This window comes from Coregonus clupeaformis, chromosome 29 (assembly GCF_020615455.1).
Source record: "Coregonus clupeaformis isolate EN_2021a chromosome 29, ASM2061545v1, whole genome shotgun sequence".
NCBI lineage: Eukaryota > Metazoa > Chordata > Actinopteri > Salmoniformes > Salmonidae > Coregonus > Coregonus clupeaformis.
The window spans coordinates 23658174-23800425 of NC_059220.1; the positions used below are offsets into that span (position 1 = coordinate 23658174).

At 46.1% G+C, this 142252-nt stretch overlaps 3 protein-coding genes, 1 long non-coding RNA gene and 1 other non-coding gene across 7 annotated transcripts; 3 read left to right on the forward strand and 2 right to left on the reverse strand.

Moving 5' to 3' along the window:
* Positions 1–5040: 5040 nt before the first annotated feature.
* On the reverse strand, positions 5041–6588 carry LOC121544353. 2 transcript variants are annotated; one of them, XR_005996092.1, is made up of 5 exons: positions 6488–6588; positions 6288–6364; positions 6003–6075; positions 5688–5786; positions 5041–5531 (listed from the first exon to the last, which is right to left on the reverse strand). It is a non-coding gene; the product is annotated as an uncharacterized LOC121544353 (long non-coding RNA). The 2 variants fall into 2 exon arrangements; XR_005996093.1 differs by having other exon boundaries at positions 6288–6588.
* A 1089-nt stretch (positions 6589–7677) lies between these two features.
* msh4 (mutS homolog 4) lies at positions 7678–13201 on the forward strand. The gene is made up of 16 exons (XM_045209058.1): positions 7678–7768; positions 7861–8030; positions 8188–8298; positions 8396–8511; positions 8598–8771; positions 8889–9061; positions 9559–9637; positions 9734–9903; positions 10066–10202; positions 10453–10556; positions 10843–10967; positions 11665–11865; positions 11995–12113; positions 12522–12696; positions 12786–12874; positions 13004–13201. The coding sequence occupies exons 1-16, from the start codon at positions 7678–7680 to the stop codon at positions 13199–13201; spliced, it is 2232 nt and encodes a 743-aa protein (XP_045064993.1).
* A 15-nt stretch (positions 13202–13216) lies between these two features.
* ktn1 (kinectin 1) lies at positions 13217–71575 on the forward strand. Of its 2 annotated transcripts, none has more exons than XM_045209131.1 (33): positions 13217–13783; positions 29760–30388; positions 30858–31016; positions 31210–31314; positions 31490–31725; positions 31887–32018; positions 32193–32299; positions 32448–32592; positions 33020–33116; positions 33244–33422; positions 33755–33823; positions 33924–33961; positions 34104–34194; positions 34597–34665; positions 34777–34814; positions 34929–35019; positions 35146–35214; positions 35360–35385; positions 35478–35535; positions 58512–58609; positions 58700–58799; positions 58901–58941; positions 59067–59157; positions 63346–63435; positions 63676–63801; positions 63885–63974; positions 64073–64165; positions 64456–64524; positions 64640–64723; positions 69609–69692; positions 69922–70011; positions 70305–70415; positions 70552–71575. In XM_045209131.1, the coding sequence occupies exons 2-33, from the start codon at positions 29761–29763 to the stop codon at positions 70573–70575; spliced, it is 3528 nt and encodes a 1175-aa protein (XP_045065066.1). In that variant the 5' UTR covers positions 13217–13783; position 29760; the 3' UTR covers positions 70576–71575. The 2 variants fall into 2 exon arrangements, with proteins under 2 accessions (XP_045065066.1, XP_045065065.1); XM_045209130.1 differs by having other exon boundaries at positions 13218–13783; positions 35478–35568.
* A 4457-nt stretch (positions 71576–76032) lies between these two features.
* Positions 76033–117644, forward strand: peli2 (pellino E3 ubiquitin protein ligase family member 2). Its single transcript, XM_041855106.2, has 6 exons — positions 76033–76394; positions 88847–88976; positions 106613–106714; positions 113156–113353; positions 113980–114168; positions 114466–117644. Exons 1-6 carry the CDS (start codon positions 76318–76320, stop codon positions 115042–115044), a joined length of 1275 nt encoding a protein of 424 aa, XP_041711040.1. The 5' UTR covers positions 76033–76317; the 3' UTR covers positions 115045–117644.
* Positions 117645–117810: 166 nt separating this feature from the next.
* LOC121545233 lies at positions 117811–117967 on the reverse strand. The gene has a single exon (XR_005996229.1). It is a non-coding gene; the product is annotated as a U1 spliceosomal RNA (small nuclear RNA).
* Positions 117968–142252: the final 24285 nt, after the last annotated feature.

Sequence of the window (142252 nt, forward strand, 5' to 3'; positions counted from 1 at the left end):
AAAGTTGAGAATGACACAAGTATTGGTCTTCACAAAGTTCACTGCTTCAGTGTTATGAGATATTTTTGTCAGATGTTACTATGGTATACTGAAGTATAATTACAAGCATTCCATAAGTGTCAAAGGCTTTTATTGACAATTACATTAAGTTTATGCAAAGAGTCAATATTTGCAGTGTTGACCCTTCTTTTTCAAGACCTCTGCAATCCGCCCTGGCATGCTGTCAATTAACTTCTGGGCCACGTCCTGACTGATGGCAGCCCATTCTTGCATAATCAATGCTTGGAGTTTGTCAGAATATGTGGTTTTTTTTTGTCCACCCGCCTCTTGAAGACCGACCACAAGTTCCCAATGGGATTAAGGTCTGGGGAGTTTCCTGGCCATGGACCCAAAATGTTGATGTTTTGTTCCCCGAGCCACTTAGTTATCACTTTTGCCTTATGGCAAGGTGCTCCATCTTGCTGGAAAAGGCATTGGTCGTCACCAAACTGTTCTTGGATGGTTGGGAGAAGTTGCTCTTGGAGGATGTGTTGGTACCATTCTTTATTCATGGCTGTGTTCTTAGGCAAAATTGTGAGTGAGCCCACTCCCTTGGCTGAGAAGCAACCCCACACATGAATGGTCTCAGGATGCTTTACTGTTGGCATGACACAGGACTGATGGTAGCGTTCACCTTCTCCGGACAAGGTGTTTTCCGGATGCCCCAAACAATCGGAAAGGGGATTCATCAGAGAAAATGACTTTACCCCAGTCCTCAGCAGTCCAATCCCTGTACCTTTTGCAGAATATCAGTCTGTCCCTGATGTTTTTCCTGGAGAGAAGAGGCTTCTTTGCTGCCCTTCTTGACACCAGGCCATCCTCCAAAAGTCTTCGCCTCACTGTGCGTGCAGATGCACTCGCACCTGCCTGCTGCCATTCCTGAGCAAGCTCTGCACTGGTGGTGCCCCGATCCCACAGCTGAATCAACTTTAGGAGACGGTCCTGGCGCTTGCTGGACTTTCTTGGGCGCCCTGATGCCTTCTTCACAACAACTGAACCTCTCTCCTTGATGTTCTTGATGATTCGATAAATGGTTGATTTAGGTGCAATCTTACTAGCAGCAATATCCTTGCCCGTGAAGCCCTTTTTGTGCAAAGCAATGATGATGGCACGTGTTTCCTTGCAGGTAACCATGGTTAGCAGAGGAAGAACAATGATTTCAAGCACCACCCTCCTTTTAAAGCTTCCAGTATGTTATTCTAACTCAATCAGCATGACAGAGTGATCTCCAGGCTTATCCTCGTCAACACTCTCACCTGTGTTAACGAGAGAATCACTGACAAGATGGCAGCTGGTCCTTTTGTGGCAGGGCTGAAATGCAGTGGAAATGTTTTTTGGGGATTAAGTTCATTTTAATGGCAAAGAGAGACTTTGCAATTAATTGCAATTCATCTGATCACTCTTCATGACATTCTGGAGTATATGCAAATTGCCATTATCAAAACTGAGGCAGCAGACTTTGTGAAAATTAGTATTTGTGTCATTCTCAAAACTTTTGACCATGACTGTATGTATGTATGTATGTATGTATGTATGTATGTATGTATGTATGTATGTATGTATGTATGTATGTATGTATGTATGTATGTATGTACAGTGGGGGAAAAAACATATTTAGTCAGCCACCAATTGTGCAAGTTCTCCCACTTAAAAAGATGAGAGGCCTGTAATTTTCATCATAGGTACACGTCAACTATGACAGACAAATTGAGAAAAAAATATCCAGAAAATCACATTGTAGGATTTTTAATGAATTTATTTGCAAATTATGGTGGAAAATAAGTATTTGGTCACCTACAAACAAGCAAGATTTCTGGCTCTCACAGACCTGTAACTTCTTTTTTAAGAGGCTCCTCTGTCCTCCACTCGTTATCAGTATTAATGGCACCTGTTTGAACTTGTTATCAGTATAAAAGACACCTGTCCACAACCTCAAACAGTCACACTCCAAACTCCACTATGGCCAAGACCAAAGAACTGTCAAAGGACACCAGAAACAAAATTGTAGACCTGCACCAGGCTGGGAAGACTGAATCTGCAATAGGTAAGCAGCTTGGTTTGAAGAAATAAACTGTGGGAGCAATTATTAGGAAATGGAAGACATACAAGACCACTGATAATCTCCCTCGATCTGGGACTCCACGCAAGATCTCACCCGTGGGGTCAAAATGATCACAAGTGAGCAAAACGGTGAGCAAAAATCCCAGAACCACACGGGGGGACCTAGTGAATGACCTGCAGAGAGCTGGGACCAAAGTAACAAAGCCTACCATCAGTAACACACTACGCTGCCAGGGACTCAAATCCTGCAGTGCCAGACGTGTCCCCCTGCTTAAGCCAGTACATGTCCAGGCCCGTCTGAAGTTTGCTAGAGTGCATTTGGATGATCCAGAAGAGGATTGGGAGAATGTCATATGGTCAGATGAAACCAAAATAGAACTTTTTGGTAAAAACTCAACTCGCCGTGTTTGGAGGACAAAGAATGCTGAGTTGCATCCAAAGAACACCATACCTACTGTGAAGCATGGGGGTGGAAACATCATGCTTTGGGGCTGTTTTTTCTGCAAAGGGACCAGGACGACTGATCCGTGTAAAGGAAAGAATGAATGGGGCCATGTATCGTGAGATTTTGAGTGAAAACCTCCTTCCATCAGCAAGGGCATTGAAGATGAAACGTGGCTGGGTCTTTCAGCATGACAATGATCCCAAACACACCGCCCGGGCAACGAAGGAGTGGCTTCGTAAGAAGCATTTCAAGGTCCTGGAGTGGCCTAGCCAGTCTCCAGATCTCAACCCCATAGAAAATCTTTGGAGGGAGTTGAAAGTCTGTGTTGCCCAGCGACAGCCCCAAAACATCACTGCTCTAGAGGAGATCTGCATGGAGGAATGGGCCAAAATACCAGCAACAGTGTGTGAAAACCTTGTGAAGACTTACAGAAAACGTTTGACCTGTGTCATTGCCAACAAAGGGTATATAACAAAGTATTGAGAAACTTTTGTTATTGACCAAATACTTATTTTCCACCATAATTTGCAAATAAATTCATTAAAAATCCTACAATGTGATTTTCTGGATTTTTCTTTCTCATTTTGTCTGTCATAGTTGACGTGTACCTATGATGAAAATTACAGGCCTCTCTCATCTTTTTAAGTGGGAGAACTTGCACAATTGGTGGCTGACTAAATACTTCCCCCCCCCCCACTGTATACACACATACACAGCATTCGGAAAGTATTCAGATCCCTTGACTTTTTCCACATTTTGTTAGGTTACAGCCTTATTCTAAAATTGATTAAAATTGTTTTTTTCCCCCTCATCAATCCACACACAATAGCCCCATAATGACAACGCATAAACAGGTTTTTAGAAATGTTTGCTAATTTATTAAAAATAAAAAACTGAAATATTACATTTACATAAGTATTCAGACCCTTTACTCAGTACTTTGTTGAAGCACCTTTGGCAGCGATTACAGCCTCGAGTCTTCTTGTGTATGACGCTACAAGCTTGGCTGTATGCTTAGGATCATTATCCTGTTGGAAGGTGAATCTTCGCCCCAGTCTGAGGTCCTGAGTGCTCTGGAGCAGGTTTTCATTAAGGATCTCTCTGTTAATCTTTGCCTCGATCCTGACTAGTCTCCCAGTCCCTGCCGCTGAAAAACATCCCCACAGCATGATGCTGCCACCACCATGCTTCACCGTAGGGATGGTGCCAGGTTTCCTCCAGACGTGACGCTTGGCATTAAGGCCAGAGTTCAATCTTGGTTTCATCAGACCAGAGAATCTTGTTTCTCATGGTCTGAGAGTCTTTAGGTGTCTTTTGGCAAACTCCAAGTGGACTGTAATGTGCCTTTTACTGAGGAGTGGCTTCCGTCTGGCCACTCTACCATAAAGGCCTGATTGGTGGAGTACTGCAGAGATGGTTGTCCTTCTGGAAAGTTCTCCCATTTCCACAGAGGAACTCTGGACATCTGTCAGAGTGACTATCGGGTTCTTGATCACCTCCCTGAACAAGGACCTTCTCCCCCGATTGCTCAGTTTGGCCAGGCGGCCAGCTCTAGGAAGAGTATTGGTGGTTCCAAACTTCTTCATTTAAGAATCTTGGAGGCCACTGTGTTCTTTGGGACCTTCAATGCTGCAGACATTTGTTTTTACCCTTCCCTAGATCTGTGCCTCGACACAATCCCGTCTCTGAGCTCTACGGACAATTCCATCGTGGCTTGTTTTTTTCTCTGAAATGCACTGTCAACTGTGGGACCTTATATAGACAGGTGTGTGCCTTTCCAAATCATGTCCAATCAATTGAATTTACCACAGGTGGATTCCAATGAAGTTGTAGAAACATCAAGGATGATCAATGGAAACAGGATGCACCTGAGCTCAATTTCGAGTCTCATAGCAAAAGGTCTGAATACTTATGTAAATAAGGTATGTTTTTTTTTTTATACATTTGCAAAAAATTCTAAAAACCTGTTTTTGCTTTGTCATTATGGGGTATTGTGCGTAGATTGCTGATGATTCTTTTTAAAAAACGTTTTCCAAAATGTGGAAAAAGTCAAGGGGTCTGAATACTTTTCGAAGGCACTGTATGTGATAGTAGAGTAGTGGCCTGAGGGAACACACTTAATGTGTTATGAAAAGTGTTATGAAATGTAATGTAATATTTTAAATAACTGCCTTAATGTTGCTGGACCCCTAATGGGGATCCTTAATAAATACAAATACCAAAAAATCCATGACTATTCATGCAGAATAGAACGAGCAGGGCATTGTGCAAGAGCACAGAGTAATTTCATGTTCAGTGCTCCATGCTGTGAACCAATGTGTAAGGGCTGGACGGGGCTAACACACTGAACAAATAGCTCAGTGCATCGCAGCGAATAGTGATTGTCTGCTTCTATCTACATCTACACACAATCACTTTGCTGCTGAGCATATGTATTTTACATACTTAAAACAGCTAAAATCATCATAGAAAATAAATTCAAAATTCAAAATCTATTTATTTCATGAACTTTTATTAAGAATTCAATTAATGATCCTACAAATGTGTTCCTACAGTTAAATACTGAAATGAGAAAATATAGAATAATGTTTTATTTTCCCTTTTCACTAACTGGTATATTGTATTTATTATTATGGTGCAATGACAATCACAGGCTGGTAAAACTCATAGCACGTACTGAGACACAATATGGATATATATAATAGGAAGGATTTTTAGATAAGTTCTTAGTGCTCTACCCTCTAAACACAATCACATAATGTTGGGGTCCATTCCATTTCAATTACTCAGTTGAACTGTAAATTCATTTCTCCATAGGAGTGCAAGTTAATTATATGTATAACACAACAACCCTGACACCCACACCCACCTACTCACTCACTCAGACAGCTCTGCGAATGTGAAGGATGCAGATGTCAGGACTGTTATACTCTGGGTCCTGCTTGTCCAAAGGGATCTCTTCAGACTGGAAGTCTCGTAGCAGCAACTGATTGGACAACAGACCAGAGGACCAGCAAGTCATTGAAGAGGAACATGATCCTAAGATCTCCATAAGAGACATGAAAAGCTTAAATATAACAGCCACCTACATTTCCTTACACAACAGTTTATGTGATAACAGGAGGACAGACAGAATACTCACCTCAAAAAATGTTTTATAAACTTTGCGGTTGACATCCACTGTGTGTTGCTCATGGCATCATATGATGCAGGTCTCTGGTCCAGCCAGGTGCTTCACAGACTAAGTACAAAAGATGGTCAACAGTTAAAACAACAAACAGTCATTTTTTCACCCATGTATTGAACTCAAGGCAACTCGTAGTGTTCTAATACTGAATGTGTTGGGCAGTTGTACAGGTCTTGAAGCAATAATAAGCAAGTCCCACAAAAACTGAACCAAATTTTCAAATTGCAGCATGAATTGCGTAGCACAACGGTAAATGTGAAAGTATAACACCTGTGCATAATAGAAGCAGTCCACCATCAGGATAAAATGTGGGTGTGGTAGAAACTCTGACACATTTTCACCCCTTTAAAGATAAGAGAATTCCACATTAAGCATTTTCATTGTACATGTTTTGGACATCAACTATAGGCAGCTAGACCACATACAGAAAATCCATGGTTTGCATGCACATTACAGCCGACTGTGGTGACGATGGTTGTCGCTTGTGTTACGTAATAAAATCTCTATATTAACCAACAAGAACTAGAATAAGTACAGTACAGAGCATTTCAGTACCTTGGCTGTGATGGATCCACTGCTGATAAGTGTCTGGTTCTCTTGAATATTGACTTGGAGTAGAAACTGCAGTTCAACTGGACAGACGCATAAACTGGCGTTAGTTAGCTAGCTAGCAGTGAAAGTGAAGCAAATAGTTGGTTTACTAGCTAGCTAGCTAATAGGTCAAGAACATGTATTTAGTGGCTAACGTCACTCACCCCAAATATGCTGCATAAGGCATCTCTTACAAAATATGTATATTGTTCTAATGTTTGTTCCGCCATCTTGTTCTCTGACGTTTTACCGCTTCCTCATTGCATCCACGCCCACTGTGACTTGTGGCACCGCCCACCTGGCGAAATGCTGCCAAAGATGGCGGGTAATTGAAGATAGTTAACGCAGGCCGTTTACTATTCGGAAAAAAATGTCAGTTCCGGTCTACTTAAGGGGGTGGCTCTCCCATAGACACCAACGCGATAGCAGCTGGGTTTGGTCTACTGCTGCATTCAAATCAACTGGGAACTCGGTAATCTCCTACTTCAGTGCGTTCATGACAACTGGGAACTCGGAAATAAACTGGTCATCCAACTCTGGAATTCCAAGTCGGGAACTCGGGCCTCTTTCTAGAGCTCCGACATTCCGACCTGAATATCAATGATGACATGATTTGACCTAGTTTTTTCCACCGAGATCCCAGTTGTTGTGGAAGCTAGATTAATATTTGTGTGTGTGTGAACTGTGCCTTATATTACGCTCGTGCGTTGAATATGTTAGCTGACTCGCGCCCATTGACCCTGACTTTGCGGGAAAGTTATAAACGATGGCTACCTGAGGTTGAGGTAACTTAGCCGTCAACAAACTGTGAGGTGACCTTCTGTTATTATAATTTCTCTAAATTTGTTTGCCGAATCACCATCAAAACTCTTTGAAATGCTTCGAAGTAGTACAGAGGAGTTGACACCTGGCAACACCTCGGACTCCGGAAGAAGCTCGGTGCTGTCACCTTTGTATCATCGAGGCGGACAAAATGGGCCCGTGTCGCTCGGTCGTGGATCAACATCTGCAGGCCTGCTCACAAGAGGTAGGCCTACATAAACTATTTCCCGTTAGCTATGTAAACAAGCGTGCTAGCTAGCTAAGCTAACCATTCTGATTAAATGGAAATCATGTTGGCAAAGTTGAGCACTGCTAAATTCTCTAAATAAAGCTTATACACATTTTCATATTTTTAATTATCTAGGCTACAAGGCACTTAGCCAGGCAGGCTTATTTAGATTGAGTTGTAGACTATAAGTTGATGGCCTCTTTCTTTGACTTAGGTCAGGTGAATCACAACTTCAGAGGGGGCAGGACAAGTTCATCTGTCCCACCCTCCAGTGGCTCCTCATTCTATGGGACCCCCAGACTCATGGGGGGAACCCCCAGACTCGGCAGGACCCCAGGCTCAGCTGGGGCTGTAGGCATACACCCTGTATGGACGCCACAGACTGAACCCTCTGGTAAAGCCATAGCGCAGACACACACAACTGAGTTGTTTTTCACTGGGCTGTCTCAGTTTGAGAGTTGAATTATTCCGCTCTCTCCATTCCAGCAGTGACCACTAGCTGCTCCTCTGTGACCTCGGCCACTGCTGCCTCTGTGATTGTGGCGGTGGTAGAAGGGCGTGGGTTGGCCAGGGGGGAGATTGGCATGGCCAGTATCAACCTGAAATGCCCAGAGCTGGTCCTCTCTCAGTTTGCAGACACTGGGACCTATGCCAAGGTAGAACATAATAAACAAACAGGCTGAATTGGTTTACTGTCTTCAGTATCTCAGAACAGGGACAGACAGGCAAATCCATCTCCATGCAGCCTAGCTAAGTGCATGGTTATCTCAGTGTACTAAAGGAGCGTTAAACTTGTCTCTGATCCACTTCCAGGTTATCACCAAGCTTCACATCCTGGTGCCACTGGAGATACTAATGCCAGACACTGCCAGTGAGAAAGGCAAAGGGACCAAGCTATACAACCTCATCACAGAAAACTTTCAGGTACTGAGTCGAGGTGGTCTGTCTATACTGCTGAAGTGAGACTTTTACCTTTGTCTTATGTGTTATTTGTTGCCTAACCTTCTTCTTTATGTTTCAGTCAGTATCTTTCACTGCAATCCAGAGAAAGTACTTCAATGAGAGAAAAGGGCTGGAGTACATCCAGCAACTGTGTGCAGCAGAGTACAGCACTGTTATCATGGAGGTGCAAGCTAAGTATGTCACTGGGCTCAGAGAGCACAACAATAATAGTCTGTCACTTCATAATAATCAGTCCATTGAACTGCAGTGTTCATCCCCAGATACTATTGCCTGGCAGCTGCTGCTGCTTTGCTGAAATACTTTGAGTTCATTCAGAACTCCATCTATGCACCAAAGTCACTGAAAGTAAGCTTCAAAGGGAGTGAGCAGACTGCCATGATCGATTCAGCGTCTGCCACTAACCTGGAGCTGGTTGTCAACAACCGGGACCACAGGTATGGGGGCGTGGCAGAAGGATGTGAGACCGTCTCACTTATCAGTTTTTCAAACATGGTCAATACATCAAGAGAGTATGTGATGTCCAGGGTGTGTGTACATTTGTGTGTCTGCAGGAGTGAACATACCCTGTTAGGGGTGCTGAACTACACCAAAACCCCTGGTGGGGGAAGGAGGCTGCGCTCTAACATTCTAGAGCCCTTGCTGGATGTCGATACCATAAACATACGTCTGGACACCATTCAAGAGCTGTTACAGGACGAGGAGCTCTTCTTTGGCTTAAAGAACGGTTAGTAACAGCTACTAACGGTGTTACCTTATATTACAGTGATAGGTTTTCAATGTTGATTGACAGTCCTTTAAAGATTAGTGTATTTCCTTTGTTCATTTCTACTGTGCCTGCAGCCATTGGACATTTTCTGGATATAGACCAACTGCTCTCTGTTCTTGTCCAGATTCCCAAGCAGGAAACGGTACATATAGACGTTATTTGATTACTTGTGATACATTTGATTAAATAAACTATTATATTGCTCCTTTCAATGGTATGGTTTCCTGAAGGTAAAAGAGTTGTCAACGCCATAATGATGGAACAGTGAGAGTAATGTTAGAATCTGTCCGTTTTCCTCTCAATGAAGGTTCAAGTTGCAGAATCAAAGATTACACATGTGATTCAGCTGAAGCATACTCTGGAGTTGGTACCACCACTGAGGGTAAGTGCTCTGTGTCCTTATAATATATTCAAAATCATTACTGTTGTTGTACCATGTGCCTTTTTATAACCAGTATTGTGTAAACAGATGGTGCTGAAGAACTGTAACACTGCTCTGCTGAAGGCTTACAGCAGCTCACTGGAAGACAACAGGTACATTATCACTAAAGGGATTGGGTTTTCAATTAACAGGCCTCTAGAACACCTCTCAGGCACATTGCCTTCATTGATCACATTATGTTTCCTCAGGTTTGACATGATCCTGGACCAGATCAAGACAGTGATTAATGATGACACCAGCTACATGAAGGGGAGCCTCAACATGCGTACACAGAAGTGCTACGCTGTGCGCCCCAACATCAATGAGTTCCTGGACATCGCCCGGCGAGCCTACACTGAGATTGTGGATGACATTGCAGGTGTTCACTAGATGGATATGATGTTTTAAAGGGATATGCAAATTGATAATCTCTTATCGGATTATCCCTAATTTATTTCAAACTTGTCTCTGATGTGTTATGTGTAGCCTACAGTAAATCTTTCCTGGTGTGAATTACATAATGAACCCTGCTGATGCACAGGGCTGGTTGACCAGGTGGGGGAGAAGTATGGCTTGCTGATACGCACCAGCTTCAGCACAGCTCGAGGCTTCTACATCCAGATGAAACTGGAGGGGGGAGCTTTACCTGATGGGGAACTCCCAGCTGACTTCATCAAGGTAATAACCTATTTGATGAACACCTCTGTACCTGGCAATGCTGGATTGTGGCAATGATGAATGGATTATACAGAGCATTAAGTGAGAGAAACCCATTACAAGGTGTCATGTTGCTTCATGTTCATTGTTTAAAGTGGCTGTACCTGTCAGAATTTCTTTGGCTCTATATTACACTAAAACTTGTTCGGTATTCTCATTCATATTAATATATTTTCATATTCTTGCTGTGTTTTATTCACACTTTCCTCAGGTGACAAAGCACAAGAACAACTACAGCTTCACCACAGCAGACCTGATGAAGATGAATGATCGCTGTGATGAGGCTCTGAGGGAAATATTCCACATGTCCTATGTGTGAGTAAAGAGCAGCTTCACAGCCTCACAATTATCAGGCTACATTTTCAGTGTATAATGTGTACAGAAAAATATGTATTCTTTGCTTTGATCTGACTGACAAACCTACCCTTTATTTCTGTTATTATCATGTGTCATAAAGCGTCTGCTAAATGACGTAAATGTAAAATGTAAATAACTGGGGGAAATTGGATTGATTTATTATTGTTTACCCAGTAGATGGGGCTATTTAGTTTGTTGTGGCGTTGTAGATAATGTTGTCCTGTTTACACCTGTCTCTTTCCAGGGTGGTGTGTCAGCTGCTGAGTACAGTTCATGAGCGTATCCACTGTCTTTACAAACTGTCCGATGCTGTGTCCATGCTAGACATGCTGCTGTCACTAGCCAATGCATGCACCATCTCAGACTATGGTAAGTCAAGCAGGAACGTTAATAAATGTAATCAATGATTAATTTATTCTGTACATTTCTGCAACAGAACACAAAAAGTATGTGTTGCTCAAATTCATAGTTCACGCTAACCATATGATCCAGTCAGATTCAAGCTATCCCTGGAGTGGTTTGACCTCTAGACAGTATCTGAAGAAACCCACACACTCATCCATCTCACATAGCAGCCAGTCATAGCAGCATGAGTGAATAGTGTGTCAGCAGCAGCACCCCCAGTTCTCCTCTATAAGTGACAAAGAGGCTGCTGTGATCTGCTCTCTATTTAACATTGGTTGCCCTGCTAGCTTAAGTTGTCTGGGCAGCAGCTCCCATAACCATGTGGGTGGTGACCAATGGCCCACAGCTGTCTGAAAAAGGATCTCTGGAGGGACTTGTGCTGACTGACGGCCCTCTCTGTCTCAGTCATCTCACTCTCAGATTACCCTGGTCACGTAACCGTTACTGTATTTGACCAGACCAATCTCTCTGCAAGACACGACTACTGCATGTACTGTACGCTAGAAGTGTTTGGAATTTTCTCATAAAATGTGTGATAAAATAACAAACACAACTGAATGTCATCCACAGTAATTCAACACAGAGGAAAACATTTATTTACCATCCACGTAATTGTACATTTGAATTGTATTGTAATTGTTTTCCTTCTCTGTGCCTGCAGTGCGTCCTGAGTTCACAGACACACTGGCCATCAAGCAAGGTCGTCACCCCATTCTGGAGCGCATCGTTGGCCAGCAGCCCGTGTCCAACAACAGCTACATCTCTGAGGGCAGCAACTTTGTCATCATCACTGGGCCCAACATGAGCGGCAAGTCCACCTACCTCAAACAGGTGGCGCTGTGCCAGATCATGGCTCAGATAGGTGGGTGGAGAAACCACAAAATTAATTTGAAATGGAATGTAGTTATATAATTAACTTAATTTTCTGTGTTGTAACCATTCAACGGGCTTACTCACAGGCTATTTATATAATGAGTCTGATCTTTCCTAGGCTCCTTTGTGCCTGCTGAGTATGCCTCCTTCCGCATTGCTGACCAGATTTTCACCAGAATCGGGGTGGATGACGACTTTGAGACAAACTCCTCAACCTTTATGGTGGAAATGAAGGAGGTACATTTTCCATATATTGGCCAGTGGTTTGGTATGGATTTTCGAAATACCGCAAAGTAATTATATTTCATTTATTTGTCTTTGTACTCCCAAGGTCTCATATTTAATCCATAATGTGAGTGATCGGTCTCTCATTATCATAGACGAGCTTGGGCGTGGTACTAGTGCTGAGGAGGGTGTCGGCATCTGTCACTCTGTCTGCGAATTCCTCCTTAGCCTCAGGGTAGGTACAGTGTCCAACCAGCACAGTGCCTCTCTCCTATCTGAAACAATAGATGATTAATTTGATTTTTGTGTATGAATCATGGAGTCCTTTCTTTTCTTTGACTTCCTGTTACATGCACTGCTCAGATCACAAGCTATCATAAGATAAATATGTGTGCTCAGCTGTTTACCTGCTGGTCCCAGGCGTTCACTCTGTTTGCCACACACTTCCTGGAGCTATGTCAGCTGGAGACATTGTACCCCAATGTGGAAAACCAGCACATGGAGGTTCAGCACACCCGCACTGGTGACACGGGTACAGAGAGTGTCTTCTATACCTTCCTGCTGAGCCGTGGAAGCTCTGAGGAAAGAAACTATGGTAAGGAAATACAATCAGACACTTAACATTGTCCAATCTCAATCATTCAACTTAATGGTAAAAGGTTTACTGTAATGTTCAACTTGCAGGTCTGAGGGCTGCGGAGATGACTGCACTGCCTACAACCATAATCCAAGAAGCAAAGGCGATTAGCTCCAAAATCAGCCAACAGCTCTTGGTATGCTTTTCCAGTAGGCCATGTCTTATAATTATTTAGATCTAATTTACTATCCCATCATCTTATTCTCTGTGGTCCCTGCTGGTCCGTCAACCTGTCATCTTCCTCCTCCCTCCTACCCTGTCTCAGGCCAAGCACCACAGTGATCCGGAAACGCAACGGCAGAGAGCAGTGTACCACCTGGCCACCCGGCTCCTGCAGACAGCCAGGAACTCCAAGCTGGACCCTGACAGCCTGCGCATCTATCTGAAGGGCCTGAAGAGACACTATGAAGCAGAGCTGCAGGTCACAGGAGAGCCTGTGTCCATGGAGACAGAGGAAGAATGATTCAGATGAGGAAAGGGATGTCAAAGGGTGGGAAGGGGGCGATGAGATGGAGAGGAATTTTGAGGAAGCTTGTGGACTTATGAATGATGCTGTTTGACTATAAATGGTCTCCTATAATGATATTCAATGACATTGTTGTTAGATGTTCCCATGGGGGGCCAGTATGAAAAATGTATGCACTCACTAAAACTAAGTCGCTCTGGATAAGAGTGTCTGCTAAATGACTAAAATGTAAATGTTGAGTATTTGTTTTTATCTCGATGTTAATCTGTAATATTTTAAGATTTTTTTTATATTTTCCTAAAGTGTCTTATTAACTTGACATGGAGCTGGACAACAAGGGAGGGGCCCACATTTTTAACACCCACGTAGCTTCAAAACCCCTATCAGAGAAGAAGGCCCTGCCTTTCCAACGTCGTCGTCTCCAGTCTCCTCCCTTCATTGAATTCTACGCTGTGTCCTGAGACATATCGACCCGCCCACGCGAAACAAGATACACGGGCAGCGTTGAGTTGTGCAGCTCTGGGGAACTCACCATTTCATTTCAACATTTAGGAAACTGCGGAATTAAAACACCTCAGGGTATGTACATTACATGTTCTCATAACATTTTTTTAACGAGCTAGGCACTCAAGGTTTCGCGTAGCTGAGACAGTAATCTGGGCCTGGCACTAGCGCCAATGCACTGCCGGAAAATCGGGGACGCAAGAGTGGGTCAGATTTCAGGACAAGGGGGTGGGTGACTTTGTAGACGAGGCCTTTTGTTGGGATTGGCTTCTCAGGTGCTGTAGACTGGGTTAGGTTTTATAATAAAGCCAACAGTAACTGTTTTGGAAACGTTATTTCTAAACAACATAAAGTATGTGGTTTCCAGCATTTCACCTGTTTAAAATAGAATAACGTTAACTATGTCCGTACATCTCGAGACGTCACTCACTGACCAGACAAGTTTTCCTGTAAGTGTCATGATTTGCAGCACGATGACACAGATGGAACTGGCTAACAAACGTAACGTTAATCACTTCATTTATTGTTGGCTGGTTTCCTTGGACAGCAAACTAGTTAGCTAGCTAAACGCCCTGACCCAAAAAGATGGCCTACTTCGTTTGTGTCTAAAGTAAGGCAGGCGTCATTGGAAAAGCCGGAGTAGTTAGCTAACTATCCATGAAATACATTAACTAGTTACCAACATGTACGGCCCTAGTCAAATAATGACATTACGGCTTTGTAACTAGCCAGTTCGTATCCAAAGCAGGGCCTTACCAAAGCCCTTCCGCCAGTATCGTGTCCACCCACTGATGTGTATGTTGCTAGCAAGTTACATTGAACAAAAATATAAACGCAACGTGAAGTGTTGGTCCCATGTTTCATGAGCTGAAACAAAAGATCCCAGAAATGCTCCATATGCACAAAAAGCTTTTCTCTCAAATATTGTGCTACAACTAGTTTCCATCCCTGTTAGTGAGCATTTCTTCTTGCCAAGATAATCCATCCACCTGACAGGTGTGGCATATCAAGAAGCTGATAAAATGGCATGATCATTACACGGGTGCACCTTGTTGGGGACAATAAAAGGCCACTCTAAAATGTGCAGTTTTGTCACACAACACAATGCCACAGATGTCTCAAGTTTTGAGGGAGTGTGCAATTGGCATGCTGACTGCAGGAATGTCCACTGTTGCTCTGGTGGACATTTCTCTACCATAAGCCCCCTCCAATGTCATTTTATTGAATTTGGCAGTAAGTCCAACCAGCCTCACAACTGCAGACCATGTGTATGGTGTCGTCTGGGCGAGCGGTTTGCTGATGTCCGCTGTGAACCAAGTATCCCATGGTGGGGTTATGGTATGGGCAGGCAAAAGCTACAGACAATTAACACAATTGCATTTTATCGATGACAATTTGAATGCACAGAGATACCGTGAAGAGATCCTGAGGCCCATTGTCGTGCCATTCATCCACTGCCATCACCTCGTGTTTCAGCATGATAATACACTGCCCCACGTCGCAAGGAAGCTGAACATTTCCAAGTTCTTCCGTGACCTGCATACTCACCAGATGGTCTGGATCAACGTACGACAGCGTGTTCCTGCCAATATCCAGCAACTTCGCACAACCATTGAAGAGGAGTGGGACAACATTCCACAGGCCACAATCAACAGCCTGATCAACTCTATGCGAAGGAGATGTCGCGCTGTACGAGGCAAATGGTGGTCACACCAGATACTGATCCATGCCCCTGCCTTTGTGACCAACAGATGCATATCTGTATTCCCTGTCATATGAAATCCATAGATTAGGGCCTAATGAATTTATTTAAATTGACTGATTTCCTAATGAACTGTAGCTCAGTAAAATCTTTGAAATGGTTGCATTTATATTTTTGTTCAGTATAGATAATACATTTGCATTATGGTTAGTAAGATAATAGCAGAGCAATATCTAACCACAAGTGCTGCTTGCTAACTTACGTGCAAGGACATGGCAGGCATGCTAGCAGAGACAGAACATTTCATCGCCTTGAAACGGAACTGATTAGCCTAGGGCTAGGCCTTATGCAATACTAGCTAGGGGAGTTTTGCTTAGAACAGCCTGTTAGCATGGCACAAAACACCCGTTGTAGGCAGTTTTGTGGGTAAAGGAAATTACTACTTGATCTGTAGAATAGTTTAATTAGCTAGCTGGTTACATTCACAGCATTACACTGTTTTAATGGACGGAGAGATTACTGTTTTGAGTTGTCCCAGTCATCTGCACCTAAATGGTTGTTAGGCTTATCATATGATCTCGAATGGTCTAATACAGTGATTGTTGTGAGCCTCACATCAGTGTGCGTTTCTCTCCCACCATCTGTAGCTGTTGAGAAGAATGAGTGATCCTTGAGGTTTGTGTTTAACTAGCTAGGCTACTCCGGTATTTTGAAGATGATCTCTGCTTGTCATATCTATAACATTTTAACTGGATGAAGTCCCCCAAGTGCTCTTATTCATTACCCAATGACTTGTGTTGACAGGGGCCATCTACAAAATCTGTATGGCTTGACATTTGTGAAATGCTCTCCTTATGTTGCAGCCATATGAGGAGGTATTTTTGCAGTAGGCGATATACGTCCAGACTCCCTGGTCCTTTTCCTTACATTAGGGTTGTAATTATTAGTCCAAACAAGTTTAGCAACTAAAACAAGAGTTTCTCCTTCCCCATTTGCTTCCATTTAAGAAACGCTTTGCAACAGAATTGGCGAAATGGATAACCTTTTTTTTCGGTTACCTTTAGTGATTGGTCAGTTAGGACTGTGTGTGTGTGTGAATGGCGGCCTTCTCTTGTGAGTCTTATTCCAGATATGGCTTGAAGGGGTGGTGATTCTATTTGTTTGCACCCACAGGGCTGGCTGCTGAGATACCTTACCAGCCTCTGGCTTCAGAGAGGCGTTGCAGTAAACCTCATGGCTTAACCTGCATACTGAGGGATGTAACGGCTGGTTCTTGTCAATGTCCCCCTCAATATCTCTGTGGGTTTATCTGCAATACTTAAATTATGCATATTTTGGCATGTTCAAGAATATATCCTACTGAAACATTAGCAGAGTAAAAATACGTTTACTGCTGTTACTTTTGAACACGATATCACTGATACATATTACAGATAAAGGTCATGTGTAGTGTGCCCTTAAAGGCTGGTTCGTCACACTCTGTTTTCTCTCCTTCAGGACTGATAGATTATAAAGGGTTCCCGACCCAAGGCCGCCATGTCTGTCCCTGCCAAAGGGACAGCTAGCCAATGGCCTGAGAGGGCTTTGTCTTCCGGGCTCATTTCCATGCTGGGACATGGCTCCTGCTGTACTGGGAAACTTTGCACCCTCCAGTCTGAAGCATAGCTAGGGCTGAAAGCAAGCAGGCAGGCATGATGTGATTTACCCCACCCATCCTGTCCACACTGCCTTAGTGTTCTTTTCTGCTTAAGAGGTGTTTACTTTCACAGCTCCAGTTGTCCCGCCTAGGGTGTTTCCTGGTGAAGTAACTGTTAACGGTGGGTGCTCTGGTTTGGTGCCGAAAGGGTTAGTGGCCCAACACCTCGCTAATCAGTTTGTTTTTGCACTTACATTTAAAATTTTTACATTTTTAGTCATTTAGCAGACACTCTTATCCAGAGCGACTTACAGTTAGTGAGTGCACACATTATTATTTGTTTTTTTCATACTGGCCCCCCGTGGGAATCAAACCCACAACCCTGGCGTTGCAAACACCATGCTCTACCAACTGAGCTACATCCCTGCCGGCCATTCCCTCCCCTACACTGGACGACGCTGGGCCAATTGTGCGCCGCCCTGTGGGTCTCCCGGTCACGGCCGGCTATGACATTCGAACCAGGATCTCTAGTGGCACAGCTAGCACTGCGATGCAGAGCCTTAGACCACTGCGCCACTCGGGAGAGCATAATATATATATATATCTTTGTGTGACCTTGTATTCAAAATGTGAATTCTTCCATTGAGTACATTGTCATATGCCCAATCATGCCCTCCTACTCCCTGCTTTTGTTATTGAGCAACTTTGGTTCATATTGTTAGCCTTGAAAGCCTCTAGTTGCTTTTCCTACTGGTATCATGTCCAATATGGATGGAGTACTTTCAAATGAGGTATCCGATAAGCTCATTTTACTCAACAGATAAGCAAATCTTACTCAACAAAGAGATGTGGCAAAGAATTTTGTGCGAATATTTGCTCTTCTGATCAACTAGAAACTGGCACATACAACTAGAAACTGGCACATTAACCATTATGTGGTTTGAATAGGGGCAATTTCATGGTCACAGAATGATGCTGAGACTCACATTTTCACATTAAAATGTATTCCAAATAAAAACCATTGTTGCTAAATTGAACACCATATAACTCTATGCACAATAACTACTTTTAACAATTTCCACCGAACATTTTCCAAAAACACATTTACTTGAACAGTGCAGATGTGAAGTTTGGTAACAGAATGATGGTAAAATCTCCCTCTGTTTGTGACCAAGTTTTCCAAAAACTCTGTTAAATATCTACTCTTAAGATTCAGATGTCTGCAGAAAGAATGGGGTGTCGGCTATGATATGTCACCTTGGGTTTGAAAAAATCTATTTTGGTTATTGAACTACAGTAAGTGAAGTGGATTAACACCTGGTAATAGAATGACATAATGGGTCCCTGATCTGTACTACACGGAAATGCATAATGATTGATATGAATGCCATTCTCTTCATGATGTGTCCTGAATATGTACACAACGGTTGTTACGTTCTCCCCTCGGGTGTAGTTCGTCTGAGGAGGAGACGTAAATGCCTGGGCCTGCGCACACAAGGTAAACTAGATGAAGGTGGGAGAAATGTGGGGTGTAATGAACTAAAATAACCAGACAACAACCAGATCAAGGTTAGCCCTCGGGGGACGTTTAGTAATGTACTTAAACAAAATAAACAACACCCATAAAGAAACAACAAATCAATCAAATAAACCAGGGAAGGTAAGAGAAGGGAATATTTGGGAACGGGGTCCAATTAATGAAAATAAACAAAAGGTCCCTCTTCTACACACCTAAACCTTCCTATCACACTCTAACCCTAACCCACTTTCCTACCTGTTTACCAAAAATACAGGGGTGACACCCGCCCGGCTAACCTAGTGTGTAAAACAATGGGTTATCTACGTGTGAATGTACACCCATGGGCAGATCTACCTTTCCCTTCTCCAGGACCTAGGTAGGGTGGAGTACATCAGCTAACTGTGCCACTAGAGATCCTGGTTCGAATCCAGGCTCTGTCGCCGCCGGCCGCGACCGGGAGACTCATGGGCGGCGCACAATTGGCCCAGCGTCGTCCAGGGTAGGGGAGGGAATGGCCGGCAGGGATGTAGCTCAGTTGATAGAGCATGGCGTTTGCAACGCCAGGGTTGTGGGTTCGATTCCCACGGGGGGCCAGTATAAAAAAAATATGTATTCACTAACTGTAAGTCGCTCTGGATAAGAGCGTCTGCTAAATGACTAAAATGTAATCAGGAGGACAGGCTGGAACACAAACAAAGATAAATTAACACAGCCAAACAACAAGTGTCCTCTCCCCTCCTTTCTTCGAGCTCACACGGCAAACAGGTATACTCTCATCAATCAGCTACAGCTGCCAGGACTCCGGACCGAAGCCACGCCCACCATCGTCAGCCGCAACTCAGCACACCTGTAATGCCCAGAACACACAAACACACTACAAAGGAAAATGGGGAGAAAGAAAAATACGTCACACGTAACAACGGTAGAAATATGCAATATCCTCCTTTGCATATTTGGGTATTTTAATGATCTCTGCCCCAAAACAAGAACACATTTTAACCGATCATAGATGCCTGTTTCTCAAGTTACACTGTACATTAGTGTGCTCTACTGCAATGGATCCCAACCTTTTTCGGTTACTGTTACCACCGACTGAATTTTTCTCTGCCCGGAGAACCTCCTTGTGTGCATTTTACCAGTAAGCATATGGTCTCATGAGTCTTTTCAAGTACCCCCTGTGGATAGGCCAAGTACCCCCTGTGGATAGGCCAAGTACCCCCAGGGGTCCTAGTACTCCGAGTTGGGAACCACTGCTCTACTGGACACTACAGTACTCTACTGTGCTGTTCAAACTTGTGAAACATTGGTCTGGCCCACCGGACCAAAAATCTACGTCTGTGGAAATCAATTACTATTAAATAAATACTTCACAGAGTTCAAGTAACATACACATCTCAACATCAACTGTTCAGAGGAGACTGTGTGAATCAGGCTTTCATGGTTGAATTTCTGCAAAGAATCCACTACTAAAGGACACCAATAAGAAGAAGAGACTTGCTTGGGCCAAGAATCATGAGCAATGGACATTAGACCAGTGGAAATTTGTCCTTTGGTCTGGAGTCCAAATTGGAGATTTTTGGTTCCAACCGCCGTGTCTTTGATAGACGCGGTGTGGGTGAACAGATGATCTCCACATGTGTATTTCCCACCGTAAAGCATGGAGGTGTTATGGTGTGGGGGTGCTTTGCTGGTGACACTGTCAGTGATTTATTTAGAATTCAAGGCACACTTAACCAGCATGGCTACCACAGCATTCTGCAGTGATACGCCATCCCATCTGGTTTGGGCTTAGTGGGACTATCATTTGTTTTTCAACAGGACAATGACCCATCACACCTCCAGGCTGTGTAAGGGCTATTTGACCAAGAAGGAGAGTGATGGAGTGCTGCATCAGATGGCCTGGCCTCCACAATCCCCAACCTCAACCACATTGAGATGGTTTGGGATGAGTTGGACCGCAGAGTGAAGGAAAAGCAGCCAACAAGTGCTCAGCATATGTGGGAACTCCTTCAAGACTGTTGGAAAGCATTTCAGGTGAATCTGGTTTAGAGAATGCCAAGCGTGTGCAAAGCTGTCATCAAGGCAAAGGGTGGCTATTTGAAGAATCTTTGAAAAAGGTTTAACACCTTTTTTTGGTTACTACATGATTCCATATGTGTTATTTCATAGTTTTGATGTCTTCACTATTATTCTACAATGTAGAAAATAGTAAAAATAAAGAAAAACCCTTGAATGAGTAGTTGTCCAAACTTTTGACTGGTACTGTACATTCAAATTTAATTATATTCCCTTGTGTGCGACTTCAGCTGTTTCCCATATCCAGCTGTTCCATTCTCTGTGTAGCCTGCTGCTACAGGTAATTGCCAGAATAAAGGAAATGTCAACATAGTGTCTTAATAGGGCGTTGGGCCACCACGAGCCGCCAGAACAGCTTCAATGCGCCTTGGCATAGATTCTTCCAGTGTCTGGAGCTTCCTGTGGAATCACCTCATGCTTTCAATTGTATCCCTCTTCCTTTATTTTGGGAGTTGCCTATAGAATTGAGAGGTATCACTCGAGTCGCAACAAAATGGAATATAACATTGTGGATAAAGTTCGGAATGACTATTTCATGTGTACAACATCGAAAGATCTGCATCGCTATATCGAGAGCGTTGCCGTTTCTACGAATTTGACATGCTCCTATGAACTTCACATGTTGGTGCTCATTGGTCTTTTTACATGGAAATTCTCATATGCATTATTGCTCTGTGAGGAAAAATGCCCTGTGTTTTTTCTATTTGGGCAAGTTAAGTGTCTGACCCTGTGGTATCGCGATACTGTTTGTTATCGTGATACTTGGCCTGGTATCACATTGTTAGTGAAATGTTGGTATTGTGACAACCTCATTCTGAAAATAGGCAAATTGTCTTGCAGTTGACACAGATTTTCCGTGCTAAATTAGTCACCTTTTTAGGCCCTCACCAGTTAACATCTCTGCTTAAGCCCATCAAGCCCAGAGCATCACTGCAGCGGAAAGTTATTCTTAAATGTATTATCATGGGTAATCTGATTTAATCCAAATTAGGGCCTACCTAAGAGGCCCAGCATGTATCTGCTAGACAGAGCCGAGTCCTGTGCTATTGCTGACACCAATCTGAATCCAGAGCAGGCGGGTATTGCCAGGTCAGCAGCACTGTTTGTAATTTTGACAAAAATAGTACACTTCTATCTAGACCGTGACCCAGGGCTGAAATGTTTTCATTTCCGCTCGGTGGTGTACAAATAAAGCGATGCCTGACTGAGTGAAACAATCAATGTTCAGATGATCACTGGACAGGCATTTCCTTGTAATGTTATTTGGCTACGTACTGGTTCTCATTTCTACCACTATCGTCTCTCCACTATTGTGGTTTCTTGTAACTAATAGAGCCGACTATGTTTGCATCGATTGTTGGTCTCCTTCGTTCTCTTTCCTACCACAAACTCCTAGGACTACCTCCAGTGTAGGAGCTACGAGACCGGTGTAGGCTTCACTTTGGCTGATGACTACTTATTGCTGTGTCTTGGGCCTGCCAGGGCAAGAGGAGCCTTTTCTCCTTTAACCAGTCAACGGGCTGGTTCAAAACTGCAGTACTGGTGTGACATTTACATGTTGGTGTTATTTTTGCCCCTTGCAAAGCCCTTCTGTAATGAGTTTAGAATGTCATGTAACTCTGCAGGTGCATTGAGGAAGGGGACTGGATTAACCATGGAGAGGGTCAAGCCATCAGATTTACATTTACATTTTAGTCATTTAGCAGACGCTCTTATCCAGAGCGACTTATCAGATGTCAATTTTTGTGTCCCTCATCTAATGGTATAGCAGTTAGCTAACATAAAGATAAACTGATTAATTCAATATGTATTGTTTTTCTTAATTACCAACTGTAGTAGCTAGTCTACCCTGTGTCAGTGTTTTTCCATTAGCTCCGGCTGTCGGCTAATCAACTGGTTACAGACTAATTTTCAGCGGGCTACTTTTTCCACTTCATATTAACTACTTTTCATTTACAAGTTTCAATTTGCTATTCCGTCGAGCCCACTGTCGAGCCCTCTCCTGCTATAATGAAAGATATGCAGTCAAATGTCTTTACATGGAGGAGGGAGAGAGCATGATGCTCGTGAAATTGCACGTCCCATGTAATGGAAGTGGTAACGATGAGTCAAAATCCACCTAGCCTAATTATTGTTTTCTGGCACATTCATTTATTTTCTTTCCCGTGTTTCACAAAGCCAGCCACACTGAGTCGTGGCGCATAGGCTATTTACTGTGCTTTGATTGACAACTGAACAGCCAGTGTCAAACTGAATAAAGTCAAACTTCTATATCTCTTTGCCATTTATAAATCATGCTAGGTCATATGTCCATGGTATCGCATCGGGACAAGGAAACCAAAGGATTTCCTAGGTTTATTTTCCTTGGATATCGGGACTTGCCAGACAGTGACGCTAAAGGGAGTGACTGACTCAGTCAGTGTAGCCTACCGAATCGCATCGGTGAGAGTGCTGTTCATTTTGGCTCCCAAATTTGCGTAGGCTTTTTGGCGATTATCTGCAGATAAATTATGAAAACATTCAATGAAGATGGTGAATCATAACTGCAGGAACAATAGGGAATGGAGAGCCTCATTCTGGTTCAAATATGATAATTAGGGCCCTCACTGAATCCAGGCATTCAAACAGAACTCAACAATTTTCAAAACTGTATGGACCTGAAGGTGTTACATTTTATTAATTTGCACTAGTTTATCAGAAGACATGAACAGAATGCATCAGTGACTCTCATTTCCTGAAACTTTCTGAAGAGGCAACGAGAATGTGCGGTGTGCGCGTCTACCATTAAAATTCTAAAAACCAGGCAGAATAAACGACATCTAAAGCCTGTATATCGAAAATACAGATTTTTGTTGGTAAACCTGAAAAATGTATTGAACTCGCCAAATTGAGCACGGTTTCAAATGATCACTCTATGAGAATAACTGTTCCAGACGCGAAATGCGCATCACTTCACGCTGGCAACTTTTTTTGGAAAAATATTCTGTTCCATTTTATTCTATTATATTAATGTTTTTTTTTTACTATAAAATAGATGTCTTGACTGTGATAAGGGTTCTGGAAATAAGAGCGTCTTGTCTGCTAAATTAACAAAGCAAGGCTATGCCATTGCTGAGGTTACTGCCTTTTTGAAGATTGTGTTCCGTGATATAATATAACCATTTGGTATTACGGATTCAATAAATTAATCTAAAATGGCACTTGCTTCTTTTAACTGACTGAAAAAAATATTATATTATATATATATATATATATATATATATATATATATATATATATATATACTGCTCAAAAAAATAAAGGGAACACTAAAATAACACATCCTAGATCTGAATGAATGAAATAAATTAAATACTTTTTTCTTTACATAGTTGAATGTGCTGACAACAAAATCACACAAAAATTATCAATGGAAATCAAATGTATCAACCCATGGAGGTCTGGATTTGGAGTCACCCTCAAAATTAAAGTGGAAAACCACACTACAGGCTGATCCAACTTTGATGTAATGTCCTTAAAACAAGTCAAAATGAGGCTCAGTAGTGTGTGTGGCCTCCACGTGCCTGTATGACCTCCCTACAACACCTGGGCATGCTCCTGATGAGGTGGCAGATGGTCTCCTGAGGGATCTCCTCCCAGACCTGGACTAAAGCATCCGCCAACTCCTGGACAGTCTGTGGTGCAACGTGGCGTTGGTGGATGGAGCGAGACATGATGTCCCAGATGTGCTCAATTGGATTCAGGTCTGGGGAACGGGCGGGCCAGTCCATAGCATCAATGCCTTCCTCTTGCAGGAACTGCTGACACACTCCAGCCACATGAGGTCTAGCATTGTCTTGCATTAGGAGGAACCCAGGGCCAACCGCACCAGCATATGGTCTCACAAGGGGTCTGAGGATCTCATCTCGGTTTCCCTAATGGCAGTCAGGCTACCTCTGGCGAGCACATGGAGGGCTGTGCGGCCCCCCCAAAGAAATGCCACCCCACATCATGACTGACCCACCGCCAAACCGGTCAGGCTGGAGGATGTTGCAGGCAGCAGAACGTTCTCCACGGCGTCTCCAGACTCTGTCACGTCTGTCACATGTGCTCAGTGTGAACCTGCTTTCATCTGTGAAGAGCACAGGGCGCCAGTGGCGAATTTGCCAATCTTGGTGTTCTCTGGAAAATGCCAAATGTCCTGCACGGTGTTGGGCTGTAAGCACAACCCCCACCTGTGGACGTCGGGCCCTCATACCACCCTCATGGAGTCTGTTTCTGACCGTTTGAGCAGACACATGCACATTTGTGGCCTGCTGGAGGTCATTTTGCAGGGCTCTGGCAGTGCTCCTCCTTGCACAAAGGCGGAGGTAGCGGTCCTGCTGCTGGGTTGTTGCCCTCCTACGGCCTCCTCCACGTCTCCTGATGTACTGGCCTGTCTCCTGGTAGCGCCTCCATGCTCTGGACACTACGCTGACAGACACAGCAAACCTTCTTGCCACAGCTCGCATTGATGTGCCATCCTGGATGAGCTGCACTACCTGAGCCACTTGTGTGGGTTGTAGACTCCGTCTTATGCTACCACTAGACTCCAACCAAATGCTTCCTGTAGTTGTTGATCAGTCTCTCACGTCGCTGTGGAGGAATTTTGGCCCACTCTTCCATGCAGAACTGCTTGAACTCAGTGACATGTGGGTTTTCAAGCATGAACTGCTCGTTTCAAGTCCTGCCACAACATCTCAATTGGGATTAGGTCTGGACTTTGACTAGGCCATTCCAAAACTTCCAATTTGTTGCTTTTTAGCAATTTTTATGTAGACTCGATTGTGTGTTTTGGATCATTGTCTTGCTGCATGACCCAGCTGCGCTTCAGCTTCAGCTCACAGACGGATGGTCTGACATTCTCCTGTAGAATTCTCTGATACAGAGCAGAATTCATGGTTCCTTCTATTAAGGCAAGTCGTCCAGGTCCTGAGGCAGAAAAGCATCCCCAAACCATCACACCACCACCACCATGCTTGACCTTTGGTATGATGTTCTTACTGTGGAATGCAGTGTTTTGTTTTCACCAGGCATAATGGGACCCATCTCGTCCAAAAAGTTGACTCAAGTTTGCCAAAAAGCACCTGGATGATCATCAAGACTCTTGGAAGAAAGTTCTATGGACAGATGATTCAAAAGTATAACTTTTTGGACGACATGGTTCCAGTAATGCCTGGCGAAAACCAAACTCTGTATTCCACAGTAAGAACATCATACCTCAACACGGGGGCCCCTCAGGGGTGTGTGCTCAGTCCCCTCCTGTACTCCCTGTTCACTCATGACTGCATGGCCAGGCACGACTCCAACACCATCATGAAGTTTGCAGATGACACAACAGTGGTAGGCCTGATCACCGACAATGACGAGACAGCCTATAGGGAGGAGGTCAGAGACCTGGCCGTGTGGTGCCAGGACAACAACCTCTCCCTCAACATGATCAAGACAAAGCAGATGATTGTGGACTACAGGAAAAAAAAGAGGACCGCGCACGCCCCCATTCTCATCGACGGGGCTGTAGTGGAGCAGGTTGAGAGCTTCCTTGGTGTCCACATTACGAACAAACTAACATGGTCCAAGCACACCCAAGACAGTCGTGAAGAGGGTACGACAAAACCTATTCCCCCTCAGGAGACTGAAAAGATTTGGCATGTGTCCTCAGATCTTCAAAAGGTTCTACAGCTGCGCCATTGAGAGCATCCTGACTGGTTGCATCACTGCCTGGTATGGCAACTGCTTGGCCTCCGACTGCAAGGCACTACAGAGGGTAGTGCGTGCGGCCCAGTACATCACTGGGGCCAAGCTTCCTGCCATCCAGGACCTCTATACCAGGCGTTGTCAGAGGAAGACCATAAAAATTGTCAAAGACTCCAGCCACCCTAGTCATACCGGAGCGCCAAGTCTAGGTCCAAGAGGCTTCTAAACAGATTCTACCCCCAACCATAAGACTCCTGAACATCTAATCAAATGGCTACCCAGACTATTTGCATTGCCCCCCTCCCCTCTCTGTTAAGCTGCTGCTACTCTCTGTTTATTATCTATGCATAGTCACTTTAATAACTACCTACATGTAGATATTACCTCGACTAACCGGTGCCCCGCACATTGACTCGGTACCGGTACCCCCTGTATATAGCCTCGCTATTGTTATTTTTACTGCTGTTCTTTTAATTATTTGTTACTTTTATTTTGTATTTTATATTGTATGTCTTTGATTTATTTTAGTATTCTTTCTGCATTGTTGGTTAAGGGCTTGTAAATAAGCATTTCACTGGAAGGTCTACACCTGTTGTATTCGGCGCATGTGACAAAATTTGATTTGACACACACACCAGTCAAAAGTTTGGACATACCTACTCATTCCAGGGTTTTTCTTTATTTTTACTATTTTCTACATTTTAGAATAATAGTGAAGACATCAAAACTATAAAATAGCACATTAAATCATGTAGTAACCAATAAAGGGTTAATCAAATGAAAATATCTTTGAAATTCTTCAAAGTAGCCACCGTTTGCCTTGATGACAGTTTTGCACACTCTTGGCATTCTCTCAACCAGCTTCATGAGGTAGTCACCTGGAATGCATTTCAATTAACAGGTTTGCCTTGTTAAAAGTTAATTTGTGGAATTTCTTTCCTTTAATGCTTTTGAGCCAATCAGTTGTGTTGTGACAAGGTAGGGGTGGTATACAGAAGATAGCCCTATTTGATAAATGACCAAGTCCATATTATGGCAAGAACAGCTCAAATAAGCAAAGAGAAACGACAGTCCATCATTACTTTAAGACATGAAGGTGAATCAATGTGGAACATTTCAAGAACTTTGAAAGTTTCTTCAAGTGCAGTAGCAAAAACCATCAAGCGCTATGATGAAACTGGCTCTCATGAGGACCGCCACAGGAATGGAAGACCCAGAGTTACCTCTGCTGCAGAGGATAAGTTCATTCGAGTTAACTGCACCCCCTAATAAATGCTTCACAGAGTTCAAGTAACAGACATTTCTGAACATCAACTGTTCAGAGGAGATCGCGTGAATTAGGCCTTCATGGTCGAATTGCTGCAAAGAAACCACTACTAAAGGACACCAATAAGAAGAAGAGACCTGCTTGGGCCAAGAAACGTGAGCAATGGACATTAGACCGGTGGAAATGTGTCCTTTGGTCTGGAGTCCAAATTGGAGATTTTTGGTTCCAACCGCCGTGTCTTTGTGAGACGCAGAGTAGGTGAACGGATGATCTCCGCATTTGTGGTTCCCAAAGTGAAGGACGGAGGAGGAGGTGTGATGGTGTGGGGGTGCTTTGCTGGTGACACTGTCAGTGATTTTATTTAGAATTCAAGGCACACTTATCCAGCATGGATTACCACAGCACTCTGCAGCGATACGCCATCCCATCTGATTTGGGCTTAGTCCCACTATCATTTTGTTTTTCAACAGGACAATGACCCAACACACCTCCAGGCTGTGTAAGGGCTATTTTACAAAGAAGGAGAATGATGGAGTGCTGCATCAGATGATCTGGCCTCCACAATCACCTGACCTTAACCCAATTGGGTTGGTTTGGGATGAGTTGGACCGCAGAGTGAAGGAAAAGCAGCCAACAAGTGCTCAGCATATGTGGGAACTCTTTCAAGACTGTTGGAAAAGCATTCCAGATTAAGCTGGTTGAGAGAATGCCAAGAGTGTGCAAAGCTGTCATCAAGGCAAAGGGTGGCTACTTTGAAGAATCTAACATCTAAAATATATTTTGATTTGTTTAACACTTTTTTTGGTTACTACATGATTCCATATGTGTTATTTCAACTGTTTTTGCTTTTTCATTATGTGGTATTGTGTGTATCTTTAACTATTTAATCCATTTTAGAATAAGTCTGTAACGTAACAGAGGAAAAAGTCAAGGGGTCTGAGTACTTTCCGAATTCACTGTAGACCTAGACGATATCCACAATACCACAACTAATTTTTCCAATCTGGGAGGTGATCTTGATAAAGTATTCAATAATTTCGCTTTGTATTTTAGATGGAATCAAGGTATTAGAATGTACCAGAGGCCATCAAAATAGAGCTCCTTCGACAAAAGGAGTAGCCTGGCTGGCTACTCTATGCACTTGTGGAAAACACTGCTTTGTGTATAAAGAAAGTAGGCGGTGGGCCAGGACCGTGTAGTCTAATAGGATCATATCACAGAGACGACTTAGCGGAGAGTGAGGGAGGACACACACTAATCACCCCTCCCTCACGCACTCACTCGTTCTCACACACACATACATTCTCACTGCACAGGGCTGGCTCTCTCTGTCTGCAGACAACCTCTAGGAGAAAAAGTAATTGAGTTATATTTCTTACCAATAGATTTATGCAGTGTGGGAAAATGCATTAGCATTTCTGCTGTAGTATATCAAACCCATAAATTATTGAGGAAATGTCAGCAGCAGCCTCTTATCAGGGAGGCACTGGGAGCGAGGTGGAATGCTTTCTGGCACCACAGGTATTCATATCAGGCTGGCTGGAAGTGCCCAAAGCTGTTTTAATAATAATTCGGGGGATGCTTATATATGTCCTGTTATACAAGTGTGTAATGGAAATGTTTTTTTTTTTTCCTTTCCCAACTCCCCCTGAGACACCCGCAGGGAGTGGGGTCAGGATTGTACAGGGTACTTGGAGCTAGGTTAAGTGCCTTGCTCAAGGGCAGAGCAACAGATTTTTCACCTTGCCGGATCCAGTATTCAAACAAGCGACCTTTTGGTTGCTGGCCCCAGCGCTCTAACCTCGAGGCTACCTGCCGCCGCATTTCACGTTACCCTATTTCCCTTTCACTGGGCTGCTCTGGCATGGGATGGGGCTGTGCCAGTGTCTGGCTGGCCGGCCTTGACGTTTGGAATTGACCATAGTCTTTGTGAGAGAAACCAACTTTTTTAAATCTATGATATGTGTCAACAAAGACATAGGACATTTAGACATGAACTGATCAGCTATTTTGCTATGCAATATTTGCAGCTATGCAGCATTTCTATTTTTTTATGTCTTGGCTATTTTGAAAGTTTGCTTTGTGCTTATGACTTATGTGCATAAAACTAATGACTCATGCTTGCTCTCTCTTCAGAATGGCGCTGGACATCTATGACTCTCAGTACCTGGTGATCTTGGCCCCCTGCCTGGTCATCGCCCTCATCTTCCTCTTCTTCTGGCTCTTCATGAAGGAGACCTCTTATGACGAGGTGCTGGCCAGGCAGAAACGAGACCTCAAGCTGCCACCCTCCAAACCAGACACCCGCAAGAAGAACGACAAGAAAAAGAGCAAGAAGAAAGAGGGCAGTAGCAGAGGGGATGGAGGAGAGTCTGAGGACGACCTGCGGGACTTTGACGTGGCTGACGCCGTGAGCAGCTTCACCGCTGAGGAGGAGGAGGAGGAGGAGCCTGCCCCTGTGGCTCCGCCTACCCCCGTTCCTGCCCATGTGGCAGCGCCAGCCGAGGCCCCTGCAGGGGTGAGGGAGAGGAAGAAGAAGGAGAAGAAAGCCGTAAAGGCAGCTGCCGCTGCAGCCGCTCCCCCTGCCGAGGAAACTGCGTTGAACGGCTCCAAGCAAGCCAGCCACAAAGCAGAGCCCCCTGCCCCAGTGGTTAAACCCAGTCCCCCCTCACCCCAGCCTGACCCTCAACCCCCAGCCCAGGCTCAGACCCCCCCCCAGTCCTCTGGCAAGAAGAAGAAGGAGAAGAAGCAGAAGACAGAGGCTGGTGAGTAGCAGGCCAGAGTGGCTTTAGTAGGATGAGAGAATGTGTGGTTCACGGTGCGCTTGCCTGTGTCTGCAAACGGGGCTAGCGCCTTCCCCGAGGCCACTAGTTAGTGTCTGAGTGCACATCTATCCTCCCGAATCAAATCTGATTATTTAAAGCCCAGTATGAGAAGGGAGCAGGAGGGAGGGAGTTTGTTACAATGGCCATAACCTCAAAATTCCTTCTACATTTACATTTACATTTACGTCATTTAGCAGACGCTCTTATCCAGAGCGACTTACAAATTGGTGCATTCACCCTATAGCCAGTGGGTTAACCACTTTACAAATATATTTTTTTAAGGGGGGGGGGGGTAGAAGGATTACTTTATCCTATAGTCTACACAAATGTATCACAAGGCCATCATAATGGCATCCTTTTTTCCCTCTATCTCTAAAGCCTAATTGTCCTCGTGTTGGTTCCTGTCTAGTGGAAGAAGAGATTAAGGTGGAGAAAGCTCCAGCTCCAGTCAAAAAGGAGGCTCCCGTGCCCGTGGAAACGAAAGCCCAGGATGGTGCTGCCCCCCCAGCCACCACCTCAACCAGTGGCAAAAAAAAGAACTCTGCCAAGAAGCAGAAGACTGAGCATGGTAAGGATGATGAAGACTTACTGATACTGCTGTGTAATCAGAGCAGGTTCAGAGACATTGTTCGAAGCTGCTAGCAGAAAGCAAAACAAATTTTACTCTGCCTATTTTTTAAAATTAAATCCTTGGGCCCACTATCTCAATTTGTGTGCCTTGGCTGGCCCCAAATATGACAATGTGTTTCGGTCTCCACCAGGCCAAGTGGATGATGTCCAGCCTGACTCTGCAGCTCCTGCTAACCACCATGGTGATGCGCCCTCCAAGGGGAGTGTCAAGAAACAGAAGAACGAGATGGATAAAGGTGAGAAACCTACACTCCAAAATATAGCTACTATACCATGTTTAAAGCTGACATATGAACAATTACATTTTATAAATCTATTTACACTGCACCCTTCTATTCCACTCCGCTGCCATGCAACACTTGTATAACACATCATAGTTCATCCTCTGCATGTATGTGTGTGTATTTGTAGAGAACTCTGAGGTGAAGCTGAAGGAGCTGCTTTTGGGCCTGGGCAGTCTGGCCTTGTCACAGGCAGAGGCTGTCAGTGTGGTCACTGTGCTTAAAGAGAAGAACCCGTCTGCCCTGGACGCTTGGCAGAAGTCTGCAGCTAAGGCTGACCCCTCATCCCTGGAGAGAGAGAGGCTCCTCACCACTCTGCAGGAGGAGGCCTCCATCGCCAAGGACAAGGTCCAGCAGCTCAGCAAGGTGCAGCTATACAGACTCATAATATAACCTGAAGATACCGGTACAATAATACATATCCATTGACTACATCACTGGTTGATTACCTGTGGACTCTGGCCATGGCTGGGTGGCATTTCATTCCAATACTGATCCGCTGCCGTTTCTGCCCTTTCCTGTGTTAGGAGCTGCAGCAGGAGAAGCAGAAGACTGTGAGAGTGGAGGCTGTTCTGAGGGACCAGCGTGGGGCACTGGAGAAGGAGCTGAATGTCATGCAGGCTAAATCCCAGGGAGAGCTCCAGGGCATGCAGATGAAGGTGACCACCATCCACCACTCTGATACCTTTACTAAAACAGGCCAAACCTCAACTTCCATCACCTTTTACTATCATGCTTTATACTCCAACGTCAGTCCTGAGGCAGCATAGACGAGTGTTTGTCTGATGCTGTATGTTCGGTGGTACTGACTCCCAGTGTTGTGTACTCTGTAGTTCCAGAAGCTGAGGGAGCAGCTGGAGGGTCAGATCGCCAGGCTGCAGCAGGAGAACGGCATCCTGAGAGACGCAGTCAGCTCTGCCACCAACCAGATGGAGAGCAAGTGAGTGCCACCTCCCAGCCATCTGTTCCTAGATTGTAAAGATGTTAAGGTCTTTGATTGGTATTGTATCGCACTGTAGGAATACTAGTTGCCTTTGAGGCATGGATGAGTGTGTGGGTTGTAATAGTGGTTGTGGTGTGCATGGCAGGCAGTCGTCGGAGCTGAACCAGCTGCGCTCAGAGTACTCTGGTCTGATGAAGGAGCTGGCGGAGAACAACAACAAGCTGCAGCAGGAGGAGCACCAGAGGAAGTCGCTGGAGGTCAACTACAAGCAGAACGTGTCTCAGCTGGAGGTATGCTGTCTGTCAGGGGAGGGGCCGTGCCTCACACAGGCATCTTATTTAGTTATTCACTAGGCTGCCCAACAGAGATTAAACACAAAGGAATCTCTCCTTCATGGTGAGACCTGGACTGGACTATTTAGGGTTTCTCACTGTAACCATGGGAGGGCCTGTGTGTGTCCGTCCGTCCGTCCTGGGGGGGGGGGCTGGGTGGTGTGTAATAGAACAGGGAAGTGGAGGATTGTGTTGGCTCAGGAAGTGGGGCTGTTTGAAGCTTTGTGCTCAGTATAAACACTGCTTCCCTGCAACAGACACCCAGGTCTGCCTTTCCTGTGTTATCACCATAACCACAGTACAGTGAGCGGGATTGTGAGAGGTTGTGTCAGTGTATGTACACTGTTAAAGTGCCAAGTGTTGTGTGTTGTCCCGTGGTCACCAGGCTCAACTGCAGGAAGCTAAGCGCCGCTGGGACGAGCTCCAGAACTACCTCCACAATGTCAACGCAGAGAGGGAGAAACTTCATGCTGCTAAAGAAGGTGATCACAGAGATTCGATAAACAGACCTCTGAAACTCAAGCTAATGCACCACCCATTGTCAATATGTAACAAATGTTACATATGACGAATGTGATATGACTGGGTCTGGTGTCTCTCCTCTCTCAGAGCTGCAGAGCCAGCTGCTGGCGGTGGAGACGGAGATGAGCAACAAGAACAAGGAGATCCAGACGCTGCACAGCAGCCTGACCGACACCATCGTGTCCAAGGACCAGGTGGAGCAGAAGGTGATGCAGCTGCTGGAGGTGTCCCAGCACAGCCTGACTGACAACTCAGCGCAGGTCCAGGTAGGGGAACACAGCCCGTATTGTTGTAATGACAGATGTGATGTGGATAACAATAACACGTTCCCTAGTGTGTACACTCACCAATTATTTACAGTTGACTGTTAAACTTGGATGTTATAGTTATTGTGCCAGGTGTGAACAGGACTTCACACTCAAACCATTCGGAAACAAGGGAGAGGGGTAGTTAAAAAGGGGAAACAGGTTTAGTTGAGAGACTACGGGATAAAACAATACGCTTCTTCTTAAATAGGCCAAATATCTGAAGTATTTTTGTATTTATATTTTTCATATTCTGGTATGCACTGAAAAGAACATCCTTTTTATCCTGACAGGATCTCCTGAAGGAAAACAGTGGCCTTCAGGCCCAGATTAAGACTCTGCAGGCCCAGTTGAGCTCACAGGTATGGACCAACATGTTTCACCCTTTAGTTCATCAACAAGAGTTAATGTTTCTATGTATATGTGAGTGTGTTGTGACCACGGTCTTCTCTCCTCTTTCAGGCCTCTACTGTCTCCCACTTTGAGGAGCTCCAGAAGCTGTAAGTGTTTACACGTTTGATATGAATCCCCACCCCACTTGCACATCTGTGTAGCCTGATCCTTGAATGTCCTTCAGTTCCATATAATGTCCTCTTTGACTCTTGTCCCTGTCCTATGGGTTTTGTTGCTGACTGTGTCCAGGCTGGCTGAGAAGGAGCTGCAGAGGAAGAGTCTGGAGGACTCCCTGAATGGCGAGAGGAGCAGTGGCGCCAGCAGGGAAACTAACATGCAGGTACCTACAGTAAAACTCTGTAATACTGTCTAAACCCCCATTATTACACCAGCCCTGTAAAATACGGTCTGTTAACCGGATGGAATGTGTTGAGCTGTAGGAATGCTGCTCACAGTACAGTGGATTGATTTGAGGGCTTACTATAAATGGAATGTATTTCTTTGTGAAGCATAGTAGCTAGTACAGTTATAAAACAGAACTATGATAATCCCTTTGGGCCGCCTTTGTTCATTAAACAAAGTAAATTAGCTGAAAATGGTCATTAGGATAAAGATATCAAACTATTACTGTAGACCTAAATGCATACTGTCAAATTAATAGTGATTTCTACTTTGTATGAGCTGAATGTTGTTGACTCTGGGCTTCCTGCCCTCACCCTCCTCTCTTCTCTCTCCTCCACAGGCCATGCACAATGAGAACATGTCACTGAAGCTAGAGCTCCAGAAACTGCAGACTCAGATCTCTGAACAGGTCAGAAGTGAAACGCCTGTTTTCATAGATGGAACTCCTGCTGTGATCTACCAGTCCCTCAGTATGCATAACTCTCTGACACACCCTCTCCCTCCTCCTCTCCCCATCTAGACTGCTTCTCAGCTGGCCTTGGACCAGTTCCAGAGGAGGTATGTGAGAACGGAGAGCATTAAGACCACACCAGAAAACAATGCTATACTTCACGTTGACCCTGTCTCACTGTGTCTGTCTTTGTGTTGTCCCCCCCACACACACTCACACAGTTTCCAAGAGAGGGAGGAGAACATCAAGACTGTGGAGGACCTGCTGAAGATGGGGCTGATTGAGGTGGCCAATAAGGAGGAGGAATTGAAGGTGAGCAGGGGTCAAGGGTCAGGGGAATGAGCTTGATTAGGTCACCACATATCACCGTTTTGATCGTGCATTGTGTAGACAAAAATTATGTTGAAGTGTTTGAAATCAAATTGCTTTCTCTGTCAGACTGTAAGACAAGAGAATGAGGCTCTGAAACAAGAGATGGAGGCTTTAAAGCAGCAGACTACTGAACATGTAAGTGTACACACACACACACACACACACACACACTTCTTTCCCACACGGATCTGCTGTGTCTTTTTATTTTGCTAGTCTCAACCCCGTTCCCTCATGGATTCTCCCTCTTTCTTTTATTCCGCTTGTCTTTTCCTACTCTCAGACGATAGTGGACGCACTACAGAGCAAGTAAGTCGATGAAAAGACCACTTTTCCCCGTATTAACTGCTATGAAACAGCTTGCCATATTCATGGACAGTTTTGTCGTTCTGTGTTTCAAGGATCCAAGAGAAAGATGAGCAGATTAAGTCAATGGAGGAGAGCCTACAGACAGCACAGGCGAGTGACTCCAGCAATGGGATGACCATTAAGGTGTGTGTTTATAGTCCTATTTTTACACACTCGCTCTCTCCTCCTTCTCTCGCTCTCTCCTCCTTCTCTCGCTCTCTCCTCCTTCTCTCGCTCTCTACTCCTTCTCTCGCTCTCTCCTCCTCTCGCTCTCTCCTCCTTCTCTCTCTCTCTCCTCCTTCTCTCGCTCTCTCCTCCTTCTCTCGCTCTCTCCTCCTTCTCTCGCTCTCTCCTCCTTCTCTCGCTCTCTCCTCGCTCTCTCTCTCCTCGCTCTCTCTCTCCTCGCTCTCTCTCTCCTCGCTCTCTCTCTCCTCGCTTTCTCTCTCATAGCTCTTCCTCGCTCTCTCTCGCGCTCTCTCTCCTCCTCTCTCGTCCTTCCTCTGCCTATCTCCTCCTTTCTCGTCTATCCTCCTTCTCGCTCTCTCCTCCTTCTCTCGCTCTCTCTTCCTTCTCTTCCTCGCGCTCTCTCTCCTCACGCTCTCTCTCCTCGCGCTCTCTCTCCTCGCGCTCTCTCTCCTCGCGCTCTCTCTCCTCGCGCTCTCTCCTCGCGCTCTCTCCTCGCGCTCTCTCCTCGCTCGCTCTCTCCTCGCTCGCTCTCTCCTCGCTCTCTCGCCTCCTTCTCGCTCTCTCTCCTCCTTCTCGCTCTCTCCTCCTTCTCTCGCTCTCTCCTCCTTCTCTCGCTCTCTCCTCCCTCTCGCTCTGTCTTCCTTCTCTTCCTCTCTCTTCCTTCTCTTCCTCTCTCTTCCTTCTCTTCCGCGCTCTCTCTCTCCTCGCGCTCTCTCTCTCCTCGCTCTCTCTCTCCTCGCTCTCTCTCTCTCCTCGCTCTCACTCTTCCCTCTCGCTCTCCTCCTCACTCTCTCTCTCCTCGCTCACTCGCCTCCTTCTCTCTCTCCTCGCTCACTCGCCTCCTTCTCGCTCTCTCTCCTTCTCGCGCTCTCCTCTCGCTCTCTCCTCATTTTTTCTTCTCTCTCTCCCCTCTCCCCTCTCTCCCTCCTCGCTCTCTCTCCTCCCTCGCGCTCTCTCCTCCCTCGCTCGCTCTCCTCCCTCTCCTCCTCCTTTCTCTCCTCCTCTCTCTCCTCCTTCTCGCGCTCTCCTCTCGCTCTCTCCTCATTTTTTCTTCTCTCTCCCCTCTCCCCTCTCTCCCTCCTCCCTCTCCTCCCTCGCTCTCCCTCCTCCCTCTCCTCCCTCGCTCTCTCTCCTCCCTCTCCTCCCTCGCTCTCTCTCCTCCCTCGCTCTCTCTCCTCGCTCGCTCTCCTCCCTCTCCTCCTCCTTTCTCTCCTCCTCTCTCGCCTCCTTCTCTCGCTCTCCTCTCGCGCTCTCCTCATTTTTTCTTTCTCCTCCCTCTCTCTCTCCTCCCTCTCTCTCTCCTCCCTCTCTCTCCTCCCACTCTCTCTCCTTTCTCTCCTTTCTCTCCTTTCTCTCCTCACTCTCTCGCTCCCCTCCTTTCTCTCCTTCTTTCTCTCCTTCTATCGCCTCCTTCTCGCTCTCTCTCCTTCTCTCTCGCCTCCTCGCTCTCTCCTCCCTCACTCTCTCTCCTCTCGCTCTCTCCTCCTTTTCTCTCTCCTCTCGCTCTCTCCTCCTTTTCTCTCTCCTCTCTCTCTCTCCGCTCTCTCCTCCTTTTCTTTCTCCGCTCTCTCTCCGCTCTCTCTCCGCTCTCTCCTCGCTCTCTCTCTCCTCGCTCTCCCTCTCCTCGCTCTCTCGCTCCTCCTTCTCTCTCTCTCCTCTCTCTCGCTCTCTCCTCGCTCTCTCTCCTCGCTCTCCTCCTTCTTGCTCCCTCTCCTTCTCTCTCTCTTCTCTCTCCTCTCTCTCTCCTCCCCTCTCTCTCTCTCTCCTTCTGTCTCCTTTTTTCTCTCTCCCCTTCTCTTCCTCTCTCTCCTCCTTATGTCTATCTCTCCCCTCGCTCTCTCCCCTCGCTCTCTCCCCTCGCTTTCTCTCCTCCTTCGCTCACTCCTCCTCCTTCGCTCACTCCTCCTCCTCTCCCTCCTCCTGTCTCTCACTCTCCTCCTCTCTCTCTTTCTCTCTCTGCCTCTCCTCTCTCTCCCCTTCTCTTCCTCTCTTCCTCTCTCCTCCCTCGCTCTCTCCTCCCTCCTCCGCTCTCTCCTCCTCCTCGCTCTCTCCTCCTCCTCGCTCTCTCCTCCTCCTCGCTCTCTCTCCTCCTCGCTCTCTCTCCTCCTCGCTCTCTCTTTCCTCCTCCTGTCTCTCTCTATTCAGCTTCCTGTCTCTCTCCTCCTCTCTCTATTCCTCTCTCCTCCTCATCTCTCTTCTCCCTCACTCTCTCTCCTCTCTCGCTCTCCTCCTCGCTCTCTCCTCCATCACTTTCTCTCCTCTCGCTCTCTCCTCCTTTTCTCTCTCCTCCCTCGCGCTCCCCCCCTCGCTCTCCTCGCTCTCGCTCTCCTCCCTCTCGCTCTCCTCCCTCTCGCTCCTCTCGCTCTCCTCCCTCTCGCTCTCCTCCCTCTCGCTCTCCTCCCTCTCTCTCCTCCTTTTCTCTCTCTTCCTCGCTTCCTCTCTCTCCTCATGTCTATCTCTCCTCCCTCTCGCTCTCCTCCCTCTCGCTCTCCTCCCTCTCGCTCTCTCCTCCTTTTCTCTCTCCTCCGTCTCTTCCTCTCTCCTCCTTCTCTTCCTCTCTCTTCCTCTCTCCTCCCTCGCTCTCTCCTCCCTCGCTCTCTCCTCCCTCGCTCTCCCCCTCCTCGCTCTCCTCCCTCTCGCTCTCCTCCCTCTCGCTCTCCTCCCTCTCACTCTCCTCTCTCTCCTCCCTCTCCCTCTCTCTCCTCGCTCTCCCACCTCCTCGCTCTCTCCTCGCTCTCTCCTCTCTCTTTCTCCTCTCTCTCTCCTCCTCCTCGCTCTCCTCCCTCTCCTCCCTCTGTCTCTCCTCTTTCTTTCTCTCCTTCTCTCTTGTCTCCTTCTCGCTCTCTCGCCTCCTCCTCCTCGCTCTCTCCTCCATCACTTTCTCTCCTCTCGCTCTCTCCTCCTTTTCTCTCTCCTCCCTCGCGCTCCCCCCCTCGCTCTCCTCGCTCTCCTCCCTCTCGCTCTCCTCCCTCTCCTCCCTCTCGCTCTCCTCCCTCTCGCTCTCCTCCCTCTCGCTCTCCTCCCTCTCGCTCTCCTCCCTCTCTTCTCCCTCTCTTCTCCCTCTCTCTCCTCCTTTTCTCTCTCTTCCTCGCTTCCTCTCTCTCCTCATGTCTATCTCTCCTCCCTCTCGCTCTCCTCCCTCTCGCTCTCTCCTCCTCTTCTCTCTCCTCCGTCTCTTCCTCTCTCCTCCTTCTCTTCCTCTCTCTTCCTCTCTCCTCCCTCGCTCTCTCCTCCCTCGCTCTCTCCTCCCTCGCTCTCTCCTCCCTCGCTCTCCCCCTCCTCGCTCTCCTCCCTCTCGCTCTCCTCCCTCTCGCTCTCCTCCCTCTCGCTCTCCTCTCTCTCCTCCGTCTCTCTCTACTCGCTCTCCCACCTCCTCGCTCTCTCCTCGCTCTCTCCTCTCTCTCTTTCTCCTCTCTCTCCTCCCTCTCTCTCTCCTCCTCCTCGCTCTCTCCTCCTCCTCGCTCTCCTCCCTCTCGCTCTCCTCCCTCTCCTCCCTCTCGCTCTCCTCCCTCTCGCTCTCTCTCCTCGCTCTCCCACCTCCTCGCTCTCTCCTCGCTCTCTTTCTCCTCTCTCTCCTCCCTCTCTCTCTCTCTCCTCTCGCTCTCTCCTCCTTTTCTCTCTTCCTCGCTTCCTCTCTCTCCTCATGTCTATCTCTCCTCTCTCTCCTCCCTCTCTCGCTCTCCTCCTTTTCTCTCTCCTTCTCTCTCTCCTCCTTCTGTCTCTCTCTCCTCCCCTCTCTTTCTCTCTTCTCTTTTTGACTCCTTTTCTCTCTCCCCTTCTCTTCCTCTCTCTCCTCATGTCTCTCTCCTCCCGTCGCTCTCCTCCCTAGCTTTCTCCTCCCTCACTCTCTCCCCTCGCTCTCTCCTCCTCTCACTCTCCCTCCTCCTTCTCTCTCTCCTCCTTCTGTCTCCTTTTCTCTCTCTGCCTCTCCTCTCTCTCTCCTTCTCTTCCTCTCTCTCTCCTCCTCCTTTCTCTCTTACCCTCTTTTCTCTCTTCCCCTCTTCTGTCTATCTCTCCTCCCTCTGTCTCTCCTCTTTCTTTCTCTCCTTCTCTCTTGTCTCCTTCTCGCTCTCTCGCCTCCTTCTCGCTCTCTTGCCTCCTCCTTCTCGCTCTCTCGCCTCCTCCTTCTCGCTCTCTCGACTCCTCCTTCTCGCTCTCTCTCCTCTCGCTCTCCTCCTTTTCTCTCTCCTCTCTCTCCTCGCTCTCCCCTCGCTCTCTCTCTCTCTCCTCTCGCTCTCTCCTCCTTTTCTCTCTCTTCCTCTCTCTCCTCCCTCTCCTCCTTCTCTCTCTCCTTCTCTCTCCTCCTTCTGTCTCCTTTTCTCTCTTCCCCTTCTCTTCCGTCTCCTTTTCTCTCTCCCCTTCTCTTCCTCTCTTGCTCTCCTCCCCCTCTCTCTCCCCCTCGCTCTCTCCCCCCTCGCTCTCTCCCCTCGCTCTCTCCCCCCTCGCTCTCTCCCCCCTCGCTCTCTCCCCCCTCGCTCTCTCTCCCCTACGCTCTCCCTTCTCTTCCTCTCTCTCCTCCTTATGTCTATCTCTCCTCCCCCTCGCTCTCTCCCCCCTCGCTCTCTCCCTCTCTCCCTCTCGCTCTCTCCGCTCTCTCCCCCTCGCTCTCTCCCCCTCCCCTCGCTCTCCTCTCTCCCCTTCTCTTCCGCTCTCTCCTCCTTATGTCTATCTCCTCCTCGTCTCTCTCCCCCTCGCTCTCTCCCCTCGCTTTCTCTCCTCCTTCGCTCACTCCTCCTGTCTCTCACTCTCCTCCTCTCTCTCTTTCTCTCTCTGCCTCTCCTCTCTCTCTGCCTCTCCTCTCTCTCCCCTTCTCTTCCTCTCCCCCTCCTCGCTCTCTCCTCCCTCGCTCTCCCCCTCCTCGCTCTCCTCCCTCTCGCTCTCCTCCCTCTCGCTCTCCTCCCTCTCGCTCTCCTCCCTCTCGCTCTCCTCCCTCTCCCTCTCTCTCCTCGCTCTCCCACCTCCTCGCTCTCTCCTCGCTCTCCCACCTCCTCGCTCTCTCCTCGCTCTCTTTCCCCTCTCTCTCCTCCTCCTCGCTCTCCCCCTCTTCGCTCTCCTCCCTCTCGCTCTCCTCCCTCTGCTCTCCTCCCTCTCCTCCCTCTCCCTCTCGCTCTCCTCCCTCTCTCTCTCCTCGCTCTCTCTCCTCGCTCTCTTTCTCCTCTCTCTCCTCCCTCTCTCTCTCCTCCCTCTCTCTCTCCTCCTTCTCGCGCTCTCCTCACTCGCTCTCTCCTCCTTTTCCGCTCTCTTCCTCCTTCCTCTCTACTCATGTCTATCTCTCCCTCTCTCTCCTCCCTCTCTCATCGTCTCCTCCTTTCTCTCTCTCCTTCTCTCTCTCCTCCTTCTGTCTCTCTCTCTCTCCCTCTCTCTTTCTCTCTCCCTCTTTCTGAGCTCCTTTTCTCTCTCCCCTTCTCTTCCTCTCTCTCTTCTCGCTCTCTGCTCCTTCTCTCTCCCCTTCTCTTCCTCTCTCCTCTCTCTCCTCATGTCTCTCTCCTCCCTCACTCTCCTCCCTAGCTTTCTCCTCCTTCTCTCTCTCCTCCTCCTTCTCTCTCCTCCTTCTTTCTCCTTTTCTCTCTGCCTCTCCTCTCTCTCTCCTTCTCTTCCTTTCTCTCTTCCCCTCTTTTCTCTCTTCCCCTCTTCTGTCTATCTCTCCTCCCTCTGTCTCTCCTCTTTCTTTCTCTCCTTCTCTCTTTCTCCTTCTCGCTCTTCGCACTCCTCCTTCTCTCTCTACGCCTCCTCCTCGTCTTCCCTCCTCACTCAACTCTCTCGCCTCCTCCTTCTCATCTCTTCCTCTCTGACTTCTCTCCTTCTTTCTCTCCTCCCTCTCCTCTCCTCCTTCTTCTCTCCTCTCTCTCTCTCTCTCCCTCTCGCTCTTTCTCTCTCCCACCTCTCTCTCTCCTCCTCTCTTTTCCTCTCTCTCTCCTCTCCTCTCTCTCTTCTACTCTCCTCCACTCTCTCTCTCCTCTCGCTCTCCTCCTTTTCTCTCTCTTCCTCGCTTCCTCTCTCTCTTCATGTCTATCTCTCCTCGCTCTCCTCCTTTTCTCTCTCCTTCTCTCTCTCCTCCTTCTGTCTCTCTCTCTCCTCCCCTCTCTTTCTCTCTCCTCTTTCTGACTCCTTTTCTCTCTCCCCTTCTCTTCCTCTCTCTTCTCGCTCTCTGCTCCTGCTCTCTCCCCTTCTCTTCCTCTCTCCTCTCTCTCCTCATGTCTCTCTCCTCCCTCGCTCTCCTCCCTAGCTTTCTCCTCCCTCGCTCTCTCCCCTCGCTCTCTCCTCCTTCTCTCACTCTCCCTCCTCCTTCTCTCTCTCCTCCTTCTGTCTCATTCTCTCTCTGCCTCTCCTCTCTCTCTCTCCTCCTTCTGTCTCATTCTCTCTCTGCCTCTCCTCTCTCTCTCCTTCTCTTCCTCTCTCTCTTCCCCTCTTTTCTATCTTCCCCTCTTCTGTCTATCTCTCCTCCCTCTGTCTCTCCTCTTTCTTTCTCTCCTTCTCTCTTGTCTCCTTCTCGCTCTTTCGCCTCCTCCTTCTCGCTCTCGCCTCCTCCTTCTCGCTCTCGCCTCCTCCTTCTCGCTCTCGCCTCCTCCTTCTCGCTCTCGCCTCCTCCTTCTCGCTCTCGCCTCCTCCTTCTCGCTCTCGCCTCCTCCTTCTCGCTCTCTCTCTCCTCGCTCTCCTCTCGCTCTCTCCTCCTTTTCTCTCTCTTCCTCATCCCTCTCCTCCTTCTCTCTCTCCTTCTCTCTCCTCCTTCTGTCTCCTTCCCTCGCTCTCTCCTCCCCCTCGCTCTCTCCTCCCCCTCGCGCTCTTCTCCTCTCTCTCCTTCTCTCTATTCCTCCCCCTCCTCTCTCTTCTCCTCTGCTCACTCCTCCTCTGCTCTCTCTTCTCTCTCTCCTCCTTTGCTTCCCCCTCCTCGCTCTCCCCCTCCTCGCTCTCCCCCTCCTCGCTCTCCCCCTCCTCGCTCTCCCCCTCCTCCTCTCCCCCCTCCTCTCTCTCTCCTCCCTCCCTCGCTCTCTTCTCCCTCCCTCGCTCTCCCCTCCCTCGCTCTCTCCTCCTTCCCTCCTCTCTCCTCCTTCCCTCGCTCTCTCCTCCTTCTCTCCTCCCTCTCTCTCCTCCTTTTCTCTCTCCTCCTTTTCTCTCTCCTCGCTCGCTCTCTCCTCGCTCGCTCTCTCTTCCTTTTCTCTCTTCCTCTCTCCTCTCTCTCTCTCCTCCTTCTCTCTCTTCCTCTCTCTCCTCTCTCTCTCTCGTCCCTCTCTCGATCTCTCCTCCTTCTGTCTCTCTCTCCTCCCTCTCTCCTCGCTCTCTCTCCTCGCTCTCTCTCCTCCTTCTCGCTCTCTCTCCTCCTTCTCGCTCTCTCTCCTCCCCCTCGCTCTCTCCTCCTTCTCTCTCCTTCTCTCTCTTCCTCCTCCTCCTCTCTCTTCTATAAGCTCACTCCTCTGCTCTCTTCTCCCTCTCTTCCTCCTCCTCTCTCCTCCCTCGCTCTTCCTCGCTCTCTTCTCTTTCTCCCTCTCTCTCTCTCCCTCTCTCTCTCTTCTCTCCTTTTTCTCTCTCCTTCTCTCTCTCTCCTTCCCGCTCTCTCTCCTTCTGCTCTCTCTCCTCCACTCCTCTCTCCTCCCTCTCTCCTCCCTCTCCTCCTTTTCTCTCTCCTCCTTCTTTCTCTCCTCCTTCTCTCTCGCCTCCTTCTCCTTGCTCTCCTCCTCGTCTCTCCTCGCTCGCTCTGTCCTCTACCTCTCTCCTCCTTTTCTCTCTCTTCCTCTCTTCCTCTCTCTCCTCCTTCTCTCGCCCTCTCTCCTCCTCATTTCTCTCTTCCTCTCTCCTCGCTCTCTCTCCTCCTTCTCGCTCTCTCTCCTCCTTCTCGCTCTCCTCCCTCTCGCTCTCTCTCCTCGCTCTCCCACCTCCTCGCTCTCTCCTTGCTCTCTTTCTCCTCTCTCTCCTCCCTCTCTCTCTCCTCCTTCTCGCGCTCTCCTCACTCGCTCTCTCTCCTCTCGCTCTCCTCATTTTCTCTCTCTTCCTCGCTTCCTCTCTCTCTTCATGTCTATCTCTCCTCGCTCTCCTCCTTTTCTCTCTCCTTCTCTCTCTCCTCCTTCTGTCTCTCTCTCTCCTCCCCTCTCTTTCTCTCTCCCTCTTTCTACTCCTTTTCTCTCTCCCTTCTCTTCCTCTCTCTTCTCCTCCTCTGCTCCTCTCTCTCCCTTCTCTTCCTCTCTCTCTCTCTCTCATGTCTCTCTCCTCCCTCGCTCCCTCCTACTTTCTTCCCCCCTCCCCCTCTCTCCTCCTTCTCTCACTCTCCCTCCTCCTTCTCTCTCTCCTCCTTCTGTCTATTCTCTCTCTCCCTCTCCCTCTCTCTCTCCTCCTTCTGCTCATTCTCTCTCTCCTCTCCTCTCTCTCTCCTCTCTTCCTCTCTCTCTCCTCCCTCCTTTCTCTCTTCCCTCTTTTCTATCTTCCCCTCTTCTGTCTATCTCTCCTCCCTCTGTCTCTCCTCTTTCTTTCTCTCCTTCTCTCTTGTCTCCTTCTCGCTCTTTCGCCTCCTTCTCGCTCTCGCCTCCTCCTTCTCGCTCTCGCCTCCTCCTTCTCGCTCTCGCCTCCTCCTTCTCGCTCTCTCTCTCCTCGCTCTCCTCTCGCTCTCTCCTCCTTTTCTCTCTCTTCCTCATCCCTCTCCTCCTTCTCTCTCTCCTTCTCTCTCCTCCTTCTGTCTCCTTCCCTCGCTCTCTCCTCCCCTTCGCTCTCTCCTCCCCCTCGCTCTCTCCTCCCCCTCGCGCTCTTCTCCTCTCTCTCCTTCTCTCTATTCCTCCCCCTCCTCTCTCTTCTCCTCTGCTCACTCCTCCTCTGCTCTCTCTTCTCTCTCTCCTCCTTTGCTTCCCCCTCCTCGCTCTCCCCCTCCTCGCTCTCCCCCTCCTCGCTCTCCCCCTCCTCGCTCTCCCCTCCTCTCTCTCTCCTCCCTCCCTTCTCTCCTCCCTCCTCGCTCTCTTCTCCCTCCTCCTCTCCCTCTCCTCTCTCTCCTCCTTCCCTCTCTCTCCTCCTTCTCTCCTCCCTCTCTCTCCTCCTTTTCTCTCTCCTCCTTTTCTCTCTCCTCGCTCGCTCTCTCCTCGCTCGCTCTCTCCTCGCTCGCTCTCTCTTCCTTTTCTCTCTTCCTCTCTCCTCTCTCTCTCTCCTCCTTCTCTCTCTTCCTCTCTCTCCTCTCTCTCTCTCTCGTCCCTCTCTCGATCTCTCCTCCTTCTGTCTCTCTCTCCTCCCTCTCTCCTCGCTCTCTCTCCTCGCTCTCTCTCCTCCTTCTCGCTCTCTCCTCCTTCTCGCTCTCTCTCCTCCCCCTCGCTCTCTCCTCCTTCTCTCTCCTTCTCTCTCTTCCTCCTCCTCCTCTCTCTTCTATAAGCTCACTCCTCTGCTCTCTCCTCCCTCTCTCTCCTCCTGTCTCTCCTCCCTCTCTCCCCCTTTCTCTTCCCTCTCTCTCCTCCCTCGCTCTCTCTCCTTCTGCTCTCTCTCCTTCTGCTCTCTCTCCTTCTGCTCTCTCTCCTTCCGCTCTCTCTCCTTCTGCTCTCTCTCCTTCTGCTCTCTCTCCTCCCGCTCTCTCTCCTCCCGCTCTCTCCTCCCTCTCCTCCTTTTCTCTCTCCTCCTTCTTTCTCTCCTTCTCTCTCGCCTCCTTCTCATGCTCTCCTCCTCGCTCTCTCCTCGCTCGCTCTGTCCTCTCGCTCTCTCCTCCTTTTCTCTCTCTTCCTCTCTTCCTCTCTCTCCTCCTTCTCTCGCACTCTCTCCTCCTCATTTCTCTCTTCCTCTCTCCTCGCTCTCTCTCCTCCTTCTCGCTCTCTCTCCTCCTTCTCGCTCTCCTCCCTCTCGCTCTCTCTCCTCGCTCTCCCACCTCCTCGCTCTCTCCTCGCTCTCTTTCTCCTCTCTCTCCTCCCTCTCTCTCTCCTCCTTCTCGCGCTCTCCTCACTCGCTCTCTCTCCTCTCGCTCTCCTCCTTTTCTCTCTCTTCCTCGCTTCCTCTCTCTCTTCATGTCTATCTCTCCTCGCTCTCCTCCTTTTCTCTCTCCTTCTCTCTCTCCTCCTTCTGTCTCTCTCTCTCCTCCCCTCTCTTTCTCTCTCCTCTTTCTGACTCCTTTTCTCTCTCCCCTTCTCTTCCTCTCTCTTCTCGCTCTCTGCTCCTGCTCTCTCCCCTTCTCTTCCTCTCTCCTCTCTCTCCTCATGTCTCTCTCCTCCCTCGCTCTCCTCCCTAGCTTTCTCCTCCCTCGCTCTCTCCTCCTTCTCTCACTCTCCCTCCTCCTTCTCTCTCTCCTCCTTCTGTCTCATTCTCTCTCTCCTCTCCTCTCTCTCTCTCCTCCCTTCTGCTCTCATTCTCTCTCTCCTCTCCCTCTCTCTCTCCTTCTCTCTCCTCTCTCTCTCCCTCTCTCTTCCTTTTTCTTCCCCTCTTCTGTCTATCTCTCCTCCTCCTCTGTCTCTCCTCTTTCTTTCTCTCCTTCTCTCTTGTCTCCTTCTCTAGGCTCTTTCGCCTCCTTCTCGACTACCCTCCTCCTTCTCGCTCTCCTCCTCTTCTTTCTTCCTCCTCCTTCTCGCTCTCTCTCTCCTCGCTCTCCTCTCGCTCTCTCCTCCTTTTCTCTCTCTTCCTCATCCCTCTCCTCCTTCTCTCTCTCCTTCTCTCTCCTCCTTCTGTCTCCTTCCCTCGCTCTCTCCTCCCTCTTCTCTCCTCTCACTCCTCTCTCTCTCCTCCCCCTCGCTCTTCTCCTCTCTCTCCTTTCTCTATTCCTCCCCCTCCTCCTCTCTTCTCCTCTCTCACTCTCTCTCTCTCTCTTCTCTCTCTCCCTTTTTCCCTCCTTCTCTCTCCTCTCTCCCCCTCTCAGCTCTCCCCTTCCTCTCTCTCTCCTCCCTTGCTCTCTCCTCCCTCCCTCGCTCTCTTCTCCCTCCCCGCTCTCCCTCCCTCGCTCTCTCCTCCTTCCCTCGCTCTCTACCTCCTTCTCTCCTCCCTCTCTCTTTTTCTCTCTCCTCCTTTTCTCTCTCCCTCTCCTCCTCGTTCCTCTTCCCTCTCTCTTCTTTTCTCTCTTCCTCTCTCCTCTCTCCTCTCTCCCTTCTCTCTCTTCCCTCTCTCTCTCCTCTCTCTCTCTCTCGTCCCTCTCTCGATCTCTCCTCCTTCTGTCTCTCTCTCCTCCCTCTCTCCTCGCTCTCTCTCCTCGCTCTCTCTCCTCCTTCTCGCTCTCTCTCCTCCTTCTCGCTCTCTCTCCTCCCCCTCGCTCTCTCCTCCTTCTCTCTCCTTCTCTCTCTTCCTCCTCCTCCTCTCTCTTCTATAAGCTCACTCCTCTGCTCTCTCCTCCCTCTCTCTCCTCCCTCGCTCTCTCCTCCCTCGCTCTCCCCCTCCTCGCTCTCTTCCTCCTCGCTCTCTCCCCTCCCTCGCTCTCTCTCCTCCCTCGCTCTCTCTCCTTCTGCTCTCTCTCCTTCTGCTCTCTCTCTTCTTCCTCTAACCATCCCTCATCTCTCCTGCTGCAATCTCTTTCACTTTTACTCCGCTTTTTCCTTTCTCTCTCCTCCTTCTTTCTCTCTTCTCTCCCTCCTTCTCATGCTCTCCTCCTCGCTCTCTCCTCTCCTAACTCTGTCTCTCTCTCCTCCTTTTCTCTCTCTTCCTCTCTTCCTCTCTCTCCCTCCTTCTCTACCACTCTCTCCTCCTCATTTCTCTCTCTTCCTCTCTCCTCCGCTCTCTCTCCCTCCTTAACTCTCTCCCTCCTTTACTTATCCTTGCATCTCATCTCTCAGTCTCCCACCTCTCGCTCTTCCTCCACTCTAACTCCTCTCTCTCCTCCTCTCTCTCTCCTCCATAACACTCGCAATATCTCCTCCCTCACTCTCTCTCCTCTCACATCTCCTCCTTTTCTCTCTCTTCCCTCGTCTCTACTCTTCACTTGTCTATCTCTCTAACTCTCCTCTATCTTTTCTCTCTCCTTCTCTCTCTCACTCCTGCCTGTCTCTCTCTCTCCTCCCCTCTCTTTCTCTCTCCTCTTTCTGACTCCTTTTCTCTCTCCTTCTCTTCCTCTCTCTTCTTACGCTCTCTGCTCTCTCCTCTCTCCCCTTCTCTTCCTCTCTCCTCTCTCTCCTCCTGTCTCTCTCCTCCCTCGCTCTCCTCCTAGCTTTCTCCTCCTCGCTCTCTCCCTCTCTCTCTCCTCCTTCTCTCTCTCTCTCCCTCCCTCCTTCTCTCTACTCACTCCTTCTGTCTCATTCTCTCATCTCTGCCTCTCCTCTCTCTCTCTCCTCCTTCTGTCTCATTCTCTCTCTCTCCTCTACCCTCTCTCTCTCTCCTTCTCTCTTCCTCTCTCTCTCCTCCCTCCACTTTCTCTCTTCCCCTCTTTTCTATCTTCCCCCTCTTCTGTCTATCTCTCACTCCTCTGTCTCTCCCTCTTTCTTTCTCTCTCCTTCTCTCTTGTCTCCTTCTCGCTCTTTCCCTCCTTCTAACTCTATGCCTCCTCCTTCTCCTCTTGTACCTCCTCCTTCTCGCTCTCGCTTCCTCCTCCTTCCTCGCTCTCTCTCTCTCTCGCTCCTCACACTCTCGCTCTCTCCTCCTTTTCTCCTCTCTTTCTCATCCCTCCTCCTCCTTCTCCTTCTCTCCCTTCTCTCTCCTCCTTCTATCTCCTTCCTCAGCTCTCTCCTCCCCTTCGCATCTCTCCTCCCCCTCGCTCTCTCCACCCCTCCCTCTTCTCCTCTCCTCCCCTTCGCTCTCTCCTCCCCTCGCTCTCTCCTCCCCCTCCCTCTTCTCCTCTCTCTCCTTCTCTCTCTTCCTCCCCCTCCTCCTCTCTCTTCTCCTCTACTCACTCCTCCTCTCTCTCTCTTCTTCTCTCCACTCCTTTGCTTCCCCCTCCTCGCTCTCCCCTCCTCTCTCTCCCCCTCCTCGCTCTCCCCCTCCTCGCTCTCCCTCACTCGCTCTCCCCTCCTCGCTCTCCCCTCTCTCTCTCTCACTCCCACCCTCGCTCTCTCCTCCCTCCCTCGCTCTCTTCTCCCTCCCTCGCTCTCCCCTCCCTCGCTCTCTCCTCCTTCTCTCCTCCCTCTCTCTCCTCCTTTTCTCTCTCCTCCTTTTCTCTCTCCTCAGCTCTCTCATCTCTCTCTCTCCATTCTCTCCTCCCACTCTCTCTTCCTTTTCCTCTCTTCCTCTCTCTCCTCTCTCTCTCTCCTCCTTCTCTCTCTTCCTCTCTCTCTCTCTCTCTCTCAGTCCCTCTCTCGATCTCTCCTCCTTCTCTCTCTCTCCTCCCTCTCTCTCAATCTCTCTCCTCGCTCTCCCTCCTCTTCTCCTCTCCCTTCCTTTTCTCCCTCCTCACTCTCTCCTTCTCTCTCCCTTCTCTCTCTTCCTCACTCCTCCTCTCTCTTCTGTAAATCTCACTCCTCTGCTCTCTCTCCCTCTCTCATCCCTCCCTCTCTCTCCTCCCTCGCTCTCTTCCTCTCGCTCTCTCTCCTCCTAATCTCTCTCCTTCACTCTTACTCTCCTTTCTCTCTCTCCTTCATGCTCTCTCTCTCCTTCTCTCTCTCTCTCCTTCTCTCTCTCTCTCCTTCTCTCTCTCTCCCATCCTAACTCTCTCTCCTCCCGCTCTCTCCTCCCTCTCCTCCTTTTCTCTCTTCCTCCTTCTTTTTCCTCTCCTTCTCTCTCTCCTCCTTCTCCTTGCTCTCCTCCTCTCCTCTCTCTTGCTTTCGCTCTATCCTCTAAGCTCTCTCCTCCTTTTCTCTCTCTTCCTCTCTTCACTCTCTCTCCTCCTTCTCTCTCGGCACTCCTCTCCTCCTCATTTCTCTCTTCCTCTCTCCTCGCTCCTCTCTCCTCCCTTCTCGCTCTCTCTCCTCCTTCTCTCTCCTCCTCTCCTCTCTCTCTCCCTCTCCCACCTCCTCGTTCTCCTCGCTCTCTTTCTCCTCCTCTCTCCTCCCTCTCTCTCTCCTACTTACTATCTCCCTCATTCTCTCTCTCTCCTCTCGCTCTCCTCCTTTCTCTCTCTCTTCCCTCGCTTCCTCCTCTCTCTTCATTCTATCTCTCCTCGCATCTCCTCCTTTTCTCTCTCCTTCTCTCTCTCCTCCTTCTGTCTCTCTCTCTCCTCCCCCTCTCTTTCTCTCTCCTCTTTCCACTCCTTTTCTCTCTCCTTCTCTTCCTCTCTCTTCTCAGCTCTCTTCTCCTGCTCTCTCCCCCTTCTCTTCCTCTTCTCTCTCTCCCTCTGTCTCTCCTCCTCCTCCTCCCTCCTGCTTTCTCCTCCTCGCTCTCTCCCTCCTCTCTCCTCCTTCTCTCTCCTCTCCCTCCTCCTTCTCTCTCTCCTCCTTCTCCTCTCCCTCTCTCTCTCACTCCTTCTGTCTCATTCTCTCTCTCCTCTCTCTCTCTCTCCTTCTCTTCCTCTCTCTCTCCTCCTCCTTTTCTCTCTTCCCCTCTTTTCTATCTTCCCCTCTTCTTCTATCTCTCCTCCCTCTTCTCTCCCTCTTTCTTTCTCTCCTTCTCTCTTGCCTCCTTCTCTTCTCCTCCTTCTCCTCTCGCCTCCTCCCTTCCTCGCTCTATCCTCCTCCTTCTCCTCCTACGCCTCCTCCTTCTCGCTCTTCGCTCTCCTCCTTCTCGCTCTCTCTCTCTCTCTCCTCTCTCTCTCCTCCTTTTCTCTCTCTTCTCATCCCTCTCCCTCCTTCTCTCTCTCTCCTTCTCTCTCCTCCTTCTGTCTCCTTCCCTACGCTCTCTCCTCCCCTTCGCTCTCTCCTCCCCTCGCCTCTTCTCCTCTCTCTCCTTCTCTCTATTCCTCCCCTCTCTCTCTTCTCCTCCTGCTCACTCCTCCTCTGCTCCTCTCTTCTCTCTCTCCTCCTTTCTTCCCCCTCCTCGCTCTCCCCCTCCTCTCTCCCTCCTCGCTCTCCCCCTCCTCGCTCTCCCTTCTCTCCCCTCTCTCTCCCCCTCTCTCTCCTTCCCCTCACCTCCTCTCTCCTTTTCTCTCCTTCTCTCTTCTCCCTCCCTCGCTCTCCCATCCCTCCTCTCTCCTCAGCTTCCATCAGCTCTCTCCTCCTTCCTCTCCTCCCTTCTCTCCTCCTTTATCTCTCTCCTCGCTCCTCTCTCCTCTCTCTCTCTTCTCTCTCTCCTAAGCTCTCTTAACTCTCCTTCCTTTTCTCTCTTCCTCTCTCACTCTCTCTCTCTCCTCCTTCTCTCTCTTCCTCTCTCTCCTCTCTCTCTCTCGTCCCTCTCTTGATCTCTCCTCCTTCTTCTCTCTCTCCTCCCTCTCTCTTTCGCTCCTCTCTCCTACTCCTCTCTCTCCTCCTTCTGCGCTCTCTCTCCTCCTTCTACAGCTCTCTCTCACTCCCCTCCTCTCTCCTCCTTCTCTCTCCTTCTCTCTCTTCCTCCTCCTCCCTCTCTCTTCTATAGCTCACTCCTCTCTCTCCCTCCTCTCCTCCTCCTCTCTCTCTCCTCCCTCGCTCCCTTGCTCTCTTCTCCTGCTCTCTCTCCTCCCTCGCTCTCTCTCCTTCCGCTCTCTCTCCTTCTGCTCTCTCTCCTTCTGCTCTCTCTCCTTCCGCTCTCTCTCCCTCCCTCTCTCTCCTCTCTCCTCCTTCTCCTCCTTCTTCTCTCTCCTCCTTCTTTTCTCTCCTTCTCTCTTCCTCCTTCTCATGCTCTCCTCCTCCTCTCTCCTCCTCGCTCTGTCCTCTAGCTCTCTCCTCCTTTTCTCTCTCTTCCTCTCTTCCTCTCTCTCCTCCTTCTCTCTCCCCTCTCTCCTCCTCATTTCTCTCTTCCCTCTCTCTCGCTCTCTCTCCTCCTTCTCTCTCTCTCCTCTTATTATATCTCTCCCTCTTTCTCTCCTCCTTCGCTCCTCCTCCTCCTTCTCCTCCTCCTTCGCTCACTCCACTCCTCCTTCGCTCCTCCTCCTCCTCTTTCCTGTCTCTCCCCTTCTCCTCCTCTCTCTCTTTCTCTCTCTGCCTCTCCTCTCTCTCCCCTTCTCTTCCTCTCTCTCTCCTCCTTTTCTATCTCCTCCTTCTCTTCCTCTCTTCCTCTCTCCTCCCTCGCTCTCTCCTCCCTCGCTCTCTCCTCCCTCCTCCGCTCTCTCCCTCCTCCTCCGCTCTCTCCTCCCCTCCTCGCTCCTCTCTCCTCTCACTCTCCCCCTCCTCGCTCTCCCCCCTCTCGCTCTCTCTCCTCCTCCTCCTCTCTCCTCCTCGCTCTGCTCCATCTCTCTCCTCCCGCTCTCTCTCCTCCTTTTCTCTCTCCCTCCTCCTCGCTCTCTCCCTCACTCTCCCCTCCTCCTCTCCCCCTCCCGCATCTCCCCCTCCTCCTCTCCCCCTCCTTCTGCTCTCTCTCTCTTCCGCTCTCTCTCCTTCTTTTCTCTCTCCTCCCTCTCTCTCCTCCCCTCTCTCTCTCCTCTTCTTCTTTCCTCCTTTTCTCTCTCCCTCTTTCTCTCCTTCTCTCTGCATCTTCTCATTCCTCCTCGCTCTCTCCTCCTCATCATCCTCTCTCTCTCTCCTTTTCTCTCTCTTCCTCTCTCCCTCCTCATTTTTTCTCTCTCTCCTCTCTCTCCTCTTTTTTATTTTTCTCCCTCGCTCTCTCTCCTTTCTCTCCTCCTTACTCACTCTCCTCCTTCCTCCTCCCTCCTCCTTGCTCCTCCTCTTTCACCTCCCTCCTTGCTCCTCCTCCTCCTCTCCCTCCTCCTGTCTCTCACTCTCCTCCCTCTCCTCTCTTTCTCTCTCTCCTCTCCTTTTCCCCTTCTCTTACCTCTCTTCCTCTCTCCCCTAACTTCATCTCCTCCTCCGCTCTCTCCCTCCTCCTATCTCTCTCCTCCTCTCTTTTTTCTCTCTTCTCCTCTTCCTCCTCTCTCCTATATTCTCTCCTCCTCCTCTCTCCTCCTTTTCTCTCTCCTCCCTCCCTCCCCCCTCGAGCTCTCCTCCTCTGCTCTCCTCCCTCTCGCTCTCCTCCCACTCCTCCCTCTCCTCCCTCTGCCTCTCCTCCCTCTCCTCCCTCTCTCTCCTCCCTCTCTCCTCTCCTCTCTCCCTCTCTCTCCTCCCTCTCCTCCCTCCTCTCCTCCCTCTCCTCTCCTCCCTCTCCCTCCCTCTTCTCCTCCCTCCTCTCTCCCTCTCTCCTCCCTCTCTTCTCCCTCCTCTCTCCTCCTTTTCTCTCTCTTCCTCGCTTCCTCTCTCTCCTCATGTCTATCTCTCCTCCCTCTCGCTCTCCTCCCTCTCGCTCTCTCCTCCTCTTCTCTCTCCTCCGTCTCTTCCTCTCTCCTCCTTCTCTTCCTCTCTCCTCCCTCGCTCTCTCCTCCCTCGCTCTCCCCCTCCTCGCTCTCCCCCTCCTCGCTCTCCTCCCTCTCGCTCTCCTCCTCTCCTCCCTCTCGCTCTCCTCCCTCTCGCTCTCCTCCCTCTCGCTCTCCTCCCTCTCGCTCTCCTCTCTCTCCTCCCTCTCCCTCTCTCTCCTCGCTCTCCCACCTCCTCGCTCTCTCCTCTCTCTCCTCCCTCTCTCTCTCCTCCTCCTCACTCTCCTCCCTCTCGCTCTCCTCCCTCTCCTCCCTCTCCTCCCTCTCGCTCTCCTCCCTCTCCTCCCTCTCCCTCTCCTCCCTCTCTCTCCTCGCTCTCCCACCTCCTCGCTCTCTCCTCGCTCTCTTTCTCCTCTCTCTCCTCCCTCTCTCTCCTCCTTCTCGCGCTCTCCTCACTCGCTCTCTCTCCTCTCGCTCTCTCCTCCTTTTCTCTCTCTTCCTCGCTTCCTCTCTCTCCTCATGTCTATCTCTCCTCTCTCTCCTCCCTCTCTCGCTCTCCTCCTTTTCTCTCTCCTTCTCTCTCTCCTCCTTCTGTCTCTCTCCTCCCCTCTCTTTCTCTCTCCTCTTTCTGACTCCTTTTCTCTCTCCCCTTCTCTTCCTCTCTCTCCTCATGTCTCTCTCCTCCCGTCGCTCTCCTCCCTAGCTTTCTCCTCCCTCGCTCTCTCTCCTCCTTCTCTCACTCTCCCTCCTCCTTCTCTCTCCTCCTTCTGTCTCCTTTTCTCTCTCTGCCTCTCCTCTCTCTCCTTCTCTTCCTCTCTCTCTCCTCCTCCTTTCTCTCTTTCCCTCTTTTCTCTCTTCCCCTCTTCTGTCTATCTCTCCTCCCTCTGTCTCCTCTTTCTTTCTCTCCTTCTCTCTTGTCTCCTTCTCGCTCTCTCGCCTCCTCCTTCTCGCTCTCTCGCCTCCTCCTTCTCGCTCTCTCGCCTCCTCCTTCTCGCTCTCTCTCCTCTCGCTCTCCTCCTTTTCTCTCTCCTCTCTCTCCTCGCTCTCTCCTCGCTCTCTCTCTCTCTCCTCTCGCTCTCTCCTCCTTTTCTCTCTCTTCCTCTCTCTCCTCCCTCTCCTCCTTCTCTCTCTCCTTCTCTCTCCTCCTGTCTCCTTTTCTCTCTCCCCTTCTCTTCCGTCTCCTTTTCTCTCTCCCCTTCTCTTCCTCTCTCTCTCCTCTCTTGCTCTCCTCCCCCTCGCTCTCTCCCCCCTCGCTCTCTCCCCTTCTCTTCCTCTCTCTCCTCCTTATGTCTATCTCTCCTCCCCCTCGCTCTCTCCCCCCTCGCTCTCCTCTCCCCCCTCGCTCTCTCCCCTTCTCTTCCGCTCTTTCCTCCTTATGTCTATCTCTCCTCCCTCGCTCTCTCCCCTCGCTCTCTCCCCTCGCTTTCTCTCCTCCTTCGCTCACTCCCTGTCTCTCACTCTCCTCCTCTCTCTCTTTCTCTCTCTGCCTCTCCTCGCTCTCTCCTCCCTTGCTCTCCCCCTCCTCGCTTTCTCCTCCCTCGCTCTCCCCCTCCTCGCTCTCTCCTCCCTCGCTCTCCTCCCTCTCGCTCTCCTCCCTCTCGCTCTCCTCCCTCTCGCTCTCCTCCCTCTCGCCTCGCTCTCCCACCTCCTCGCTCTCTCCTTGCTCTCTCCTCTCTCTCTTTCCCCTCTCTCTCCTCCTCCTCGCTCTCCCCCTCCTCGCTCTCCTCCCTCTCCTCCCTCTCGCTCTCCTCCCTCTCGCTCTCCTCGCTCTCTTTCTCCTCGCTCTCTTTCTCCTCTCTCTCCTCCCTCTCTCTCTCCTCCTTCTCGCGCTCTCCTCACTCGCTCTCTCCTCCTTTTCGCTCTCTTCCTCGCTTCCTCTCTCTCCTCATGTCTATCTCTCCTCTCTCTCCTCCCTCTCTCGCTCTCCTCCTTTTCTCTCTCCTTCTCTCTCTCCTCCTTCTGTCTCTCTCTCTTCCCCTCTCTTTCTCTCTCCTCTTTCTGACTCCTTTTCTCTCTCCCCTTCTCTTCCTCTCTCTCTTCTCGCTCTCTGCTCCTTCTCTCTCCCCTTCTCTTCCTCTCTCCTCTCTCTCCTCATGTCGCTCTCCTCCCTAGCTTTCTCCTCCCTCGCTCTCTCCCCTCGCTCTCTCCTCCTTCTCTCTCTCCCTCCTCATTCTCTCTCCTCCTTCTGTCTCCTTTTCTCTCTCTGCCTCTCCTCTCTCTCTCCTTCTCTTCCTCTCTCTCTCCTCCTCCTTTCTCTCTTCCCCTCTTTTCTCTCTTCCCCTCTTCTGTCTATCTCTCCTCCCTCTGTCTCTCCTCTTTCTTTCTCTCATTCTCTCTTGTCTCCTTCTCGCTCTCTCGCCTCCTCCTTCTCGCTCTCTCGCCTCCTCCTTCTCGCTCTCTCGCCTCCTCCTTCTCGCTCTCTCGCCTCCTCCTTCTCGCTCTCTCTCCTCTCGCTCTCCTCCCTCTCGCTCTCCTCCCTCTCGCTCTCCTCCTCTCGCTCTCCTCCTTCTCGCTCTCCTCCCTCTCGCTCTCTCTCCTCGCTCTCCCACCTCCTCGCTCTCTCCTCGCTCTCTTTCTCCTCTCTCTCCTCCCTCTCTCTCTCCTCCTTCTCGCGCTCTCCTCACTCGCTCTCTCTCCTCTCGCTCTCCTCCTTTTCTCTCTCTTCCTCGCTTCCTCTCTCTCCTCATGTCTATCTCTCCTCGCTCTCCTCCTTTTCTCTCTCCTTCTCTCTCTCCTCCTTCTGTCTCTCTCCTCTTTCTGACTCCTTTTCTCTCTCCCCTTCTCTTCCTCTCTCTCTTCTCGCTCTCTGCTCCTGCTCTCTCCCCTTCTCTTCCTCTCTCCTCTCTCCTCATGTCTCTCTCCTCCCTCGCTCTCCTCCCTAGCTTTCTCCTCCCTCGCTCTCTCCTCCTTCTCTCACTCTCCCTCCTCCTTCTCTCTCTCCTCCTTCTGTCTCATTCTCTCTCTGCCTCTCCTCTCTCTCTCTCCTCCTTCTGTCTCATTCTCTCTCTGCCTCTCCTCTCTCTCTCCTTCTCTTCCTCTCTCTCTCCTCCTCCTTTCTCTCTTCCCCTCTTTTCTATCTTCCCCTCTTCTGTCTATCTCTCCTCCCTCTGTCTCTCCTCTTTCTTTCTCTCCTTCTCTCTTGTCTCCTTCTCGCTCTTTCGCCTCCTTCTCGCTCTCGCCTCCTCCTTCTCGCTCTCTCTCTCCTCGCTCTCCTCTCGCTCTCTCCTCCTTTTCTCTCTCTTCCTCATCCCTCTCCTCCTTCTCTCTCTCCTTCTCTCTCCTCCTTCTGTCTCCTTCCCTCGCTCTCTCCTCCCCTTCGCTCTCTCCTCCCCCTCGCGCTCTCCTCCTCTCTCTCCTTCTCTCTCTTCCTCCCCCTCCTCTCTCTTCTCCTCTGCTCACTCCTCCTCTGCTCTCTCCTCCCTCTCTCTTCTCTCTCTCCTCCCTCGCTCTCTCCTCCTTTGCTTCCCCCTCCTCGCTCTCCCCCTCCTCGCTCTCCCCCTCCTCGCTCTCCCCCTCCTCGCTCTCCCCCTCCTCGCTCTCCCCCTCCTCGCTCTCTCTCCTCCTCGCTCTCTCTCCTCCTCGCTCTCTCCTCCCTCCCTCGCTCTCTCCTCCCTCCCTCGCTCTCTCCTCCTTCCCTCGCTCTCTCCTCCTTCTCTCCTCCCTCTCTCTCCTCCCTCTCTCTCCTCCCTCTCTCTCCTCCCTCTCCTCCTTTTCTCTCTCCTCGCTCGCTCTCTCCTCGCTCGCTCTCTCCTCGCTCGCTCTCTCTTCCTCTCTCCTCTCTCTCTCCTCCTTCTCTCTCTTCCTCTCTCTCCTCTCTCTCTCTCGTCCCTCTCTCGATCTCTCCTCCTTCTCGCTCTCTCTCCTCCCCCTCGCTCTCTCCTCCTTCTCTCTCCTTCTCTCTCTTCCTCCTCCTCTCTCTTCTATAAGCTCACTCCTCTGCTCTCTCCTCCCTCTCTCTCCTCGCTCTCTCCTCTCTCTCTCGCTCTCTCTCCTCCCTTGCTCTCGCTCTCCTCCTCCTCGCTCTCCCCCTCCTCGCTCTCTCTCCTCCCTCGCTCTCTCCCTCTCCTCCTTTTCTCTCTCCTCCTCTCTCTCTCCTCCCTCACTCTCCCCTCCTCGCTCTCCCCCTCCTCGCTCTCCCCCTCCTCGCTCTCCCCCTCCTCGCTCGCTCTCTCTCCTTCCGCTCTCTCTCCTCCCGCTCTCTCTCCTCCCGCTCTCTCCTCCCTCTCCTCCTTTTCTCTCTCCTCCTTCTTTCTCTCCTTCTCTCTCGCCTCCTTCTCAAGCTCTCCTCCTCGCTCTCTCCTCGCTCGCTCTGTCCTCTCGCTCTCTCCTCCTTTTCTCTCTCTTCCTCTCTTCCTCTCTCTCCTCCTTCTCTCTCGCACTCTCTCTTCCTCATTTCTCTCTTCCTCTCTCCTCGCTCTCTCTCCTCCTTCTCGCTCTCTCTCCTCCTTCTCGCTCTCTCTTCCTTCTCGCTCTCCTCCCTCGCTCTCTCCTCCTTCATGCTCTCTCCTCCTGTCTCACTCTCCTCCTTCTTTCTCTATTCCTCTCTCCTCCTCCGCTCTCTCCTCCCTCTCCTCCCTTCTCGCTCTCTCCTCTCCTGTCTCACCCTCTCCTACTCTCTCTTTCCTCCTTCTCGCTCTCCTCCTTCTCTCCTGTCTCGCTCTCTCTCTCCTCCTCTCACTCTCTACCTCGCTCTCCTCCTCTTTCTCACTCCTCCTTCTGTCTCGCTCTCTCCTCCTGTCTCTCCTCCCCCTTTACGTCTCTCTTTCCTCCCTCTCTCTTTCCTCTCTCTTTCCTCCCTCTCTCTTTCCTCTCTCTTTCCTCTCTCTTTCCTCCCTCTCTCGCCGTCTCCTCTCTCCTCCTCCTTTCTCTCTTCCTCTCTCTCTCCTCCTCTCTCTCTCTTCCTTCTCTCTCTCTCTTCCTTCTGTCTCTCACTCTCCTCCTTCTGTCTCTCTCTCCTCCTTCTGTCTCTCTCTCCTCCCTCTCTCTCCTCCCTCTCTCTCCTCCCTCACTCTCTCCTCTCTCTCCTCCCTCTCGCCGCCTCCTCTCTCCTCCGCCTCCCTCTCTCCTCCGCTCTCCTCCTGTTTCTCTCCTCCCTCTCTCTCTCCTCCTTCTGTCTCTCTCCTCTCTCTGCTCCCGCTCTCTCTCCCCCTCCTGTCTCTCTACCCTCCCTAACTCTCCTCCTCCTCTCTCTCTCTCTTCTGTCTCGCTCTCCTTCTGTCTCGCTCTCCCTCCTGTCTCGCTGTCCTCCTTCTCGCTCTCCTTCTCTCTCTCCCCCTTCTCTCTCTCCTCCTCCCTCGCTCTTTCCTCCTCGCTCTCTTCCTCTCTCCTCTCCTGTCTCACCGTCTCCTCCTCCTCCTCGCTCTCCCCCGTCTCTCTCTCCTCCTGCTCTCTCCCCCTTCTGTCTCTCTCCTCCTGTCCCGCTCTCGCTATCCCCCAGTCTCTCCTCCTTCTCTCCTCTCTCTCCACCCGCTCTCTCCTCTCTCTCTCTCCTCCCGCTCTCTCTCATCCTTCTCTCCTCTCTCTCTCCTCCCGCTCTCTCCTTCTCCTGTCGCTCTCCTCCCTCTCTCTCTCTCCTCCTCCGGTTTCTCTCTCTCTCTCTCTAAGCTGTATGTCAGCAACATCATATGGTACTCTGCATTTTGTTTTGTGTGATTTTTTTCAATCCCAGATTTGTAACAAATGTGAAAATAACATTTTAATAACATGTTACTCTTTTGGTTCTAGACTGTGCTGTGTTTCCCTGCTGGGTGTTTGATGTGACCCTATGTTGTGTGTGTTGTCCCTGCAGTCTCTGGAGCAGCAGGTGGTGGGGCTGGAGCAGCTGAGACAGAAGGAGGCTGAGGACACCACCAGTGCCAGCAACCAGCTCCTAGAACTACAGACACAGTAAGCCTCCTGTCTATCCCTCCACTCTGTCCTACTCGATTACTGCATTGTACCCTGAGAAGTTAGACTAACACACAGTCTCTGTTGCAGGCTTGCTGCTAAGGACCAGGAGATCCAGACACTACAGAGTGAGTTGGAGGCGAGGGCCAAGGAGGTGAGCGACAAGGTGCAGGAGCTACAGCAGCAACAGGTGAGGGAATAGGTGAAAACAGTTCATTGGTCATCTGTACTGGAGAAGGAGAAAAATAATAAGAGTTAAGTAACTGACACACAACTTTTTTCTTGTTATAGCAAACCCACACAGAGGCCCCAAGCCCAGAACTGCTGACAGCGTGAGTCACTGCAATACTTCACAGAATTCCCTTCAGTATACAGTAGGTGTCCCTTGGCATGGGGCTACCCAGCAGCGTTGTGCTTGGTAGTGGTGGTAATGTATGTGTCGTGTTCTGTCCTCCAGATTGGCAGAGAAGGAGAAGCAGGTGTCTGATCTCCAGGGAGAGCTGGCTAAGCTGAGGGAGTCCCTGGAGCTTCACAGGAACAAGAACAACGTAGGTGTCCTGTCCTGTGCTGCAGACAGTCCTGCTGCTTCCCCAGCCCACACCCACACTACCTACCTCTCCAGTCTAGCCCTGAGATACATCTGCAGACCTCATCCTCTATGTGCTCTGCTAAACCAGGGGTTCTCAAACCTCTCCTCGGGTACCCCTAGCCATTCTATGGATGTGAACTATTCCAGAGCTAGCACACCTGATTCAACTTGTCAACTAATTATCAAGCCCTTGACTAGGTGAATCAGATTAGTTAGTTCAGGGCTACAACAAAATTGCGAAATGTCTGGGGATCCCATAGGAAAGGTTTGAAAACCACTGCCCTAAACCACACCCCTCAGTGATGTCATCTACCCATGCATCTGCAGTCCTGTGCACCTCTGCTTCATCTGAACAATCTCCCTATACTCATTTTCCCAAGTGGTTAAGTTTCATTTTGTCTGACTATGAATGGAATTAATTAAGCTACTTGAAACTATTCAAGTCAATGATTGATCTACTATTACATTTTAGTTCTGTTAATTTGCAATTCCACGCTTATGTTGGCTTTCTACAATCAAACAGCACAGTTTTTAGGGCAGTCAGTCTACTCTGCTCTGTTCACAAGGAGTGCCTATTCCTGTATCTGCGTGTGAATGCTCCGGGGCATAACAACAGCCTTGTTTTACAGACCAAGACCTACCTTGTTGACTAGCTCTATAGTATGTAATTTGGCTTTTCCTGTCTAGGCACATTTGACTTTTTTGGCAGTCAGCTCCAGCTCTCATTCTTCAGATTCTTTCAGTGTCTATCTCAAAGACCTCTACTGAGTGACTAGCTGTTTCACTGTTTGTTTTTGCCAATACAATTTAGTGGCCGATCCTTTTAAAGACTCAATGGTTAGATGGGCAACTCATGTTAAGCTGCGCTTGACACTTAGACTGGTTTACAGGTAAAGTGCAGTGAGGGAGTTCTTTAAACCTAGACTCAGAAACAGCATAGGACAGGACAGCTGTACAGAAAAGCAGAGTAGAGTAGAAAATAGTTTTAGCTAATGGTTCTCTGTTCATCCCTATATGAATTGTGTTTGTGGGTCACTGCATACTTTTCCCTGAGGCTGAACTGAAAGTGGTATCTCTCTGAAACTGACCAGGCGCTTCAGGTGAAAAACTGGAGCGCTATGGAGGCTTTGGCAGCCACTGAGTCAATGCTTCAGGGGAAACTCTGCAAAGTTCTCAAGGTTCGGACCCTGCTTCCAGTCTGCTTCACTCTAGATTGAAAACCTGATTCATCCCCAAACAGCTATTGCCATAATCGACAAGTCAGATTACTCCATTATTCACACAGATACTGCTGCATACTCATTTCTCCCCTCTTTCTGCCCCTCTTTCTGCACTTTGGACCTGTATAATTGGCAGTCTGTCTCCATAAAGCTATTCCCCTCAGGAATTTCAGAAAGACTCAAATGAATTTTGTCAAATTTTAACACTGCTGTTCTTGAGTTCTGCTTGCTATTCCGCACTAGAATTTGTTGAAGGACACAATTTGCTTTACTTATACAGTACAGCTATATATAACTACATAAATTCCAGTACAAAGTAAAGAAACTGGCATTTGAAAATGAGTGACTGACTCCAGATTTCATGTAGCTTGATGGTCATAATGAGTTTGAGATCCATGATCTTTGATGCTCCTCTCACTTCCTGCCATGTGCTTCCCTCATTTCCTTTCCCCAATCCTGCATGTGTTCCATTATACTTTGTGATGTGTGTATATACTGTCATCAATACAGACATCAGCTGCTAGTGAAATTTTATTCCAAGATTTTCTAAAGAAATTTGATCCTGCAGAATTGCAGTTTGCACATTCTGGACATCATTTTTAAATCAGTCAACATCATTATTTTGTGTAAAATCATTTTTGAAAATGTGATAAAATAACAAGTGATACTATTGATCACATTCAGAAATCGTGCAGTTTGTGTACGCCACCACCTTACTGCATTGACTTATATACTGAACAAAAATATAAACGCAGCATTCCACAATTTCACCGGTTTTACGGAGTTACAGTTCATATAAGGAAATCAGTCAATTGAAATAAATTCATTAGGCCCTAATCTATGGATTTCACATGAGAATGGGAATACAGATATGCATCTGTTGGTCACAGATACTGTACCTTAAAAAAAAAAAAGGTAGTGGATCAGAAAAACAGTCAGTATCTGGTGTGACCACCATTTTCCTCATGCAGTGCGACACATCTCCTTTGCATAGAGTTGATCAGGCTGTTGATTGTGGCCTGTTGAATGTTGTCCCACTGAGCGAAGTTGCTGGATATTGGCGGGAATTGTAACACGCTGTCGTACATGTCAATCCAGAGGGTCCCAAACATGCTCAAGGTGTGACGTCTGGTGAGTATGCAGGCCATGGAAGAACTGGGACATTTTCAGCTTCCAGGAATTGTGTAGAGATCGTTGTGACATGGGGCCGTGCATTGTCATGCTGAAACATGAGGTGATGGCAGTGGATGAATGGCACGACAATAGCCCTCAGGAACTCGTCACAGTATCTCTGTGCATTCAAATTGCCATTGATACGATGCAATTCTGTTCGTTGTCCGTAGCTTATGCCTGCCCATACCATAACCCCACCGCCACCATGGGGCACTCTGTTCACAACATTGACATCAGCAAACTGCTCGCCCACACAATGCCGTACATGTGGTCTGCGGTTGTGAGGCCGGTTGGACGTACTGCCAAATTCGCTAAAAAGACGTTGGAGGCGGCTTATGGTAGAGAAATGAACATTCAATTCTCTGGCAACAGCTCTGGTGGACATTCCTGCAGTCAGCATGCCAATTGCACACTCCCTCAAAACTTTAGGTATCTGTGACATTGTATTGTGTGACAAAACTGCAGAAATGCTCACTAACAGGAATGTAAACACATTTGTGCAAATCATTTGAGAGAAATAAGCTTTTTGTGCTTATGGAACATTTCTGGGATCTTTTATTTCAGCTCATGAAATATGGGACCAACATTTTACATGTTGCGTTTATATTTTAGTTCAGTATAGAAACCAGACAGTAATATTGACACAAGCTCCTCTGCTATAGCTGCTGTTAATATCCACCCAGTTGTTTCCTAAGGGTTTTTCTAGTCCTTTTCATCAGTGAGAATATGATCTGCCATGACCCTTTGCTTAGCCATATGTATTTAGGGACCCACCATAGATCATAGACTAACATATTGCTCTCCTACTATAAACAGTTGTGGGTGTTCAGTATATTTTTGCCACAGCTCTAACACCTAGTGACTCCCTTCTCATGTCCATAAAGCAGACAGGGTACATAGTGAACTGATTTTCCCAGCAGCTGCCCTCGGCCATCTTGGTACAGTAAAAAATTGCCATATTTAAGCTGAGTGTTGGAGTTCCTGGACACCTGTTGTGTACGCTCAGGAAAATGCATGCTTATACACAATCCAAAGCATATGTCATAGCATAGATCCCTTTCCCCTTACAACACAATGGTGTTAATGAGAGTAGAGATGAATGTGCCAGCTGTCACTTACAGGATTCACTCCATCGGAGGGTAGATGTGTTATACGGGACATCTCTCCTCCTGAGAGTTTCAAGCCCTGTGCAGCTAGTATGATTAATGGTACCAACAATATGGGTTTTGTTTGGTGGTTCTTCATACTGGAAGCATGTGTGGTGCTCTATGGATGTCTGTCTCTGGGAAGAATGTTAGCTACTTGGGGGCATTACTGCAACGGAATGAACAAGAGTGAATATCATGTTCCTCCTTGAACGGAGACAAAAAATCAACTTTGTGAACCTTTGGAGAGCAGGGCGAGGTCTAAAGCTTAATGAACTTGTCTCGTGGTTGTGTGTGGCTGCTGAACAGTGGGGGTGTATGAATACTTGCTTGAAGCACTCTAAATAATTGAGCCATTGAAAATGTTAGCTGTTTGTTACACTGGAGTGTCGTGGAGAGGGAGTTGAGCTTGTCACAGGCCATGCTCCTGTATGCACTCTGAGATGGGAGGAGTGAAACCAAGTGAGCAGAGAGGTAGTGATTTGAAGTGTTGGATGTTTGCCTGCACAGTCGTCATACAGGTTCCTGGAATGTGTGTGAGCCCTGAGTGCAGTCCATGTTGAATGTCCCCTTTTCTCTTTCTCTTCTCCTCCTCCCTCTCCTCCTCAGGAGAACCAGAAAGCCCTAGAGACAGCCCAGGCAGAGTGTCGAGATGTTTTGCACAGACTGCTACCCAACGTGCCTCTGCCCACTGAACATGTAAGGTCTCACATACTATGCCATTTAGCAAACACTTTTACCCAAAGCGACTTAGTCATGCATGCATACGTTTTACGTATGGGTGGTCCTGGGAATTGAACCTACTATACTGCCGTTGCAAGCGCCATGCTCTACCAACTGAGCTACAGAGGACCACATGATGTGATATTAAATTCTAAATGAATCTGTTCCACATGGTCTATAGTTGTGTAGCTTCACTACTGTAGTCTTCTGTCTCAGAACCACCAGGAGTGGCTGCAGAGGTTTGAGACTGCAGTGAAGGAGGCCCCAGCAGCAGAGCCCAGCCCTGCCCCTGATGCAGCACCTGAACCAGCTGCAGCTCCAGGGGGCTCAGAGGACACCAAGGTTTCCTTAAAGACTCATATGTTTTAAAATGTCTTGAGTACTGCAGTGGAAAGAAGTGTAACCAGGGCTGTTCCTTTCACCAGATATTGGCTGATAAGCTGAAGGAATCGGAAGAGGCCCAGAAGGTTCTACAGAAAGATTGTGAGACGTACAAGAAAGTGTTGGCTGAGACGGTGAGGCGACGCTCTTTATCAGTGTTCTGTAGATAATGTTATAAAGGTGTCATGAGGAGACTGTGAAACTAACCTGTAATACCCTCTACTGTCCACAGGAGGGCATCCTGCAGCGCCTCCAGAGCTGTGTGGAGCAGGAGGAGTCTCGCTGGAAGGTGAAACTGAATCTGTCACAGACAGAGCTGAAAGAGGTGAACACTGAAGAACATTCAATCAAACTCCAATTGTATTTATATTGCCTTTTTAACAATATCATTGGTATGTGTGGTGCAGTGGAGGCTGGTGGGAGGAGCTATAGGAGGACGGGCTCATTGTAAGAATGGAATAAATGGGACAGTATCAAACATATGGAAACCACGTTTGACTCTGTTCCTTTTATTCCATTCCAGCCATTTACAATGAGCCTGTCCTCCTGTAGCTACTCCCACCAGCCTCCAATGGTGTGGTGCTTATGGTCACTCTCCTGCCCTTTCTTTCTTAGATGAGTATGAAAGTGGCAGCACTGGAGCAGGAGGTGGACAGACTGAGCGACGGTGGGGAGTTGGTCAACGTCAGTCCTTCAGTTGAACACTTTACATACCGCTCAGCAATTGTATTATTTTGACTCATTCAATTTAAGTGATTTTCATACATAGGTCAAAATTGGGTGTTTTGTACCTCCATAGTTGAGAAGAGACAAGCAGTACCTTGAGTCTGAGCTGGAGCGAGCAGAGCGCGAGAGCGCCACCTATGGGACGGAGGTCAGCGAGGTGAGCTGACTCGACTTCCTGTCATCTACCGGTCATACTCGGTCATGTCATAGTGGTTATCCATCTATGTAGTCATAGGGGCGGCAGGTAACCTAGCGGTTAAGAGCGTTGGACCAGTAACAAGGCACTTAACCCTAATTACTCCTGTAAGTCACTCTGGGTAAGCGCGTCTGCTAAATGACTCAAATGTAAATGTAGTCATTCCCCTCTGCATTGTTTGTGGGTGGCAGTGTACTTACTATATGTTTATGGAGCATGTCTCTGTTTACTGTTTGTGGTATCCACCATTGTGTTAGTACATGCAACAGTTGGACATTACATTCATACACACAACACACATTTTTCATTGTAGAATGCTCTGTTTTAGAGGGTTAACGAACTTCACACAGTAACTTACAGCACTTCATATTTATCCAGTTTTTCCTGTTAAATCAGTTGTTTCCCCTGGCCCTGGGTCCCACAGCCGCCCAGTTAAAAACATCTCACACTTAATTTCAGTTTAAAGATCAGTTGACTGAACTGCAGAGCAAACTTGATGGCTCTTATACAGAAGCAGTCAGGCAGAAAGAGGAGCTGAATTTGGTAAGCCTTGCTCACCAATATAGGTAGAGCTCCTATAACCTGTGCCTCCTCCCTACTTCACCACCACCACCCAACGTTATCTCTGGGGTCACCACCTGCCTGGAGAATACAGGGTTCTCAATGTCCTTTGGGTGTCATTCCATCTATCTACAACCTCTGGATACAGTAGTGATATAAGCTTAAATGCAACAGGCTAAAGTGTTTTTATATGCATGTGTAAGGTGAGTTTTCTTTGCTTTTTAGGAGGCCGTTAGTTATATTCTTAGTTTAACAATAGACTGGAGTATTAGTATCATAGGTTATAGATGGACCTTCCATACTCGTGAGAGGACAGACTTAAAACACTACTGTTTCCATTCCGCACACTATCCACTATCCCCCTCTATCCACTATCCCCCTCAAACTCCACTCTGGACCTCGAAGCCAGTTCTACTGCGTTTTTTTTCATTGTTCCCCTATTATCAGGGACTGATTTAGGTGGGTGCAATTATCAGGGAGAACAGAAAACCAGCAGGCTCCCGACCTCGTAGAGTAAGAGTTGAATATGCCTGCACTATCCCATCAAATCAAATGTTATTTGTCACATACACGTGTTTAGCAGATGTTATAGCGGGTGTAGCGAAATGCTTGTGCTTCTAGCTCCGACAGTGCAATAATATCTAACAAGTAGTATCTAACAATTTCACAACATATACCTAATACACACAGACTTCAGCCCTGCCCCTAGGAGCCTGTTTCGAACCGTCCTCGCCGTGCACTTCACCCCAGCTGCCGTTTGCCATTCTTTTTGTAGGTCACTTGATGTCATCCTACGGTTTTTGAGTGATATTTGAATGAGTTGGCCGTCATCCCGGTCAGTAGAGTCGTTTTCGCCCTCTGCCGGTCTGTAGCTTTGTTGTCCCAAATGTCTGCTGCTTGACCTTGTTCTTATGAACCGCCGTCTTTGACATTTTAAGGATGGAAGCAACCTGACGCTCACTGTATCCCTCTGCCAGTAAAGCCAGAATTGAACCCTTCTTTTCCTCACTCAAAACATTCCTTTTCAACTCTTTTGGCATGGTCAATAGTTATTTTTTGATTAATATTACTTTTGAGGTACTATTAGCACAGTTTTTGCCATCCAGCTGGTCCTATTGCAAGAGGATAGTGATGACCACCGCAGTGGATTTTATACTTTTCCTCGTTAAATAAGATTTGGTTCATGTGATCACCTAATCAGTACCTAATTCAGTAGAATGAGGTGTGCCTGTGTTGGATTCAACAGACACTGGAATGGAATGGCTGTCATACATGTAGAGATGCTGATTTAAGACAAATTTGCAGTGGTCTCTTAATTTTTTCCAGAGCTGTATGGACAAGCAATGACAGAGCAGCATGGACTAAGATACAGTAGAATATTATAGAATAGAATGCAGTATATACATATGAGATGAGTAGTGCAAGATACAGTGGGGAGAACAAGTATTTGATACACTGCCGATTTTGCAGGTTTTCCTACTTACAAAGCATGTAGAGGTCTGTAATTTGTATCATAGGTACACTACAACTGTGAGAGACGGAATCTAAAACAAAAATCCAGAAAATCACATTGTATGATTTTTAAGTAATTAATTTGCATTTTATTGCATGACATAAGTATTTGATACATCAGAAAAGCAGAACTTAATATTTGGTACAGAAACCTTTGTTTGCAATTACAGAGATCATACGTTTCCTGTAGGTCTTGACCAGGTTTGCACACACTGCAGCAGGGATTTTGGCCCACTCCTCCATACAGACCTTCTCCAGATCCTTCAGGTTTCGGGGCTGTCGCTGGGCAATACGGACTTTCAGCTCCCTCCAAATATTTTCTATTGGTTTGAGGTCTGGAGACTGGCTAGGCCACTCCAGGACCTTGAGATGCTTCTTACGGAGCCACTCCTTAGTTGCCCTGGCTGTGTGTTTCGGGTTGTTGTCATGCTGGAAGACCCAGCCACAACCCATCTTCAATGCTCTTACTGAGGGAAGGAGGTTGTTGGCCAAGATCTCGCGATACATGGCCCCATTCATCCTCCCCTCAATACGGTGCAGTCGTCCTGTCCCCTTTTGCAGTTTCCACCTCCATGCTTCACGGTTGGGATGGTGTTCTTGGGGTTGTACTCATCCTTCTTCCTCCAAACACGGCGAGTGGAGTTTAGACCAAAAAGCTCTATTTTTGTCTCATCAGACCACATGACCTTCTCCCATTCCTCCTCTGGATCATCCAGATGGTCATTGGCAAACTTCAGACGGGCCTGGACATACGCTGGCTTGAGCAGGGGGACCTTGCGTGCGCTGCAGGATTTTAATCCATGACGGCGTTGTGTGTTACTAATGGTTTTCTTTGAGACTGTGGTCCCAGCTCTCTTCAGGTCATTGACCAGGTCATTGACCAGGTCATTGACCAGGTCATTGACCAGGTCCTGCCGTGTAGTTCTGGGCTGATCCCTCACCTTCCTCATGAGCATTGATGCCCCCACGAGGTGAGATCTTGCATGGAGCCCCAGACCGAGGGTGATTGACCGTCATCTTGAACTTCTTCCATTTTCTAATAATTGCGCCAACATTTGTTGCCTTCTCACCAAGCTGCTTGCCTATTGTCCTGTAGCCCATCCCAGCCTTGTGCAGGTCTACAATTTTATCCCTGATGTCCTTACACAGCTCTCTGGTCTTGGCCATTGTGGAGAGGTTGGAGTCTGTTTGATTGTGTGTGGACAGGTGTCTTTTATACAGGTAACGAGTTCAAACAGGTGCAGTTAATACAGGTAATGAGTGAAGAACAGGAGGGCTTCTTAAAGAAAAACGAACAGGTCTGTAAAGCTGGAATTCTTACTGGTTGGTAGGTGATCAAATACTTATGTCATGCAATAAAATGCAAATTAATTACTTAAAAATCATACAATGTGATTTTCTGGATTTTTGTTTTAGATTCCGTCTCTCACAGTTGAAGTGTACCTATGATATAAATTACAGACCTCTATATGCTTTGTAAGTAGGAAAACCTGCAAAATCGGCAGTGTATCAAATACTTGTTCTCCCCACTGTATGTAAACATTATCAAAGTGACTAGTGTTCCATTTCTTAAAGTGGCCAGTGATTTCAATAGGCAGCAGCAGCCTCTAATGTGCTAGTGATGGCTATTTAACAGTCTGATGGCCTTGAGATAAAAGCTGTTTTTCATTCTCTCGGTCCCAGCTTTGATGCACCTGTACTGACCTCGCCTTCTGGATGTTAGCGGGGTGAACAGGCAGTGGCTCGGGAGGTTGATGTCCTTGATCTTTTTGGCATTCCTGTGACATCGGGTGCTGTATGTGTCTTGCGTTCGGCAGACCGCACCACCCTCTGGAGAGCCCTGCGGTTGGCAGACCGCACCACCCTCTGGAGAGCCCTGCGGTTGCGGGCGGTGCAGTTGCCGTACCAGGCGGTGATACAGCCCGACAGGATGCTCTCAATTGTGCATCTGTAAAAGTTTGAGTGTTTTAGGTGCCAAGCCAAATTTATTCAGCCTCCTGAGGTTGAAGAGGCTCTGTTGCGCCACTGTCTGCGTGGGTGGACCATTTCAGTTTGTCAGTGACGTGTACGCCAAGGAACTTGAAGCTTTCCACCTTCTCCACTGCGGTCCCGTCGATGTGGATAGGGGGGTGCACCCTCTGCTGTTTCCTGAAGTCCACGATCATCTCCTTTGTTTTGTTGATGTTGAGTGAGAGGTTATTTAAATTCAATATAACTACCCCTACTGGTCAATAAAACTACCTCTAGGTAAAGGCTTATAGTGGCTTGCTGCTACTCCTGCACAGGCCAATGAGTTTCTTCATGTCGGCCATCTTTGGGGATAAATGTTATGCCTTCAACTGCACGCACACTTTCATAATTTCATCATTCATATGCCTCCACACACAATTGAAACATTTTCAACGTCTGTCTCTTGTCTTGCCACCCTTCTGTCTGTGAATGCCTTCAAGGATACCTAAACATCTGATGGTTTTTCATTTGACAATGCATAATAAAAAATAAAAATAAATATTTGTCAGTGTCTAGCTAAGTATTATTATTGAATACCTAGTTTAGTAGATAACAAAGAGTTGTCATAAGTAGATATAGCTACATGTCTACCTCACCCACTCTAAAAACAGATGTTCGCTTTTTCTTGGTAGAAATATAAAAAATATATAACCTCGTGTATATGCAAATTCCCCCCTCCAAACAGTTTGAGATCAGATTTCACCAGGAGTGGAACAGTCATTGTCATGTGTTGTGTCTCATCTCTGTTGGTGTTTGGTTGCAGCTGAAGACCCAGCTGACTGAGACTCTGTCTAAACTGGAGAGCGAGGAGAGTGAGAGGCAGAAGGTGGCTGGGGATCTCTATAAGGTAAGACAGCCCCTTGTCCCTCAGGATTGGACTACCTTAAGTTTGTTTGGATGTACATTGTTGTTAGAGAAACAGTTTGTCACCAGTCCCAAGTCTAGAATGAAACAACACTCTAGGAGCTAGATACACTCTGAACATTTGAATATGTGGATGTGTAGAACACACTTATATTACCTGAAATGTAAGCTTAAATGTTTCTTGTAATTTCCCCTACCCTGCTCCACCTCAGGCCCAGCAGTCTCTGGACCTGATCCAGGAGGAGATCTGCAAAGAGACGGGCCAGGGTGACCTGATAGAGAACAGCAACCTCTCATCACACGTAAGACATACTGGAGAGGGAAGGGGAACTTGTCTGTGGCTGGGTGTAAAAATAAAATAACAACTTTTTTTGTTGTTGTTGGCAGTCACACATATTATCTAGGTAGTGTACATTCATGGTAAAAACAAAGGTAGCTACTAGTAGTTGTAGTATTGATAGTTGGTAGATGTAGTATTGTAGTTGTATATTAAATGTAACCAGTCTTTACCTAGGAGTAGTTTTATTGACCAGTAGGGGTAGTTATATTGAAAGTGACCAGAGGGTGGTAACTAACCTGTCACTATGTCCCTCAGGAGGAGATTGACAGGAAGGAGAAGAAGACGGCAGGCCTAAACCAAACTGTGAGGGAACTGCAGCAGCTGCTACAGGCTGTCAACCGGCAACTCACCAAGGGACAGGAGGCGGTACGACATTAGATAACACAGCCATCAAAAGAAGGCTTTCAAATATAGGAATCAATTTACAATAAATGGAGGGTATAACTGGCATGTAAGTCTTCATTGTAACTCTAACGAGGTATTGAACTGTGCTTTCTTGCAGGAATCAGACTTGTCTGAAGTATAGGGAGGGGAGGATGGACCCTCTCTACAGAGACAACCTCTCCACCTCTACCACTCCTCTCCTATCATGCCCTCATCTTCTCCTGCTACACTCCTCGCTTTCCCTTTCACCTGTACTGTAGGCAGCCTTTTGCTGACCCCCTGCCCAGCGCTGACCTATAACCTCTGACCTCCACCTGCTCCTCCTCAGCAGGGTCAGGGATAGACCTGGCTGGGCCCCAGAGGAGAGGGGCTCCCTTAAACTACAAACATGCCGAACACCAAACCAGACCTTACTACTGCAAAGTCCCACCACATTCCTCATGATCCCTACAGTAGCACAGCCAGAGCTAAAGGCATCCTACACATTCAGACTGTGTGGCATACCCCCGTTCAGTACCCCCCTTTTTTCAATGGAACGCTTTGAATACAGACATCCTATTTCCCTGTCTAGTTTTCTTTGTCAAGAGAGCGATGAAGTGGATTCCTAAATGAACTTTGGGTTCTCTGACCTTTTTTAAGTTAAAAAGGACAAATATATTGTTTAAAAATGTAACTGTTAGGACCTGCTGACTTTACACTACAATTGTTGATCTCTTTGACTCCTGTCCCGACAACTCAAACACGTACTGTACATGTGTTGATTCATGAAACATAGCTACTATACATGCATACTTTGGCTGAGTATTGGGAGGGAGGGCAAGAGGATAGGAGAGGGTCCCAGCATGTCAGACGGGTCACTAAGTAACTAACCATGGAGATGCATAGAGGAAGTCTGTAAAATGGAGATGCATAGAGGAAGTCTGTAAGTGCAGCGCTGGTATGAGGGAGGCTGTGGCCCTGCCTCGCTGTGGGAGCAGAACGACAGGTCTACAGAGTTGAGGCTTTTAATCCTTCTGTAACTACTCGAGGAATCCCATATCTGTATTCAACGCTCGCTATATTGTTGGTAATTTCATTAACACTGAATATTTCGTGTTTTTTTTGTAACAGGTGATCGTTAGTAAAAGGGATGCTTGATAAATCTACTTTGTCCTGTGTTTAGTTCTGCTCCTCTTGACTGCACTTTCTTTGCCATACCACACTGTGGGGCACCAATCTCCCAGACCTTATCTCTGCTTTTAAGAGCAAAGACGGGGGCCTAGTTCATTGCAATTTTGTCCATCCTACACTTACAAAATCAACCCCTCAACACATCTAGAAACCACCTTGAAACGTAGTGTACTACTTTGCCTACCCGAGGGTTGAGGGAAGCTTTTATGTCGTTGCTTTCAACAATCGGATACCGCTCAGTTTTTACACTGATGACCAACGTGCTAAGGGTTGCATGACTAATAAGCTGAATAATGTAAGGCTGTGCTCCCCTTTCAAGATAAAAAGCTTGCTGTCATGTGGTGGGAGTAATTTTAGGACACAGGAGGTTATTCGTGTGATTATGGTGTTAGCATGACGCCTAAATTACGGAACGTTCTGGGTGTGACCCGGATTGCCATCAGGATGGCAACAAAACGTTACTCAACAGGTTCCGCACTCTTGCGAAACATTGTGTAACACGTTGAGTCATTATGCTCTAGTTTAGTGGAAGTATGGCTGTTGTGTGGGCTGAAATGGTATAAATAGTTGGAGTTTAGCTATAATTATGACTTTGTGGCTGTGGTAACTAGTGACGACCTGTCATAATGGATCGCCAAGTAGGACACCTGCCCCTTGCTGTTATCTGGAAACTTTACAACTGGAAATTCCATCAGGTTTGTCACTGTAGCCGCTGTACAAGCAATGGATCAGTGAATTCCATGTCCTGGTTTTACCTCCCATTCCCGGTGGAGTTCAACATATTAGGGAGGGAGGGCATCGCATCTCTGGCGCATACTAATGACCATATTCATATACTTATTCGGAGGGGTTGAGTTAAATGCCGAAGACACATTTCGGTTGAATGACTAGGTATCCCCTTCCCTTTCCCATATACTGTAGTTCATGTTTTAAGAATTAGCCTTGAGTGTTTGTTTTCAACTTCTTTGCATTAGCTAAGATGGAGAGGAAATACCAGTTCTAAAATAGCATGATCATAGAGGAATTTGTGTGTGAGTCAGAGATAGTAGTACAGTCATTGCTCTGCTCTTGTCACCTGTAAACATGTATGTGGTCCTTCAGGACTGTAGAAGAGTAACAACAGGACTTTTGTTCAGCACAAGGGTCAGCGGAGAAAGCAGCATAGGATCAGCACATTCCAAACATTCTCCCACACTGTCATGCTGCAGTCAGCTGATTATGGGCCTTGGCTGTCATGGAGACCTAGCTAGCGACAAAACAGGTGCAACACCATAACCTCAGCATACCCCTCTCTACCCTGATATGAGACAGGACAGTACATCAGTGCCTCTGTCAAACCCCTTAGATGTAAATAAACATAGTTGCTTCACTTTCCTACGCTGCAGATCTCCAGGAATCCAGTGTCTAGATTCCTCACACACATGCATTGTCCTATGAAGTGTATTTCACACTCTGTTTAAATAATGACTCATGTCTGTTCTTGGAAATGTTATGTCCATATGAGAGAGGTAGTCTAAATGAGTTCCATGTAAATGGAACTGTCGCTGAAATAGTACTCTACAATCACATCCCATTCCCACAAACTCTTAACACACATGTACACAGTCTAAGACTGACAGGGAACTTGAAAGGGAGTCCCATGGTGCTCTTTTAAACAGACAATACTCTCTCTATGAAATGGGGGACAGACTGTCTCACACAAAAGGGCTGTAAATAGTCATTATACCCCAGGCTGATAAGACTAGCCTGAGGGGAAGAAAGTTGGTGTTTTATAGCACAAGTAGCTTGATCCTAATTTACAGACATAGAGGTTTATCTGTAATAACAGTAGTATTAATGGACTGATATGGAGAGCCATGAACGTAACCAACAAATGCCATGGTTTAAAGTGGGTTGCTGTATTACGTACAGATGGAAAGACAGGATTAGTACATCAAAGTCCTCCCACTATTAGGCCTTAGAGTTGTCAGAACTATTTTTGGTGATGCAAAACATCGCTGTGGTTTTCCTTCACTATCTTTTGTTTTGATGTTAACTGTTATTGCACTTTTAAACTGAACACCACTTCAAACAGGTTGTAATAGCAGAGTGGAGCACACCATTGAAGGGGGACTCAATTTGCTATTGACAATGGAGAGTTAGGAGGAATGGGGCACTTAACCAAGCAGAGCCTTGTGAAAACAGAACAGAGACAGCCAAGTGTTGATGAGGAGGGTAGACAGAAGTGTAGAAGTGGCACATTCATTAGAAAGGTGTGACAAGACTGGACATATGGGATAGGAGGACCGGAGGGATTTCCTAGTTGAAAATGTGAGATTAATTTAACATTGGTTTGGCTTCTGCCGCTTTCAGCTCAGTAAGACTGATAGTGAATGGCACTGTCCTTTTTTATGACTCATGGGCTTTTGTGTGGTTGTTTTTGCAGGAGGCGGCAGTGTGTGCCATAAAAGGGCACGTTCGACTTTGGGGTGGGGTTCTGGTTGGAGGTGAAAAGGTTAACAAATAGAGGGGGAGAGTGTGTAATATTCCTGCCTTGGAAAGATGAGTGATACAGGCCCATGAAATGTTAGCAGCATATACTAAGTTGATTAGTTGTCCACATTTCACCATTGGGTAACAGTGAATCACATTGAAGTGAGGCTAGATGCTTGCTGGAAGGTGTAGGTCAGATATATTCACTCCTGGACTTAACAGGGAACTTTGCCCCAGCTCCCCCCATTATAAATAGCCAACCAATTGCAGCATTGGCCTGGGTGTCTAATGTATATTTTTGTGAGCATGCAGTTGCTGTGTTATTCACTTGAGGCAGAACTGCTGACTTTGTCTTTGAGCAGAGAGAATGGTCTGATTCGGCCTGTCAGCACTGTGGCCCCCAACAGTTAGTCACAGCAGCCAACAGTATTTGCATCACTCACTCTCAACACAAAACCGAGAGGATATAATTTGTGTCTGCTCAGTTTCATCCTGCATTTAAAATAATGTAATATGTTTAGAAAGCCAGTATGAGGGTTTGCGCTCAGGCTAGAATGAAAAGCGGCCGGTGCGTGGGAGAGAAAATATCTGTAGAGTTCAAAAGGTACTAGCACTCAAAACCATGAAAAGGAATAACCCAAGGAGGCCGAGATGCAAAAAATAATATAATTAATTTAATCCATGCTCAAAAGAATACAAAAAGTGAAAGCGCAAGGTGCTAATCAAAATAAAAAAAGGAACAGAGCATACGTTTCGGCCTTATGCTTCATCAGTGCTGTACAAACAAATTAAGACACCTGCTGTGCGTTAACAGACCCAACAGGTGCAAGCTAATAGTTGATTAGAGACTGGCGAATAGGGAGTCAATGCATATTAACAAGGAATATATAGAATAGTATAAAACATAGACGAGTGGGTCCACAAAATAAGAAATTCCTGCATAAGTCGAGTCATTGAGGGGATACTGTCCCACTCATTCCAAATTCACCCTAGTTGATGTTGTCATTGTATGTGTGTAAGGGACACTGCTGTTGTGGATGTGTGGCTCAGGGCTCTGCTCCCTACTACCTACCTACCGTGTATTTTGTTGTAAGAATTGTAATATCTTTCCAGTTCTTTCTAGCAAAAAAAGTATATATACACAATTCTGAACAATGAGTAAATGTCTACTTGTTCATTGTTTAAGGTTGTTAGTTATTAGCTGTTTGTATTTTGATATAGTATAATGCAACTAAATTGAGAACTATCAGTGGGGTGGATGGGTAATAGTAATATGAATTTGCATCAGGACACTTCTGGGGGGATTCTGGCAAGACACCGGGAGTGTCGGCTTAGTTCTGGCAGACGAATCGGCCCGATGTACTCTGGGCAGTCATTCAATATGACGTCGGGCCGAGCCCGGCACCCGGATTCGGGCCGATTAAATAAGTCCCGGCGCGCCGGAATAGGGCCGCGTCCTCATTGCTAGCTGGGTCCGCTTACATACACATCCAGGCACGCCTGCCAGCCTAAAATAATCATACTGCACCGTGCAAGCTATATTAACATAGGAATCCACCTGGACCCCCTGCCCATAATTGGACAGGTTTCATCTGTATCTGTGTAAGTCTGTGAGTTTCGAACGTTCTGTTCTTTCAAAATGATGTGGAAAGTGAATGCTATGATCCCTTTAAGAATTTCCAGATTGTACTCTTTGTTTACATAATAGAAGGTGCGGCCTCATATCTAGCCATGCCCATCATGTGATGTAGTCAAACAAGGGAAGTCTGTTGTCATTTGTCGAATTTCTTTGACAAAAAAATGTATTATAGAAGTCAAATGATGAACAAGACAATATCCAATCAAGATATCAGTATACATCGATAAAGTGTTTGATCAATAAATGGCAAAAAAAAAAAAGTGGAATGTGTCTAAAGTCCCCCACCCCCTATATAAAGTAAAAGACAACTGAATGGTATGGTCCACCCTCTGCTCCTGGCTGTTTTGGGATCTGCTTTTAGAGCGGAATGAACCGCCGAGTTGCGTTAGTTACGACTCCCTTACAAAACAACGTTTTTATTCCATTAATTTGAGAAGAAACACGGCTCTATATAGTCGTAAATACGTATGCGACGAGATATACAGTGAGATGGCAGTTGCGTACACCCTTTGTAGGGAATCCCTTGTGTTCTTTTCCCTCTGAATTTGAAAGAAGTGCATTGAGATCGAGGGGCGCCTGCTGTCCATTGAAGCAAGAAGCCTAATGTTTTCGCCAAGCCAGGAGGAGCAGTGCGCCCCTACAAAAGACCCAATAAAATACGGGGAGTTGGTAGTATTAGGGTAAGTTGAAGAAAAGCTTCCGTAACTTGTTAAACGTAGGTATTGGTATTTTCGAAAGTCAACAAGCTAGCTAGCTAACAATTTGTAGGCTAGTTGGAGAATTCGAGGCTAGTGACCGCTTGAACTTTTTTCCAGCACTGAAAACACATGAGTTAGCTATCTTGTAGGTGAATAAATATGAATGCTTTATTTCGATTAAGATGTCGACAATGGCATAGGAAAAGTTGGTAACATAGGTACACTTGTTATCGTTAGGCCCCAGAGAAGTTGACGCGCTCACGTTACTCAACAAATCAGAAATGTGTAACGTTAACTATCTGTTTTCATTTACCTTTTCTGAAACGGTAAACATTTTTGCTCCTGTTCTAACCGAGGACGAGAAGTATAAACATTATATTTATTTACAACGTAACCCACAATACATTTGTAGATTGTGGGGGAGAGGTTTGAGAGAAGAGTACATATTGAGCAAATCACAGAATTCCCAACCTTGCAACAACAGTGTTCTTTTAGCGCCTGTGTTGTATCTTTTTTGTTCCAATAAAAGTTGCTCACAAGTAATGACTGGATTCAGGGCGGTTGAGGAATTCGGAAGTGGGGATCCCCCATCCCCCAATCCTAGTTTTTCTTCACTACCATGTTGCTTTGCTTACGTGAAAAAGTCATCTCTCATAGCACCAGAGTATGCTACAGTATTTCCACGTGACTTTAATGAAGGCTCAGACGTAGGCTAATGTAGGCCTGCTTCTACCTTTTTCATGTATACTGATTCAGCGATAATATAGTCTTTAATGATTTAGTGCTCAACTATTTTTGAACTGACAGGAGCACTACCCACAGAATAAAAGTGATCAACTATGTTCTCAATCGATACAAGTAAAAAATAGCAAATAATTTAAAGAGCAGCAGTAAAATAAAATAACAATAGGGAGGCTGTACAGAGTCAATGTGTGGGGGCACCAGTTAGTCGAGGTAATTTAGGTAATATGTACGTGTGGGTAGAGTTAAAGTGACTATGCATAAATAAACAGAGGTAGCAGCAGCGTAAAAGAGGGGGTGGGGGGCAATGCAAATAGTCAGGGTAGCCATGATTAGCTGTTCAGGAGTCTTATGGCTTGGGGGTAGAAGCTGTTAAGAAGCCTTTTGGACCTAGACTTGGCACTCCGGTACCACTTACCGTGCGGTAGCAGAGAGAACAGTCTATGACTAGGGTGGCTGGAGTCTTTGACAATTTTTATGGCCTTCCTCTGACACCGCCTGGTATGGAGGTCCTGGATGGCAGGAAGCTTGGCCCCAGTGATGTACTGGGCCGTACGCACTACCCTCTGTAGTGCCTTGCGGTTGGAGGCCGAGCAGTTGCCATACCAGGCGGTGACGCAACCAGTCAGGATGCTCTCGATGGTGCAGCTGTATAACTTTTTGCGGATCGGAGGACCCATGCCAAATCTTTTCAGTCTCCTTAGGGGGGAATAGGCTTTGCCATGCCCTCTTCACGACTGTCTTGGTGTGTTTGGACCATGATAGTTTGTTGGTGATGTGGACACCAAGAAACTTGAAGCTCTGAACCTGTTCCACTACAGCCCCGTCGATGAGAATGGGGGCGTGCTCAGTCCTCTTTTTTCCTGTAGTCCACAATCATCTCCTTTGTCTTGATCACGTTAAGGTAGAGGTTGTTAACCTGGCACCACATGGCCAGGTCTCTGACCTCCTCCCTATAGGCAGTCTCCTCCCTATAGGCAACATACGTGAGTGCTACGGGTCGGAACATGCAAAACACCATTGGACATGTTTGTTCCATTTACACATAATTAAATGCTATACAGTAAGTAGGCTTATACTATCCCATTCATAGATGCTTAAAACTACCTTTAGCGCCTATTGATGATAGCAGGGGTGCCACTTTGGTTGTAGAAGTGGGGGGGACATAAACTGGTGGGGTTACTCCCCCAGAATTGGTTTGGGCATCTAAAGCTAATTTCCTGCATTTTTACACAATCTAATATGCCGTCTCTATTTACAACAAAAAGTAAGCAATAATGCCCAGTCATCAAGCTAGGTAAGAGATCATTATTTACATTTACATTTTAGTCATTTAGCAGATGCTCTTATCCAGAGCGACTTACAGTTAGTGAGTGCATACATTCTTCAACATTATTAAATATGTTTGTGATTTAATAAGACTGAACTAAATCAAAGGTAATTCAATAATAAATATTGTTGCACCTTTTAACCAATAGCCTAATAACTGAACAGCTCTTGAAAAAATATTATTTTGATTGTCTTTAAGACATCCTCTATATCACATTTCAGCCTGCCCGAGCCTCCTGCACGCCCGACCCACACCAGTCTAGTCAATAACTCAACTCTCTCCCAACACAATTTCCTTCCCAGTTCACACCTTAATTTTTTTTTTATTCCCAAGGGAAAGGTTTGGAAACAAACAAAAAATAAACACATACACCTAAATATACATTAACACACAGAGACAGCAAATCCTCCATATAATTAATCTCAGGACTAATAGTATTGTAGAGCTTCTTTTTTTAAACTTGCACTCAATATAGCTGGGTTGCCCCGTCCTGTCCCTAGGACAGCACCCTGCAGCCCCCCAACACACCCGACTCAGCTTTAGGATCTTAGTGAAACATTTGTGTCGGGTGTGTTAGGCCAGAGTGACAACCCACAGGACAGCAGACCCCCAGGGCCAGGACTGAGCAGCCCAGCAGTTAGGGATTGCCTATATAGGTATCTCCCCTGACATGGGAATGTTTTCAATACAGACTCCTTTAGTCGTACTGTATTCCAAATAAGGCATCCAGACCTTATGAAAGTTTCCCAGTATACCCTTAATCTTGTAATAAATCAAATCTAGTGATACAACTTGACATTTTGGGAGCATAACCAACCTTCCAATTAATGGCAATTCATTTCTTAGCCACTATAAATGCTTGGTTACACAGTGTCTTCAGATAAGTCTCCAGTATCAACATTTCCAAGCAAGCAAAAACAGGGAGAATCTGTAGACCTGCTGAGATAAAAGAGCATACTCTTTGCCAAAATTCAGCCAGCCTTCACAAGACCATAACATATGCAAATATTTTGTTTTTTACACCTCCAGTAGAGGAATTACATTTGAGTGCATGTAATTCAGTTTCACTGGCATATAGTACATTCTATGGATGGCCTTAAACTGCAGTAATTTGTCTGAGATGATATGAACATGGCTGGGCATTCAAACATATCTGTATGTGTATGAGTCTCCCGAGTGGCGCAGTGGTGTAAGGCACTGCGCCACTCGAGAGTCTAGATCCTGGTTCGAATCCAGACTCTGTCGTAGCCGGCGGCGACCGGGAGACCCATGGGGCGGCGCACAATTAGCCAGCGTCGTCCAGGGTAGGGGAGGGAATGGCCGGCAGGGATGTAGCTCAGTTGGTAGAGCATGGCGTTTGCAACGCCAGGGTTGTGGGTTAAATTCCCACGGGGGGCCAGTATGAAAATGTATGCACTCACTTAACTGTAAATCGCTCTGGATTAGAGCGTCTGCTAAAATGACTAAAATTAAAAATAAATAAATGTATCCATTCATCCTCATCAATAGCTTCTACCAGGTCTTCCTCACATTTTTGTTAGACATGTTTTGTGTCATCGGGAAAAGCCTCTATCAACCCACGATATAGTTTGGAAATCAACTTTGGAGGTTTGTCAGAGTGCCTTAAAGTAGCGTCTGGCTTGTCCAGTGTTTGCTGCACAGAGAGAATAAAGTGTTGTATCTGTAAAAATTCACCTCAACTCCGTCACAGACTGGTCTTCCCTGGCTACCTGACCCTGCTGAGACCCTGTCACCATCTGATCCTCTTAAAATGAGGAATGACACAGAATTACCTTGGTGTACAGTTATACATTATATTATCCAATAATAGAGTCAATAGTTGAATTATTGAAATTACAATTATTCCCAGATGGTAGCTTTAAGCTTAATCTGCTGTCCTGTAGCTACTGTAGGTCTACCCATCAATTCAAGATGGAACTTTGTATCATTCACTGATATTATTAATATACAGTGCATTCGGAAAGTATTCAGACCCCTTGACTTTTTCCACATTTTGTTACGTTACAGCCTAATTCTAAAATTGATTAAATATGTTTTCCCCCTCATCAATCTACACACAGTAGCCCACAATGACAAAGTGAAAATCTGTTTTTAGAAATGTTTGCAAATGTATTAAAAAGAAACATAAATACCTAATTTACATAAGTATTCAGACCCTTTTGCTATGAGACTCGAAATTGAGCTCAGGTACATCCTGTTTCCATTGATCATCCTTGAAACGTTTCTACAGCTTGATTGGAGTCCACCTGTGGTAAATTCAATTGATTGGACATGATTTGGAAAGGCACACACCTGTCTATATAAGGTCCCACAGTTGACAGATCATGTCAGAAGAAAAACCAAGCCATGAGGTCAGAGGAATTGTCCGTAGAGCTCCGAGACAGGATTGTGGCGAGGCACAGATCTGGGGAAGGGCACCAAAAAAGAATTCTGCAGCATTGAAGGTCCCCAAGAACACAGTGGCCTCTATCATTCTTAAATGGAAGAAGTTTGGAACCACCAAGACTGTTCCTAGAGCTGGTTGCCCGACCAAACTGAGCAATCGGGGGAGAAGGGCCTTGGTCAGAGAGATCACCAAGAACCCGATGGTCACTCTGACAGAGCTCCAGAGTTCCTCTGTGGAGATGGGAGTATCTTCCAGAAATACAACCATCTCTGCAGCGCTCCACCAATCAGGCCTTTTATGGTAGAGTGGCCAGACGGAAGCCACTCCTCAGTAAAAGGCACATGACAGTCCTGTTGAAGTTTGCCAAAAGGCACCTAAAGGACTCTGACCATGAGAAACAAGATTCTTTGGTCTGATGGAACCAAGATTGAACTCTTTGGCCTGAATCCCTACGGTGAAGCATGATTGTGGCAACATGTTGTGGGGATGTTTTTCAGTGGCAGGGACTGGGAGACTAGTCAGGATCGGGGGAAAGATGTACGGAGCAAAGTACAGAGAGATCCTTGATAAATTCCTGCTCCAGAGCGCTCAGGACCTCACATTGGGGCAAAGGTTCACCTTTCCAACAGGACAACGACCCTAAGCACACAGCCAAGACAATGCAGGAGTGGCTTCGGGACAAGCCTCTGAATGTCCTTGAGTGGCCCAGCCAGAGCCCGGACTTGAACCCGATCGAACATGTCTGGAGATCTGCAAATAGCTGTGCAGCAACGCTCCCCATCCAACCTGCCAGAGCTTGAGAGGATCTGCAGAGAAGAATGGGAGAAACTCACCAAAGTTGTGCCAAGCTTGTAGCGTCATACCCAAGAACACTCAAGGCTGTAATCGCTGCCAAAGGTGCATCAATAAAGTACTGAGTGAAGGGTCTGAATACTTATGTAAATATGATATTTCAGTTTTTTATTTAATTTTTTATAAATGAGCAAATTTTTTTGCTCTGTCATTATGGGGTATTGTGTGTAGATTGATGAGGGGAAAAAATGATATTTAATCAGTTTTAGAATAAGGCTGTAACGTAACAAAATGTGGAAAAATACTTTCTGTGTGTGTGTATACAGTTGAAGTCTAAAGTTTACATACACTTAGGTTAAAACTCGTTTTTCAACCACTCAAATTTCTTGTTAACAAACTATAGTTTTGGCAAGTCAGTTAGGACATCTACTTTGTGCATGACACAAGTAATTTTTCCAACAATTGTTTACAGACAGATTATTCACTTATAATTCACTGTTTCACAATTCCAGTGGGTCAGAAGTTTACATACACTAAGTTGACTGCCTTTGGAAAATTCCAGAAAATGATGTCATGGCTTTAGAAGCTTCTGATAGGCTAATTGACATCATTTGAGTCAATTGGAGGTGTACCTGTGGATGTATTTCAAGGCCTACCTTCAAACTCAGTGCCTCTTTGCTTGACATCATGGGAAAATCTAAAGAAATCAGCCAAGACCTCAGAAAAAAAAAATGGAAGACCTCCACAAGTCTTGTTCATCCTTGGGAGCAATTTCGAAACGCCTGAAGGTACCACGTTCATCTGTACAAAAAATAGCACGCAAGTATAAACACCGTGGGACCACGCAGCCGTCATACCGCTCAGGAAGGACACGCATTCTGTCTCCTAGAGATGAACGTACTTTGGTGCAAATCAATCCCAGAACAACAGCAAAGGACCTTGTGAAGATGCTGGAGGAAACGGCTACAAAAGTATCTATATCAACAGTAAAACTAGTCCTATATCAACAACCTGAAAAGCCGCTCAGCAAGGAAGAAGCCACTGCTCCAAAACCTCCATAAAAAAAGACAGACTACGGTTTGCAACTGCACATGGGGACAAAGATCGTACTTTTTGGATAAATGTCCTCTGGTCTGATGAAACAACAATGCTTTTGAACCAATCAGTTGTGTTGTGACAAGGAAGGGGTGGTATACAGTATATGGCCCTATTTGATAAAAGACCAAGTCCATATTATGTCAAGATTAGCTCAAATAAGTAAAGAGAAACGACAGTCCATCATTACTTAAAGACTTGAAGGTCAGTCAATCCGGAACATTTCAAGAACTTTTAAAGTTTCTTGAAGTGCAGTCACAAAAACCATCATGGGCTATGATGAAACTGGCTCTCATGAGGACCGCCACAGGAATGGAAGACCCAGAGTTACCTCAGCTACAGAGGATAAGTTCGTTAGAGTTAACTGCACCTCAGATTGCAGCCCAAATAAATGCTTCACAGAGTTCAAGTAACAGACACATCTCAACATCAACTGTTCAGTGGAGACTGCGTGAATCAGGCCTTCATGGTCAAATTGCTGCAAAGAAACCACTACTAAAGGACACCAATAAGAAGAAGAGACTTGCTTGGGTCAAGAAACACGAGAAATGGGCATTACACCGGTGGAAATATGTCCTTTGGTCTGATGAGTCCAAATGTGAGATTTTTGCTGCCAACCACCGTGTCTTTGAGAGACGCATGGTAGGTGAACGGATTATCTTCGCATGTGTGGTTCCCTCCGTGAAGCATGGGGTGGGGGTGCTTTGCTGGTGACACTGTCAGTGATTTTATTTAGAATTCAAGGCACACTTAACCAACATGGCTACCACAGCATTCTGCAGCGATATGCCATCTGGTTTGCGCTTAGTGGGACTATCATTTTCAACAGGACAATGACCCAAAACACACCTCCAGGCTGTGTAAGGGCTATCTGACCAAGGAGAGTGATGGAGTGCTGCATCAGATGACCTGGCCTCCACAATCACCCGACCTCCACCCAATTGAGATGGTTTGGGATGAGTTGGACCGCAGAGTGAAGGAAAAGCAGCCAACAAGTGCTCAGCATATGTGGGAACTCCTTCAAGACTGTTGGAAAAGCATTCCTCGTGAAGCTGGTTGAGAGAATGCCAAGAGTGTGCAAAGCTGTCAAGGCAAAGGGTGGCTGCTTTGAAGAATCTCAAATCTAAAATATATTTTGTTTTGTTTAACACTTTTGTTTACTACATGATTCCATATGTGTTATTTCATAGTTTGGATGTCTTCACTATTATTCTACAATGTAGAAAATAGTAAAAATAAAGAAAGACCCTTGAATGGGTAGGTGTGTCCAAACTTTTGACTGGTAGTGTGTGTGTACATACACATACTGCATTCAAAAACTATTCAGACCCTTTCCACATTTTGTTACAGTACAGCCTTATTCTAAAATGGATTTTACAAAATGGTTATATTACGTCACCTTTTAGAGGGTTAAGGTTCCCGCAAGGCCATATATCCATGTTACAGTACTTCTTCACGGAAAACATACAGAAGACAGTCTACTATCTGTGCAAAATAGCTATCTGCTTCTCTGAACAGCTGTGTGTAAACACAGTCGTGGAAAAGTACCCAATTGTCATACTTGAGTAAAAGTAAAGATACCTTAATAGAAAATGACTCTAGTGAAAGACGCCCAATAAAGTACTACTTGAGTAAAAGTCTAAAAGTATTTGGTTTTAAATATACTTAAGCATCAAAAGTAAATGTAATTGCTAAAATGTACGTGCCTCAATTTTTATTTATTATTTTCTCCAACACTCAGACATAATTTGCAAACAATGCATTTGTGTTTAGTGAGTCCGCCAGAGCAGAGGCAGTAGAGATGACCAGGGATGTTCTCTTGATAAGTGTGTGAATTTGACCATTTTCCTGTCCTGCTAAGCCTTCAAAATGTAACAAGTACTTTTGGGTGTCAGAGAAAATGTATGAAGTAAAAAGTACATAATTTTCTTTAGGAATGTAGTGAAGTAAAAGTAGTCAAATATAAATGAGTTGGGTACAGATACCCCCAAAAACTACTTAAGTAGTACTTTAAGGTATTTTACTTAAGTACTTTACACCACTGTGTAACAGAAGACTGACACCACAAATGTGTGTCACTGAAAATACTGTCGGCTGCAACTGTGTTAAAACTGGTTAAAACAGTGGACAGTAAGTGTATATTTTGCATTTGTAAAAGTAGAGGGCTTTATGTTTCCAGAACTGTAGTGCAATTGAGAATCGATTCACGTTTAGATGGAGTATTTGGCTGTTTTGGCTGCCAGAGCCAATTCGCCTGTGAACAGATCATTGAATGTTCTTGGAATAAAAGGAGTAACCTTAGGCTCCTTTAGTCCATTGTTGGGCTAGCCTACACTATACAGTTAATGTTGAAATTCTCACTTATTTGGTCATGTATAATTAGGTGCCATAGATGTAATGATGTGTGTGTATATCAATGTATTAGCTCCTGAAACATTGGTCGTCTAGTAATATCCCCCCTGGCGCTAAGAAAGCGCTATCATTTTAATTTTGCTTAGTGATGTGTTTCCGAACCTGTTTGTTTGGGACTATTTGATCCTGTAGTGAAGGGGAAAATACCAATATTTAAGTCCTCCATTTGTTAATATTTATGGTCTATCTTTGCCGGTGTGGCTGTTACTCTCATTCAGCAGTGCTATGACTATCCTTGGGTAACATTTCATTGTGCTTCAGGCACAAGCACCTAGACCTTTTTTTTCTTTTTTTTAAAGAAAAGTGTGTCGTTGTATTGCTTGCTTTTTCATTGTAAGGTGTTATTAAAAATGAATGGAGAGAGTATGAAATAATGCATCAGTCATTTGTTTGGTGCTTTGTGAATTTCATGTATAGAGTGTCTCTTAAAAGCATTTTGGATTAGGTGCTTTTAAAATATTTATGTAGGGTGTGGAAGAATGGGGGTCTGTCCCTTAACCCTCCCCCCAACTCACCCCCACCACACACACACACCACATACATATTCTCACTGGTGACTGTTCTGAGTCAGTGTGTGCCGTTGTTGGCTATACTTATGGACCAGACGCCTGCCATCTTAAAGTTGCTATTTTCTAGATTTAGATCAAAAGTGACATCTTCGTGACATATCATTTGAATGCAGAGCGTACAAGACCTGTTTTGAATAGCCATTCTCACCCGAGTTTGTCTTATCCCAGTGGTGGCATAGATGCTTGCATGGCCACTTTCCTGGCTTTGCCTGGCAGCACTGGCAATGGGCCGGCTGGGTGAGTAGGTCTTAGGGAATGAAAAGAGGGATTGATCAGGATACAGCCTCTGCCTCTCCCCAGTCCCCGCTGTCCATTCATTGTGCCTGTGGGACTGAACCTATTGATTGCATTGTGTTAGTCTCCTAAGAACGGCTCTGTGAGGGAATCTTATATTCGACTGGGACATCTCCGGTTAGGTGGAGCACAGACCTCCAAACCACCAAGATGGGAGGGGGGTGACTAACTGTAGAGGATGAACCAGAAATGTTGCTGTACATTGTCACAGTTTGGACTGGTTGTGACTTAAAGCCCCTCAGACTCTGTCAGGGTGACTAGGGGAGTGCTGGTGACTCTTTCCTGTGAATGGCATGGCTGGAGGACAGGGATGCTCAGAGCCTCTAGTCTAATCCCTGCTACTATCAAAAGGCTAAATCCGCTATCTGTCTGGCCCAGGTAAAAGGAAATGGATTACAATAGCTACAGTACAGATGCTGTCCCAGCTAATGCAATGACGAAGGTGGCTCCAGGTGACATTACACACTTCACGTCCTGTCCGTAAAGATGGATAATGGACTGGTATTTATGTCCAGTCTTCCCATCTGACCCCAAATGGCTTAACTGGAGTGGGGGGGAGAGATGTTTTGGCACAGTATCATCAAGCTAGAGAGATCTACTTTTGTCACATGCTTAGTCTACACCTGTTGTTTACGAAAAGTGAAATGCCCATCCCAACAATGTTGAGCGTGAGAAATAGAAAAGTAATAAAGATAACACAAGGAATAAATACACAGTGAGTAATGATAACTTGGCTATATACACAGGGTACCAGTACAGAGTCGATGTGCAGGAGTATGAGGTAATTGAGGTAGATGTGTACATATGGGTAGGGGTAAAGTAACTAGGCAACAGGATAGATAATAAGCAGCAGCGTATGTAATGAGTCAAAATAATTAGTGCGAAGGGGGGTCAATGCACATACAGTGAGCTCCAAAAGTATTGGGACAGTGACAATTTTGTTTTAGTTTTGGTTCTGTACTCCAGAGTACAGAGGCAAAACTATACAATGACTGAAGTTAAAGTACATAAATTATACAATGACTATGAGGTTAAAGTGCAGACTGTCAACTTTCATTTGAGGGTATTTTCATCCATATCGGGTGAACCATTTGGAAATTACAGCACTTGTTGTACATAGTAAATCTGGATACCGCCCAACCCTAGTAGCGTCCACATTCATGTAGAAGTGTTTAGAAACATATTCTTATTTACAATAAAAGTGACTCCAAAATGACACACTACATTATTTACCATTTATTTATATTGGGCACAAAATAATCTGAAACACAACAAATGCATTACATTTACATTTACGTCATTTAGCAGACGCTCTTATCCAGAGCGACTTACAAGTTGGTGCATTCACCCTATAAATGCATCCATCAAGTATGGATGAAAATACCCTCAAATTAAAGCTGACAGTCTGCACTTTAACCTCATAGTCCATTGTTTAATTTAAAATCCAAAGTGCTGGAGTACAGAGCCAAAACAACAAAAAATGTGTCACTGTAGTCCGGGCAGCTATTTGGTCAACTTTTTTAGTGGGTAGAAGCTGTTCAGTGTCCTGTTGGTTCCAGACGGTGCATCGGTACCACTTGCCGTGTGGTAGCAAAGAGAACAGTCTATGACTTGGGTGGCTGGAATCGTTGAAATTTCTAGGGCCTTTCTCTGACATCGCCTGGTATAGAGGCAATGGCATTGACTGGTACCAAGGACAATAACCGCTTTAGAGACAGGTGGCTGGCGAAGGCTAACAACAGAGTGGAATTGATCCTGCCTCATTGTGGACTGATCACTGCGTTAGTGACTTGTTTCATATTGATCGTACTCGTGTGCAGTCAGTCAACGATGGCAGAGCTAACATATTCCCCTGTGAGAGAGTTACGTTTAGCAGACCAGCTCTCTACCCTGTTCTGACTTAGGCCATGTGTTTGCCGGGGTGGGGTGGGGGGGCTTTGGGGATTACAGTGTACTGGTTTGTTGTTTAGCACGTTCACTAATTCAATTAAAGGAGTTTTTTACTTAATGAACATAATTGATTCTGAAATACTGTGATCACAGTTTTACGTGTCAATCTGAACTCTCTTATTTACACGATCATTGTGGGTGGGTGGTGACAGAAGGCCTTTGTTGGATGGGAGGAGAGCATGGGGTTTCCCAGCTGTAGGGTCCAGCTGGTGGATGTAGAATATTGGTCTGTTCTGGAAGGGGCATCTCCATTCACCAGGCAGACCAACCTTGTAGGAATATCAGACTGAGAGTTACTGGGCATCACAAGGGTGCACCAAGATAGAATTGTGAACCACACAATTGTTATGATGAGGCCATTTTGTCCTGTGTGTTTTTTTAAATGGAGTCAGCCAATTCAGGTTCCAAGTTCTTGTGACTAATACGGTAGAGCTATTACGCTGTTGAACCATCATGTGAGTCAGAGAGCCTCGCCGGTCTGGACAGTCCTGTAAAGGGCAGCAGGAGACCTGACGCATATCCTAACTCTGCTCTGCTACAGAATAGTGTAGATCAACAGCTGGAGCTACATCGTGGCTAGCTTGGACAGGGAAAGCATTTAAAGTGCATTATGTAATAATCCAAGGTGATGCTTATATCACAAGTAAAATGAATGTGATTTCTGGTGGTGGATTAATGGAAATGGCCCTTCTCTAAAACCCCAGGAACACATTTTATTATTCATCGCACATTCACTTCCAGACATGCGTATTCTGTAACATATTTACCCACCCTTTGTGGAGAATTAATTCCCCTGGTCTCAAATGTTGAAAACTCACATCTTTCTCCTCTTCTTTTATGACAGGTACAATGGCTCCCTCCCGAACGGAGACCGGGGCAGAAGGAAAAGCCGCTTCGCCCTGTACAAGAGAACCAAAGCCAACGGTGTTAAACCCAGCACCGTCCATATCCTCAACACCCCACAGGCCAGCAAGGTAAACCAGGAACCTAGTCTGCTCATGTAGGCTATTCATGAATGAACTAAGTAATTGGTTGGATTAATACTTGATGAGTTCTCATGAAAATGATTGTCATTTTTTACATTAATTTCTACACACAAAAAATGTTTTTCATGTATCTACATTGGAACCTCAGTCAAGAAAATATTGCTGCTCTATTGAGAGATCTGTGACATTTACTACACAAAAGCTGCAGACTGCAGCCAGTCCTCCAGAAAAGGAGGACTGCTAGAAATCTGCCTAGTTCATGTCTGTGCTCTTGCATTCCAACATTTGGTCTCCTAGCAAAATCAAGCACACATTTCACAGCACTTCTCCTTTTTGAAGTTTGCGTCTTTTGGCTTTAGGCCCTTGAGTCTGGGTTGGTCTCCCACCCCTGTAGCCTGACTGAAGTCTGCTGGCTGGCTGCTCTCACTGGGAGAAGGTTAGGCGCTAGCTGTTAGCTGATAAAGGCAGTGTAATATCTCAGATGGCCTGTTTACTGAACTGTACTGTGCTCTGCTCTGTTTCATGACACTAGGGCTGACCCCATTTAGTCGATTGTTTGGTCGATAGGCTGTTGGTCGACCAATATTTCTTTAGTCGAGCAGTAGCAAAAAATACAATAATTCATGGTGTGCAAGACACCTGTCTGATTTGCGCCTGTCTGGGTGAACTAATCCATTGTGGAGGCCGTGGGGATGGCACAGTCCTACACTCTAAGGCAGGGGTGTCAAACGTACGGCCCGCGGGCCGGATCAGGCCCGCAAACGGGTTTAATCCGGCCCGCGAGATGATTTTGGTAAAGTATAAAAATGCGCTGCAATTTTTCAATAAAATAAACTGCTGTTCCAATTGCGTCCACTGGATGGCGCAATAGCAAGCAAACTGTTTATACCGGGGCAGAGCAAGTAGGTCAAGCACGTGCAGCCAATGAGCTACTTTGTTTTGCCCGCGATATTTATTACGGCTTCTACTTTTAACATTATGTGCTTTGGCACCCTCATTGCCCCAATATGTCTCTGTCAAAAAAGAGAAAAGTGGACGCAGTGTGTTCCAAGAAAAATGGTCATCCTATTTATTCACGGAATTGAATGGGAAAGCTGTTTGGTGTGTTCAGAGCATGTTGCAGTGCTGAAAGAATATAACCTTCGTCGCCACTATGTGAGTCTTCATGCCGACAAATATGACAACTTTCAAGGACAGCGGAGATGAGAGAAGGTGAATGAACTGTTGGCGGGTCTGAAGAAACAGCAGTCTGTGTTTACTCACAGCCAAGACATCAGTGACGCTGCAGTGAAAGCTAGCTACCTCATTGCTAATGAAATCGCAGTGGCTTCAAAACCATTTAGTGAGGGTGAATTTGTAAAAACATGCATGATGAAGGCAGCGGAGATTGTGTGCCCTGAAAAGCGGCAGGCGTTTGCAAATATCAGCCTGACAAGAAACACAGTTGCAGACAGGATTTCCGATCTTTCAGTGGATTTGGATAGCCAGTTGAAGCAAAAAGTAAAGTCATTTATTGCGTTTTCGGTTGCAATTGATGAAAGCACGGACATTACAGATGTTGCACAACTGGCCATTTTCATCCGCGGAGTTGATGACACATTGACCGTCACCGAGGAGTTCGTGGAGTTGGTGCCGATGACAGATACAACGACAGCAGCTGATATTTTTACCGCACTCGTCGGCGCGCTGGACAGTGTCGGAGTGGACTGGTCCCGCGCTGTCAACAGATGGTGCGCCCTCAATGATCGGGAAAAAAGCAGGCGTTGTGACAAAGTTCAGAGAGAAAGTGCAATCTGCAAATGGAGGACGTGATTTTTTGACTTTTCACTGTATTTTGCACCAGGAGGCTTTGTGTTGCAAGTCATTAAAGATGGATAACGTCATGAAGGTGGTCATCCAAACTGTTAATTTCATCTGATCCAGAAGCCTGAATCACCGTCAGTTTGACAGCCTTCTCAGAGAGAAAGACCACATCTATGGCCTGCCATACCACACTGAGGTAAGATGGTTAAGCCGAGGTGCTGTGCTGAGGCGTTTCTTTGATTTACGAGAAGAAATTGAACAGTTCATGGAAGAAAAGGGCAAACCAGTGTTAGAATTTCATTCCGCAGAATGGATGCAGGACCTTGCATTTATGGTGGATGTTACAGAGCACCTGAATAACTTGAACAAACAGCTGCAAGGGCGCAACAAAGTTGTCACGCAGTATTATGACAGCATACGTTCTTTCAAGTTGAAGCTGTCATTGTGGGAGACGCAACTTGCCGGTGGTGATGCAGCTCACTTACCCTGTCTGAAAAATGTGTGCGCGACCCAACATGTGGCAGACATGAAGCGGTTCAAAGATAAAATAACGGGACTGTTACGGGAGTTTGAGCAACGCTTTCAGATTTATGTTTATATGTTTTTATGTTGATGTGCTATTGTTTTTAATTGATTTTATTTTATTTGTATATTTAACCTATTCTTGACTCTGTGGTTCTTGCACTTGTTTGGGGAACAGGATTTCATTATTTTTATCTACATTTCTGCCTGAGAAATGACACCCTGATATAGTTCTGTGATCTGTGAAACAGTTCTGTTAATCACTGAGGCATTGTGTGTTTGTGTGTTCTTTTTCTTTAGAATTTTCAAATAAACTTGACGTGTTTTATGATTAATAGTGATGTTGTGCTTGTACTATTTTGGACACACTGTCCTCAGGCTCCAGCTTTATGTTGTATGTTGATCGTATTAAAACAAAGAAAACAATCTGAAGTTGTTGTTTTTAAGTTATATATACACCATGATTTTTCCGGTCCGGCCCACTTGGGAATAGATTTTCCTCCATGTGGCCCCTGAGCTAAAATGAGTTTGTCACCCCTGCTCTAAGGCATGTGCTACTGAAATGGTTAAGGACAATGGTGCAACACAACAAATTCTATTACAGTAATCCCTCGTTTATCGCGGGGGTTACGTTCCGAAAATGACCCGCGATAAGTGAAATCCGCGAAATAGAAAACTTTTTTTTTTTTACAATTAGCAACTATTACATGTATACAAATACAGTGACTCACGTGTAGGCCGTTTCACTGCTCTTCAGACTGGGCCGCTGCATCCTGACTGCGCTCTGCAGTGTTCTCTTCTTCTGAAGCCCGCGGTGCAGGTGTGTTTGTTCGGGAGAAGAACATAGTGATAGGCAGCTGTTGTCGCTCTTTTTTCTTCTTTGCAAAAAGATCCTTGTACACCGACATGCCACCATCGATTACGTTGGAGAACTGTAACGAACGGCTCATCAAAGGGTCCCATTCCTCAGCTACTCGCTTAAGTTCAGTGGCCATTCGCACCATGGTTGCTAAGCGACCAAGCGTTAGTCCTTCCTCCTCATCTCTCGTGTCCTCTTCTCCCTCTTCTCTTTCATCGTCGCTTTGTGGCTTTGTCATTTCTGCCAGCTCTGCATCGGTCAGCGGCTGTGCGTCTCCATCAATCAGGGCGTTTATGTCATCCGGACTCATGTCATTAAAGCCGTCTCCTCCAATCTGTTTAGCCAGATTCACAGCTGTTTCTACGGCAGAGTGGTGGACCTCGTCAAGCGAGCCTCCGGTTGCGTTTTGCACTGCCTCTGGCCATAGTTTTTTCCAGCAGGCCTTCAGAGTTTCCGTTTTCATTTCCTGAATGGCCCTCTGAATGTTTTGGAGACACGATGCGATGGTGTATCCACGCCAGTAGTCCTTCAGTGAGAAATCTTGATCCGAGTCCATAGCGTCAACAAGATGTTGCAGGGTGTTGCGCGTATAGAGAGCCTTGAAAGCACGGATGACTCCTTGGTCCATGGGCTGAATCAGGGATGTAGTGTTTGGCGGCAGAAATTCGATTTGCACACCATCATATGCCAAATCATTACCGTGACCTCCGGCGTTGTCAAGGAGCAGAAGCACTTTAAAGTCCAGTCCCTTTCCTCTCAAATAACACTTGACCTCCGGGATGAAACAGTTTTTGAACCAATCCAGATTGAGCGCTTTTGTCATCCAAGCCTTTGCATTGTACATCCAGTAAACAGGCAAATCATCCTTATTTTTGTTTTTCAGCGCCCTGGGATTTTTAGACCTGTAAATCAGCCCCGGTTTAATCATGAAACCTGCGGCATTTCCGCACATAGCCAGGGTCAAACGGTCTTTGTGAACTTTAAATCCTGGGGCTTTGGCTTCTTCCTGCATGATGAAGGTGCGGGAGGGCATTCGTTTCCAAAATAAGGCAGTCTCATCCATGTTAAAAACTTGTTCGGGCTTATATCCCCCCTCCTCAATGATCGCCTTGAATTTATTGTTCACGAAGGCTTCTGCCTCAGCGGTATCCGCAGACGCCATCTCACCGTGCAGACAAACATTTTTAAGTCCAAAGCGTTTCTTAAACTTTTCAAACCAGCCCTTGCTTGCATTAAATGCGCTTGGCACTTTGTCAGCAGCACTTGCTGGGGGCCTGGCATCCTCTCCCACTGTGTCAGCAGCACTTGCTGAGGGCCCGGCATCCTCTCCCTCTTCCCCGTCACTGACAGCAAAGTTTTCATACAGCATTCTCACTTTTGTGCAGATAACGTTTGTATCCAGGGTTATGTTTTTTTTCCTGCAGTCATTAGTCCACAGAGCTAATGCCGTCTCCATCCGTACCATGGTCTTGTTGCGGACAGTTACAACCCTTTTTGCATTCGTATTAAAATTGACTGCTGCTGTCGTCCTTATGTTTTTTTCCTCCTTCTTTATGTAACGAACGGAAGATTCATTGATTCCGTAATGGCGAGCAACGGCTGCATAGCTTTACCTTCCCTTAGCATGTCCAGAAGTTTAACTTTATCTGAGATAGGTAGCATCTTCCGCCGTTTGGGCCCATCCGCAGGTGCTTTTGTCGGTCCAGGCCGTTTTAGTCGACATTATGGGTTTAGGAGATGTTCGAAATTACAAGATAATTTGGCCAACTTAATGTAAATTTGCCAAGCTGTTTTATGTACGTACACATAACTGCACGAGACGACAAAATGATAGCACAATTCGTAGCATGTTTTGATACAAGAAGCGGGAGTGAGTTTTTAGCGAATCAGAATGCAGAGCACAATGCACCAAAAAAAAAAAAAATGCATTATGAAAATCCGCGAAATAGCGAATCCGCGATAAGTGAACCGCGAAGTGGCGAGGGATCACTGTATTTTATAACAAATGCGCTTTCTACCGCGTTTTGATAGCGGTCGCTGTCCGCGGTTCTGAAACATCAGTGCGCTGTTGAATTAGTGCCTTTTCCTAGACCATGTTGCTATGCGCATAATAGCAAAGTTAACCTGCATATTGGTGTTGAGAACAATAGGGCGGAGGCAGCAGCGGAGTTAGGAGACGAGAAAACAGCCCTTGCCTTAATTGTCTAGGAAAAGTGAGGAGAGCGGAAACCCCAACTTAATTAGGTCTATAATCAATAGCATAACTGTTAAATGTGCCTGGCTTTATAAATCATCCATATATACAGTGGGGGAAAAAGTATTTAGTCAGCCACCAATTGTGCAAGTTCTCCCACTTAAAAAGATGAGAGAGGCCTGTAATTTTCATCATAGGTACACGTCAACTATGACAGACAAATTGAGAAAAAAAATTCCAGAAAATCACATTGTATGATCTTTTATGAATTTATTTGCAAATTATGGTGGAAAATAAGTATTTGGTCACCTACAAACAAGCAAGATTTCTGGCTCTCACAGACCTGTAACTTCTTATTTAAGAGGCTCCTCTGTCCTCCACTCGTTACCTGTATTAATGGCACCTGTTTGAACTTGTTATCAGTATAAAAGACACCTGTCCACAACCTCAAACAGTCACACTCCAAACTCCACTATGGCCAAGACCAAAGAGCTGTCAAAGGACACCAGAAACAAAATTGTAGACCTGCACCAGGCTGGGAAGACTGAATCTGCAATAGGTAAGCAGCTTGGTTTGAAGAAATCAACTGTGGGAGCAATTATTAGGAAATGGAAGACATACAAGACCACTGATAATCTCCCTCGATCTGGGGCTCCACGCAAGATCTCACCCCGTGGGGTCAAAATGATCACAAGAACGGTGAGCAAAAATCCCAGAACCACACGGGGGGACCTAGTGAATGACCTGCAGAGAGCTGGGACCAAAGTAACAAAGCCTACCATCAGTAACACACTACGCCGCCAGGGACTCAAATCCTGCAGTGCCAGACGTGTCCCCCTGCTTAAGCCTGTACATGTCCAGGCCCGTCTGAAGTTTGCTAGAGTGCATTTGGATGATCCAGAAGAGGATTGGGAGAATGTCAGATGAAACCAAAATATAACTTTTTGGTAAAACCTCAACTCGTCGTGTTTGGAGGACAAAGAATGCTGAGTTGCATCCAAAGAACACCATACCTACTGTGAAGCATGGGGGTGGAAACCTCATGCTTTGGGGCTGTTTTTCTGCAAAGGGACCAGGACGACTGATCCATGTAAAGGAAAGAATGAATGGGGCTATGTATCGTGAGATTTTGAGTGAAAACCTCCTTCCATCAGCAAGGGCATTGAAGATGAAACGTGGCTGGGTCTTTCAGCATGACAATGATCCCAAACACACTGCCCGGGCAACGAAGGAGTGGCTTCGTAAGAAGCATTTCAAGGTCCTGGAGTGGCCTAGCCAGTCTCCAGATCTCAACCCCATAGAAAATCTTTGGAGGGAGTTGAAAGTCCGTGTTGCCCAGCGACAGCCCCAAAACATCACTGCTCTAGAGGAGATCTGCATGGAGGAATGGGCCAAAATACCAGCAACAGTGTGTGAAAACCTTGTGAAGACTTACAGAAAACGTTTGACCTGTGTCATTGCCAACAAATGGTATATAACAAAGTATTGAGAAACTTTTATTGACCAAATACTTATTTTCCACCATAATTTGCAAATGAATTCATTAAAAATCCTACAATGTGATTTTCTGGATTTTTTTCCCTCATTTTGTCTGTCATAGTTGACATGTACCTATGATGAAAATTACAGGCCTCTCTCATCTTTTTAAGTGGGAGAACTTGCACAATTGGTGGCTGACTAAATACTTTTTTTCCCCCACTGTGTGTGTGTGTGTGTGTGTGTGTGTGTGTGTGTGTGTGTGTGTATATATATATATATATATATATACACACACACACACACACACACACAGTGGGGAGAACAAGTATTTGATACACTGCCGATTTTGCAGGTTTTCCTACTTACAAAGCATGTAGAGGTCTGTAATTTTTATCATAGGTACACTTCAACTGTGAGAGACAGAATCTAAAACAAAAATCCAGAAAATCACATTGTATAATTTAAGTAATTAATTTGCATTTTATTGCATGACATAAGTATTTGATACATCAGAAAAGCAGAACTTAATATGTGTTACAGAAACCTTTGTTTGCAATTACAGAGATCATATGTTTCCTGTAGGTCTTGACCAGGTTTGCACACACTGCAGCAGGGATTTTAGTCCCACTCCTCCATACAGACCTTCTCCAGATCCTTCAGGTTTCGGGGCTGTCGCTGGGCAATACGGACTTTCAGCTCCCTCCAAAGATTTTCTATTGGGTTCAGATCTGGAAACTGGCTAGGCCACTCCAGGACCTTGAGATGCTTCTTACGGAGCCACTCCTTAGTTGCCCTGGCTGTGTGTTTCGGGTCGTTGTCATGCTGGAAGACCCAGCCATGACCCATCTTCAATACTCTTACTGAGGGAAGGAGGTTGTTGGCCAAGATCTCGCGATACATGGCCCCATCCATCCTCCCCTCAATACGGTGCAGTCGTCCTGTCCCCTTTGCAGAAAAGCATCCCCAAAGAATGATGTTTCCACCTCCATGCTTCACGGTTGGGATGGTGTTCTTGGGGTTGTACTCATCCTTCTTCTTCCTCCAAACACGGTGAGTTGAGTTTTGACCAAAAAGCTCTATTTTTGTCTCATCAGACCACATGACCTTCTCCCATTCCTCCTCTGGATCATCCAGATGGTCATTGGCAAACTTCAGACGGGCCTGGACATGCGCTGGCTTGAGCAGGGGGACCTTGCGTGCGCTGCAGGATTTTAATCCATGACGGCGTAGTGTGTTACTAATGGTTTTCTTTGAGACTGTGGTCCCAGCTCTCTTCAGGTCATTGACCAGGTCCTGCCGTGTAGTTCTGGGCTGATCCTTCACCTTTCTCATGATCATTGATGCCCCACGAGGTGAGATCTTGCATGGAGCCGCAGACCGAGGGTGATTGACCGTCATATTGAACTTCTTCCATTTTCTAATAATTGCGCCAACAGTTGTTGCCTTCTCACCAGGCTGCTTGCCCATTGTCCTGTAGCCCATCCCAGCCTTGTGCAGGTCTACAATTGTATCCCTGATGTTCTTACACAGCTCTCTGGTCTTGGCCATTGTGGAGAGGTTGGAGTCCGTTTGATTGAGTGTGTGGACAGATGTATTTTATACAGGTAACGAGTTCAAACAGGTGCAGTTAATACAGGAAATGAGTGGAGAACAGGAGTGCTTCTTAAAGAAAAACGAACAGGTCTGTGAGAGCCGGAATTCTTACTGCTTGGTAGGTGATCAAATACTTATGTCATGCAATAAAATGCTAATTAATTACTTAAAATCATACAATGTGATTTTCTGGATTTTTTTTTCCGATTGCGTCTCTCACAGTTGAAGTGTACCTATGATAAAAATTACAGACCTCCTACATGCTTTGTAAGTAGGAAAACCTGCAAAATCGGCAGTGTATCAAATACTTGTTCTCCCCACTGTGTGTGTGTGTATGTATGTATGTATGTATGTATGTATGTATGTATGTATGTATGTATGTATGTATGTATGTATGTATGTATGTATGTATGTATATGTGTATATATATATATATATATATATATATATACATACATACATACATACATACATACATACATACATACATACATACATACATACATACATACATACATACATACAGTGGGGAAAAAAAGTATTTAGTCAGCAACCAATTGTGCAAGTTCTCCCACTTAAAAAGATGAGAGAGGCCTGTAATTTTCATCATAGGTACACGTCAACTATGACAGACAAAATGAGGAAAAAAAATCCAGAAATTCACATTGTAGGATTTTTTATGAATTTATTTGCAAATTATGGTGGAAAATAAGTATTTGGTCAATAACAAAAGTTTCTCAATACTTTGTTATATACCCTTTGTTGGCAATGACACAGGTCAAACGTTTTCTGTAAGTCTTCACAAGGTTTTCACACACTGTTTCTGGTATTTTGGCCCATTCCTCCATGCAGATCTCCTCTAGAGCAGTGATGTTTTGGGGCTGTCGCTGGGCAACACAGACTTTCAACTCCCCTCCAAAGATTTTCTATGGCATTGAGATCTGGAGACTGGCTAAGCCACTCCAGGACCTTGAAATGCTTCTTACGAAGCCACTCCTTCGTTGCCTGGGCGGTGTGTTTGGGATCATTGTCATGCTGAAAGACCCAACCACGTTTCATCTTCAATGCCCTTGCTGATGGAAGGAGGTTTTCACTCAAAATCTCACGATACATAGCCCCATTCATTCTTTCCTTTACACGGATCAGTCGTCCTGGTCCCTTTGCAGAAAAACAGCCCCAAAGCATGATGTTTCCACCCCCATGCTTCACAGTAGGTATGGTGTTCTTTGGATGCAACTCGGCCTTCTTTGTCCTCCAAACACGACGAGTTGAGTTTTTACCAAAAAGTTATCTTTTGGTTTCATCTGACCATATGACATTCTCCCAATCCTCTTCTGGATCATCCAAATGCACTCTAGCAAACTTCAGACGGGGCCTGGACATGTACTGGCTTAAGCAGGGGGACACGTCTTGCACTGCAGGATTTGAGTCCCTGGCGGCGTAGTGTGTTACTGATGGTAGGCTTTGTTACTTTGGTCCCAGCTCTCTGCAGGTCATTCACTAGGTCCCCCCGTGTGGTTCTGGGATTTTTGCTCACTGTTCTTGTGATCATTTTGACCCCACGGGGTGAGATCTTGCGTGGAGCCCCAGATCGAGGGAGATTATCAGTGGTCTTGTATGTCTTCCATTTCCTAATAATTGCTCCCACAGTTGATTTCTTCAAACCAAGCTGCTTACCTATTGCAGATTCAGTCTTACCCAGCCTGGTGCAGGTCTACAATTTTGTTTCTGGTGTCCTTTGACAGCTCTTTGGTCTTGGCCATAGTGGAGTTTGGAGTGTGACTGTTTGAGGTTGTGGACAGGTGTCTTTTATACTGATAACAAGTTCAAACAGGTGCCATTAATACAGGTAACGAGTGGAGGACAGAGGAGCCTCTTAAAGAAGAAGTTACAGGTCTGTGAGAGCCAGAAATCTTGCTTGTTTGTAGGTGACCAAATACTTATTTTCCACCATAATTTGCAAATAAATTCATTAAAAATCCTACAATGTGATTTTCTGGAATTGTTTTTCTCAATTTGTCTGTCATAGTTGACGTGTACCTATGATGAAAATTACAGGCCTCTCTCATCTTTTTAAGTGGGAGAACTTGCACAATTGGTGGCTGACTAAATACTTTTTTTCCCCACTGTACATACATACATACATACATACATACATACATACATACATACATACATACACACACACAGTGAGGGGGAAAAGTATTTGATCCCCTGCTGATTTTGTACGTTTGCCCACTGACAAAGAAATGATCAGTCTATAATTTTAATGGTAGGTTTATTTGAACAGTGAGAGACAGAATAACAACAACAAAATACAGAAAAACGCATGTCAAAAATGTTATAAATTGATTTACATTTTAATGAGGGAAATAAGTATTTTACCCCCTCTCAATTACAAAGATTTCTGGTTCCCAGGTGTCTTTTATACAGGTAACGAGCTGAGATTAGGAGCACACTCTTAAAGGGAGTGCTCCTAATCTCAGTTTGTTACCTGTATAAAAGACACCTGTCCACAGAAGCAATCAATCAATCAGATTCCAAACTCTCCACCATGGCCAAGACCAAAGAGCTCTCCAAGGATGTTAGGGACAAGATTGTAGACCTACACAAGGCTGGAATGGGCTACAAGACCATCGCCAAGCAGCTTGGTGAAAAGGTGACAACAGTTGGTGCGATTATTCACAAATGGAAGAAACACAAAATAACTGTCAATCTCCCTCGGCCTGGGGCTCCATGCAAGATCTCACCTCGTGGAGTTGCAATGATCATGAGAACGGTGAGGAATCAGCCCAGAACTACACGGGAGGATCTTGTCAATGATCTCAAGGCAGCTGGGACCATAGTCACCAAGAAAACAATTGGTAACACACTACGCCGTAAAGGACTGAAATCCTGCAGCGCCCGCAAGGTCCCCCTGCTCAAGAAAGCACATATACAGGCCCGTCTGTAGTTTGCCAATGAACAGCTGAATGATTCAGAGGAGAACTGGGTGAAAGTGTTGTGGTCAGATGAGACCAAAATCGAGCATCAACTCAACTCGCTGTGTTTGGAGGAGGAGGAATGCTGCCTATGACCCCAAGAACACCATCCCCACCGTCAAACATGGCGGTGGAAACATTATGCTTTGGGGGTGTTTTTCTGCTAAGTGGACAGGACAACTTCACCGCATCAAAGGGACGATGGACGGGGCCATGTACCGTCAAATCTTGGGTGAGAACCTCCTTCCCTCAGCCAGGGCATTGAAAATGGGTCGTGGATGGGTATTCCAGCATGACAATGACCCAAACACATGGCCAAGGCAACAAAGGAGTGGCTCAAGAAGAAGCACATTAAGGTCCTGGAGTGGCCTAGCCAGTCTCCAGACCTTAATCCCATAGAAAATCTGTGGAGGGAGCTGAAGGTTCGAGTTGCTAAACGTCAGCCTCGAAACCTTAATGACTTGGAGAAGATCTGCAAAGAGGAGTGGAACAAAATCCCTCCTGAGATGTGTGCAAACCTGGTGGCCAACTACAAGAAACGTCTGACCTCTGTGATTGCCAACAAGGGTTTTGCCACCAAGTACTAAGTCATGTTTTGCAGAGGGGTCAAATACTTATTTCCCTCATTTAAAATGCAAATCAATTTATAACATTTTTGACATGCGTTTCTTGATTTTTTGTTGTTGTTGTTATTATGTCTCTCACTGTTCAAATAAACCTACCATTAAAATTATAGACTGATCATGTCTTTGTCAGTGAGCAAACGTACAAAATCAGCAGGGGATCAAATACTTTTTTCCCTATATATATAACTCCACTAATTTGAAGGGGTGTCCACATACTTTTGTGTATGTATGTATGTATGTATGTATGTATGTATATATATATATATATATATATATATATATATATAACACACACAGTTGAAGTCGGAAGTTAACATACACCTTAGCCAAATACATTTAAACTCAGTTTTTCACAATTCCTGACATTTTATTCCTAGTAAAAATTCCCTGTCTTAGGTCCGTTATGATCACCACTTTATTTTTTCCACAAGCTTCCCATAATAAGTTGGGTGAATTTTGGCCCATTCCTCCTGACAGAGCTGGTGTAACCGAGTCAGGTTTGTAGGCCTCCTTGCTCACACACACTTTTTCAGTTCTGCCCACAAATTGTCTATAGGATTGAGGTCAGGGCTTTGTGATGGCCACTCCAATACCTTGACTTTGTTGTCCTTAAGCCATTTTGCCACAACTTTGGAAGTATGCTTCGGGTCTTCCTGACTGATGTCTTGATGTTGCTTCAATATATCCACATAATTTTCCTTCCTCATGATGCCATCTATTTTGTGAAGTGCACCAGTCCCTCCTGCAGCAAATTACCCCCACAGCATGATGCTGCCACCCCCGTGCTTCACGGTTGAGATGGTGTTCTTCGGCTTGCAAGCGTTCCCCCTTTTTCCTCCAAACATAACAATGGTCATTATGGCCAAACAGTTCTATTTTTGTTTCATCAGACCAGAGGACATTTCTCCAAAAGGTAAGATCTTTGTCCCCATGTGCAGTTGCAAACTGTAGTCTGGCTTTTTTATGGCGTTCGGAGCAGTGGCTTCTTCCTTGCTGAGCTGCCTTTCAGGTTATGTCGATATAGGACTCGTTTTACTGTGGATATAAAGATTTTTGTACCTGTTTCCTCCAGCATCTTCACAAGGTCCTTTGCTGTTGTTCTAGGATTGATTTGCACTTTTCGTACCAAAGTACGTTCATCTCTAGGAGACAGAATGCGTCTCCTTCCTGAGCGTTATGGCGGCTGCGTGGTCCCATGATGTTTATACTTGCGTACTATTGTTTGTACAGATGAACGTGGTACCTTCAGGCGTTTGGAAATTGCTCCCAAGGATGAACCAGACTTGTGGAAGTCAAAAACAAAAATTCTGAGGTCTTGGCTGATTTTTCTTTTGATTTTCCCATGATGTCAAGCAAAGAGGCACTGACTTTGAAGGTAGGCCTTGAAATACATCCACATGTACACCTCCAATTGACTCAAATTATGTCCATTTGCCTATCAGAAGCTTCTAAAGCGATGACATCATTTTCTGGAATTTTCCAAGTTGTTTAAAGGCACAGTCAACTTAGTGTATATAAACTTCTGAACCACTGGAATTGTGATACAATGAATTATAAGTGAAATAATCTATCTGTAAACAATTGTTGGAAAAATTACTTGTCATGCACAAAGTAGATGTCCTAACCGACTTGCCAAAACTATAGTTTGTTGAGAATAAATTTGTGGAGTGGTTGAAAAATGAGTTTTAATGACGCCAACCGAAGTGTGTGTGTGTGAGAGAGAGACTTACTGAAGAGTTCAGTGACTTTCAGTGTGGCACCGTCATAGCATGCCACCTTTCCAACAAGTCAGTTCGTCAAATATCTGCCCTGCTAGAGCTGCCCCGGTCAACTGTAAGTGCTGTTATTGTGACGTTGAAACGTTCAGGAGTAACAGCGGCTCAGCCGCAAAGTGGTAGGCCACACAAGCTCACAGAACAGGACCGCTGTCTTCGGTCCTTTAGGATCACCACGGAAACTACCTGAAAACAATTTCACAATTTCGGCTGTTTTTAATCTTTGCTATGCTGTAATAAAAGCTTTACACTTTTTTTTCATCAGAACAGCCCCTGGTATTACTTATTTATTTAGTGTTGTTTACATTGTTTCAAATAGTCAGAAATTATATTAACAATAATAACCCTCCTTTTTCTTGATCTCCTTGTTTTTATTATGATTATTATAATAAGTATTGTTGTTATCTTTAGTAGGCTTAGTATAGCAGCTTTGTATAACCACCATCGAGCTGTAGGCCTAAGAGCACATCCTGTTTTAGTCTTAATACAAATAAAATAAAATGTTATTAGTCACATACATGTGTTTAGCTGTTATTGCGGGTGTAGCGAAATGCTTGTGCTTCTAGCTCCGACAGTGCAGTAATATCTAACAATTTCACAACATATACACACAAATCTAAGTGTGTAAAACCCCTAGCACCTTCACCTCCCTTTTCCCTCTGCCACTCTGTTATCACCCTGGTATCAGGGCCTGTATTTAGCTTGGTTTAGTGGGTGAAGTGAGGAGGAAGTTGTTGCAATTGGCTGACCTTCCGCTCACAGCTGTACACACAAAGATGAAATGGCTGTTCATTCTGGCAGGCAAGAAAGGGAACCTTGTTTTGAAATTCTCCCTTTTGTGGCCCTCAGTAGCCTACCACTGTTGTCAGTGAATGAGTTCAACATACCTATCGTCCTTGAGCCAGCACTGAGAGTTCTATTTGAAAGCAGAGATGTGAGATGTCCATTGAGAGGGCAACTATTATGGATATCCGTTTGTATCCCCCGATGCGTTCTCGCTCAGTAGGAATGTGTTTCTCACTCTGTTTTCACTCACTCACCCAAGAAGACACACACACCATGTGAACATAGTGAGAAGGCTGACTGACTGAGTGAGTGGGGCTATGCACACTCTGGCAGATAATGAGGATCTCTGCCACTGCCAGACTCCTATTCAAATCATGCCTCTGCTCTCTAATCTTCCCTCTTGATCTCAATTAGAGGGGTCTGTCCGGGTGTGTGTGTCTTTGTGATGTGTGTTCCTTTGGGTGTTCCCTAACATAAGGTTTAGGCCACTTCTTTCTCCAGATCTCATTTGGTTGCGTGGGACTTTAGCACTGGGTATGCAGAAATCCAAAAGGAGAACCAAATGTTGTGTTGAAAATGTTAGTTAACTCTATCATAGTTTATGTTTCTAACTCCCGCAGACCCCCCCACCCCCCCACCCCTGGTAGCTTGGGTCGTATGTAGACCGTGCCTAGTGTAGCGGGAGGGCTGTGACTGATAAACTGTATCTGACCACAGACCGACACGGATAGATGGATGTTGGCAGTGTGCTCTGTGTTATCAAGACAAGCCCCAGTATGTCTCACTACTGACATTTCTGGATCTCTTTTTGTTGTTGTTGCTGCAGCTGCACAATACAGCAATTGTGAGTGACCCACTTTTACGTCTCCCTCTCTCCCTTGCTCACGTGATGGAGCTTTTAAGGGAAATGGAATTTAGATTCTGATTAGAGTGGATGGGATGGGTGGTGGCACGGCTGTATTTGAGAGGCTTGAAATGAATCCCCCCTCACGGAGCTCAGCTGATAGCCTGGCCTTTGTTGACTGAGCCTAGAGGCTGGTTTATGGTCACTGTAATGGAAGTGTTACATCATAAGAACACTGATCCCTACTGTCCCATTCTGAGTATTACTGTCCTGACTATTTGTTTTCATCCAGTGATATAATCAAGGGATTGTGCAACAGTCTAATGATTTCCTCAACACGAGTGGTGGAGCGGTTGCGGAAGGCAGTTTCCGATCGTGACTCCCTGGCACACGGCTGCTCTGTGATCTAATGTTGTGAGAACAAACAGTGGTCATAAGATGCTACCGGGTCAGTAGTAACCTGCCTAAATGACTACTGACCCGTAGCACGTCTGTAGCGATGAAGTGTTGTGAAAGGCTGGTCATGGCTCACATAAACGGCATCATCCCAGAAACCCTAGACCCACTCCAATTTGCATACCACCCAAACAGATCCACAAATGACGCAATCTCTATTGCACTCAACACTGCCCTTTCCCACCTGGACAAAAGGAACACCTACGTGAGAATGCTATTCATTGACTACAGCTCAGCGTTCAACACCATAGTGCCCTCAAAGCTCATCACTAAGCTAAGGACCCTGGGACTAAACACCTCCCTCTGCAACTGGATCCTGGACTTCCTGATGGGCTGCCCCCAGGTGTTAAGGGTAGGCAACAACACATCTGTCATGCTGATCCTCAACACGGGGCCCCTCAGGGGTGTATACTTAGTCCCCTCCTGTACTCCCTGTTCACCCATGACTGCGTGGCCAAGCACGACTCCAACACCAACATTGCCGACGACACAACGGTGGTAAGCCTGATCACCGACAATGATGAGACAGCCTATAGGAAGGAGGTCAGAGACCTGGCGGTGTGGTGCCAGGACAACAACCTCTCCCTCAACGTGATCAAGACAAAGGAGATGATCGTGGACTACAGGAAAAGGAGGGCCGAGCATGCCCGCATTCTCATCGACGGGGCTGTAGTGGAGCAGGTTGAGAGTTTCAAGTTCCTTGGTGTCCACATCACCAACAAACTATCATGGTCCAAACACACCAAGACAGCACAACAACGCCTATTCCCCTTCAGGAGACTGGAAAGATTTGGCATGGGTCCTAAGATCCTCAAAATGTTATACAGCTGCACCATCGAGAGCATCCTGACTAGTTGCATCACCGACTGGTATGGCAACTGCTCGGCCTCTGACCGCAAGGCACTACAGAGGGTAGTGCGTACGGCCCAGTACATCACTGGGGCCAAGCTTCCTGCCATTTAGGACCTCTATACCAGCCGGTGTCAGAGGAAGGCCCTAAAAATTGTCAAAGACTCCAGCCACCCTAGTCATAGACTGTTCTCTCTGCTACTGCACGGCAAGCGGTACCGGAGTGCCAAGTCTCTAGGTCCAAAATTATTCTTAACAGCTTCTACCCCCAAGCAATAAGACACCTGAACAGCTAATCATGGCTACCCAGACTATTTGCATTGCCCCCCCCCCCCACCTCAACCCCCTCTTTTACGCAGCTGCTACTCTGTTTATTATTTATGCATAGTCACTTTAACTCTACCCACGTACAAATTACATTGACTAACCTGTACCCCCGCACATTGACTCGGTACCGGTACCCACTGTATATAGCCTCGTTATTGTTATTTTATTGTTTCTCTTTCATCTTTTATTTTTTACTTTAGTTTATTTAGTAAATACTTTTCTTAACTCTTATTTTTCTTGAATGCATTGTTGGTTAAGGGCTTGTAAGTAAGCATTTCAGGGTAAGGTTATATTCGGCGCATGTTACAAATAAAATTTGATTTGATTTCATCACCTTTTATAGCACCTAAGAAGCCCTTTGTTTCAATAGATCTGTATGATTTAATTAGTAATGAGCTCATACAATAATGTAATTTACATATGACTGTTAATATCCTATTAAGAGTTTCAATGTAAAATAACTGTCATCAGTCCATTGTATGCATGTGTAGAATGCATCTTCTGATCTTCCTCTGCTGCTGTTGTTTCAGGCGGTGAACTGCAAAGGGCAGCACAGTATTTCCTACACTCTGTCCAGGAACCAGACGGTAGTGGTGGAATACTGCCATGACAATGACACAGACATGTTTCAGGTAAATCCACCCGTTTCAATATTCCAGATGCTCCATTGGTCTGAGTTTAGCAGATTACCCTGCCATACAGTGGCTTGCGAAAGTATTCACCCCCTTGCCATTTTTCCTATTTCGTTGCCTTACAACCTGGAATTAAAATGGATTTTTTTGGGGTTTGTATCATTTGATTTACACAACATGCCTACCCCTTTGAAGATGCAAATTAAAAGATTTTGTGAAACAAACAAGAAATAGGACAAAAAAACAGAACTTGAGCGTGCATAACTATTCACCCCCCCAAAGTCAATACTTTGTAGAGCCACTTTTTGCAGCAATTACAGCTGCAAGTCTCTTGGGGTATGTTATTATAAGCTTGGCACATCTAGCCACTGGGATTTTTGCCCATTCTTCAAGGCAAAACTGCTCCAGCTCCTTCAAGTTGGATGGGTTCCGCTGGTGTACAGCAATCTTTAAGTCATACCACAGCTTCTCAATTGGATTGAGGTCTGGGCTTTGACTAGGCCATTCCAAGACATTAACATTTTTCTCCTTAAACCACTTGAGTGTTGCTTTAGCAGTATGCTTAGGGTCATTGTCCTGCTGGAAGGTGAACCTCCGTCCCAGTCTCAAATCTCTGGAAGACTGAAACAGGTTTCCTCAAGAATTTCCCTGTATTTAGCGCCATCCTTCAATTCTGACCAGTTTCCCAGTCCCTGCCGATAAAAAAACAACATAATGAGAGGTGTTGGGTTTGCGCCAGACATAGCGTTTTCCTTGATGGCCAAAAAGCTCAATTTTAGTCTTATCTGACCAGAGTACCTTCTTCCATATGTTTGGGGAGTCTCCCACATGCGTTTGGCAAACACCAAACGTGTTTGCTTATTTATTTCTTTAAGTAATGGCTTTTTTTCTGGCCACTCTTCCGTAAAGCCCGGCTTTGTGGAGTGTAAGGCTTAAAGTTTATAAGGCAATCTGCTTAGTAATATTAATTGTATATGTTATTGCATTTTAACAATCAACTCTGGTCTGTTTTATTTATTTCTTAATGCCTCATATGGAATTGTTTGCTACATAGCTGGGCAGTGTTTCAATAGCACTCTGGTCTCTCTGTGTCAGTCTGTCCCTGTCTCTCTTTGTCCCCACCCCACTCCTTCCCTCAAGTGAACATGTGTTCTGTACACTATCCCCTAGCGTTAATCTAAATTTACATCCGGGAGACCGCTCCACTCCCACCAGATGGAGAAGTTCTACTGCTCCAAATCAAATCAAATCAAATTTTATTGGTCACATGCGCCGAATACAACAGGTGCAGACATTGCAGTGAAATGCTTACTTACAGCCCTTAACCAACAGTGCATTTATTTTAAACAAAAAAAGTAAGAATAAAACAACAACAACAAAAAAGTGTTGAGAAAAAAAGAGCAGAAGTAAAATAAAGTGACAGTAGGGAGGCTATATATACAGTAAAATAAAGTGACAGTAGGGAGGCTATATATACAGGGGGGTACCGTTGCAGAGTCAATGTGCGGGGGCACCGGCTAGTTGAGGTAGTTGAGGTAATATGTACCAGACAAGTGCTTTACATTCAAACCTTTTAATGTGTCCATGTGTCTGCAAACAGCACTAAGTAAACAAAAGCCATACCCAGCAGAGAGCTGATTTAAAAAACCCACTCAAGGACAAACGTTGGCCTACTAAAATAACGTTTGACACTAACGTTTGACACTTCAGATAGAGCTTGTCGATCAAGCTGAAAATCTTATTAGTAAATCTCGATACCAAAATTATGAACATGGAGAGAAATCAGGGAAAATATTTGCACACCAGCTGCGTCAGAGAACCGAGACTCAAACCATACCTGAGATAAATATCGAGCTGGGTAACAAGTGTATTGATCATTTAGAGATCAATTCATGCTTTCATAACTTTTACTCACAATTATACATTTTGGAATCCGCTGGTAACGCTACCTTATTCAACACCTTCTTTGAGAACTTAGATATTCCCACAGTTGAACCTAAGATACTGTAGCTGCTGAATTGGAAGAACAGTTCTCTGTAGAAGAGATTGTTGGCAATTAAATCTGTGCAGTGTGGTAAATCCTCTGGGCCCGGCGGATTTCCGAGCGAATTCTTTAAAGAATTCTCAGATCAACTTTTTCCTCTCTTGCTTTCAGTATTTGAGGAATCATTCTCCTCAAACTCTTTACCCTCAACAATGAGACAGGCATATATTTCACTTATTGTAAAAAATGTAAACTCTTGTGGTTCATATAGGCCAATTTCTTTATTAAATTGCAATGTAAAGATACTTTTTAAGATGCTTGCCTGCCATTTTGAGTCAGTCCTTCCCTCCATTATCTCTACAGATCAAACTGGTTTCATTTCAAAATCGTCATTATTTTTTCAACATTGGACATCTTTATATATACTTTATAATCCCTCTTCATCTGACACGCCAGAGATATTGTTATCACTTGATGCCGAGAAGGCGTTTGATCAGGTGGAGTGGGGTTATCTTTTTTATACTCTCAAACAATTTGGATTTGATCCCAATTTTATATCCTGTATCAAAGTCCTTTACTCCTCCTCTATGGCTGCAGTGCGCACAAATAATAACCTTTCATCCTATCTCCAACTTCAACGTGGGACAAGACAGGGTTCGTCCTCTGTCGGCTCCGCTGTTTGCCATCGCAATCGAGCCTTTAGCCATAGCAATATGTAATAACGCCACTATCAAAGGTATTCGAAAAGGGTGTTAAGAGAATAAAGTCTCACTCTATGCGAATGACATGCTATTCTATTTATCTAACACTTTAACTGATTTTCCAGAGATCCAGGATCTACTACAGACATTTTGGTAAAATATCTGGGTATAAAGTTAATCTGCAAAACAGTGAATTGATGTCTATTGATCCTGTGCAAACTTATTTTAGTAATGTGCCCTTCAAAGTGAGTACACAGAAATTGAGATACTTGAGAACTTGGGTTACACACGATTTCAAAGATCTCTATATAGCCAATTTCCCTCCCTTGAAACTCCACCTGAAACAGGATCTTGAACGCTGGGATTTACGTTCTCTTTCTTTGGGTGGAAGAATTAACGCTGTTAAAATGAATGTATTACTTAAGCTTTTATACTTATTTCAATGTATTCCTATCTTTCTGACAAAATATTTTTTTTAATCTCCATAGATAAACTGATATCTGCTTTTATCTGGAACAAGAAAAAACCCTCGGATATGTAAAAGCGTATTGCAGAGATCTCGCCCCCAGGGTGGTCTAGCACTTCCGAACTTTCTATATTATTACTGGGCAGCTAATATAAGAATCCTGATGAATTGGATGACAGAAATCCCTGATGTTGCAGGCCCGAAATGGTTGACCTTAGAGATTTCATCCTGTGGCCCCACCTCCTTAGCTGCGCCTCTGCTCAAAACTCACATTAGTTGAGCCTGTTTCCAAATACACTAAAAACCCTATTGTGAAACATTCTCAAAACATCTGTAAACAGTTCAGGCGACCGTTTTCTCTCAGTGAATTTTCGACTTCTGCCCTGTTATTAGGGAACCATACATTCTCTCCATCAGTATTAGACAGGGCGTTTCATATCTGGTCTGGAAAGGGGATCTCCTCACTGAATGACTTGAACATTGATATGGATTTTGCATCTTTTGAACAGTTAGTACAGAAGTTAAATATTCCTAGATCCCATTTATTTAGGTACCTACAACTGCATAGTTTTGTATCTTCACGTTCTAGTCACTTCCCATAACGCCCACCTACCTCCCTTCTAGACTCTGTTTTTAAATGTATCCTTATATCAATGGGGGCATAGGCTTGGTCTATACCAGGGTTCCCCAACTGGCGTTTTATTTGCCCCCAAAGTTTTCTGAGCAAATAAATAAATAAAATAACATTTTTTGTGTGGAATTTTCATTGTTTGACATAAGACTGTAAAAACACCAGGAAATCAGCTCCAAGTGACTTTAATTTAAGAAATCTGTTCCCAAGTATTTCCACGCATAACAGAGACACGTGATCGTGGAGTAGCAGAGAACAGTCTATGACTAGGGTGGCTGGAGTCTTTGACAATTTTTATGGCCTTCCTCTGACACCGCCTGGTATAGAGGCCCTGGATGGCAGGAAGCTTGGCCCCAGTGATGTACTGCGCCGTACACACTACCCTCTGTAGTGCCTTGCGGTCGGAGGCCGAGCAGTTGCCATACCAGTCAGTGATGCAACCAGTCAGGATGCTCTCGATGGTGCAGCTGTAGAATCTTTTGAGGATCTGAGGACCCATGCCAAATCTTTTCAGTCTCCTTAGGGGGGAATAGGTTTTGTCGTGCCCTCTTCACAACTGTCTTGGTGTGCTTGGACCATGTTAGTTTGTTGGTGATGTGGACACCAAGGAACTTGAAGCTCTCAACCTGCTCTGCTACAGCCCCGTCGATGAGAATGGGGGCGTGCTCGGTCCTCTTCTTTTTCCTGTAGTCCACAATCATCTCCTTTGTCTTGATCAAGTTGAGGGAGAGGTTGTTGTCCTGGCACCACATGGCCAGGTCTTTGACCACCTCCCTATAGACTGTCTCATCGTTGTCGGTGATCAGGCCTACCGCTGTTGTGTCATTGGCAAACTTAATGATGGTGTTGGTGTCGTGCCTGGCCATGCAGTCATGAGTGAACAGGTAGTACAGGAGGGGACTGAGCACGCACCCCTGAGGGGCCCCCGTGTTGAGGATCAGCGTGGCGGATGTGTTACCTACAACCTGGGGTCGGCCCATCATGAAGTCCAGGATCCAGTTGCAGAGGGAGGTGTTTAGTCCCAGGGTCCATAGCTTAGTGATGAGCTTTGAGGGCACTATGGTGTTGAACGCTGAGCTGTAGTCAATGAATAGCATTCTCACATAGGTGTTCCTTTTGTCCAGGTGTGAACGGGCAGTGTGGAGTGCAATAGACATTGCATCATCTGTGGATCTGTTTGGGTGGTATGCAAATTGGAGTGGGTCTAGGGTTTCTGGGATAATGGTGTTGATGTGAGCCCTGACCAGCCTTTCAAAGCAATTCATGGCTACAGATGTGAGTGCTACGGGTCGTTAGTCATTTAGGCAGGTTACCTTAGTGTTCTTTGGCACAGGGACTATGGTGGTCTGCTTGAAACATGTTGGTATTACAGACAGGGAGAGGTTGAAAATGTCAGTGAAGACACTTGCCAGTTGGTCAGTGCATGCTCGGAGTACACGTCCTGGTAATCCGTCTGGCTCTGCGGCCTTGTGAATGTTGACCTGTTTAAAGGTCTTACTCACATCGGCTATGGAGAGTGTGATCACACAGTCGTCCGGAACAGCTGATGCTCTCATGCATGTTTCAGTGTTACTTGCCTCGAAGCGAGCACAAAAGTAATTTAGCTCGTATGGTTGGCTCGTGTCACTGGACAGCTCGCGGCTGTGCTTCCCTTTGTAGTCTGTAATAGTTTGCAAGCCCTGCCACATCCGACGAGCATCAGAGCCGGTGTAGTACGATTCAATCTTAGTCCTGTATTGACGATTTGCCTGTTTGATGGTTTGTCGGAGGGCATAGTGGGATTTCTTATAAGCTTCCGGGTTAGAGTTCCGCTCCTTGAAAGCGGCAGCTCTACCTTAGAAGTTACAAAATAAGTTACAAACAATGCGAAAAAACACACAAAATAGCCCGGTTGGTTAATAGTCCATAACACGGCAGCCATCCCCTCCGGCGCCATTGACATTTTGTTACGTTACAGCCTTATTCTAAAATGGATTAAATAAAAATTGTCCTCAATCTACACACACTACCCCATAATGACAAAGCGAAAACAGGTTTTCAGACATTTTATCAAATGTATTACAAATAAAAAAGATACCTTATTTACATAAGTATTCAGACCCTTTGCTATGAGACTCGAAATTGAGCTTAGGTGCATCCTGTTTCCTTTGATCATCCTTGAGATGTTTCTACAACTTGATTGGAGTCCACGTGGTAAATTCAATTGATTGGACATGATATGGAAAGTCCCACAGTTGACAGTGCATGTCAGAGTAAAAACCAAGCCATGAGGTCGAAGGAATTGTCCGTAGAGCTCGGAGACAGGAGAATGTGGAGGCACAGATCTGGGGAAGGGTACAATTTTAAAACATTTTAGAATAAGGCTGTAACGTAACAAACTGTGGAAAAAGTATAGGGGTCAGAATACTTTCCAAATGCACTGTATAAAACCTGCCTTTATTTCATTATTCGGAGTGGCACCATAGGAGGCCCCCTCTAAACAGTTATATGGGCAACATGCTGGCATTTTTAAAAACTATTTATTGAGGAAATTGCCCATGAATGTGGGTACTGACCTAAAAACAAACACATTCTAAACCACCTTGTTTTACAAATGGATGTTCAAACCTTAATGGTGCAGGTGTCTGTTCTAACCTGGGCTGACTATGTTGTCCTGCAGATTGGCCGCTCCACAGAGAGCCCCATAGACTTTGTGGTGACGGACACAGTGTCTGGGGGTCAGGAGGGAGAGGAGACGCCCATCACCCAGAGCACAATCTCGCGCTTCGCCTGCCGTGTCGTCTGTGAGCGGGTCCTGCCCTACACCGCCCGCATCTACGCTGCTGGCTTTGACTCCTCCAAGAACATCTTCCTGGGGGTAAGACTGGGCTCACAGGGGACTGTCCCAAGGTTAGGAATGTCTCCTGGGTTGACTGGTATTCAGATTTGTTGTTGTTGTGCATTTTATGACAATAATGCACAATGGAACACTTCTAGCATGTTTTTGCTTTCTCCTCTTGTTTTCCTCCTAAGAATCTGAGCCTGGTTCGCAAATGCATGTCTAGCATTCCAGACAGAATGAACTAGATTAGCACACAATTTATACTAGCACCAGTGTTCTCCTGAGTGGCGCAGTGGTCTAAGGCACTGCTTCGCAGTGCTAACTGTGCCACTAGAGATCCTGGTTCGAATCCAGGCTCTGTCGCAGCCGGCCGCGACCGGGAGACTCATGGGCGGCGCACAATTGGCCCAGCGTCGTCCAGGGTAGGGGAGGTAATGGCCGGCAGGGATGTAGCTCAGTTGATAGAGCATGGTGTTTGCAACGCCAGGGTTGTGGGTTCGATTCCCACGGGGGGCCAGTATAAAAAAATAAAATAAAAATGTATTCACTAACTGTAAGTCGCTCTGGATAAGGGCGTCTGCTAAATGACTAAAATGTAAATGTAATGTAAATGTGTTATGTAAGCCCACTAGAGTGTGACTTTCCCCCTGTCTCATCCTCAGGAAAAAGCCGCCAAGTGGAAGAACCCGGATGGTCACATGGACGGGCTAACAACCAATGGAGTGCTGGTGATGCACCCCAGGGGTGGGTTCACGGAGGAGTCCAAGCCCGGTGTATGGAGGGAGATCTCTGTGTGTGGGGACGTTTACACCTTGAGAGAGACCCGCTCTGCTCAGACCCGCGGCAAACTGGTCAGTAGCACTGATGATGCTCCACCATTACCCTCATCAAATCTGTTCTCAGTCATTAGGTCAAATAAAGAACCATTAAAAAACATCAGAGCATTCAACATTATACTGTTACATCTTTAAAATTCCATACCCAATTACACCAAAACCAAATTGATCCCTATACCACTCTACAAAGGAAGCAATGTTTTTTTCTTTTAAAAACATAGTTTCCATATACTTTGTGTTCTAACCCAGCTGTGTCAGTGTTAAGCCCAATGTAACCTAATGGAGCTGTGTGTGCTGCGTTGCCCCCTGCAGGTGGAGTGTGAGAGCAACGTGCTGCAGGACGGCTCCCTGGTAGACCTGTGTGGAGCCACCCTGCTGTGGCGCACAGCTGACGGCCTCTTCCACACGCCCACCCAGAAGCACCTGGAGGCCCTGCGGCAGGAGATTAACGCAGCGCGGCCCCAGTGCCCTGTGGGCCTCAACACCCTGGCTTTCCCCAGCATGCAGCGCAGCCGCGCCCTCTCCTCCCTGGAGGACAAGCAGCCCTGGGTCTACCTGGCCTGTGGCCACGTGCATGGCTACCACAACTGGGGTCACCGCTCTGAGCAGGAGCCCAACGCCCAGCGAGAGTGCCCCATGTGCCGGACCGTGGGACCCTACGTGCCGCTGTGGCTGGGCTGCGAGCCCGCCTTCTACGTGGACGTGGGCGCCCCCACACACGCCTTTGTGCCGTGCGGACACGTGTGCTCGGAGAAGTCGGCAAAGTACTGGGCGGAGATCCCTCTGCCCCATGGCACCCACGCCTTCCACGCTGCCTGCCCATTCTGTGCCACCCAGCTCAGCCTCACCCAGGGCTGTGCCAAGCTCATCTTCCAGGGCCCCATTGACTGAGCTGCGGGGCCTTGGGTTGGGTGAAAGAACGAAGCAGGAGGGCCAACATGCTGTGAAACTGTTCAGACTATTTAGTGCTTTGTTTTTTTATCACCGGACTGGAAATAGGAGGAACGCTTCACAAGGCTGATGGTGTACTACAACAGTGTGTTCCAAGTTTCCATGGAGATGGGCCTGAAGCCAGTGGTCCATTACAGTGTTTGGTTTGGGCTTCTGGTCCGCTGGATGGCCACTGTGGTGTACACACAGCGATGTGGAGCACAGTGGACCTAAGGAACAACCACAGAAGCCATCATACTCTTCAGCTGCCAGCCGTCAGCTTTCAACTCAACTGAGCTAACTCTCTGGACTGTGCAAGCTAAAATGGCTGCTCATTTCAAGTAGAAGGGCTACAAAACGGGTTTATCGATCATAGTTAGGGTCTGTGGGGGTTGGGTGGGGTGGGTTCATGGTGGGCCTGAGGTGCATGATTTTCACAGAGCCAGACAGCTGGTCTGTTGGCTGGGAGGAGGACCGAGCGAGCCAGCGAGGTTCATGGGTAACTAGTTAAGTGCTCCCCATTGGCTCCTCAACCCTTATCTGATTTGTAATGGCATCCAGAACATTTAGCCTTTCCAGAGGTGAGTTGAACTCTGTTCTGTTCAGGGAACAGATCCTTAAAAGAAAACAAGTGTTTTTCTCTCCTCTTGTACAGAGATGTATTCCAGTGCCTGGGGCTCCCAATAAAACCCTGGGTATTTTTTACTAAATGGAAAAAAGCTATTTTGTTGAGGGTTAAGGGAGGGGGAGAGTTTTACATACATAAAGTATAAAGACATGTAACCCACATGGATTATTTTCCATATTTCTATTATTTCTTAAGTATTTTACTACACTGAGGTGTACAGTAAAAAAAAAAATGAAAATGTTAATATATTTTTCTCTTGTGTAACTATTGTGTGCATGTGGGTTGGATCATATGGGTGTGCTTGAATGTGTCAACACCGGCTCATACGGAGACATTAGTCCCTTATGACGTAACAACCAAAAGGCAACAACAGGCCACTGGCATGAACCTTGTGGGTCATGACAATAAATGTATTAAAATACATACTCTCCTCACCATTGGCGCTTTAGCCTAAATTATGCAATTGCTTTACTGAAGGGCTAGGTCTGTTCCTTCTAAATATACTGTAAAACTCGGGTGTCTCATGATATCAGTAAGGCCGTCGTCATATCTAGTGAAATAGATGAGCTTTTGGAAGTGTAACTCACTCAGTCACACATCAACCCACACCTTACTGTCTTTGGTCTTGTCCCACACTCCCAGATACTGTGTTCAATGTGCACTGTTGAATTTGTAGCTTTATCTCATGCTGGGTTTTATCCAATGATTTGTACGCTCCCAAACCTGGGCACAGTCACTGCAGCATTGACGGATTATACCAAATATAAAATGAGTTCTCTCTGATGCAACAACTGCTTCCTGCAACCCAAAGTGTTACTGTTAGCGAATTAAAAATCTAACTGCTATTGTAGAATACAAAACAAATCTAGTTCTGGATGACAGTCAAAGCTATTTGGTTGTACTCATTCTCACAAGGATAATATCATGTGCAATGCCAACTTTATCAAATCCAATTGTGGAGATGGATCAAGTGGGCCAAATACGTATGAATGGATAAGAACTGACGTTGGAGTTGGTCTGTGAGATGGAAATAAGTTGAAACTGAAGAATTAGAAACAAATGTGTGTGCTCTTCTTCGATGCGGGCTAGTTTGACTGTGCCCATGTATGTAGAGTGTAGCTCAACATATACAAACCACCACTGTATTAATGGATAGGATAGTGAGCATCATGATACTGAGATGTTAAGTGTTCTTACTGTAGCTATGTACAAGTTGCACAATGAATGAACATGTTGGAAGAGAGCTATTCTTTTCAGCTACACTGAGAAGCCAAATAATATAGTGACATCACGTGTGTCTCTACAATGCACATGGGCTCAAATACAGTACTGACAAGTGGTGTGTCCTCTCCTTTTGTTGGTGGACTACAGAGGTTCCCCCTCCAGATGTGAGGTCTTGGTAGTATGAAGCTAACAGTAAGACTGATGTGGTGACATGACAGGTGATCATTCAATGGCTTTGATTGTAACTTCTATGTGATGAGTAGCAGGGTAAAAGAAGGGTATCTACATTAGCATTCCCCCCACTGTGCCCAGTCAGTGCTGACAGTACGCAGATAAAGACCATGCTCTGGAACAGCTGTAATGTAGCACAAACATTCCTCCTTGAATACTTGGGAGGCATAGCCGCGGGAAGTAAGTGTGCTGAGGGTGCTGTAACACCCCCTGAAAAATCAGAACACAAAAAAAAGAACAATGTCTCACAAAAGTAGTGCACTGGTTCTTTACTAGTCCTGTATTAGCGGACCGATGTAGCGCGTCTGAAAAAATCGCAGCACCCCCATCCCCAAACATCTTCCCTATGTTGGGAGGGGTCCTGTGGTTGGTTCACTCAAGGACCTGCTCAGTGCATTTTGTCTCCAAACTCTGTACACAGGTCATAGCTTGCACTGATGCTCCCAAAGCCTACTTGCAAAAATAAACCATTTGTTTAAAACAATGTTGCTCGTCTTTGTTTGGTTTCAGTTCTGTGTGGGATCTCACTACACGTTAGTATTTTCTCTCTCTTTTTTTCTCCAGGGGAGAGCTCAGACACAGTCTAGTCTGGCTGACCCCAAACTCCAAGTCTTCCCTTGCTGTGTACCACATGAGTTGCATTAGACAGGCTAGACGCAAGCAGTCCCCTATTACTACAAATGATGCAGTCACGATTCCCACATTTGGGAAATTCGCAGGGGTCAGCATTGCCGGAGTGCAATGGCCGAGCCTCACTGGGTGAACCTCGTGATCAAGGTGTCTCCCCTGCAAGGAAAGTATACGTTAGTATTTCTACAACAGTATGAGCCAACTGATAATCATGTGTAAAGGTTTTTAGATGCCTATTGCCTATATCTATGATCAAAATCACTTATATTGTAAAAGGTAAGGCTCACATTTAGGCTACTAAAACCTTTTTGAAAGATAATACTCAGGAACACATCTAAGTTAGGACAGGGTTTGCGAATGTAGGCAAATGTATTTTTGCAGAATGGTGACCATGTTAAAACACTGTGGGAAGAAGGTTCCAGTTCTGAGTGACAGCAGGCCAAGGTTAATTTTTGATGACTAGCCTGAAATGCCCTGGCTGTGATTCTCTGGCTCCCCCGCAGGATAACAGGCATTACTGCATCTCACGGAGGCTTTCATCATAGTTGCTGACATGTTGCATCATTCCCAATCTTCATTCAACCAGATGTTAATAAAGTTGGCTCTATCAAAGAGGTACAATTTTAGATAAGATGGAAAAAATATGATCGTAACTTTCTTTGTACATGTCATATCTCATCAGCGACAGCCTACTCTTTATTTTACCATACAGAACACATCAGCAACATTTCCTGATACTATCCTTGTTTCAAAATGGTCATAGCAAGTTAGTGTAGGCCTCATTTTTTACAGAAAAAAATGTATAATAGGAACATTTCCTGACCCTTTGATATTTGTTTCCTCTGTTTATGCAGGTCACCTTACAAACCACTAGAGGACACTATTACCTCAACTATGGACATAGCGCTACCCAATGTCCTGTAAGGAACGAATGATGTCCAAGTGAACTATTGGACCCACAACCCATGGCAGCAGTGGATGACACCGATAAAAGAGAAGGAATCCATTTACAACAAATTATGAATCATATTTATGACAGACGGCACATCAAGATCATATATTGATGTCATGCTTTTTCCTAATTTGCTGATATCAATATGTGAAAAGTACAGAGTCACATGGGCGTGTAGTGTCTGGAAGGGGGAAGTAATGTATAATTTCCTTGGCATTCCTCATGTTGCAATTTATAAAAGAAGCTAGCTATACCAGTGAAAATCATGGACCCAAGTCATGTCATTGAGTTTTCTTGACGTTGTAGAATAATTGTTCATGTTGAAACGTTGTACAATGACGGTGACATTTTCCCTCAAACACATTTTAACTTTCTCCCCTCTAAACTAAGGGTGCATGAAAGGATTTAAATACATAACATGTCATTTAGTCAGTTTGAGGAGGAGGATGGAGCAGTGGGATGCCATGCCTCCTAATTAACATTACTCCTGTGGATGTGAGGGGGTTCATGTGTCTGCACCCTAGCCTGTTTTTCTGAATGACAGAGGAGACACTGAAGGTGACAGAATGCTAATTTGGGAGATCACTGGTTGGCTTCCCTGCTTTAAGCGGGGCAGGGTTATGCAAATAAATGAGACTGAAACAGTGACAGTTTCTAAATGTGAATGAGCTGTTTTATAGAGACTTTATTATACATTTACTATTGGTAAAAGAGTGATATAAACAGTTTTCTTTTATCAGCCCTTGACTTAGGAAAGAAAATATGTTGAAAACAAGAGCAGTGAATTAAAACTGCCCTTAATTCATATATTCAATTTTAATGATAACTTCACAAATTCACGTGCATATTAACATCATAGATTTAAAGCAGCACATTGAAGGGATCAGGCATGACTAAAGCATGAAATTAACTTCCAGTTTCTTTGCCATTTGCCAAGGAAGTATTCCTTTTTTGTGTATGCTAAATGTCTCAATTTCTACCATTTATCCACCTAAACAGCATTGCTATGCTTGAGTCTTTAGCTAGTAATACAGCAGAAGTTTGGGTGGTAGTGATGATACAATGTTGAAGCATTAACCATCAAGATGGACATAACCAATTAGTAGACTGACAGCCGCTTTGGTCTCTGGAAGTGTGGAGCTTAGTGCCACTGTGCTGTGGAGGCTTCACAGTCTGTATGCTGTTGCTGAGCGGTACATCAAGAGTACACCACAAACCGAAAGGTAGACCGATACAATGTGTGTGATTTATTTCAGCCCACTGACAGACTCAGTCAGGATGCCTGTCTTCACCAGAGGCCCGTACCTGCAGGATCAAAGACAGACAGGCAGGATATGTCACATCCTATCAGCCAGAGATTCAGGCGCCCAAGGAAGCCGATTGAAACCAGAACAGAACAGACATCCAAGTCTGTGTCCTCTCCCTTCTGATAACCTTGACTACATCACTCCTCCCTTTCATGTTGTACTAAAGCATCTGTTGAAGTGATCAGGTGAACAGTGTTTGATGAGTAGGGATACATGTGTGTTTTAACAGGTGAGTAGATGGGAAGCTGGCAGTGAGTGAGGAGGGGAGGAGTTTTAAGAGGAGATCAGAAGACGTCAACCTCAGTGAATGGTGGGTAAATTCTTCTGGGAAGACAGCCTGGTCTCATAGACTAAACGTAACATTAGTACATGTAAATCTGAGACGCTCAAATGTGTATGATATGTTACGTTTGGTATGGTTACATATGACAGAAGGTTACTTAAGGCAAAAATGAAAGTAGGGTGGGTGTGTTTTGCAAATTCGTAACCTATTGTACAAATTACAATTCGTAACGTACTATTCAAATTGTAATTTGTAGCATATCATAAGAAATGGATGATGGACAACCACAAATTAATACATACCATATCAAACATACCATATCATACTAATTGGAGTGTCCTGGATTTACATTTACTATGTTACATCCACCCCTGAGTCCAGGTTGGGGAAGAGGGTGGGGGTATCATTAATTTAAATTTGCAGTCCATTACAAAACCATAAAAATTAAATCAATATCCATCTTATAGAAAGTGTGAGTCTAAACAAAATGTCAGTTGATGCCACATAGGCCTACATATTTAGATATAAGTAAAAAAATAAAATAAGGTGATAGTGGTGGATAATAATCAAATAGTAGGGGAGCGTGGGATAAATCCTAGGCCTTAGCCTACTTGAAAATGGTTTAGAACACAGGAGGCCGGTGGTACCTTAATTGGGGAGGACTGGCTCATAGTAATGGTTGGAAAGGAATAAATGGAATGGTATCACTCAATTCCAGCCGTTATTATGAGCCGTCCTCCCCTCAGCAGCCTCCTGTGGTTTAGAAGATGGCCATGGGGTATGTATGGTGAGCGGTAGAATATAATGCAATGTTGCCATGCAGCTATGTTGTCTTGTAAACCTTATTATCCTAGCTGGAGATGCCATCTCACTTGCGGTGTCTGAATGGTGTAACCACCCTCATGTCTCTTTGTGTCTCCTCTTCTATTTTCTGTCCAAGACCCGGTGAACTGGCATGCGCCATGCCACAGGTGGTTGGAGGCTGCACGCCAAGCTATCAATAGGACGGACACCTTAGCCGGCGAGTTGGATGCTATGATATTTACCTCTCCCAGCATGCGGCCGAGGCAAATGATATGCAGATCATCGTCTGTAAATAAGAGATAGGGTTCTCCCCCCTCGCTTTAAAAAAAATGAAGTAACAACACACGCACACCGAATCACGCACAAACACAACAAGAAGAACGTTTGTTTCCCCGCTTTTTAATGGAGTAAACTTGGCAGTCGTTTTAATCTCCTGGCAAATTGAACCGGTAGGGGATCGTGGCAAGCGTTGGATGAATGTTATTAATTCTTCGCTATATCCGTTTTGCGCAATTAGTCACTGTTTGCCACGGAAAACGTCTAATTAATTATCAACACCCGGTATTCAACCGAAGTTACATTTACCTCGAAATACGCACCAGTCAACAGCCAGCCCAGCAGCCGTCCACGCTTCCCGGGGCCCCATGGTTGAGCAGCTCTCTGCAAATAAGAGCCGGTTAGAGAGGGTATTTGAAAATATTTTTTTAAATTCCTGAACTCCCAACCTCTATTTTCCTTGATATATGTAACAGCAGGATCCCAGCGTCAAAAAAAAAAATTGGCATAGCCTACTCCAGGTCTAGTTTGAATATTAAATATTACATTATTGCTCTAGGATTCAATTCGTTTTTAATACACTATATATACAAAAGTAACTGGACACCCCTTCATATTAGTGGATTTGGCTATTTCAGCCACACGGTTGCTGACAGGTGTATAAAATCGAGCACATAGATAATCTCCATAGACACACATTGGCAGCAGAATGGCCTTACATTTACATTTACATCATTTAGCAGACGCTCTTATCCAGAGCGACTTACAAATTGGTGCATTCAACATATGATAGCCAGTGGGACAAGCACCTTTTTTTTTATGGGGGGGTGGGGGAAGAAGGATTACTTTTATACTATTCCAGGTATTCCTTAAATAGGTAGGGTTTCAAGTGTCTCCGGAAGGTGGTCAGTGACTCCGCTGTCATGGCGTCGTGGGGGAGCTTGTTCCACCATTGGGGTGCCAGAGCAGTGAATAGCTTTGACTGGGCTGAGCGGGAACTGTGCTTCTGTAGAGGTAGGGGAGCTAGCAGGCCAGAGGTGGATGAACGTAGTGCCGTCGTTTGGGTGTAGGGTCTGATCAGAGCCTGAAGGTAAGGAGGTGCCGTTCCTCTCACAGCTCCGTAGGCAAGCACCATGGTCTTGTAGTAGATGCGAGCCTCAACTGGAAGCCAGTGGAGTGTGCGGAGGAGCGGGGTGACGTGAGAGAACTTGGGAAGGTTGAACACCAGACGGGCTGCAGCGTTCTGGATAAGTTCTCAGTGACTTTCAACGTGGCACTGTCATAGGATGCCACCTTTCCAACAACTCCATTCGTTAAATGTCTGCCCTGCTAGAGCTGCCCTGTTCAACTGTAAGTGCTGTTATTGTGAAGTGGAAACGTCTAGGAGCAACAACAGCTCAGCCGCGAAGTGGTAGGCCACACAAGCTCACAGAACGGGACCGCCGAGTGCTGAAGCGTGTAGCATGTAAAAATCGTCTGTCCTCGGTTGCAACACATGGTCTGGGGCTGTTTTTCATGGTTCGGGCTAGGCCCCTTAGTTCCAGTGAAGGGAAATCTTAACACTATAGCATACAATTACATTCTAGATGATTCTGTGCTTCCAACTTTGTGGCAACAGTTTGGGGAAGGCCCTTTCCTGTTTCAGCATGACAATGCCCCCGTGCACAAAGCGAGGTCCATACAGAAATGGTTTGTCGAGATCGATGTGGAAGAACTAGACTGGCCTGCACAGAGCCCTGACCTCAACCCCATCGAAGACCTTTGGGATGAATTGGAACGCCGACTGCGAGCCAGGCCTAATCGCCCAACATCAGTGCCTGACCTCACTAATGCTCTTGTGGCTGAATGGAAGCAATTCCCAGAAGAGTGGAGGCTGTTAAAGCAGCAAAGGGGGGACCAACTCCATATTAATGCCCATGATTTTGGAATGAGATGTTCGATGAGCAGGTGTCCACATACTTTTGGTCATGTAGTGTATGTCACATTTGTCATTATAATTGCCCCACTCTCCCCTATTCAGCATATGCCTATTAGAACGCAAAACAGACCCAACCTCATTAAGAAGACCTTGACTTTGATTATGACCTTTGAGCTGTTATTGTGCACAGGCCTACTCTGAATGTGCATTTTTGTCATCAACTAAATTTGTTTGGCTGCAGATGGCCTTTTTTCTTCTGATTTTACCCCCACCCCCCTTCTTTCTCTTCTCTGTCTCTCCCACCTTCTCCAATGTCCTATTTTGTGGCAGCTGTGGTGGATAGTCTACTCATCCCAACAAGGGGACAAATTACTTTAATTACAGAGTAATTGCAGAGTCGTGTGTTAATTAAATCTTTATCAGTTTAAGTAAGTGGATTGCTCCCACATGGAAGCCATGCTGTGACGTTCCGTCTCTCTCTCCCTCCTGTTATTTCTAAATTCTCCACACCGCAGTCCTAGACCATCTTATTTCCTTTATTCTTATACTCTCACCCCTCTCTCCCTCTCCCTGTCTAACTGCATTGTGTAGTAGGATTAGTGCCATGTTGGAGGGGTAGTTTGGACCAACTGTCAGTAGCCAGCTGCTTTTCTGAAATGCCATAACAAACATGATAGAAACCAAAGTAAGGGAGTGGCCTTCACTGCAAACTGAGATACAAGATTTATCTTCAGGTTCCTGTTGTTTTGCAAAATTGAATCCTCTTATTTTAATTGGTCTCCATTAGGTGTATTGCTCTGGGCGATTGGAACAAGGGCTCACTTTGTTGTCCTCTGTTCTCCCAACCCCATTGTGTTCCATTGTGCAAAATGTTGATTATGATTTGTTTTATCCTTTCCATCTAGCTGTCTAGTTTAGAAACATTTTGTAAACCACATGGTGCAAAGGGAAAACAGCTAGCTTTAGTCTACAACATCCTTGTCATTCAGTTGATACACAAGTGGGTTGGGACCACCGTGTATTTGTGTCCCCTGTCAACAGACTTAGATTGAGAGTGGTACCTAATTTGCTTTTTGAATCACAACAGGATCTGTGAGAATCCTCAGTCTGAAATGGCTTTGCCACCTGCAGTGTTTAGACAACCTATCCGAACACACTAGGAAAGACTCAGTATAGGCCTAGGGCTAGTTATCACCTCTGGATGATAGAAGATGAGTTTCTCTGGTGTAGTGATACATCTCTGTGCAGTTTTTGTGTTGTTTAAATGATCACTATGCTCAGGGTGCTATATAAAAGCAGCTGCAGCAGAAAGGTATGAGGATCATATCAACAGCAAAGTATGAGGCCGACTTTCTGCTTGTTTGCATTTGATCTCTATGGATACACACAGTGTCTGAATCCTGGCAGTAGGCCTGTACTTGTAGACAGTATCATTTAGTCTGTGTGTGCAACTGTTTGGTGGGAGAATGAACAATTATATTAGGACTGTGAAGCATATTTCACAGGGGCTTTAGTGGATTACATAGGGTTTGCAGGATACTTAAGGTAAGATTACAACAGATATTTATTAAATCACAGTAAGAGGAGGGAAATCAGATCAAATAGATCTCTTTTGGTAGCCATTTGTCTGAGTGTGTAGTATATAAGCTGTGTATGTGCATTTGTCAATGTAAGACATATACACTGGATATTAATGATGGGCTGCACTCTGACAAGGGCAGGGAGAGCACCAGTGTCATCAGGTTGTCCTGAATACTTACCTTTGCATATAAAATATTCCTCCAGGAATTGGAAAAACAACATGACCAAGTCCTCATGTAATACTATCAAGAGTGCTCTTTCCATTTTCAACATATGGATCTTTGTCACATAGAGGCCATTGATTATTCCATCCTAGTGAGACTTTAGAGCAGCTTAGAATGTGCCCAATGAACATACTGTACAAGCGAATGGTGCTATAACAAGATAGACAAAACCCCACATAATTACAGTACAGATGTCCTACTTTATCTAGGTCCCGTAACCACCACTACCATTTAAGGTGGATGCCCTTTCCCTATCACTGCACTTTACAAATTCCCCTTGCTAACACATTAACTTTCTCTCTACACACACAGGCAAAGATAATTAATGTAATACCACAGCCATTACAGAGTAGCAATATTTGCTAATACGGAAGCAGGGCATCTTTGGACAAACTGTCAATAAAAAAGCATTGCATTTTCAGCAAGCATGGGGGTAGGCCAGGGATGCTGCATAATCCCTCAGGCTCTGGGATGAGTTCTCTGAGCCACTAATGTGGCCTGCCAGCCTACCACATACTGTACAGACATGCCTCTGTACTTTGTACATGCAGTTGAATTTGTAGCTACACTACCAGCCTAGCATGGTCTGTATACAAAGATCATAAATGCAACATGAGACTAATAGAGGTGAGTTGTTATGGTGTGTTGGGCCAATTTGGGTTTCCTGGTCAACAGAGACATTTCAAATAACTAATGTTTTAAGCTAAAGAAAATGGGAAAATACAGAGTAGCAGCAGTTCTGTATTGTCCAACGATCCCCTTGGAGAATTTCTCTGTTGACAACCCTGTTGTTTGGGGGAGTACTGGAATCTGTGTGTATGTTAAATACACCACAATTCATCTGTGCAACTATACGGTCTGCCGTAAATCCCCCTTTTCTATGTGCTGGGATTTGTGAGGGTAATGGAACAGGGAGTTTAGAAGGCATGCTTCCTGGTGTGCCTGAACGCAGCCCCTCCATCCCCCATCCTCCTCATATCCCTCTGCCAGCCCAGCGGATAACCAACCGTGGATTAAGAGTGACATCACAGTGAAGAGATAGCTGAGCTGAGAGTGAAGAAGGGTGTGTGTGTGTGTGTGTGTGTGTGTGTTTAAGACTGATTAGACAGAACCATCTCTGAGTTCTTTAGGTGCTGACACCACTCCACCTCGCCAAGTGCTCAATTTACTGAGGGATCAGACTTATTTATGATAGTACTGGGATTATTAGCAGTTCAATAGGGCAATTTCTTTATTAGGGTAACCCTTCAACTTGGGAACGTGGACACTTGTGAGACATTTAAGGATGCATGTACACCTCATTTCAGTATCATTGAAAGGTACAGTATATTACTATGGCTAGTTGCGCATTAGCCCACATTTAACCTATACAGAGATGTAGCTGGACTTACAGAACAAGGGATCTAGCTATGCAGCTATAAAACATAGAGAAAGTACAGTATATAATTTACTCCCTAGAATTATGTGGCTACACTTACATTTTTACATTTTAGTCATTTAGCAGACGCTCTTATCCAGAGCGACTTACAGTTAGTGAGTGCATACATTTTTTTTTCTTTCATACTGGCCCCCGTGGGAATCGAACCCACAACCCTGGCATTGCAAGCGCCATGCTCTACCAACTGAGCTACACTTCCCTCCCAACCATGATTTAATGCCTAAAGTGAACTAAACACTTGATTATTTTAGTACATTTTATGAACAGATTTGTAGAACTGTTAAAATGAATCTGCACCATCTACATTCTACAGCTGTGAAAATATTATTTGATCTGAGAAGATGCTGACTAATTATCGTCTGCTGTATGTTACACTGTCATTGTGCGTATATTAGTGGCAATGCTAATCTCTTCTCTCTCCATCATTTAACAAGAACTTAGAGCCTTTTTCAGCTTGACTGACTGTATCAACATACTCGTTAGGGAAACCATTCTTTAACACCTCACAAGGTTTAAAGGGGGCTTGGATGACCGTGACGTATAGCTTCTTTCAAAAGGCTCTAAATCCGATAAGGCGGCCGGCTATGTTTGACTTTAGGTTTACCTGGTTTGTCAACATTCTTAAGCTGGCCCGGTGTATGGGCTCCCTTGTAATGCATTGTGCTTCCTCCTCTGACTTGTACAGAGTAGTCCATCATTGAGCGTGTGATTACAAGCTCAAAATCAGGTTAAAAGGCAGGGAGTAATGGTCCCCTTTCTCAGCATATTGAGCAAGCTACAGGACAAGCTAGTCTTGTTCTATCCTTCCTTACTCAATTTCCCTAAACACCTCTGTTACAAACATCTGCAATCTTCAAATTTTATGGAGCCTTATGATTATCATAAGGGGAATTATTTAGACCACACAGAAAGAACATACCTAAATATAGGTTAAAATAACTTTTTACCTTCAGTCATACATGGCAACCAAAGTGGCTTTATCCAAATCTGATAGCCACTAATCACTCTGCAGGGACTGGTAAGGGATAAGGGAGGTGGTGGGTGATTGGTGTCTGTATTTTAGTAAAGAGTATCTACGCTATAAATGGATGTGGTTTGCTTCGTTTCACATAAAGACAATACATTTCTATACTTTTTTGCTCTAGGCAACTTTTGGTTTCCAATGATAAATAAAATGTTGATTCCACATAAGGCTTGCCTGGGCTCGATCATCAACAGGCGATAACAACCGACTGACTGACTGCAGGTGGTTGCCTTAATGGTGCCAAATTATGATCATCAACAGGTGAATGTGCGTAACGGCAGAGACAAAGACGCTATAGAAATCTGGTTCGGCGTTTGATGAAGCGCTAACAAACTGACATGCCTGTCTAATTAGCCAGTTTATTCTATAGACGCTTTTAATGGTTGGGCCTTTACACATGTAGATCATCAGCAATGGCAACAGCCAAAACAACTTCCTTGTACTCGAGGCTAATGGTCGGTCGATGACACTCCTCTTTTGCCAAAATAAATATCTAATTTGTTACCTCAGGTAAATGGGGCAATGGGCTCACATCTGTGTGACTCAGTTTGGTGATTCAACCAACTTGATCTCATTCTCTTGGAGATAGGCCACATTGGCGTATCAGGTAGGCCACAGTTGCTCGCAGATCTGCACACCCTCATCCATACCCACACATGCAGTTAGAGCCGGCCCTTGCCTTTTGGGGGCCCTAACTGACATTTTGTTTGGGGGGGGGGGGGGCTCTCCCACCTTGTGAGCAAAACATTTTAGCGGCCCCCCTCTTGACAGCGGAGATTTAAAAAATCATGTTTTAAAGTTAATTTCCTGGAATTCTACACATTTTGCCACGGGCGGAGAGAAGATTTTTCAATGTTATAACTAATTTCATGCAATTCTACTAATTTAGCCATAGTGTGGAGAGAAATGTTTGCAGTTTTGAATATGATATCTGAGTGAGAGTGACTAACGAAATCAATGGGGGGCCCCCGGCAGTGGTGTAAAGTACTTAAGTAGTACTTTAAAGTATTTTTACTCACGCTGCATTGGGAAAGTATTCAGACCCATTGACATTTTCCACATTTTGTTACAGCCTTATTCTAAAATTGATTAAATATTTTTTTTCTCCATCAATCTACACACTACCCCATATTCACAAAGCAAAAACAGGTTTTTAGAGATTTTAGCAAATGTCTAAAAAACAACAACTGAAATATAAGATTTACATAAGTATTCAGACCCTTTCCACAGTACTTTGTTGAAGCACCTTTGGCAGCAATTGCAGTCTCGAGTCTTCTTGGGTACTTTGCTCCATTCATCTTTCCCTCGATCCTGACTAGTTTCCCAGTCCCTGCCGCTGAAAAACATCACCACAGCATGATGCTGCCACCACCATGTTTCACCGTAGGCATGGTGCCAGGTTTCCTCCAGACGTAAACGCTTGGCATTCAGGCCAAAGAGTTCAATCTTGGTTTTCATCAGACCAGAGAGTCCTTTAGGTGCCTTTTGGCAAAATCCAAGCGTGCTGTCATGTGCCTTTTACTGAGGAGTGGCTTCCGTCTGGCCACTCTACCATAAAGGCCTGATTGGTGGAGTGCTGCAGAGATGGTTGTCCTTCTGGAAGGTACTCCCATCTCCACAGAGGAACTCTGGAGCTCTGTCAGAGTGGCCATTGGGTTCTTGGTCTTGCCCTGACCAAGTCCCTTCTCTCCTGATTGCTTAGTTTGGCCGGGCGGCCAGCACTAGGAAGAGTCTTGGTGGTTTGAAACTTCTTCCATTTAAGAATGATAGAGGCCACTGTGTTCTTGGGGACCTTCAATGCTGCAGAAATGTTTTGGTACCCTTCCCCAGATCTGTGCCTCGACACAATCCTGTCTCGGAGCTCTATGGACAATTCCTTCGACCTCATGGCTTGGTTTTTGCTCTGACATGCACTGTCAGCTGTGGGACCTTATATAGACATTTGCTGATAATAGCGCCAGAGGGGATGGCTGCCGTTTTATGGGCTCTTAACCAACCGTGCTATTTTGTTAGTTTTTTCGCATTGTTTGAAACTTATTTTGTACATAATGTTGCTGCTACCGTCTCTTATGACCGAAAAGAGCTTCTGGACATCAGAACAGCGATTACTCACCTTGAACTGGACGAATAATGTTTCTTTAATGAGTCAGATGAGAGGGATTTGCTCCGGACACCCGATAGGGCCCTCATCCCCGTCATTGGCAGGAGAAAGAGATGTAGATATAGCAGAAGGAGATCGGGGTGCCTGGGATGGAGCCGGCGACGAGTGGCTAATCTGCCTTTGCCATCGGGACTATTGGCCAACGTACAATCGCTGGATAATAAAGTGGACGAACTACAGGCACGTATATCCTACCAACGGGACATTAAAAACTGTAATATCTTATGTTTCACCGAGTCGTGGCTGAACAACGACATGAATAACATACAGCTGGCGGGTTATACACTGTATCGGCAGGATAGAACAGCAGCCTCTTGTAAGACAAAGGGTGGCGGTCTATGTATATTTGTAAACAACAGCTGGTGCATAAAATCTAATACTAACGAAGTCTCAAGGTTTTGCTTGCCTGAGGTAGAGTATCTCATGATAAGCTGTAGACCACACTATCTACCAAGAGAGTTTTCATCTATATTCTTAGTAGCTGTGTATTTACCACCACAAACCTATACTGGCACTAATACCGCACTCAATGAGCTGTATACGGCCATAAGCAAACAGGAAAACGCTCATCCAGAGGCGGCGCTCCTAGTTTCCGGGGACTTTAATGCAGGGAAACTTAAATCTGTTATACCTCATTTCTACCAGCATGTTAAATGTGCAACCAGAGGGGAAAAAACTCTAGACCACCTTTACTCCACATACAGAGAAGCGTACAAAGCTCTCCCTCGCCCTCCATTTGGCAAATCTGACCATAATTATATCCTCCTGATTCCTGCTTACAAGCAAAAACGAAAGCAGGAAGCACCAGTGACTCGGTCAATAAAAAAGTGGTCAGATGAAGCAGATGCTAAGCTACAGGACTGTTTTGCTAGCACAGACTGGAATATGTTCCGGGATTCTTTTGATGGCATTGAGGAGTACACCACATCAGTCACTGGCTTCATCAATAAGTGCATCGATGACGTCATCCCCACAGTGACCGTACGTACGTACATACCCCAACCAGAAGCCATGGATTACAGGCAACATCCGCACTGAGCTAAAGGGTAGAGCTGCCGCTTTCAAGGAGCGGGACTCTAACCCAGAAGCTTATGGGAAATCCTGCTATGCCCTCCGACGAACCATCAAACAGGCAAAGCGCCAATACAGGACTAAGATCTAATCGTACTACACCGGCTCCGATGCTCGTCGGATGTGGCAGGGCTTTCAAACTATTACAGACTACAAAGGGAAGCACAGCCGCGAGCTGCCCAGTGACACGAGCAGACCAGATGAGCTAAATTCCTTCTATGCTCGCTTCGAGGCAAGTAACACTGAAACATGCATTAGAGCATCAGCTGTTCCGGACGACTGTGTGATCACGCTCTCCGTAGCCGATGTGAGTAAGATCTTTAAACAGGTCAACATTCACAAGGCAGCAGGGACAGAAGGATTACCAGGACGTATACTCCAAGCATGCGCTGACCAACTGGCAAGTGTCTTCACTGACATTTTCAACCTCTCCCTGTCTGAGTCTGTAATACCAACATGTTTCAAGCAGACCACCATAGTCCCTGTGCCAAAGAACACTAAGTTAACCTGCCTAAATGACTACCGACCCGTAGCACTTACGTCTGTAGCCATGAAGTTCTTTGAAAGGCTGGTAATGGTCAACACCATTATCCCAGAAACCCTAGACCCACTCCAATTTGCATACCACCCCAACAGATCCACAGATGATGCAATCTCTATTGCACTCCACACTGCCCTTTCACACCTGGACAAAAGGAACACCTATGTGAGAATGCTATTGATTTACTACAGCTCAGCGTTCAGCACCATAGTGCCCTTAAAAGCTCATCACTAAGCTAAGGACCCTGGGACTAAACACCTCCCTCTGCAACTGGATCCTGGACTTCCTGACAGGCCGCCCTCAGGTGGTAAGGGTAGGTAACAACACATCCGCCACGCTGATCCTCAACATGGAGGCCCATCAGGGGTGCATGCTCAGTCCCCTCCTGTACTCCCTGTTCACTCATGACTGCATGGCCAGGCACGACTCCAACACCATCATTAAGTTTGCAGATGACACAACAGTGGTAGGCCTGATCACCGACAACGATGAGACAGCCTATAGGGAGGAGGTCAGAGACCTGGCCGTGTAGTGCCAGGTTAACAACCTCTCCCTCAACGTGATCAAGACAAAGGAGATGATTGTGGACTACAGGAAAAGGAGGACCGCGCACGCCCCCATTCTCATCGATGGGGCTGTAGTGGAGCAAGTTGAGAGCTTCAAGTTCCTTGGTGTCCACATAACCAACAAACTAACATGGTCCAAGCACACCAAGACAGTCATGAAGAGGGCACGACAAAACCTATTACCTCTCAGGAGACTGAAAATAATTAGCATGGGTCCTCAGATCCTCAAAAGGTTCTACAGCTGCACCATCGAGAGCATCCTGACTGGTTGCATCATTGCCTGGTATGGCAACTGCTTGGCCTCTGACCGCAAGGCACTACATAGGGTAGTGCATACGGCCCAGTACATCACTGGGGCCAAGCTTCCTGCCATCTAGGACCTCTATACCAGGCGGTGTCAGAGGAAGGCCCTAAAAATCATCAAAGACTCCAGCCACCTTAGTCTTAGACTGTTCTCTCTGCTACCGCACGGCAAGTGGTACCGGAGCGCCAAGTCTAGGTCCAAGAGGCTTCTAAATAGCTTCTACCAACAAGCCATAAGACTCCTGAACATCTAATCAAATGGCTACCCAGACTATTTGCTTGCCCCTGCTACTGCAATTTCCTCTGTTTGTCCCCGTCCCTTGGAGAATGCTGCTGATGGGGAAAACCATGAAATGAAATTAGCAGTGTGACTATTTGGAGGAATAACCTGTTGTGGACCATGCAATTACTTTTTGGAAGCAAGCTATTGATGTATTTTCTTACAGTAAGACATTTAATCAAAAATACTTAATAGGCACGAGCCTGTGTTGAGGAGCAATAGAATGCACGTGGGTCTGGGGTACAGATGTGTCAATGAATAGGCTACCTGGCTAGCAACCATAGTTGGCTAGGTTACGTTAGCTAGGCTGTGTTTTAAATATAAAAATAGCTACTTTGGCAAAACAATTGATATTTGTAAATAGAGGTCGGGGTGTTAGCGTTGAAACACAAAGCTAGCTAGCTAGCAAGCTACTCATTGTTTCAGTGATAGCCAGCTAGGTTAGCTTTCCGGTTAATTGTGCATGCTTGCCTACCTAGCTAGCTAGTTAACAATTCGTGTTTGTTTTCGCTATCTGACTAGCCATGGTGGTGGAGCAGAGAAGCTGAGTGCTGACTGGCGCCTGTGTCGCGGCTCGTTACCTGCCCTGCACGCAGTTTATCAGTGACTGGTGGTGACGTATCATCTACCCGTGATCTGACTAATTATACAGGTAGTACTGCCTTGGTTAAGGATAACAGTTATTCATGGTGTGTGAGCAAATAACCTTTGCATACACATTTTCAGTGTGCATGCAGAAGTACTGTAGCTAATGTGAGTTGAGTTCCCTACGTTTTGCATTCAAATGTTCTCCACTTATCTATATAGGCTACTCCGATACATCCAGAAAGTTTCCTATTATATTCATTGTACACCTTTCTGGTAGTGACATCCCAGAGCGTTGAATCTTCTCATTATATGAGCTGCCTGGGTGCAGCGCTGTTCAGTGGCGGTTGTGCTGAATTGGCGGTGAAGTCCGTTGATGCTGTACTGTCCATGGTGCTGAATGTTTTTCATACGTCCATGCAAACATACTGTACAAATCTATGCAGTTTTATAGGCCTACTTGATAAAATGTGCAAGTAAAATTATATGCAATTTACTACTTAACAAAATGTGCCAAATCTGCTATTTGTGGTCAGAACGTTGTTTTGTTTCTCTTGTGCTCCCTCTGTCTCTTTAGGTGCTTACTTTTAAAAACGTTACTATCCGAGGGGATTATTTTGGCATAACGTGAAGGTTGGCAGTGCATATTCATTTGGTGATAAAGTACATTTTTCATTCTAATTATGACAATGAAGCGACAAGGAGCTGCGTCTAAAGTTGTTCAGTTATGTATTCAGCAGGCAGAGGTGTCTCTCTGCTTGCCTGCTGACTGAGACGGGGAATTACTTCAGTGTCAGGATTACTGACGCGTAGATGATCATGGATGGGGCACTGTGACATCTATTATTCACGTCTGCCACAATATTTTTGTCATGCTTTAGTGTCAAAAGTCTCCTCTCTTCCACCATTTGCATTGTTATTAACATAGTGCAGGTATATTTATTTTGATAAACTGCATTTCCTTCAAAAAACTCTCAATAAGAACAAGATCCAAACATTTCTCTCTGTAAGAAAAACGGTTTTGTGTTGTCTATTACTTTACCAAGTTGAACATTTAACCTTGATGTACAGTAGCTACTAAAATGCGTCATTATATGCGTTGTTGTTGCAGAGAGTAATTAATGGTTGTTTAGTGTAGGTAGGCTGTAGTTTATATGTTGTTGCAGGGATAATTGCAGGTACTCTTGACGCATGGTAACAAATGTCAATACTAAATCCTATTTTTATTATGATTTCATGAAGTAATGCCCTGTGAAAGTAGGCTACAGACTGTGCTTAGAAAGATCATACTGGTAGGTTCAGAGACAGTGAAAGTGGACTTGGGGACATGAATGCTTTGCTCAGTAGGTTTGTGTAGTCCTGGCATACGTTCTGCAAAGGGGAAATACATTGAAACTGCATTTTGCAAGATGGAACCATTTGAAAAGCCTGGGCCAGATATGGGGGAGCAGGGGAGAGCGCAGGAGAGAAACCCTGAGTAGCCCTGCTGGTTGTGCTGCTGCAGAGCAGCCGGGGACTTTGAAAAAACGTCCAGCCCCTTCTCCACAGCATTTAGGGACGGTGCTGGATGCCCGCTCTGATAGTGCCAGCTGAACACCCTTCCCAATTCTCCAGGTCTCTGTGTCCTAATCTCTTTAGGTGTGATGCGCCCCAGAGAGGCTTGAGCGCAGCCCCGCAGGAACGCTGTTGTCTAGGAATGTGGAGTGTGGAAATGACGGGGATTATGGGAAGACTGGTGTGGGTGCCCATGCTCTGCTATCACAAAGACTCTTGGCACCCGTGCTGCTACCCCGTCAACTCATATATTTTCCCATTTTAGTAATGGGGCCGTAGCAGTGCATCTCTGTGCATCTGCCACTCTGATGTTCTGCCCTTATATTTGTTAGAATTTGATGTTGGTGTGTAAAAGTGTACAATATGGAATATGTCGTTTTGTGTGAAATTGATGGAGGATGAGAGAATGATGAAAAATTATGGAAGGAAGTTCTCATGCCAGGTGAAATGGACCAATGGAAGTATTTGAGCTGTGCAGTTGAAGAGGGTTGTGGTTTCATGGCCTATTAAACTGATAAGAATAAATCAAATCAAATCAAATCAAATTTTATTGGCCACATGTGCCGAATACAACAGGTGCAGACATTACAGTGAAATGCTTACTTACAGCCCTTAACCAACAGTGCATTTATTTTAAATAAAAAAAGTAGAATAAAACAAAAAAGTGTTGAGAAAAAAAGAGCAGAAGTAAAATAAAATAACAGTAGGGAGGCTATATATACAGGGGGGTACCGGTGCAGAGTCAATGTGCGGGGGCACCGGCTAGTTGAGGTAGTTGAAGTAATATGTACATGTGGGTAGAGTTAAAGTGACTATGCATAAATAATTAACAGAGTAGCAGCAGCGTAAAAAGATGGGGTGGGGGGCAGTGCAAATAGCCCGGGTAGCCATGATTAGCTGTTTAGGAGTCTTATGGCTTGGGGGTAGAAGCTGTTGAGAAGTCTTTTGGACCTAGACTTGGCACTCCGGTACCGCTTGCCGTGCGGTAGCAGAGAGAACAGTCTATGACTAGGGTGGCTGGAGTTTTTGACAATTTTGAGGGCCTTCCTCTGACACCGCCTGGTATAGAGGTCCTGGATGGCAGGAAGCTTGGCCCCAGTGATGTATTGGGCAGTACGCACTACCCTCTGTAGTGCCTTGCGGTCGGAGGCCAAGCAGTTGCCATACCAGGCAGTGATGCAACCAGTCAGGATGCTCTCGATGGTGCAGCTGTATAATTTTTTGAGGATCTGAGGACCCATGCCAAATCTTTTCAGTCTCCTGAGGGGGAATAGGCTTTGTTGTGCCCTCTTCACGACTGTCTTGGTGTGTTTGGACCATGATAGTTCGTTGGTGATGTGGACACCAAGGAACTTGAAGCTCTCAACCTGTTCCACTACAGCCCCGTCGATGAGAATGGGGGCGTGCTCAGTCTTTTTTTTTTTCCTGTAGTCCACAATCATCTCCTTTGTCTTGGTCATGTTGAGGGAGAGGTTGTTAACCTGGCACCACATGGCCAGGTCTCTGACCTCCTCCCTATAGGCTGTCTCATCGTTGTCGGTGATCAGGCCTACCACTGTTGTGTCATCGGCAAACTTAATGATGGTGTTGGAGTCGTGCCTGGCCATGCAGTCATGGGTGAACAGGGAGTACAGGAGGGGACTGAGCACGCACCCCTGAGGGGCCCCCGTGTTGAGGATCAGTGTGGCAGATGTGTTGTTACCTACCCTTACCACCTGGGGGCGGCCCGTCAGGAAGTCCAGGATCCAGTTGCAGAGGGAGGTGTTTAGTCCCAGGATCCTTAGCTTAGTGATGAGCTTTGAGGGCACTATGGTGTTGAATGCTGAGCTGTAGTCAATGAATAGCATTCTCACGTAGGTGTTCCTCTTGTCCAGGTGGGAAAGGGCAGTGTGGAGTGCAATAAACATTGCATTATCTGTGGATCTGTTGGGGCGGTATGCAAATTGGAGTGGGTCTAGAGTTTCTGGGATAATGGTGTTGATGTGAGCCATGACCAGCCTTTCAAAGCACTTCATGGCTACAGACGTCAGTGCTACGGGTCGGTAGTCATTTAGGCAGGTTATCTTAGAGTCCTTGGGCACGGGGACTATGGTGGTCTGTTTGCAACATGTTGGTATTACAGACTCAGTCAGGGACATGTTGAAAATGTCAGTGAAGACACTTGCCAGTTGGACAGCACATGCTCGGAGTACATGTCCTGGTAATCTGTCTGCGGCCTTGTGAATGTTGACCTGCTTAAAAGTCTTACTCACATCGGCTACGGAGAGCGTGATCACATAGTCATCAGGAACAGCTGGTGCTCTCATGCATGCTTCAGTGTTGCTTGCCTCGAAGCGAGCATAGAAGTGGTTTAGCTCGTCTGGAAGTCTTGTGTCAGGGTGCTTCATGCGCCAGAAACTCAAACGTGATGATGCACTGTGTCACAGAGGTTAAATGCAGAAAAATGAGGAAGGCGGCCAACTGTTTGAAATTATACTGCAATGTTCTGTAATTTTGGTATTGCATCAAAACACCAGTTCTTGCAATTCAATAATTTCTGGTAATTATAGCATAGACCTGGAATAACTAACTTTTTACAACTCTATAGCCTACTGCTTTTTATTGCAGATTGACCACATTCAATACCATCAATACAATTACATATAAACATTCTCTACAATATTTGGAAAGACTCTTATCCACAGTAATGCATTAGTCAAGTTATATTTCATGCAAAACCGTGATGCAAAATTACAATTCTCATTTTTAAATGTAGAAAAAATAATGTGACTGAACTTTTGCACCCCCCCCCCCCCCAAAAAAAAAATAATAATATATATAGATACAATGTATTCGGAAAGTATTCAGACCCCTTGACTTTTTCCACATTTTGTTACGTTACAACCTTATTCTAAAATTGATTAAATAGTTTTTTCCCCTCATCTATCTACACACAATACCCCATAATGACAAAGCAAAAACAGGTTTTTAGAATTTTTAGCAAATTTATGAAAAATAAAAAACAGCAATATCACATTTACATAAGTATTCAGACCCTTTACTCAGTACTTTGTTGAAGCACCTTTGGCAGCGATTACAGCCTCGAGTCTTCTTGGGTATGACGCTACAAGCTTGGCACACCTGTATTTGGGGAGATCGGGTTCAAGTCCAGGCTCTGGCTGGGCCACTCAAGGACATTCAGAGACTTGTCCCGAAGCCACTCCTGCATTGTCTTGGCTGTGGGCTTAGGGTCGTTGTCCTGTTGGAAGGTGAACCTTCGCCCCAGTCTGGAGCAGGTTTGTATCAAGGATCTCTCTGTACTTTGCTCTTTTCATCTTTCCCTTGGTCCTGACTAGTCTCCCAGTCCCTGCCGCTGAAAAACATCCCCACAGCATGATGCTTCCACCACCATGCGTCACCGTATGGATGGTGCCAGGTTTCCTCCAGACGTGACGCTTGGCATTCAGGCCAAAGAGTTCAATCTTGGTTTCATCAGAGCATCTTGTTTCTCATGGTCTGAGAGTCCTTTAGGTGCCTTTTTGGAAACTCCAAGTGGGCTGTCGTGCTTTTACTGAGGAGTGGCTTCCGTCTGGCCACTCTCCCATAAAGGCCTGATTGGTGGAGTGCTGCAGAGACGGTTGTCCTTCTGGAAGTTTCTCCCATCTCCACAGAGGAACTCTGGAGCTCTGTCAGTGACCTTCGGGTTCTTGGTCACCTCCCTGACCAAGGCCCTTCTCCCCCATTTGCTCAGTTTGGCCGGGCGGCCAGCTCTAGGAATAGTCTTGGTGGTTCCAAACTTCTTCGATTTAAGAATGATAGAGGCCACTGTGTTCTTGGGGACCTTCAATGCTGCAGACATTTTTGGTACCCTTCCCCAGACCTGTGCCTCGACACAATCCTGTCTCGGAGCTCTACGGACAATTCCTTCGACCTCATGGCTTGGTTTTTGCTCTGACATGCACTGTCAACTGTGGGACCTTATATAGACAGGTGTGTGCCTTTCCAAATAATGTCCAATCAATTGAATTTACCATAGGTGGACTCCAATCAAGTTGTATAAACATCTCAAGGATGATCAATGGAATCGATCATCCGAGTCTCATAGCAAAGGGTCTGAATACTGAATAAATAAGGTATTTCAGTTTTTTATTTTAAATACATTTGCAAACATTTCTAAAAACCTGTTTTTGCTTTGTCATTATGGGGTATTGTGTGTAGATTAGTGAGGGAAAAAAGAAATGTAATACATTTTAGAATAAGGCTGTAAAGTAACAAAATGTGGAAAAAGTGAAGGGGTCTGAATCCTTTCTGAATTCAGACCCATTGACTTTTATATTTGTGTGTGTATAGATATTGCACCAGCAGAGGGTGTTGTGTAGGACCCACGCATTTATCAATTTAATCTGAACAGAATTTCAATTTTCATGAGTGGGAGATGCAAACATTGGGTGAAAAATCAGTGTAGTTGGAAGCGCTTTGGGTGTATTCTGGCACAAATGGGTTTGTGTCCAAAATGATCTGAGGCGTCCTTAAATAGCATTTAGTGGGTTGCATGCAGTTTACGCTGCACCCCTCACAGAGGTAGAGACAGTCAGAAACCTTGCAACCAGCTCTTGTGGCCTTAAGCTTACCTCATCATGCTCTCATTGTCACCAATACTGCCCCTGTCTCTGTTTCTGTGTCCTCTCTGGACCAAAGGAGAGGCTGGGAGTGTGGGAACAGAGAGAAAGGAATAGAAAGAGAGGAAGAGAAGGGACCTGGTGCATTGGGAGGTTGGGACTGGGAGCAATACTCTCAGATCAGCCTACGTGTGTGCCTGTGTGGCAGAGCATTGGGGAGGGAGTGTTATGGTGTGTTTGTGTGTGTAAGTGTGTGTGGCGGAGATGGGAGTAGTGTTGCTGTGTATGTGTGTGTGTGAGAAAGGGAAGGGGGGGTCAGGGGAGAAGCGAGAGATGAAGAGAATGAGCGTGCTGCTTTAGGAAATGTCACACTGGGAAGATTTGCAGGATTTGATCCAAGCAAATTAATGCAAAACCCCAGTGCAAGTATTTGATTTGGGGAAAACTTTGGAGCAGACTTGTCTCTTAATAATAATGATTAGGTTTACATTCATTTCCTCCCCTATTCTCTTCCACAGGAGAGCTGATCACCGCTGCTTGTGAGCTGGGGGTAAGCATTAGCCGTATTGTTTAATCAATTCACTCATTAACTCTTATAAGCATTAAGGGAGTTTAATTAAGCATGGGCAGAAAGCAGATTAATTTACTTTCAGTCCACAGGTTTTTTCTGTTCTTTTCTATACACTTATTTTAGAAGTAGAGAATGCTATAATTTGCAACCCGTTTAAAAAATCCAATTAAAGTCAATGGTAAGGCGATGGCTTTTGTAGGCTTTGCCTTATGTAGGGTATAAGGCTTATTATATCCACCCCTCTTTTTGTGTGTGTGTGTGTGTAAGCCGCAAAGAATGAACTAAATCGGGTTAACAGTTATAATAAGTTGTATTATTTAATAAAGTTTATTACGCCGCTGTGATCCTTTTAGGGAGGCTGTGTCAGTGTCACTATGCCAGTAATCCTGCCGTTAGTGCCGCAGTCCGTGTGGCCTGCCTGTCTGCCTGTCAGGCCTCCCCAGGGTTTGGAGGGCCTCCCTGGGCCCGGGGCCGCCGGCCCTTCCCTCCGATCCCGAGAGCTCTGGAGCTCTCTCTGCCCACAGCTTCCAGTGGCCTTGGTACCCCTCTGCTGTTTAACTATGAGCCTGTCTGTCTAAATCTGCCCCCACATCCCCTCTTTCCTACCTCCACCTCATGTTCACCTGCCTGCCTTTCTGACTCAACCATCTGTTTACCAAAATGGGATTTTTGAATGTCTTCCCTTATATTCTCTCTCACTTTCTCTCACTCTCACTCTCACCCTGACTCTCACACGCTCTCTCTCTCTCTCTCTCTCTCTCTCTCTCTCTCTCTCTCTCTCTCACTTTCCTTCCTTCCTCTCTCTCGGGCTCCTCCTCTTTCACACTTCCTTTTTACCACGCACTCATCCTCTCCTTTGACCATTCCTTTTACCTCCCTAGCTTTAAAAGCTCCTCCAGTCTCTCCTCACTCTCCTCAGACCTGGCTGGTTGTTGTGGACATGGCCAGGGGTCATTGAGTCTCGGCAGTGTCCGTGATGATTGGTGGGGTAATCACCCTCTCACCTCTCAGTGGCGGCTCCATTTGAAGAGCTGCCCCTGCTCCCCGGCTGGCCCAGCCTTATCAGTGCCAGGCAATGAGTCTGTGTGTAATGACTGAGCCCTTATCGGCCTGGAGGAGACTTAACGGCTAATTGCAGTGATTTCTGTGATCCCCTGGGAGGGAGTGGTTGCGGCTCCGAGGTGGTTTGGGCCCAGGGCTGGCGGGCACCACGTGCTTCCGCACGGACCCCAAGAGAGGTGCCTTGTCCTTGGGAAGTGATGAGGGGAGGAAGAGGAGGAGGAAATGGGTTGTGTAGAGAGAGAAGAAAGAGGGTTGGGAGTCCGTCTCATTGCAGAGTCAGTCAGCGGTCAGGTCACATAGTAACACTATGGCTGTCTAGGCCAGGTCTGCCACTCCATCCATCCCTTCACCTCTACCACCGCTCCCCCTGGGTCACACACTCACTGCAGACAGAGGTGCAGCTCACGTACAGCACTGGTGGAAGTGGGGCTCATTAAAATGACAGGCTTTCATTACCCTTCTACCCTCTCTCCCTTTCATCCTGCCTCAGCCCCATGCCCCCTCTCCTTCCCTCTCTGTATTCTTCCACCACACTCATTTGATCATTTTGCACTCCTCAAACTCTTTAGCCTGATATCCAGGGCCAGGAGTATTTCCTGAACTGACCAGGAAAAACGTTGACCTATACCCCGATGTCCTCAGTCTGGGACTGATAGCTGGCTCTCTCCGGTCTCTCTCTTCATAATCCCTCCCCTGTTTACTGACGTGTCTTCTCTCTCTGTGTTGGTCGGGGCAGTAGTCCCAGTCTTCACCCTGCTGGCCCGCCTGGCTCTGGCCCTGCTGCCCTGCCTCTCCCTCTCCTTGTCTCCGGCCCACAGAGTCAACCTGCTGAGCAGCCTGCTGGGGGCCGGGGCTAGCGGGGATAGCGGGGCCCTCTGCTTCACTGTCTGCAGGTAGGACTACAACTCAACCCCAAGGTCAGGAATTCTCCTGGTCAGGGCACCTAGTCAGTGAAAACTCCTGGTCCTTCTCATCTACTCATTATAATCAACATGGTTAGTCTGCTGCATCCAACATTGCTGTAATTCTGGTATTCTGCAGTTACACGTTTGTTAATGTACCGGCGTGACAATAGTAGGCTTTGGTTGAAGCTCAATGTTAAATTAAATCTCCCTACCATCATATCTAAGCCAATATGACACCAATGTCGATGAAAATTCGCAAATCACCTTGATTGGAGGTTCACAATACACTCCCTGCCTCTCGTCATGAGCCGTCCGGCGGTTACCAAGAACCAGATACTGTAATTTTAACAGGGTCGTAAGCATTAGGAATAAGACAATTTCTTGCCCCGACCTAGCTCAATATCTAGGCGTTGGATAAGAACGAGACTACAGCATCCATAAAGTGACCATTA

Bases quoted from the DNA above. Each gene is read 5' to 3' on its own strand.
- peli2 (XM_041855106.2), top strand. From the start codon at position 76,318: ATGTTTTCGCCAAGCCAGGAGGAGCAGTGCGCCCCTACAAAAGACCCA. The intron at 88,977-106,612 runs GTAAACCAGGAA...CTGTTGTTTCAG, and splicing joins ACACCCCACAGGCCAGCAAG to GCGGTGAACTGCAAAGGGCA. The intron at 114,169-114,465 runs GTCAGTAGCACT...TGCCCCCTGCAG, and splicing joins CTCAGACCCGCGGCAAACTG to GTGGAGTGTGAGAGCAACGT.
- msh4 (XM_045209058.1), top strand. From the start codon at position 7,678: ATGGGGGGAACCCCCAGACTCGGCAGGACCCCAGGCTCAGCTGGGGCT. The intron at 9,638-9,733 runs GTACATTATCAC...ATGTTTCCTCAG, and splicing joins AGCTCACTGGAAGACAACAG to GTTTGACATGATCCTGGACC. The intron at 11,866-11,994 runs GTGGGTGGAGAA...GATCTTTCCTAG, and splicing joins CCAGATCATGGCTCAGATAG to GCTCCTTTGTGCCTGCTGAG.
- ktn1 (XM_045209130.1), top strand. From the start codon at position 29,761: ATGGCGCTGGACATCTATGACTCTCAGTACCTGGTGATCTTGGCCCCC. The intron at 34,815-34,928 runs GTATGTGAGAAC...ACACTCACACAG, and splicing joins TTGGACCAGTTCCAGAGGAG to TTTCCAAGAGAGGGAGGAGA. The intron at 35,386-35,477 runs GTAAGTCGATGA...CTGTGTTTCAAG, and splicing joins GTGGACGCACTACAGAGCAA to GATCCAAGAGAAAGATGAGC.